This window comes from Neolamprologus multifasciatus, chromosome 10 (assembly GCF_963576455.1).
Source record: "Neolamprologus multifasciatus chromosome 10, fNeoMul1.2, whole genome shotgun sequence".
NCBI lineage: Eukaryota > Metazoa > Chordata > Actinopteri > Cichliformes > Cichlidae > Neolamprologus > Neolamprologus multifasciatus.
The window spans coordinates 3,771,927-3,916,105 of NC_140448.1; the positions used below are offsets into that span (position 1 = coordinate 3,771,927).

The 144,179-nt window shown below is 40.3% G+C and overlaps 6 protein-coding genes and 1 long non-coding RNA gene across 11 annotated transcripts; 5 read left to right on the forward strand and 2 right to left on the reverse strand.

Annotated features, from left to right (window-relative positions):
• The first annotated feature begins 20,453 nt into the window (after positions 1-20,453).
• samsn1b (SAM domain, SH3 domain and nuclear localisation signals 1b) lies at positions 20,454-97,360 on the forward strand. Of its 4 annotated transcripts, none has more exons than XM_085175935.1 (16): positions 20,454-22,016; positions 23,315-23,449; positions 23,612-23,655; positions 23,746-23,786; positions 23,903-23,983; positions 24,222-24,298; positions 28,348-28,465; positions 28,546-28,934; positions 32,236-32,313; positions 32,436-32,561; positions 33,996-34,128; positions 34,375-34,526; positions 34,808-34,990; positions 36,293-36,443; positions 36,764-38,907; positions 96,204-97,360. In XM_085175935.1, exons 1-15 carry the CDS (start codon positions 21,993-21,995, stop codon positions 36,952-36,954), a joined length of 1,923 nt encoding a protein of 640 aa, XP_085032061.1. In that variant the 5' UTR covers positions 20,454-21,992; the 3' UTR covers positions 36,955-38,907; positions 96,204-97,360. The 4 variants fall into 4 exon arrangements, with proteins under 4 accessions (XP_085032061.1, XP_085032062.1, XP_085032064.1 ...); XM_085175936.1 differs by having other exon boundaries at positions 28,549-28,934; XM_085175938.1 differs by having other exon boundaries at positions 28,348-28,459; positions 28,549-28,934.
• Positions 37,926-73,380, reverse strand: gdpd5a (glycerophosphodiester phosphodiesterase domain containing 5a). Of its 2 annotated transcripts, XM_085175939.1 has the most exons (17): positions 73,047-73,380; positions 65,926-66,100; positions 57,745-57,848; positions 55,954-56,047; positions 55,815-55,874; positions 55,625-55,723; positions 53,781-53,874; positions 53,351-53,496; positions 48,025-48,107; positions 47,646-47,796; positions 47,157-47,378; positions 46,756-46,901; positions 44,611-44,758; positions 44,185-44,267; positions 42,395-42,409; positions 40,255-40,367; positions 37,926-39,521 (listed from the first exon to the last, which is right to left on the reverse strand). In XM_085175939.1, the coding sequence occupies exons 2-17, from the start codon at positions 66,040-66,042 to the stop codon at positions 39,430-39,432; spliced, it is 1,767 nt and encodes a 588-aa protein (XP_085032065.1). In that variant the 5' UTR covers positions 66,043-66,100; positions 73,047-73,380; the 3' UTR covers positions 37,926-39,429. The 2 variants fall into 2 exon arrangements, with proteins under 2 accessions (XP_085032065.1, XP_085032066.1); XM_085175940.1 differs by lacking the exon at positions 42,395-42,409 and having other exon boundaries at positions 73,047-73,378.
• LOC146509379 (uncharacterized) lies at positions 60,904-65,919 on the reverse strand. The gene is made up of 2 exons (XR_014876632.1): positions 63,672-65,919; positions 60,904-63,574 (listed from the first exon to the last, which is right to left on the reverse strand). It is a non-coding gene; the product is annotated as an uncharacterized LOC146509379 (long non-coding RNA).
• serpinh1a (serpin peptidase inhibitor, clade H (heat shock protein 47), member 1a) lies at positions 78,879-83,877 on the forward strand. The gene is made up of 5 exons (XM_085175941.1): positions 78,879-79,327; positions 80,167-80,790; positions 80,878-80,976; positions 82,573-82,805; positions 82,886-83,877. Exons 2-5 carry the CDS (start codon positions 80,193-80,195, stop codon positions 83,186-83,188), a joined length of 1,233 nt encoding a protein of 410 aa, XP_085032067.1. The 5' UTR covers positions 78,879-79,327; positions 80,167-80,192; the 3' UTR covers positions 83,189-83,877.
• acer3 (alkaline ceramidase 3) lies at positions 85,148-97,318 on the forward strand. The gene is made up of 11 exons (XM_085175942.1): positions 85,148-85,292; positions 87,243-87,353; positions 87,513-87,565; positions 87,699-87,751; positions 88,487-88,568; positions 88,670-88,705; positions 93,486-93,544; positions 93,675-93,776; positions 94,084-94,188; positions 94,272-94,317; positions 94,406-97,318. Exons 1-11 carry the CDS (start codon positions 85,190-85,192, stop codon positions 94,457-94,459), a joined length of 804 nt encoding a protein of 267 aa, XP_085032068.1. The 5' UTR covers positions 85,148-85,189; the 3' UTR covers positions 94,460-97,318.
• A 6,567-nt stretch (positions 97,361-103,927) lies between the features above and the next one.
• On the forward strand, positions 103,928-119,175 carry LOC146509382 (matrix metalloproteinase-18). Its single transcript, XM_085174879.1, has 10 exons — positions 103,928-108,234; positions 112,300-112,565; positions 112,970-113,118; positions 113,231-113,356; positions 113,549-113,710; positions 115,135-115,264; positions 115,386-115,522; positions 115,640-115,799; positions 118,459-118,559; positions 118,940-119,175. Exons 1-10 carry the CDS (start codon positions 108,103-108,105, stop codon positions 119,077-119,079), a joined length of 1,503 nt encoding a protein of 500 aa, XP_085031005.1. The 5' UTR covers positions 103,928-108,102; the 3' UTR covers positions 119,080-119,175.
• Positions 119,176-120,990: 1,815 nt separating this feature from the next.
• LOC146509383 (collagenase 3-like) lies at positions 120,991-123,696 on the forward strand. The gene is made up of 9 exons (XM_085174892.1): positions 120,991-121,129; positions 121,293-121,540; positions 121,629-121,777; positions 121,933-122,061; positions 122,535-122,696; positions 122,826-122,949; positions 123,041-123,174; positions 123,278-123,437; positions 123,546-123,696. The coding sequence occupies exons 1-9, from the start codon at positions 121,031-121,033 to the stop codon at positions 123,679-123,681; spliced, it is 1,341 nt and encodes a 446-aa protein (XP_085031018.1). The 5' UTR covers positions 120,991-121,030; the 3' UTR covers positions 123,682-123,696.
• The last annotated feature ends 20,483 nt before the right edge of the window (positions 123,697-144,179 follow it).

Below are 144,179 nucleotides of genomic sequence, written 5' to 3' on the forward strand. Positions count from 1 at the left end.
AGCTGATGCTGAGACAAGCTCTTGTACATATGCTCGTACTACACCCAAACCCACTGCAAATAAAAGTAATTTGGTTTAGTTTTTACGGAGCCCTGCAGGGGACATGGGAGAAAAAAAAATTAGGACGGACTTTTGCGAGATCTCGCAAAAGTTTTGCAAGATCTCACAAAACAAACTCGGGATCTCGCAAAACTTTTGCAAGATCTCGCAAAACAAACTCGGGATCTCGCAAAACAAACTCGGGATCTCGGCGCATTCTTCCCATTAGCTCGAAGCTAACGGGAGGTCGAGACCTACTACAGCCGGGAGGAACACCGCTTTCCCGGCACATCGTGCCTCGACCTCCCGGTCGGCTTCGAGCCAGCGTCCGAAGAATGCGGCTAAAACGTTTGCGAGATCTCGCAAATGTTTTGCGAGATCCCGAGTTTGTTTTGCGAGATCTTGCAAAACTTTTGCGAGATCTCGCAAAAGTCCGTCTTAATTTTTTTTTTCTCCCATGTCCCCCGCGGGGCTCCGTAAGTTTTGACTCAGTACAGTCATTATATATAACACCCTGGCAGAGCTCAACAAACCTTTTTGCTGTTTTGCCGTCTTTTTGTCTCGATGACATAAAGACTTAAACACGCTTTTGTTCTGATAACTGAACTATCGCTCAGTGGGAGTATCTGGCAGGGAAAAGTTCGACTGTTCAGCTACATCCCTTGCTGACTTTTAAACACACGTATATGCAGCTGTCTCCACACGTATTATATTTTGTAAGTACGAAAGGTCCATATTGCTTTTGACAACTGCCGAGTCGCTAATCAGCCACCATCCAGTTGTAGCACCGGATGTTGGGGTGCATCCATCTGTTTACCTCGGTTGTGCCTGTTTATTCTTCATTCTGATCATGCACGCTTCTGGGATCCACACAAATCAAGTGCACCTTCAGATGTCGTTTCTCCACAGGGGGCTGAGTGATCGAGGAGGAGACGCGGTGCCTCCTCGTGAGGGCTCTAAAATTGATGTGCCCTTTTGGCTTTAGTGAGGGTGACCTTAAAAATTCTGAGACACTCAGCGAGCGGCACAACCACTGTCTCAATGCTGATCAATCTCAGTCCTCCATTCAGCCTATTCAGACTCCAGAGCAGTCAAATACCAAGCGCTCATATGCTTAAATTCTTATTATGTTCCGGGGCGGGCAGGTTGAGAGAATGCCACATAGTGTTTTGTTGAATATTGAGTGGGCGTCTTCTGTAAAACTACACTGTGTCAGATAGTGCGACAGCCTTGATGGAAAAAGAAAGCTATTAGTGGGGATGTATGAATTAGCAGATGGTCTCAGAATCCCAATGTGGCGAGCCATAACAAGCTGCGAGTGTGCGACATCCACGCAGACTTGGTCGAGAAAGAATTTAGGGGGGAAAGTGGGGATACAATGGATCTTTTTCAAGGGTAAACTCGGGAATAATTATCACAATTTGACTGGCTTAGCACTTTGTTATTTGATAATTACAGGCGTCCTCAGAGATTTCTCATTAGGGTGGTGACCTTGGGGAGGTGCACGCACCACTGACATCTTAACTAAAGAGCGGAACATGCTTACACAATGCACACGCAGGGACACTCTGATCGCATTGTCCGCTGAGAGCCAACTGGAGCGGAAAAAGGCAGTGGAAGTTCAGAAAGCGTGGCTAAAAAACTGAATGTGATGAAGTGCTGCAAGGGCAAGACGTCTTCTACGACCCCCTCCACCACCGTCACCACCCATCCGCACCTAACCTCCGAGTAGAGCTCACGCGCACAGTGGAATTTCAAAACATCAGGACACACATACACACTTCTTATAGCCCATTACCTCAGCCTGCCTCCCTACCTCCTCCTGACCCTGTCACCCCCCCACCCGACTCATTACTCCCTCACCACCTATCTGCTGCCGCGCTCCGGCCCTCCACCTGTTCTCTCCTCCTCTCATTCTCGCTCGCTCCCTGCAGGTCGGCTCTCTGTCGATGGCAAGGTAGGCAGCGCGGTGAGTAATTCTCCCAGTGATACCGGGCTTCTGACCTTTTGTTGCACCTTAAGGAAAGAGGGATTTTTCTCCCTCCTCACGGACATCACTCCTCATCGTTCATGACGGCTCACGGTGCATTCTGGGGGCTGCGGCCTTGCCCTGGACTGCGAGAAGACGGGTGGGGGAGGGATGACGCTTGTGCTGTCATGGCGCAGAGTGTCAGGACTGACCTCCTGGGTGGCCTACAGGCTGACAGCAGACAGACCTGCTATTTGTTGCCTGAAACACCTCTGAGGAAGATGTCAGGTGGCATCACAGTGGCGCATCACCTGCCCCTGAGGCCTCTCTATGTAGTCGCTTTTTTATGAACAACCTCTATCCAAAGACTTCCCAAGTGACATACATCACATGCATTGTGTCCATACTGTCTCCTCCAGGCTTTGTGCGATGGCCTTATTTGGAGTGTGATCGAACGCCTTTTCTAAACCCTGACTGCAGCATCATCACTTTAAAGAAATCAGTTTGTAACTCCTTTACAGAAAGCCACATCGTGACGCGATCAGAAATCTGTGCATTGCTCTTTAGCAGTTAGCAGTGGGGGAGGTGGGGCTCCAGTTATCTGTGGTTTGCCAGGAGAAAAGGTGTTTGATTTCCCCCTTGCCAGCAGCATAACCGCCTAAAAAGAAAAAGAAAAAGAAAAAACACAAAGCCAGCAAACACATTTGATAACAAGCAATCACATGGAACGAGGCGATGACTCGAGAGCCGAAACGTGGCGGTGTTTAGGGAGCACAGGACGCTGCAGCACAGCTCACACAGGAGTTACGGGGACTCGATGGAGCTCGAGTGTAAGCCACAGAAATAATAAAACGAACCAGGATTTAATTTGAGATCCTGTCTATGTCTTCCCCTCCTTCTTCTAGCCTTCAAAGCCTCTTTTCTGGAGCTTTTCCTAATTTACACTGAGCTAGAAGAATGGCTAATTGCTGACCAGAAAACAGGTTTATTTTGCTATCCTATTAAAAACACACATGGTGACAATGTCCTTCCTGTGCCAGTGCACAATCAGAGAAGCAGCACTAATGCTCTCGGCTTCACACTCTTGGATGCACACGTAGGGGTGGGAATCTCAAAATTAGAAGTGGGATCACACTGGTGGTATAATAAGTGACAGTTCTTCACTTTTATCTTTTTTTATGAGGGGTGTTGGATGCTGAACAAGCCTCTCGCTCAGGAGTCCTCATTTCCACACAGTCCCACAGTGGCAAACTCTTTGTCTGCTCTTAGGGCTTTGTACATATTTAGGTGCCTGGGGAAGGGAATTTTTTAATTTTTTATTTTTACGATTCCAAACAATGGCGCTCACACGGGGACAGAAATAGGTCACAAATGGATTATCTATTTTGTGTTTGTTTGTTTTTTGACACCACTTTCATTGCGTTCTATATTTAGATGTAAGGATGCATTTCATTATCGCGCCTTTGATAAAGCGCTAGCTGAGCTGCGCGGCCCAGCTGCTTTAAGTGGTGAAATAAAAACAGACACTCTTATGACATGAATTTTACAGTAAAACGTAAACACCCTTAAGTCACGTCGCTCTGCTCGGGGAAAAGTATTGATTGATTATTTTGTGCTACGAAAAGTTATCTGCTCCAGCCGATGCCTTCAATTATGCATTAGTTCTGAAAATTGCATGCATGCATTATTCATCATACATGATACATGAGCTGTTGGCTTTGTTAGGTTAAACATTCTGTATTTTGGGCTTTAAATCATATTTATACATTTGGTACAGATATTTGCTTACTTAAACTTGCAGCAGGTAACTTTGTTATGAAGCAGAATTAGCATTCTTCAATCGTATTTGTGGTCACATGATCAAGAAAAATCACTCTTTAAAATTGTACTCTTACACTCTTTTTAGGTTGAGGGGTCTATACAACCTCTTGAGGTTGTAGCCAAATAGTTGCATATAATGGTTACCTGCTAATTGCTAACTTTATGCCTTCGTGCTCCTTTGTTCTGATCAGAGTATTGCTAGCTAGCTAGCTGCCTGCTAGCAAAACAAAGTGTTCTAACCAGCTCTGACAGCCATCACTCTCTCGCACTCTCCCTGGGAGAAAATGAAGACCACCTTGTTATGTTGTGCTAATCGTTGTTGTTTTGTATAGCTTTTGAAATATTTTGTACTGATCCTCATCTTCTTTCAGTCTTAAAATGCATTTTTATTTGCTATTTGAAAATTAATTTGACTACAAGAAGTGTGTGATGTCCCACCCAGATTTATTGTGTCAGTCTGCCCTGGTTACTTATTACACAAATTTAACTGCTGACTTCATTAGGGTTACAAGAGTCTTTTAGGATGAGTGAACAACATTTTTAATATTTATATTTATATGACTTAAAGCCTTAATACAGTTGAAATCTATCTATACTATCAATCTATCTATCTTGTAGTGTTGTGTAGAGTGTGTTTGTGAGCAGACAGCTCTTACTGTTTTAAACATAACAATTTCTCCAGCTTTGATTCCGTCTGTACTGTCACACACTACACAGTGGAAAGAGTGTGGAGCCTGATGATGGCTCTTGTGTTCAAAATCTAAAGAAAACACATTTCCTGTGTACAAACCTTTACCATACTTCTCCTTCTTAACCATACCCCATATCTTAACCATATCTTTACCTAACCCCAACCTTAATCCAAACCTTTAACATGTTCTCAACATAAAATTTCTCATGTTATGGGGATTTTTTGTTTTTGGTCTCCCAGGGTGGACATGCCACCTTCATGAGGCTACACCTTCATGTGCAGTTGTAATATTACAGTTCCTCACACTGTGATCATTCTTATAGGTCCTACATATATCACATCAATGTGTTCAGGAGTTGCACACTATACATTCAGTCACACGTCCTTTCTTTAAAAAGCCAAGGACTGTGCATATCAAGATCATCATCAGCAAAACAGCTGTGTTAAGTTTGATACAGATCAATGTGATGCTCATATAAAACTACATTCTCAAAAATAAGGGGACAGTAAAATTCACTTTCCATGCACACAGCTTCAATCTATATGAATGCACCTCAAAGGGCACATTATTGGACCTAGAGGTAACTTTTCAAGTGTCTATCTAAAAGTATAAAAGGTACTTATACTATATGCTCACACTTACCATGCTTTCACGTTTATTATCTTCACTTGGAGTCTTATCTCACCAGGCTACAGCTGTCAAATTTTGGCGAGCTTGTGTAAAGTGTAGGTTTAGTTTAAATCACGTTACCTCCTCATTCTTGACCACGTCTACATGTCTAAATCCATCGAGTTAGAGCGCGTAAAACATTGAACAGCACCACATCCCAAGCCTGGATACACTGCGTCATCCGGAGTAATCTGCGTGAAATCATAAATGCAAATCCATCTGTTGTGGTGACCAGAGATGGGCAGTAACGCGTTACTTGTAGAAAAGTGACAAAAAAGTGACAAAAACATTAGTGTCCATTGTTCATTGCGTGGGAAGAAAACTTCTTTTTACAGCGAAGGTGAAAATAGAGCAACAGGATATATATAGTTATGGATAATATATATATATATATATATATATATATATATATATATATATATATATATTAGGGGTGCAACGATACACAAAATTCACGGTTCGGTTCGGTTCGATACTTTGGTGTCACGGTTCGATATTTTTTCGATACACAAAAATTTTCATGCCTTTTTATTAATTTGTCATTTATTAAATTTTCACGGCACATTCTGCACCACATCTCTGTGCGTTCATCATTTGTTTGAAGCCAGCTCACCTCCTGCAACCACTTTTCAGAGAATACGCGCTTCTTTTGTGGTTCGGACTCCTGACATTTCTTTGGAGGTGGAGGAACATCACAGTAACTGCTTAAAGGAGCTTCTTCGACATCTTTAAGAGTTCTAAACAAATGTCTGTCCTCCACCTGAAAATCTTATGTATGCAAACACGCGTTGCAACTTCATATCTTGTGCACGTTTTTTATTTTGACAGCGAATGCGCACCTGCGGACCACTTATGTGCAGCCCTGGTTATTTAGCTCGTCATATTGCAGCCACAGAAATTCTTTTGTCCATGAAACCATAAAGCTGCACTTTCTTTTTGCCTTATAGTCTGATTTGTCATAACTTTTCCGTTTTGTGGTAAGCTTTTCTTTGGCTGTCACGTCTTCACCCTGACCTGTCTTATTTGGCTCAGCAGAACTAAAATATATATCCTGCTACTTTTACACACGCATTCACATAACGCTCAGCGATTCTCTGCGCGATCAACCTCTCACATGTTTAAGCTGCGGGAGATTTCACTTGTCATGTTTGCATAGTAAGCTAACGATTGATAAGACGATGTCAGAGGAATTGGTGCGCAAATTATCATCACTCACCAATCAGTGCTGTCGCTCTCTATACACAGTTCGCGCTTGCAAAGTGAAAGCAAAAAACAAGCGCAAATTCAAACGCGATTTCAATATGTCACATATTGACAGTGGCTCATCGATGCCAATGACATAATTACCCAGCTACATTTCCGAAAGAATGCAAAAGCATTGACATATATTTTTCCTTCCTATGATAGGCCGACGAGCAGAGCAGGGCAGCCCGACTGGAAAAATCGCTAGCCCCGGGACGTCGGGCTAGCGATTTTGCGAGCCCTGTATCTGATTGAGGAATCACTCATCTTTGGAAAAGAGAGTTTATTACAGAGAAATGGCTCTTTCCAAAATAAAAGCTATACTATACGCTTCTTCTGGGCTATATTCTCAGCAGCATAGTAAACATATCAGGTCCCCATAAGGAGAATCATGTGCTAACGGCTGTCTAAATGACTCGGGTAAAGTTTGTATGCGTGCTTGTTGTTTTTGTCTGCTTCCACTTGTCTTTGCACTAGGATGCTATCGGGTAAATGTACAGTCATATTCGTTGTGTTCCCACTAGTGCTGTCAGCCTTAATCTGAAATGAGGTTAACGCCACAACACGGCAAATCTCAGTTAAAGAGCTACCGCGGATTGCCCCGTGTGTGGGGCTGGACAGCGTCAACACATTAACGAGCTAACTGCGCTAACACACTAGTTCCCACTCATGTAATTGAGCATTGCCTGGCACATCTGACATACTGTTTTACTTTAGTCCATGACACGCTTACCTTCAGGGTCATACGTCACATGAAGACCAAAATAGTTCCAAACGCCAGATCTGAATGAGGGTGGGGGAGGTTCAATTTGCCATGTTGCAACAAGCTTAACTTCTGTCTAGCTAGCTTGCCCTGCACTCAGTGAATCTGTGTTCGACTACTCCGCCTAGGCTGCACTGTCGAGCGCAGATCCACTGAGCGCTCAACACAGACAGCACCGTCAGAAGGAAAGTTGATAAAATAAATTAAAAATGTTGTATTGTTCGATACATATGCGTTCCGAACCGAAAGCACTGTATCGAACGGTTCAATATCGATACGAGTATCGTTGCACCCCTAATATATATATATATATATATATATATATATATATATATATATTTATTATGTGCTGGAATGTGCAGAAAAAGGTTTAAATATTAAACAAATTTCTTCCAGTCAGAGAATGTTGCATATAATTTAATGTTTACTTGATGCATAAAGTTAAAAGATTAAAACTAATAAAACAAGTTTTAAAAAGAGACTTTTCCATTTGATTACATTTTGTATGATGGATTATGCAGAAAAAGTAGAATTGTGCTGAAAGATCTATCACTTTATCACCTATTCAGGTTGTAAATCGTGTTTTTAAAAAGTAACTAAGTAATTAATTACTTTTGAAAATAAGTAATCAGTAAAGTAATGGGATTACTTTTTTGGGGAAGTAATCAGTAATTAGTTACTGATTACTTTTTTCAAGTAACTTGACCAACACTGGTGGTGACATTCTGACAAGTTTCACTGTATTTCTGCCCCGTGTGCTGACGGGTGCTGCAAAGTTCTGCACTTTTGTCTGCAAGCAGGAAGGTTCTGGGTTCAAGGTCCTTTGTTCTCTTTGGTGGGTTTTCTCTGCGTGTTCCAGTTCTAAGAGGTGCATGTAAGGATTTTGGGCAGAAAGTGACCATCTGTTACCAAGTACACCATTACATTGTCACACGAGATTCCACACTGGTTAATATAAGATATGAGCTGTATCAGTATCACCAACGAGGTAGTGGTGCGACCTTAGAAACATGTAATCAGCTGTTCTTTGCAGTATCATCCATATTAGAAGCTGTCTATTGTTATGGCTACAAGTTTGTGTTATATAACAGTCAACTCTACATGCCAGGAATTAGGGGTGGTGGAAAAAATCGATACTGTGTAGCATGGTGATATTTTGTTTGCTAATAATGTATCGATACAGGGACAGCAGAAATCGATATTTTGTTACAAAAAAGGTTTTTGTGCTCTGACTTCAGAGCATGTTGATCCTTTTTCTGAGCAAGAATCCTGACATTCCTTCACTGTCCAAATGTGTTTAACTTGTTTTTGGCAGCAATAAACATGACAGTTTACTTATTTTAATTTAAGACATGTTTTATTTTAATTAAGTTTAAAACTTTTTGATTTAATGTAAAATTATATTTTGTTTTAATTTACTTTCAAATTCTTCAGTTGCTGAAGGGGCTGCATAGTTTTCATAAACTGCATAGTTCAGAATAGCTATAATTGTACCAGATGGTTGATTCAGTTAAGTTGGACTAGACTGTAATACAAACCGTTCAGTTTGTCAACAATAAAACTGAAATGAGAGAAAGACTGAGTGTGAGACTTTGATATTAGATAAAATGAATATTGATAAAGTTTACCTTTATGTACAGAATCTGAATATCGCAAAATATTTTTAAAAAATTGCAATAATATCGTATCATGCGTTAAGTATTGTGATAATATCGTATCGTGGGATGTATGGGGATTCCCACCTCTACCAGGAATGTGAGCATATATGAAGAATTTTATTTCTCAATGAATTTAGACTCCTCAAAGTCCTCATGAGATACAACACATTTAATGAGATGTGCGTAGATTTAAACTACAACTTGGTTTCTTCATAAAAGCATAAACATGTAAAAGGTTCCTGTTTGTCTTCTACTGGTTCTTTAGATTGGCAGCATGGTGGCACGGTGTTTAGCACTGTTGCCGCACAGCAAGAAGGTCCTGAGTTCACTTCCACCATCAGGCCGGGGTCTTTCTGTGTGGAGTTTGCATGTTCTCCCCGTGTTTGCGTGGGTTCCCTCCGGGTACTCGGGCTTCCTCCCACCGTCCAAAGACATGCAGCTTGTGGGGATAGGTTAATTGGATAATCCAAATTACCCCTAGGTGTGAGTGTGAATGGTTGTCTGTCCCTGTGTCATGTCTGTCCCTGTGTGTTGGCCCTGCGACAGACTGGCGACCTGTCCAGGGTGTACCCCGCCTCTCGCCCTATGACAGCTGGGATAGGCTCCAGCGAATGGATGGATGGTTCTTTAGATGTTATTTTCACTCGTATAGCAGCATTATTATATGTTTGAGCGCTACCACACTTTCATTCAGTGCTTGTGTAACTGAACACCAACAGTGCTTTGTCATCTTACAGCCATAACTGCTTTTATGGCTCTCACAGACACAGTGTAGGTAATTAGCCCTGCTGTCACCATATAAAGGCCCTGCATGACCCCGGGGTCACTCTGGATCAAGGGTCACTTTAGGGCTAACAGTATGAGTGGTGAGCAAACATCAAGTGTCCACCTAATTTCCCACTGTATGGATGTCTTAGGTCTGCTGTACCTCATTATATTTTTCTCAGTGTATCTCTCAGTTTACTGTCCTACAGTGACACGATGAATTATGTAAAAGAGCAGTAAACAGCGATCTTAAGAGAGCCGGAGAGGAGTTCTGGCTGCCCTCTCCTCTGCTCGAATACTGTAAGGTTGATGGGTGAACGTGGCCCCAGGGACACGAGCCAATAGATGGTGATGGGCTTACTGAGAGTGACATTTAAGATAGAAATGACATCAAGTACGGTACTGCTGTGCCCTGCGGCAAGCCGCCACATGGAGACAATGTCAGCGTGATCTGACTTAGCCCCAAAATGCTATGGACTCCCACCCCCTGTGATGAACACACACACACACACACACACTTCTCTTACACATGTCAGCTGCTTCTCATGTCAAGTGACACTTAACAAGATGTGCCACCTTCCAGATGTGTGTGTGCTGCTCTCACCTTGAGGCGGATTTAGCTGCATGATATTTACATGAAGTATGCTTTTTGGGCTTTTTTCTTATATTTGTCATTTTTTTTAAATATTTGGAGCATTAAAGTAAATGCTGTTGTGTTTAACAGCATATACGCGGCCACTGCATTCAGCTACATTTAAGCTAAATAGGCTGAGTATGAGCAGAGGTGTTACTGTAGCCGTGCTCAGCAGAACAGATTTGATATCACGTGAGATCAAAACGGCAGGAAATGAGTTACAGTTGTCGGGGTGAATAGCTGCATCGCCGGGTAAGCTTGGAGTATCAGCAAACCACAAAATCCAATTATCTTATTCATACGTGACACAACGACCTTTGACCTAACATTCAAATGGTCCATTTCTGCAGAACTCGCAGTGGCACGGGAGGCGGGAGAAATTGTTTTGCCTTGTGCCGAAAGCTTATCTTGAACAGGGGTTATATTTTGTAAAAGATCTGTTTTGTGTCCTATATAAGTCATCAGAACTACAACTCCCAAGGAGAATAGAGATCAGATAGGGAGGTCCGGCATCAAGGACAGGGAAGCCATTTAAAGGTGACATTTCAGTCAACCCAGCAGATGCTGCCAATCTGTCATAGCTGGGCTCTATCTCCTGCTCTCATTTTGCATCCCTATCTCGTCCTCTCTGCCTCTCGCTGTCTCTGCATTACTTTTTCTTTTTCTTTTTTTTGCCACTGTTCTTCTGCTTTCCTCCTCTTTCTCATTTTGCTCCCTCTCCACCTCTCCCTCCTTCCGCCATCCCCCGCTCTGCTGATGAGGCAGCAGGGAGGAAGCGGCGTAATAAAAGGAAGCGCTAATGAAAGGTTGAGCGAGGTCAGCAAACTCGCATACCTTTGCCAGGCAAGGGGATGAGAGGTCATTTATTCCAAGGGGAACGGAGTGTTTCGCTTTTTGGCTGTGGGGTGTTGAAAGTTCAAAAGGTCACAATAAAGGGCGCAAGGTCGTAGCCTCTGGGCTGCCATTCTATGCGTCCTGGGGTCAGAGGTCGGCGCAGGAATGCCGGGAAAACCAGAAGCTGCGAGCCGGGTCATTCCCCGTTCGGATGAACACGTCTGAGTGAGTGAGAACTGAACTCGGTGTTATTCTTGCAAGCGGAGATAAAACTTTACCTACAGCAGCAGCAGGTTTAGGCTGAAGGTGTAACTGGGATTTAATCTTTAATAATTACACACAGTGGAAGGTATATTATGGGAATTGATGGATCACATTATATTTAATCTGTCAAAAGAAGAATTACAGTGTTTAATTAAGCCTTTCAGGATTAACTGTTGCTGCATTGGATAAAATTTATGCAGTTAATATAAGATCCCTCGACAGCCATTCTTACAAGATTCTAGTGGGTTGCATAACTTATTGCAAGACCAAGGCTGTTCAATAATTCAGAAAACATGTAAAAGGTTTAAGATAGTGGACAATAAAGTAGATAGATACACTCCTCATATACCAGCAGAAGGCTGTGAGATGCATCTCGCTGAGACGGGCTCAAAGCTGCAGTGGAATGAGTAGGTGTGATACTGCCACCTGCAGGAGCAACATAAAACAGCCAGGGTGGTGCCGGCTTTGTTACACACTGTACCAGTGAGCTCTACAGAACGTGACTTTACTAGAAGAGTTTAATGTGGTGACACAAAACAAGAAGACTGCAGCAGAGTGACTGAAAATGTGAATCACGGTGATTTAACGTGTTAATTAGACCCTGCTGTCAGATGTAGATCTCTCTGTTCTCGCTATAAGAAACCCAGACACCAAACTGCTCCTTATTCATATGATTGTTGGGCTTTTCTCTCTGTATCTATGAAGCGCCTTGAGGCGACATTTGTTGTGATTTGGCGCTATATAAATGAAATTGAATTGAATTGAATTTTATTATTTGCTTCGAGCCCTGTGTACAGGAGCTGCATGCTAAAAGATCTTTTGTTAAAAGGGTTGGCGTAATAAGCAAATGCTTCAGCCAATACCTTTTGATTAGCCTTGTCTCATGCTTTCTTGCTTTGTGGTAAATCTTTGTTCTGTCTTCACTGAGATATTTGAATGCTAATCAATAAACATATCAATCCTAAAAAAAAATCCTTATTCACTCAGCTACAGTGAATAATGGCTAAAATGTTACATTTAACATATAACTGCTGATAGATTGTGCTCTAAAACCCAGAGGCCGATCTCAGATCTGTGCTCGAGCCTCATCCGGACAGAAAAAAACAACAAAGGCTATTTTTGTCATTGCTGATTATTAGGTTGGAAGATTCAAGGATTAAAGCTACTGAGGTTGGGAATTTTTGAAGTTGCATTCCCAACTTGTTCCACTAGAGGGCAATACACAGATATTCAACATGAGATGAAAATGGCTAAAAGCTGCATTTTGATGTGTTTAGACTTTAATATTCATATAAGAGTCCATATAAAACAACAACAAAGCATTACAAGTCATAGCTCACACCATTGTGCAAAAATAGTAACACTATATAAGAACAGCTTAAAAAAAAGTTGTTGTTTCTCACTCTCTGGGCAGTATTTCTGTTTATGGGAAGAATATTGTAAACTTGATTTTGTTTTCTTTGTTCTTTATAAATGTACTTTAATAAGTTTATAGTGCCGTACAAATCAGATAAGCGTAGCATGACAGATGTTTGCTTTGAATACACAAACTTTATGCAGGAGTAGGTAATGGATAATGGACACTGGACATTATATTCTTCATTCTTCATTTCCAGTTAATACTTGTACAGCTGCTGTTATTGTGTATATATATATTTATATTTCTTCATACATTCTTATATATTTCCATACTGTGTATTGTGTATTTTGTTGTACAGTTATTTTATTTTCAACTTTAATTTATATATTTTATCTTATTCTTTCCCAGTTAAATTTACCCTTCATTCTAATTTGTGTTGTACAGTTATTTCATTTTTAACTTTAATTTTTATATTTTATTTTATTCCTTCCTAGTTAAATTTACCCTTTTTAATTTTCATATTTATTTCCTATCTTATTCATAGCCTTCTCTTTTTTTTTTCTTTAGGTCACGAGCAGTTGTCTAAGCATTTCACTGCATATCGTACTGTGTATGTGACAAATAAAATTTGAATTTGAATTTGATTTAATAGCTTTGTAAATACCTGAACATGAATAACTTCAAGCTCATTGTATAATATTATACTACGGTATCTTTCCAACTAACCAGGCAGCTCATTCTCTTTTTCTCGACGATACTTTTTTAAAGACACATTTTGTGTCAGCATGAAAAGAAAGGCAGATGAGATCAGAGGTCAAATGTGATATTTAAAATTCCCACATAACAGCATCATTCAAAATGATGCCAATACAAACAAAAGCAGTAGAATTTTAAACATAGTTTTAAAGATAAAAGACATTTTATGAAAGTTTGACCTTTTTTGACCTCAAAGAAGAGGTCAGAGGTCCAAAGTAAGGCGATATTTACAATCCCCATATATCATCCCCTATATGTTGTCAATACAAACAATGGCTATAAGAAACATAGTTTTAACATAGCTGTATATAGGATTATTAAATCAGACCTTCACCCTAAAGGAGAGGTCAGAGGTCAAATGTTACATGATATTTTAAATCTTTATAAGCTACTATACGCCAGATTTTAATTGATTGTTAACATGATCCCACTCTACACCCTCACGAGGTTTTCTCTGAATTTATTCAAAACTTTTTATGTTTCATTTTAACAGACAGAAAGAATAACATGTGTACAAACATAACCTCCTTTCTGGAGGTAATAAATCTGATATAAAGGCCAAATGAAAAAGTCGTGAATATTAAAAAAATGTTTGTTTGTAAATACAGATTTTTAGTAATCAGATAGAAAATCTCTATTATGCAGTAATATTTTGTTTTGATACGATACAATTTAATTTCAGTTACACCAACAATTCATCAGACATTTGGAGGGGTGCTCATTTACGTTGCTGTACTCGGTAAACTTTGTGAATTCTGTTTTGTTTACTGACTCAATTCCAAAACTTTGGGACACTGAAAAAACAAACAAACAAAAAGAAAAAAACAGAATGTAATGATTTGCAAATCTTATAAGTCTTATAGCCCCTTTTTCCCCTTTTTTTGTAATAGAACATATAAAACACATCCGATATCAAAACTAGCAAATTTTAAAACTTTGAATTTGATGGCAGCAGCTCACCTCAGAAAACTGTGTTTACCACTGTGGCCATAAACATCTGGGAACTGATTAGTTGCTGGAGTTTGGGGACAGTCTTCTCTGATAGAGGATTCTTGCAGTCCTGCGACTTTTATGTCTATTTTATTTCATGACACAGCAAATGTTTCACCTGGTCACAGGTAGGGATGGGTACCGGTATCCGGTGCCATGATGGCACCGGTTCTGACATAAACGGTAGTAACCAGACCGAAAAGCAGCGCACATTTTGGTGCTTTTTTTTTTTTCCTGAGTGTGATAAGTGTGATACACTTTAGATTCTAGCCAATCATTTTACGTTTCCGAGGATAGTAGGCGGGTCCAGGTACGTACGTTCTTTTAGAGCAGAGCTACAGATTAAAAATGCCCAAGGCGAAGCGGTCAAAAGTCTGGCTGTACTTCACAGCAAAAGATGCAAACTCAGCAACTACATTGAGTAGGCTAACCACGTTATTACATTAATGCATGTAAGGTGAACTAGCAAACACCATCATAGCTACATGCAGCTGTCTTCTTGTTTGATGGCAGATACTCCCTTCACCCTGGACAAAAAGGCTAAAATGACCAAAGAAAAAGTGGAAAACAGTTAAACATGAGAGGTTTTTGGACAAAGTTTGTGTTTTTTCCATTGATTAAGCTGCTTCCAGCCAAGAGTGATACCATATATGCCCAATAGCTGCAGAAAAGGCTAACATTGTTATCTTTTTACAAAAAAACCAGCTGAACATGAGAGGTTTTTGGACCAATTTTGTGTTCTCCATTCTTTAAGCACCGGTTTGAGCACCGTTTAAGCACCGGCACCGTTTCAAAAGTACCGGTTTGGTATCGGATAAAACCTAAACGATACCCATCCCTAGTCACAGGTCAGAGAGGTAAAGTACAAAGTTCAACACGGCTTATCTGATCTGATCTGAGAGTACTGAGACTCTGCAACATCACCAAGAGAACTTCAACATTAGATGAGCCTCTTTGAACAAACACTTGGTGACAATGGAGAGGAAGAAATTCCAAACTTCTTTTTAACAGGAGCTCTAACAGAATCTGAGAGGGGCAGTCCTCTGCCTCAGCTGGCTGGTAGGTCAGGAGCAAGAGAAGAGAATAAAAAAGCAAGGCAAGTTTATTATAGCACAATTCAACACAAAGGTGATTCAAAGTGTTTTACAGAGACATTAGAAACAAAAACAAATAAAAAGCATGATTTAAAATTGATTAAAACAAACAAACAAAACAGTATATAAAATCAAAAATCAAAACAGATAAAATCAGTAGTTAAAATGTACATTTTGAAATTTAAACTTAAGTGTGGATTTGGTGCTTTATTTAAATGCAGCTGAGAACAGGTGAGTCTTCCACCTGGATTTAAATAAACTGAGTGTTTCAGCTGATCTGAGGCTTTCTGGGAGTTTGTTCCAGATATAAGGAGCATAAAAGCTGAATGCAGTAAAATAGATCAGTGACACAGTTTAAATTCAAGACTCTAAACCACGATTTCTACACCAAATGTCCTTCTGCCTGTGGCAGATGTTCTGTAGCAAGCATCCAAATCCAGGTGCAAGGCACATGTTGTAAACTACGCATGCTACAGAAACCAGATTGTTGCTGAGTGGGTGCTCCCAGGTGTGAGTGTGTTCAACCGGGTGAGTGTGAAGTAGGATGGAAAACAGCTTTCATGCTCACTGAGCTGACCCTTACAACAGCAAGGAAAAAGTGAGGAATATATCTGTGTGTGTGTGTGTGTGCGTGTGTGTGTGTACATGTTTAGACATCTTTGTGAGGACAGAAAATTGGCATGGTATTATACTTATGGGGACAAAATGCCGTCCCTACAGGTTTGAAGGCTTTTTTGAGGCTCAAAATGTGGTTTTAGTTTTAGGGGTACAATTAGGTTATGGTTAGGTTATGGTAGATAATTAGGATGGTTAGGATTAGGCATTCATTTTTGATGGTTTCTAACCAGGCTTTCATTAACATGAGTCTAACAACGATCCAGCGATGAGTACCGTGCTTCTTCCCTTTAAATAGTAGCAGGCAAATGAGGTACAGGTGAGCATCATCCTTCTCAGGTGTGTAGGCCAAAGGCAGGAACCCGTAACGAGTTCCGTCCAGGCGACAGGGGGAGAGAGAAAAACACAAACAAAACCTGCTGCCGGTGTGGGCCAGCCAGAGAGACACGGGACCGTGATAGTATAAACAGTTTGCGAGAGCCTGAATGGCAGAACAAGGAAAGAGCACTGAGATTTAAACCATGCAGGATGGATGCTGATTGGCTCGGAGAAGGTGGGCAAGGCAATTAATGCTCTAGAGCAATGAGTGTGGGAAAGTTGAAGTAATGTGAAGAATATACTAATAGAAAAAAATCCAGAAATACCCAGCTTACACATAAGCTTCATTAACCCTTTAAAACCGGTCAGAGCGGGCACGCTCTGTTTTGCGTAACTATTTTTAAATCCCGGTAGCTCTGCAACCACGTGAGCTAGTGCAATAATTTATTTTGCATATGAAACCGAAGGAGTTGTACTTACATCTTATGCCATCAGCTTGTCCTCGGTCACAGTTTCCTTCCACATATAGCTTTGCAGCAACAAAAACATAATATTCCAGAAACACGCTTTGCCGATCCGATCAGCTGTTCGTAACACTTCCTAAGTTGGAATAGACGTCAGCATGAACTATCACATGTCCGCCATGACCTGCCCGAAACCGGAAGTGACGTCATTTTCGCGGAAATGTAGTTTTTACCATCCGGGCCTGGTGTTTTTAAAAGTTATGTTTGACTTTATGACTTTCTGTGTCGTTTCTGGGATGTTTAGGACTCATATTGCTGCTGGAAATAGTTTATTTTGATGCATATGCTGCTTTTTTGCAAATTTGCATTATAATATTTATTTTCCTTTTTTCCTGCAGTGTATAAAAATTGGTGTATTTCAAAAATAAAACTATGAAGACGCTCAAAATAAATTTCCTGTGGTGGGAAACTATTTTGTGCAACTTTTTTGTATTTACAGTTTTGAGGGATAAGCCTCTTAAATTTCTCTAACTAGAAATATATAAATAAAAAACAAAAACGATTTTCAATTTTTTTGTAGTTTATTGCACTTTTTTGCAATTAATGTAATTACTTTGCACTTAATGCAGACATAATATTAAATTCTGGGCTATAATGGTTGTATTGATGTATAGCAACTTGAAATGCTCCCAAAAATGACTCCACAGCATGTAAAAATATAATATAAGCTCTGGCGGACTTGGTTCTATGGTAGGTCTTAAAGGGTTAAAAGCAGGACACAATACAGGTGTGTAAATAAGAGGGAAACAGTTATACAGTTAAACAGCAGTAACAATAAAGATGTAGCCCTGCCCAATATAGAGTATTATAGCATCTCTTTTGAAATGGCTAGATTAGGCAAACATTGGGCAGGGAAAAACAATATAGATTGGATTTTAATAGAACGAGAGCTTGCATCTCCATTCACACCAATTGATATTTTATCACAAAAAGTGAACAATCATGGTAAGACGCAAAACCCTATTTTGAAATTTTCGAAAATGGTATGGTTGGAGGTGCATAAAAATAATATAAATAAGAGCCTGAAAAAAGCATGGGAAAGGGATCGAGGGCGTACAATGGATGAAGGTACATGGGATTCTATATTGTCGAACAATGGATTATACATTAGGGAAGCCAGGGGGAAATTTATTCAATACAAAATTCTTAACAGATACTATTATACTCCTTCAAGGCTGTATAGAATGGGGATTGGTAGAGATGACTTGTGTTGGAAATGCCAACAAGCCAAAGGTACTCTGATACATGCCCTCTGGGAATGCCCGCTGGTTTTTCCAGTTTGGAACACTGCACTGAATTATTCGCAGGGGTGGACACTTTGTAACCGACCCAGATCACCTAAATTATGTTTACTAGGAGACAAAGGAGAGGTGCCGCAATTAAATAAACACCAGTTTAGAGTGTTAAGTACTGCATTGGTAACATGTGCCCGTGTCATTTTGGAACACTGGAAGGACTCCCATACTCCAATGCTTAAAATGTGGAAAGACAGAATGATTGGGAATGTTGCGTGCGAAAAGATGCTGGGAAAAATACATCATGTGACGGAAGCTGCGGTGGAACAGTGGGACAATTTTTGCACCTACTTGTCTACCTGACTTGGACATTTGAGCTTAATACAACATCTGTTAAAACCTCACTGTTTATGTTTTGTTTTGTTTGAAAATGCAAAATCTAATAAATACTTGAATTATTTAAAAAAAAGATGTAGTGAGGGCAGGCGATTTTAACCCTGGTGAAGGAGAAAGTTTGGAGATGGTGGTGCTGACAAAAAAGACAGGACGCTGAGCTGGAGGTGGCAGACCTGAACATGTTCTTCATTGAGAGTGACAGAGATGGGCAAGATTAGAAACAAGTACTTCAGAGGGACAGCTCAGGTTGAGCAGTTTGGAGAAAGAGTCAGAGAGGCGAGGCTGAGGTGGAGAAGAGAAAGTCAATATATTGGAAAAAAGATGCTGAGTATGGAGACAGGAGGAAAACAGGAAGACTACAGAGAAGATTCATGGATGTAGTGAAGGAGGACATGCAGAGGCTTGGTGTGAAAGAAGAAGATGCTGTTATTGCAGTCTGTGAACTGTAACTAAAAGAATTACACTGATCTGATTTGCGTTACTATCTGTATAAAATAAATGGTTTTAAAATGTAAATGTTCTACAAGATTCTTCAGTATTCTTTCTGCAAAGAGAACAAACTGTGAGTAGCATCATTGTTTCTTATTAGCAGAGAGCATTGTCCTCATTTTCTGACCTAATTTTCAGCCCAGCCCCGATCACAGCAACATGAAAGCTCTTCTTTATCTCTGGATGAGAGACAAAAAGACAGCAGGGTAGGAGAAGTCGCAGACAACTGTACGGTGGAGCAACGGGGGACGGGGCTTTAAATCCAGACATCAGTAGTAATTGTAACAACGTCATTGTTAGAAGCTGATTCCATGGGACGGCCACCTGCAGAGAATGAGACCAACCTCAAGATCTGAAACGATGTTTATCCTCAGAATAGATGAGAAAGAGTGACAGGAATAAGAGGTTTATATTTAAGGATTTATGGGATTTGTCAGAGTGAAGCATAGTTATTTTTCAAGTGGCACAGTTATGAAAATAGGTTCATGCCAGTGAAGCTCCCCCGTCTCATACAGTATGATAAACTACTGAAATTATGCTTTTTTCCTAATAATTTTCTTTCTCTTTGACATTTCTAATTCATTAGTTAAATAAATATATATACATATATATGTATATATATATATATATATATATATATATATATATATATATATATATATATAAAACATATATATACATATATATGTATATAAAACATATATATGTATATATATATATATATATATATATATATGTATATATATACATATATATATGTATATATATATATGTATATATATATATATATATATACATATATATATACATATATATGTATGTATATATATACATATATATGTATATGTATATACACATATATATACATATATATGTATATATATATATATATACACATATATATGTATATATATGTATACACATATATATACATATATATATATATACATATATATGTATATATATACATATATATACATATACATATATATATATATATACATATGTATATATACATATATATATATATATACGTATATATATATATATATATATATATATATACATATATATATATATATATATATATGTATATATACATATATATATATATATATATATGTATATATACATATATATATATATATATATACGTATATATATATATATATATATATACGTATATATATATATATATATATATACGTATATATATATATATATATATATATATATATATATATATATATATATATAAAGCATATATATATATAAAGCATATATATATATAAAGCATATATATACTTTACAACTAAGTTAACGCTGAAAGTACAAACATCACTAATGTCACATAACTTTGCCGACATGTGGTCAACAGCAATGTTTTAATGTTCTTCGTTATTAAACATTCGCACATAAATAAGTGACATCATATTCAGTACTTACCTTTGACAGTTCACTCTCCGGCCGCTCCCTTCTGCCGTATTTTGCGGCAAAATTATCCACACCCACCGCCGCGCTATGAATTGTGGGATATATGGGACCACGAAGCGTGCACCGGACCACGCTTGATATTTGGGGAAATCGACGGCCCATTTGGAGTATGCATTTGAAGTACACTTCGAATTGGGACAGCCGTCGTCGTGTGGCGGTGACGTAATCGCACTTAAAATGCGTACTTCAAGCGTGCAGGCCCTGAATTGGGACACAGCCTGTGTGTTTCATTCAGTCTTTGTCAGGTTGTCTGCGTTCTTCCCTTCATATCATGTCAAGTTTCAGGTAATTCATGGTTCTGTTCAGGTCATGTTCATGTTTAATCTCATAGTTTCCCACATGCACCTGTTATGAATCATGTTCATGTTTTTGTCACAGTTATCATAGTTGAGTTTTTCCAGTTTAAGTTCTAGTTTAGTTTCCGCCCCGCTCGCCTTTGCTTTGTTCATGTACTCTTGTTATCAGCCACAACAAACGGCTCACTTTTTGTTCTAGTCACGTTTCACGCCCTGTTTCTGGTCTGCATTTGAGTCTAGTATTCTCTCTACAAAGAATCAGCTCCTGCTGATTGTGACAAAAAGCAAAGCTGTTGTTTGGTTTTACCAAAATCTGCTGTATTTATTTGCTTATTTATGTATTGTTACATAAGTAGCATATTAAAAATCTCTGATGGGCAAATGACAACAAACTGGACTGAAATTTCACAGACACACAGCTCCCAGTATTGCACATGTGCGCCTCCATAAAAAATGCCATATTTCAGATGTCTATGACAGTAAGTAGTTTCTCATTGTCTAATAAACAGAGGACAATAAAATCAAAATAAAATTGTAGCTGAGTACTTGAGTAACAGAAGGTTAAAGTATTACCTAAGTGATTACCATCTGTGTAAAGCATGCTTGACTTCAGCATGTGTGCAGACACAAAGACACATTTGATAATGCGATAAATCCTGATATTCATCCAAAACACTTTTTAACTGAGTAAAAAAGCTCACTGGGAGTTTAACCTCGCTCAACGATTGCATAATCTCCATGAAGTCATTATCATAATTATTTTAGACAGAGCAAAACAAAGGCAGCCTGTGTGGTTGATTGTCTTCTTGCTACAGGTGTCCTGATGCTTTCTGAGGCCAGCGTTGGACAGCAACGGCTCACTGCATCTATTGGATTAGGTGAGGGATTTGACTCTAGGAATAGGCCACAGGCTGGAGACAGCACAGGGGCTGCGTGAGCCTTTGCATCACGGGGGTGTGGTAGGGTGCTCGTGTGGGTTTGAGATGGAGGATGGTGTGTGAAAGTGTGCTTACGTGACCCGGAGGCTAAGCCTGTCTCCACTTGGTTTCGTTGTCTTCGACCCAGACCATCAGCCATGAACCTGTTCTGCTTCACACTGGTAAGATTCGTCTTTTGAACTGCTCTAAACGTGAGGTTAGCCTGTGAGGAGACACTTAAAGGAACTGGTGAACAGAGGAAAGTCATGGTGCTCTTATGGGAGACGCTGCTGATGTTATTATCGTTGACAGGTCTCTCTGCGGGATGAGACAATACAGCAAACAACTTTCCTCCAAGATTCGTTCCGGTTTCTTTGATGGAGTCTTTTTCTTCTTTACTATCCTTCTATTTCCTGCATTTTGTGCATTTTGTTGGATAAATGGTTCCATTATTACAACAGAGTTAGAAAATTGATTATCATATCAACAGATGAGCTTATAGTTGGTCTTGATGTTTCATATAAAATAAATATTAATATTAAGGAGCTGGGATATCATCATGTGTCAAATTTTATTTGTTGTTGGAAGTGAGACCTTCATGAGTGGGAACATTATATGGTGTAGCTGATCTCACACACCGAGGGGGCAGTAACTATCTGTAGATGACTTTTTTCAAATGTTGTATTATCTTATTATAATGAATGATTAGTGCGTATATGTCTGCATGTACCCTATTGTTGCCTTAACGGGTGGGTCAGTCTGAACGAAACAGACATCAGCACACATGGAGCAGCTGTTTGATTTTCCAATATAATATTTTCATTTCGTCATCTCTCTGGGAATATAATGTCGTGTTCCCCATTTATTTATTTTTATTTTTTAAGTTAGCCCGTACGTAACTTAACAGCCACCAAAATTTGTATCCACGACTGAATTTTGTTTGAATTAATACGAGTGGTTTTTGCATAGCCTGTAGCAAAAAGAGGAAGCCCTGTGCTAACCTGCGTACACAAAAAAGGTTCAAACCCCGCCTGGGGCCTGTATTCTCTCTCTCTGGGTTTCCGGTTTCCTCCTACAATCCAAAGACAATGACTGAGACAGGTTAACTGGTTCTAAACTGACTGTGAGTGGGAATGGTTGTCTGTCTCTACTTGTTAGCCTTGTGACTGATTATCAACTTCTCTCACCCCAACCGGTCGCAGCAGATGGCCCCGCCCCTCCCTGAGCCTGGTTCTGTCGGAGGTTTCTTCCTGTTAAAAGGGAGTTTTTCCTTCCCACTGTCGCCAAAGTGCTGCTCATAGGGGGTCATATGATTGTTGGGTTTTTCTCTGTATCTATGAAGCGCCTTGAGGCGACTTTTGTTGTGATTTGGCGCTATATAAATAAAATTGAATTGAATTGAATCCTGATTACTATTAAAGTTCTTAGGTGGGTCAAATACTACAGTACTTAACAACATGCGTGCTGGCTTTCTGTTTAGGAGGGCTCCACAGAAAGCATGTATGAACCAGCAAACAACCAAAAGCTCAAGGAAGTCCTGCCCAAGTACCACTGCAGTCCTGTTCTTCTGAGGCGCAATGCTGACTGGGGCGGCTCGGATCCTTCAATTACTTCTGTAAGTCTGCTGCCTCTGAGCTTTTATAGACGTAATCAAATACTCAAACGTTCACTGTTACATTTAACTTATAAACACACAATGCAAAACACACAGAATAACTGTGTTCACAATTTTTGCGCACATTTGCGTACTAAAAGTTGTGTTCTTTATTTTACCAAGAACCGACCCCTGGGAAAGATGAAGTTTAAAAGAGAGAGCAAAAGGTGAGTTTTACATATATATTTTTTTATCATCTTGAGTTTATCTCAATTTTAAATTTCATTCAGGCAATAATTATTTACTTGTGATTTTAGATCATGCGTGCCAAAATCAGCCTTGGACAGTGAAATGTTAGGTTGGTGCAAAAGGATCACGTCTCAGATGTTCACATTTCTATTTCTAATTGTAGCTGTACCTTTCTATACGGCTACAATGTGACAGCTTCTTCCCTCTCCTCCCCGTGTGTTGCAGAAACAGACATTCATCATACCTGCTGGTTGTCATGTGGTGACAAGAAGGACTTGTTTCATCAAATGAAAGTCCAAGAAAAAGGTACAAAAAAAGAAAAATATATATATGTATATTATGTGTGTGTGTGTATGTAATAAAAATATGTACGTAATAATAAAAAATAAAATAAAATTCCAACATCACCTAAAACAAAGCACTTAGCAGAAACCAAAGTCCAGTGAGGTTTAACAAACAGCTGATGCATTACTCACTTGATTGTTGGACTTCATACAAATTAAGGTGAATAAATTATTATACAATATGTGGATTGATCCTGCAGACATGTGTGACAGCAGCAAACTGACAAGAGAAGACAAAGTGAAGGATGTGAGGTCTGACAGGACACAGACTACTCAGGTACAACCACATCACTTCACAGCACATTTATGATGAGTAGAAGACAAAAGCCATGAAAACACAACTCTGTAGTTTCTCTATAGTGATTACATTTTGAAACGGAGCCAGAGCACACAGGGCACTACGTTGTATAATAGGGACTCTCACACTCGTCTTCTGATAAGGAGGCAATCACTTTAGCACCACAAATGATAGTTATTTGCAAAGCTGTGCAGATGGCAGAGTTAAAGGTCTGGTAATCCTGTACCCACATGGATGCGAGTGCCAGACAGGCTTACAAATACCTGGCATTCCTGGATGTTTGTGCACTTGCCATGTGTGCATGTGAGCAAAACGATTGTGCACGTTTATCTTTGCTCACCATCCACGCTCTGCTTATGTAACCAAGGAAAAAAGGGGGATTAGATAAAAACTGTGTAAAGTACCAATAAAGATATAAGAATATAATACATCTGTCAGATAATAATTAAATTATAACAAAAGATACGCTTCGTAGGTTCGGATGGAGGTAAGAACTCAACATCTCAAACAAATCTCTGAGAGGTCAAATGTATGTCAACCAAATCAGATACAGAGTCCACCGTAATCTGCTCTTTAATCTTTAATCTCCTTTATAAGGACCTTTTATATCTTCCCCGAGGTCTTTAGAACACCTGAATTTGATACCGTTTACCGCATTTCATGCCAACTGCTGATAAGGTAGTGGAGCATGGAACATCGCTAACATCACACAAAAACCAAATACACAATGAGACCTGTGTACACCACGGTTACACTTTTTGAATGATGTAACTGGAACGTAGGCAGGAAATGCTCGGATCTTTTACTTTAGCAGTTGTTCCCGTGGTTACCAACCTATGGAGTTTTTGTCCCTTCAGTGCTTTAAGTGACTGTAACTGCAACATGACAAAGTAGTCTGTAGATTTAATTACTCCAGAAGATTGTAACACCTTATAATAAAGATCCCCACCTATGAGCAGAGATCTGATCTGATCAGTAATCTGATTACTTTTTTCAAGTAACGAGTAAAGTAAGGGATTACTATTGCAAAAACGGTAATTAGATTACCGTTACTTTCCCGTAGGAACGCTGCGTTACTGCGTTACTAAAACCGTGATTTTTTTTTTGCGAGAATGTCTCATGACAGTGACGTAAGCGAGTGCGACGTTCGTGACAACAGCTGTGTGCAGATCAACAATGGATCATATATCGAGTGCAGAGAGAGTATGAGCGTGCAGCGTTTAAAGCGTGGAAGTACTGACCTTACTTTGAGTTTGATTCCATAAAAAGTGACAAAAACATTAGTGTCCGTTGTGCGTGGGAAGAAAACTTCTTTTTACAGCGAAAAAAACCCCTAAACTTCTGAGCAAACACCGAGTAGCTACGACGTAATGGGAAACTCACAGAGAAACTCGCGGATTCTTCCACTGACCGCTGCGGCACACCTGCACCAGGGTAAACCTCCGCCTACCCCACTCCTGCTTTACAGGTGAAAATAGAGCAACAGGACCGCTAGTCTTTGACTTTATTTATTTTCTGCTGTGTTTTACTTGCATCTATTTGAAAGACTGAGTGTAAACACACAAAATATTTTATTTTATGTGCTGGAATGTGCAGAAAATAAGTTTAAATGTTAAACTAATTTCTTCCAGTCAGAGAATGTTGCATATAATTAAATTTTTGCTTGATGCATAAAGTTAAAAGATTAAAACTAATAAAACAAGTTTTAAAAAGAGACTTTTCCATTTGATTACATTTTGTATGATGATTATGCAGAAAAAGTAGAATTGGGCTGAAAGATCTATCACTTTATCACCTATTCAGGTTGTAAATCGTGTTTTTAAAAAGTAACTAAGTAACTAAGTAATTAATTACTTTTGAAAATAAGTAATCAGTAAAGTAACGGGATTACTTTTTTTGGGGAAGTAATCAGTAATTAGTTACTGATTACTTTTTTCAAGTAACTTGACCAACACTGCCTATGAGCAAGTACCTGGTGACAGTGGGAAGGAAAAACTACCTTTGAACAGGAAGAAACCTCCGGCAGAACCAGGCTCAGGCAGATGACCCAGTTGTAAATTTACAATATCATCCAAATAATACCTTACATTTTGTGTAATTAGTACCAGTAAAAAATATACACATATTTATAAAGGTTATTAAAGAGTGTCACCCCGAGGTTTAATGGGACAAAGTCTAATGAATGAGCCTCAGTTAGATCTCACGTTCACATAAGCAGTAGCAAGTCAAAATATCACAGCTTGCAAAAATTGAAAACCTGGAAGCGGGACATGCAGTTGGTGCAGTCACACCTGCACACTAGTCTGACCAACTCTGACTGTTTTTTCCTTGTTTTGGGCAGATGTGAGGAAGTTTGTCTGCGGTATAAAATTAGCATACAGAGATCACTGGAATGATCTCAAGCCCTGTAGTTGTTTGTGGGAATGAGATGTAGCCTCAAACTGAATGTTAGGTGTACCAACAATTCAATGCAAAAAAGGTGCTTTAGCACAGATGTCGCTTTCATTTGGAGGAACAGTAGTGGTTTATGGTGCAGTAGGTTTCTAGACATATTCCACGATGCAGCTGGTCGTGTTTCTACAAACTAGAAACACGACCACGCTGTCATGTCTTATAATCATAGTGCTGCGGAACAGCTGAGAAAATCCTGAGGCTGTCAGCAAAGCCAGGCAGGTGGGACCCATTGATCCAGTGTAGAGATATCATATATATTACCTATATGTGCTATAAACAGTGTTGGGAAGGTTACTTTTAAAATGTATTCCATTACAGATTACAGATTACATGCCCCAAAATGTATTCTGTAACGTATTCCGTTACATTACTCAATGAGAGTAACGTATTCTGAATACTTTGGATTACTTAATATATTATCATGCTGTTTACAACTACATGAATGTACTATTGCTGTGATTTATTACTGTTACTGAAGGTCCGCGGCTCCGAACCGTAGTAAAGGGACCTCTGGCTAATACGGTGGGTTCTGTGTCGGCTCGTAGCTGAAAACTAGCTTTACTTTGTTGTCTGGGTCAACTTTGCTAGCAGAGACAGAGAGAGGCGTTGAAAGGCTGCTCCAACAGAACTTATTGTTTTTGGAGGAAAACACGAACACGGTGTACAGTCGAGTCTTAATAGCTTACTTACAACTGGGCTCGTCAGGCTCTCTTCTTGGCTGCAGTGGTTATTATTATATTTACATGCTTCCAGCTCCCGTTTCTGCTCGATGACAGCTCGTACTTTTCCTTTTTCTCCCTCCCTCGCTCACAGACACATAACGTGTATGGCAGTCCATTCTCCCTGCAGCACGGACTACACTGCCTATGATGCTACATTCTTTAGAGCTATACCTGTAGCATTCTGCCTATTAGCTTAGCACAACAACAACAAAAAGGCCTCTCTCACCCAGGAAACACGCAGAGAGAGAGCGTCACCCTGTAACCATGGCAACCGTAAGGCTGCCGCCTGGAACAACAGAACGTAGCTGTCAAACAAAACCCAAACAGTCCTGACCCGCCACAATATGAAACAGGGAAGTACCGCCGTGTAATCCATTTATTTCAACAAAGTAACTGTATTCTAAATACCACCTTTTTAAACGGTAACTGTAACGGAATACAGTTACTCATATTTTGTATTTTAAATACGTAACGGCGGTACATGTATTCCGTTACTCCAAAACACTGGCTATAAATATATATATATAATATAGTTGACTAAACTGTATATAGTGGATTCAAATCAAAGCTGTACTGAAACAAATTACAATGTGGGCCACAGGTTTTAATCTTCTTAGTATGATTCGAAAATTAACATGAATAGATTCGGCAGCAGTCGTTTAGCATGAAGTAAATCATTGTTAAACAGAAAGTATTATACTTTACTGGCAGTAAGGTGGAAGACCTCATAAAACTAAAAACCCTATTACTCTAGTATTTAGTGTTGTTCTATCTGTTCTGGAGACGTGGTTGGTGTTGAGTATTTATACACTGCACTGATTGTGTGCATTTGTTTTGTTTGCTTTAATCTAGGAGAGTAAGACATCAGCTGATGCATCGGAATCAATAAAAACGACAGCAAGACTAAGGAAATTACAAGATTTTGTGCAAGCAAGAAGTGGAAAGGGAAAGAGCACATCTAAGAGTAACGGTGAGCTACTCGTGAGGATGCTTTCCAGTTTTTCAATGAACATGTTTATAATACATGCAACATCTGGTGATCTCATGTAGCAGATGCAGAAATTGTGAGCAACAACAACTCGGTCCTAACCTGCATCGGCCGGAGGAGGAAGACGGAGAGGAGGCTCTCCAAAGCTGCTCCGCTGCCACAGCAGCTGTTACAGCAACACGCCAGGAATCTCCATAAAGATCCAGAGGAGGATGAAGCTTGGAGCACAAGGGTTGGAAATTACCTGTGGAGCCCTTTTGACTATCCACAGACTTTCTTCTCTCAGACTTGCTACCAACCTCGACATGGACTTTGTGAGCTGCCACAGACCACAGAATGGGATAGTTTTGAGACCCTCGTACGCTGGACAGAGCCGGATAGAAAACAGTCGGGTCTGTCTCCTCCCCAAATGATCCGCTCCATCACAGATTTGCATCTCTACCAAAACACTGTAAGTTATGACCTTGTCACCATTACCATCCATCAGTGAAACTTTATCAATAGCTTCTAAGCAACGGAGAGAAAACAAAGCTGTAAATCAGGAACTAACAACATTTGATTGGGAGTATCTGTGATATGGGCCAGGATATTAGGGCTCGTGGTCAAATGCCATGTCCTAAATTATATACTATCATATCCAGACCATAATTTACACAATGAACATCAACTTGCATTTAATAAGACTTGAAACTTGACCAAAAGCTCTTTAGGAAAGTCTAGAGTAATTTATCCAATTCAATGCAACACTTTAGAAGGTCGGCTTATTTACTTCCTGGCAACTCGTTAGCTAAGAGCATTGGTGCATCATTAACTTTATTAATAATTTGTAATAATTGTTAACTTAAAGCATAATGTTTTTTTAATAAACCCGTAAAAATAACAACAAGTTGTGTTTTAAAGTCCTTATACCAGATTATTTGGGATCATATGGTATAATATAGCAGTTTCCCTGTTCCATTACTTTATGCTAAACTAACTAGTAGCTTACAGTGGTACAAGTATTTACCAGACTGGCAGAATTTATTTTATCAAATGTAATTTTCCCTAAATGATTATAAATTTAAATCTCTTTTTTTTTTTTTTATATTTTTGGAAACCCCCCAAATCCCCATAATTGTGATGTCCTCACCTGGATGACTGAGCATGCATCAAGATACATTGATGGAGTTATGTCTTCCTGTCAGCCAATGCAGCTTTCTGTTTGAATGAGCAAACCAATCCAAGACTTCCTCCTCCCAGCTCTCCTAAGCATCATTATTCTGTGCTTTGCAGAGCTCGCCCTTCTAAATGTGCTTCAGGGCTCTTTTGGGAACATTTAAGCTAACTGAACTGTAACTGAAATGTTCACCTAGCGCTTGTTTTAATGAAATCGGGAGGTTTTTAAGCACTGGTTTTAATTTCCAGCCTCAGTTATTATTAATGTTTTGTTAGCTCTTCAAAACATCATAATCATCATTTTAAAATAAATCAATAATGGACTGTTTCTATGAAGGGATTACAAACTTAATGTTTACACATTAAGTTTGTAACCAGGAAAAAGCTGCACTGCATTGTGGGTAGGGTAGATTTGCCATTTGACTCCCACTGAAGCCTAAACCTGCAGATCTTGCTGCTATTTTGATTTCCACAATTCATTTTTGTTGTTGTTAATGTGCATGTTGTGATTGATGTGATAGTAGCATTACATACAATTGTATCAGTAGTGTACACTGAAACGCTTAATTTCACAATATCAAAAGAATATTATCACTCTGCAGTTTATACAGTCTGTTGTCATTTAAGTAAACCTAATCTATTCTAATACTGCAACATATTAGCCTGTGCTCGTTTTAGACAGAGACTATGTAGACTTCATTTGGCAACTTAGTGTCGTTTTTTTGAACAGCGTCAGCTTGCATCCAGACTTACAAACACTCTCAGATATCTTTCAGCTCCTATAATGACACACATGACACATTCATTGAAGACTCGAGAGCGTGATGCAATCAAGAAACTAGTAATGAATGATTTTTAAAGTCTACCACACAGCACCTCAGGCTGTGACAGTAACCACAAATCGTGTTCAGTGGCTTCAGCCTACATTTAAATTATCAAGTGGTTCTTTGATTGAGTTAGAGTGACTCTCGAGACTACAGCAATATAATTTACTGAATGAAATCAGACTCAACATCATACATCAGAGCACATAGTTCAGAGAGCAGGATGAAGCAGCAGGATGGTTAGGAGAGGCAGATATTTACTTTTCAGAAACATCTGCCTTACTATACTTGTTTCCTGTATGTGGTATTAAGAGGTAGGGATGCAACGATACCAATTTTTTCAAACCGATACGATACCGATACTTGGATCTGAGTACTTGCCGATACAGAGTACAAAAACGATACTTCTACCACACACACACACACAAATGCAATGAATTGGAAGACAGGTTTTATTTTATTCTCTGCCGATAATAAATAATATCTTAATAAAAATGACCACAAAAAAAATTCAAGTGAAAAATAAGCACTTCTGTTAAATTATTGCAGAGTCTCCACATTGTAATTTAACAAAATATCACTGAACTATTGGCACTGTCTCGAGCTTTCAGAATAATAAATAAACACTTCTGTTTGGAATAAAATAAATACAAATTAGGTTTGAGAATAAAATAAACTTTTAAATTGTTGCAGAGTGTCCATATTGTAAACAAACAAACAAAATAACGAAAGTATTTGGCATTGATGAACTCCTCATCTGCCCGTGGATCATCAGTCCACTGTGCCGTTAAACCGAGGACTGACATCGCGCACACACTGCTTGCCTTTACCTCTTCAGAAAGTTTTGGCACCATTATCTCCCTGATGTGTGGGCGGCTGGGAATTTCATATCGCAGCTCAAGTATGCTGAGAAGAATCCTATGTTTTCCACGGCCGGCATTGGCTGGTCATCGAGAGCGATAAAATGAGTCAGAGCCTCTGTTATTTTAACTGCCCGTGGATTTTCTCTCGACATTTTTCATCGCTTTTCCAAAACCTGAGTTAAAGTTGGCTGTTCCACACTGCTGACATTTTGTTTAGCCTAGCTACAGCAGCCTCCAGTTTCTCTTTTTTTTATCTGGAGCTGCCAGTCTCACTCGCCTAACCCTGTGCCTGTTTAGCGCGGGATGTCCCCCTAGTGGCCAATCTAAAAAACTACAACAGAAATGACAAGCCACCCTCTGATTAATGAAATAAGTTAGTATCAGTTCATGGTATCGGTTAACTTTTACGAGTATGAGTACACACACATTTTACAGTATCGGCCCCGATACCCGATACCAGTATCGGTATCGGTGCATCCCTACTTGTTTCCTGTATGTGGTATTAAGAGGTGCTTATCCAACCACTCAGTGTGCATGACAGCGAGGGCTCCGTTTATGTCCTTGTTGGGAAATTAGCCAACACACACTGTAACAGATTTCTGAGAGCAGCATCGAATTACTGCTAAGCTGATGCTAATGGGCAACCTGTATAAGAAAGGATGCTTTGCTTCATGCTTCACCAGCTTCAGTGACACTTTAGGAAATATATGCAGCTGATCAAACATAAGCACATGGAAATAATAACTTGTAAAATGTATATTTAAGAAACTCCAACCACAGCAAAAATAGCATTTCTGCAAGCTGTGTAGCTTCCAGGGTTTAGCCTAATTCAGAACACAGGCTTTATATTGTTGGTGTTCATGTTGCCCACCAGAAAACACACATTTTAATCTGTCTTTTATTCAAACAGTTGACCAGGTTTGAGAGATTTGAAGCCTTAAGACAGCACTCGCCTTTAATGAAACCACAGGATAATGAAAGTTGTCTGGTAAGAGAGCCCAGCCTCCTCGTCCCGCCAGCTCGTTCATCTACGGATTCAAGCTTTCTGAAATGTTTATTTTCAGGAGCTGTGTTGGATCCTTCTGTTTACAGTGTGCTTTGTTATTCAAGCGAACGCGGGAGCAGAACGGTGAGCTGACCACATCGAGAGTGCGGAGGACAGAGCTGGAACATCTATCTCAGAGTGACAGGAAACACATCGAGGCCTCACCAGAGGGAACACAAACTATCATCTCTGTATGTCATGCATCTGCAAATGTTGTGTTAATGCAGGAATTTGTTCATGGCTTCATGTAATGAAATGACAAACAATAGTAGGAGAGGGACCAGAATGATCTAGTTATCCAGGCTCAGCTGTGAAACACATCTTCACACTCCAATATGAAAATAATTTTCCTGTTTAAATGCATTCAATGACATCCTATCATCAGCTAGCATTGCTAACATTTTCAGCTCAGTATGACTGGACAATGCTGGGCCAGGTTTGCCTTCTGAGGGAACTTAAATTTTGTTAGCGCCCCAGAATTTTTCTTTGCATTGATCATAGACACATGATGAATGCATTTCTTTAGGATTACCTTCACAGCACTTATTTAACTGACCAAAACTCAGAACAGTGTGAAAGTCCAACAAAATCAGTGAAGATCTAAAAAAGAGAATTGTAGATTTGCACATGTTGGGAGCCAGAAACTTATAAGATGTATGTTTGGAGGTGTAAAGACAAGGCTTTGTCCCCACTGTCAAGCATTATGCTGTGTTTGGCTGCCAGTAGCACAGGTATAATGCATAAAGTAAATGAAATAATAAAGGACAAGGAGTACCTCAAAAATGTTCAACTTCACCACAAATTCAATTCAATTCAATTTTATTTATATAGGCGCTTCATAGATACAGAGAAAAACCCAACAATCATATGACCCCCTATGAGCAAGCACTTTGGCGACAGTGGGAAGGAAAAACTCCCTTTTAACAGGAAGAAACCTCCAGCAGAACCAGGCTCAGGGAGGGGCGGGGCCATCTGCTGTGATTGGTTGGGGTGAGAGAAGGAAGACAGGATAAAGACCAAATTATTTCAGACGCTTGTTGATGGCTACCAAAAGCATCTGGTGGAACTTGCTAAAGGTCACTAACTGACTATTAGTGGGGTTGTATGGATATGTATTTTTGACCATGTGTATTAAGATAAAATCCCCCAAAATGTACACTTGTGAACCCAATTCTTGTTGTTTTTTTAATCACTTTGACATGTATGCAGTACAACCATTGCACCCTGTAAAAAGTGCAGTTTAAAGAAATCACTTAAAGATGATGTGCAGTATACAGTTTAGCCAAACTCATTTAGATTTCAGAGAAACAGGATGTTAAAAGGTGAGCACAGGAAGTTGGGGATTAAGTTCCTGGACCTCTGCTATAAAAAGCAAAGCAGTGTTTGCAGGATTAGGTATTTTGCTTGCCAGAGGAGCTGGCGTGTCTGGGATACTGAGCTGTTCAGTCACATGAGGAATCAAACACAGCAGCTTAGGGTCCTGACTCAGCTTTCTGCTTGGTTACCTTCGTCTTTTATTTATCCTAAAATTCCTGTGGCACAAAATCGACAGAGAACATGACAGAGAAGCAAAAGCATATACCGCATAGGAGATAACAACACGAATGAATGTTTTTACTGTGCAGAACAGAGACATGCAGAAAGGTGAAGCAGAGAAGACGGATGCTGACCATGGGAGACCAATTACTAAAGCGCACCATAGGTCCAGTATCTCTCTGGAAAGCCTCTACAGCCTCAACAGCAGACAAAGCTCCTCAAGTAAGCACCTCTGGGCACAGACCCAAGCGCATCCTTCACACCACAACCCAATGAATTATGCAATCCTTGTGTTCTGAGTATCCGATTATCCCTCTTCTGATGCACTAATTTGTCCAGCTACACTGACCGCTGACATATCAAAAACAGAATCCCCATCTCACACTTGTGCTGCTGTGTTACTGACATGTGGATGAGCATTTTAATTCTGCTGCCCTTTGCTGAAACCTCTTGTGTTCTGTTTCCCAGGTGGAGTCACCAGTGGGTCAGACTATTCCAGTAACAGAAACAGTCTGAAGCTAGAGGACGATCTGCTGTGCACAAGACAGTTTTGTGGCAGAGCCAGAGTCCATACGGAGTATGTGCCAAGTCCATACGACACCGAGTCCCTCAAACTCAAGGTAAACAAGTACGGCAAGCAAATGGAAAATTATTATATTACTATATTATCTTTGATATTTGTGGATTTAAGTTATGACTGATATTCAGATGCTAATTTTAGGGCAATCTCTGCTGGATTTTGAGCCATGCTGGCTACAGTTTTATCACCTTGGTCCAATGATTGGCCCAAAACGTGTGCTTTGCTCCCATATCTTTGAGATTAAAGTTTGAATCTTTATCAATGTTCTATATGTACTATTATCTATTAAGAAATGTAATAAAATGGAATGATTTTACTCAGGTGGGAGATGTCATTGACATCATAACCAAGCCTCCCATGGGAATATGGACAGGCATGCTGAATGGCAGAATAGGAAATTTCAAGTTCATCTACGTGGACGTACTGAGGAAGGAGAACTTGGAAACACAAATCCACAGACACAAATCAACTGTCCAGGAAGTGCTGAAGCGTCTCAGTCTTGAGGTATTTTGCCCTTATTTGAACTGATTTCATGTTGTATCCCACATATTAAACATGTAACCAAAATCGGATTTTATCATCTAAAAAATATAGCCAGAGTCCGCTCTATTCTCTCTCGGGCCAACACGGAGATGTTGATGCTTTTATTACCAGTCGCATTGATTACTGTAATGCCCTGCTCTCTGGTCTTCCTAAAAAGAATATTTCAACTTTACAACTTTTACAAAACTCTGCAGCTCGTGTGCTGACGAAGACCAGAGGGCGGGCCCACATTACACCGGTTTTAGAATCGCTGCATTGGCTCCCCGTGTGTTTCAGGATCGATTTTAAAGTTCTTTTATTGGTTTTTAAATGTCTTAATGGTCTTGGGCCTTCTTATCTCGCAGATCTGCTTTTACCATATGAACCCTCGCGGACCTTGAGGTCCTCTGGTACTGGCCTTTTGATTGTCCCTAAAGTCAGGACACATACTCACGGAGAGGCAGCTTTTCAGTGGTATGGTCCTCGTCTGTGGAACAGCCTGCCGGAGGATCTCAGGGCCGCAGAGAACGTACATGTTTTTAAGAACAGGCTCAAGACCCGCCTTTTTAATTTGGCTTTTACTTAACGTTTATTTATTTTATGCTTATTTATTCTATCCTGTTATTCTATTGTTAATTTAGGTTTTACCTAATATTTATTGATTTTATTCTTATTCATTTTTTAATCTTCCTACTCTATTTATATTTATATTTATATTGTATCCCGTTCTTATTTATTTTATCTTTTTACCCTGTATATATCCTATTGTGTCATATCTCCAGTGTTTCCTCGGAGGGCGCTCTCTGCACCGGGGCTGTGATCGACCGTGGCTGCTGGGGCTCTGGGGGTCCTCTCAGCCTGGCTGGGGGGCTTCTTTGCCTCCCTCCTGCTGTGTGCCCAGCCTGGAGGCTGCGGTCTGTGACCGGCTTCCGGTGCAGACGGCTCCCTGTGATAGTGTTTCCTCACTTGGCTCATGCGTACCCAGCCCAATTTTACTTTTTAAGTGTGCGTGCGTGTGTGTGTGGGGGGGGGGGGGGGAGGGGAGGGGGGGGGATATGTCTGTATTCACATCGCTTATGTTAATGAAAGTGTGGGGAGTGAGTTGGAGGGCGGGGTGGGGTGGGCTGCTTTTAACCATGTAAAGCACTTTGTGCTACATTTTTTTTGTATGAAAAGTGCTTTTTAAATAAAGATTGATTGATTGATGTAGTAACCCAACCACCCTTCCAACAGGAAGCTGTTCCTTCAGCTTTCTTCTGAACGGTACCATTTTTTCTTTTTCAGGAATATTCCACATGTTTGCAGCTGGGCGGTTACCAAACTGTAGACGACTTGATGGGGCTGAGGGAGAATCATCTGATGGAGCTGAATGTGACTGATCCAGAGCACAGGCAGCGTCTGCTCGCTGCTGTCAACTCCCTGCAGCAACTGCGCTGTGAGTAATGAACCCCAGACAAGGTCATTGAAGGACAGATGTGCTATAATAGAACCACAAAGAAATATGCTGGGATGTTTGGATCCAGAAAGGAAAAAGAACAGGACACATTAATCCTTTCCTAGATGAGACTGGAAAGGTACCAAAGTTAAAGAGATTAAAGACAACAGGTCTTTGAGTAGTAGCTCTAAGAATAAAGGAGACAGATAACCTGTTCGATCTTAATTCACAGAAATAAAAGTGACTGAATGATTACCGACTGCTCGTCAATTCAGCTCTGCAGCAGTACGTGCGACCAAGCAGTCTTTTCTACTTTGCAGCTGATTGTCAGTTGGAGAATGAAGCTGATCAAAAGGCCGAGAGCTCCGCTGAGAACACGAAGGCAGATGTGAGTAACTGCCCCAGAGACTCTGGCTGCCCCATGCCATCTGACAGCCCTGACAGCATCACAGAGGAAGCAGACCTTCATTTTCTCTCTGACCATGCTTTACCAGCCAACGTGACGGCTTAATAAGAGAAAACTATTCCTTGACATGCTTGTTTTATTTCTTCTGTTGCTGTTGACTTGTTTTTCCCACAGCTGTGAAACATGGAAACATACAATAAAAGGCACACTCTGACCTAATACCTCCTCTATGTGTTGGCTTGATTTCTAAAGTAAGACATTTTATAAACCATTTAATTTTTTTCACCATAGTTACCATTTTTATGGAAATGATAGAGAAACACTCCATGAAATGTGCAAATGGCAAAAACGAACAAACTGAGCGGCTATTGGTCTGTGCATCAAGGTAAACAACTATGTGGAATTTAGCCTGGTAAGTGTATATACGCATGTAAAACGTGCCTTCCTCCTATACTGGTAACTCTAACCAGTAGGCAGCAGAAAAAAAATCCAGAATTATCACATAATATTAACGTAATGACTATCATATAAAAATAAATGTCAAGCACCCAAAACACACGATTGGAAGTTTGTTGTCTCGCTCAAGAAGAATCCACAAAACAGATCATTTTTCAAGAATTTCTCACTTTTATTGAACAGTCAACTCACCTGTAGCTAAATCTGTAGCTGTCAATTCAACATTTTGCCCTATTATAAAACTAAGATGAAAAAATTCTAACAAAAAGGCAGCCATGTGAAAGTTATAATACTTGATACGTCTAGAAAAAAAAACCAATCATGGCGTAACAGAAGAGGCAGAGGCAGATTAGATTAGCAAGGAAACAGGTTTCCACATGTTCCTTATTCTGTCTGTCACACTTCATCAGTGCAAGGATAAAATATACAATTTCAAATAAGTCCGAGTCCTCTCAGAGGGGGAATTACAATAGAAACATGTAGAGACCACTCTCCAGTCTGTGTCCTCTTATAAAACCAGAGTAAGGTAAGTGTCGTGGAACAATCCAGCTGTACAGCTTTATAAGTATGAGTGAGACTAATCAGGGATTTTTTTTTCAAATCTTTTCTTCTTTTTTAAAAAAAATGTTGACATAACTGGCTAAAATTAAATAAAATAAGAATTCCTTTCTAACTCTGGTACCATAATGTTTTGAGAGCTTTTGCCCATTAATTAACCCCACAGGCACATATCAGCCAATGATAAACTCGTGTTCTATTTTAACTTTTGTAAACAGATTTTAAATACCGTATTTTCTGCACTATAAGGCGCACTTAAAATCCTTTAATTTTCACAAAAATCCACAGTGATCTGGTGCGCCTTATGTATGAATTCTGGTTGTGCTTACTAACTCTCGAACCGATTTTATGTGCTACACGGCGCTCAAAAATCTGTCAAAAAATGTTTTAGCATGACTTTGGTAAGCTAGGAAGCCGCACCGCTTGACGGATTGTTGGAACATTACGGCTGCCGTAGTCAGGAGCCTCGTGGAATAATCTGGGTCCTAAACTCCGTCCATTTCAGGTCCCAAAGTCAAACAAACACTGTGGCATCAGTGAGAGTTAAAAACTGTCTAAATTCTTTCATCTTTAATAAAATAATCAGCGTTGCTGCTTTACCAGGTGTAACAATTAAGTTTAACATCCAGGCATCCATGAAAACAGAATTTAGTAAATTTAACAGAGTTAGAAGTTAGCAGGCAGTTAGCTCGCTAGTTTCCACCTAAACATGATATAGCATGTTCTGTCTGAGAGATTTCTGAAACAAATTAAACGTACAGCTCTGCTATCACTTCCAACATAAATGAAGACAGAAAACTAAACAGCAGTGACGTTTGTAGGGCTACTGAAGTTGGGCTAGCTGGTGTATAATGATGTGCTACGTGATCGCTAGCGACACAGCTATGTTAGCATAACATAAACAAGCTAACTTTTTTCCACTCGATCAAGGTTAACGTGAAGGTTCCTGATGGTTAGGGACAAATGCAATCACATGGCAGGATGCTGTAAATGGACCAAACTTCAGCCAGGAGAACTACTGAGATAATCCATCCACAATACGAGGTTAGTGATTAATATACTGCAACAACACGGGAATAGAGCAGCTGCCAGAGAATTCAACATTAATGAATCAATGGTACAGAAGTGGAGGAAGCAAGAAGAATGAGTCAAGTTTGACTTATCTGACTGTTTTGTTTCGCTTAATGCGCCTTATAATCCGGTGCGCTGTATGGTCCGGAAAATACGGTAATTTAAGCCAACAAAATATCTTCTTAGAACAGAAATGTTAATAGCTAACATTATCAGAAGAATTTGGCTGAAACTGGTAATAGTACATGGAACAACTGAGAAAACAGCCAAATACATGATATTAAAACACCCCCAAGTTTGTCATCATGGAGAAATCACTACCCAGTGGACAATTATGATGGAAGATTAAGAAAAGTAAGCAACAGGCCATAAATGGAAAAGTTTTAATTGTCAGGACTTAAACGTGATATGTGCTCAGCAGATCAGCACCCTGATGAAAGAAGACGTGTCAGATCTCTGACGTCAAACTCAAGTTTGCAGCTGTGGCTGTTCTGGTCAGCGACTGAGGCCTCCATGAGAGTATCTGACGTAGCCATTCTCGGGATACAGAGAAAGTTCTTCTGTACTGCTGAGCCCATTGTTAAGCTCTGGAAATAACAACAACAAACAGGATTCATACACACTGCAGAGTCATCTTCAGTCATCGTTCTTAGACCACAGCGTGAACACGTATGGGCAAAGTGCATTAGCTGGGTTTGTACTTAATAGGTGTACTAGGGGTGGCAAACTCCAGGCCTCAAGGGCCGCTGTCCTGCAGGTTTTAGATCTCACCCTGGGTCAACACACCTGAATCAAATGAGTAGTTCATTACCAGGCCTCTGGAGAACTTCAGGACATGTTGAGGAGGTCATTTAGCCCTTTAAATCAGCTGTGTTGGATCAAAGACACATCTAAAACCTGCAGGACACCGGCTCTTGAGGCCTGGAGCTCCCCACCCCTGGTCTAGAATTAGGTTTAGGTCATCACATATCCAAAGACTTTTGGCAAATATGGGCCAAATTAACACCAACAACAGTATCCACAAACAAAGTGTTTGTTTTTTTTAATCCACCAGGTTCAAAAGCTACAATACAAAAACTCTGAAGTTCATTCTTGGGCTTCTATGAAAATTAAATGAACAGCTTAGAAAAACATAGCCCACTTAACCCCAGACAAACAGAGTTACAGCTCATTCTGTTGCTGCTGCTCTTGCCTTGCTATTGAAGGTGTGTTTTCGCATTATAAACAAATCTCTACAGGCTATAATAAAAACAGTGTGTGCCTCCCACAGGAGCTGACTCGATAAGTTGTGATGATGCGCGACTGCTCTCTAAGCTTCACCTGAGAATATGAGCTTCTCCTTCATGATGTTGACGTCACGACTGGACCGTCGCGCTACAGCGCTCAACATGATGTGTTCTGGGTTATAGTTCTGCATCCCGCTTATCCTCCACCTGTTACAGCACACACACAGACAGATTCTTACATCGCATGAAAGGCAGCAACTGCAGCTGTTATCAAGACCAGAGATGGGCAGTAACGTGTTACTGTAATCCGATTACTTTTTTCAAGTAACGAGTAAAGTAAGGGATTACTATTGCAAAAACGGTAATTAGATTACCGAAGGAGTGAGTGCAGACACAAAAATCTTATTTTATTTTATGTGCTGGAATGTGCAGAAAATAAGTTAAAAGATTAAAACTAATAAAACAAGTTTTAAAAAGAGACTTTTCCATTTGATTACATTTTGTATGATGGATTATGCAGAAAAAGTAGAATTGGGCTGAAAGATCTATCACTTTATCACCTATTCAGGTTGTAAATCGTGTTAGTAACTAAGTAATTAATTACTTTTAAAAATAAGTAATCAGTAACAGGAACAGGATTACTTTTTTGTGGAAGTAATCAGTAATTAGTTACTGATTACTTTTTTCAAGTAACTTGACCAACACTGATCAAGACATCCTTTAATTCAGTAATATTTTTACACATAATATACACACTTAGAATAATTATTGAAGCCCTGCTGAATTTGTAAGTTTGCTCAGTTACAAAGAAATGCACTTGTGTTTTTTTTTTAATTGAGAGAGACAGAATATCAAACAACAATCAAGAAAAAAAACACATAAAAGTTATAAATTGACCTGCATGTCACTGACTCTATTAAGTATTTTATCCCCAAGCAAAACAACACTTAGTATTTGACTGAGAAACCCTTGTTGGCAAGCAAAAGCAGTAAGTTTATTGTAGTTGGAGACTGAAGCCACCCCATGACCGTAATGCGCTTCTTCTTTAGTCACTTGCCTTGGACTTGTTTTTGATGCTGGGAAGACCCATCATGACCCATCTTAGTGTTGTGGCTGAGGGAAGGACGTGTGCACACATGTGCACACAGCCAGTCAGTACGAGCCAAAACTCTAGATGCGTTGTAGGATGTTTCACTCAGTGATATGCAAATGTAACAGGGTCATAAATCACATTGTTATAATTACACAAAATGTGTTATAAACCCCCAAACTGTTCCTTTTATACCTGACTTTTAGGACCTCCAAGCCTGTAGTTGTGTTCATTATCAGTTAGAGCCCCACCTCATTCTTTTCTTCTTCTTCTTTGGTGCAACCCTATAAATACAGTGTACCCCTTTTGCCTCTCCCCTTTTCTACAATTCCCCTGTGGGAGAGGTTGGTATAATTTCTTTCCCAACACTGTAAAATGCTCATATAATGCATATTTAGCCACCTGGATGTTTCTGATTGTGATTTTAGTTCAATTATTGTCATTATTAAGCCTGTTTTTGTTAGATATTACAAGTGTGTAGTATGTGTGTACCATAAATGGGTTTTAGGCCCCATAAATGCTAGCATGGATATATACTCCTTGCTAGCTTGGAAGTTGTGGTGGGTTGAGCTAACCCTCTTCCACTGTTTGTATTTGGTCGTAGGAGCTGGAGTGGGCAAATTATTTACTTGGAGGCCTTTCTTTCTTTCTTTTACCTTTTTTATCAGGTATGTCGGATTTCGTGTTGTTGTTTTTGTTTTATCTTATGTCAAATATGTTACGTGTAAATCCATACTTTATGTTTAATGTAAAAATAAATGCCAGCCCTTTTCTACAATTCCCCTGTGGGAGAGGAGCTGGAGTGGGCAAATTATTTACTTGGAGGCCTTTCTTTCTTTTACCTTTTTTATCAGACACAACGCAGAATCACACCGGTTACACAAATCCATTTATAACTTTCTGTTTTTGATTGCTATTCTCTCTCTCCGTTAAAATGAAACTACTACAAAATTAAAGACTGTATTTCTTTGCAAGTGAGCAAACGTACAAATCTAGCAGGGGATCAAATAATTACTTCCACCAGTGTAAAAGGCAGTGCAGTGAAAGATAGGAAGGGGACCAGCTTTGGGGTGTTGGGCGCAAAAAGCACAAGGAGGACAGACAAGGAGGCAGAAACAAAGGCCAAGGCAGACATAGCAGTTACCTGATCATATGATAGCTGACAGATGCCAGAGGGCAGCAGAGGAAGGTTGCATGCAGATCAGGTAGAGCACAGGACAAAGAACGAATGTCAGAGGAGAAAGAGAGGACAGTAAGACAGGGAGAGGTTGTAGAAAGGAGAAGAAACATGGAAATACCCAGAGGAGAAAAAAGAAAGAAAAGAAAGAGTAGAATGAACAGTCAGTGTCGAAGCAGCAGACCAGACAAAGCCACGGCTCAACTCAAACTCGGCTGATGTTAACACGCTGAACGCATTCACAACACCGACAAACATTTACACACCGAATCGTTCAGAGGTTTGAATTTTACATTTCAAAACTGCAAAGTCAATGAAGTGATTATTATGAACAACTATACTCCCACACACAACACTGGTCTAATGATGTCACATATCCAGTTTACCCAAATATGTTTTCTCAGGGCCCTCTACTAATGCCTCTTTAGCTTCATTTCAAACTCTGCACTGCAAATAAAATTGTATTAATCTCCATTTTGGGGGCAGAAAAACCAAAAAAAGCTGCATAATGTTTAACAACCATGAGTCATTTTAGATAGTGACCTTAAAATTAGGGATGCACCGATACCGATACTGGTATCGGTATCGGGGCTGATACTGTAAAATGTGTGTGTACTCATACTCATAAAAGTTAACCGATACCATGAACCAATACTAACTTATTTCATTAATCAGAGGGTGGCTTGTCATTTCTGTTGTAGTTTTTTAGATTGGCCACTAGGGGGACATCCCACGCTAAACAGGCACAGGGTTAGACGAGTGAGACTGGCAGCTCCAGATAAAAAAAAGAGAAACTGGAGGCTGCTGTAGCTACGCTAAACAAAATGTCAGCAGTGTGGAACAGCCAACTTTAACTCAGGTTTTGGAAAAGCGATGAAAAATGTCAAGAGAAAATCCACGGGCAGTGTGTGTGTGTGTGTGTGTGGTAGAAGTATCGGTATCGTATCGGTTTGAAAAAATTGGTATCGTTGCATCCCTAACTATTATTAAAATAATTCAGTACAGCGGTCCCTCGTTTATCGCAGGAGTTACATCCTAATAACCTGCTATAGGTGAAATCCGCAAAACCTCTCACTACACACTTTATACACTTTTCTCAGACAGGCACGAACATTTTCACACTTTTCTCTTTTGTTTAAACTCTCAAAGTTCAAACCTTGTAGAAACATAAGTCCAGTATTATAGAATGAAACCAAAGGCACCGCAGGAGCCTCTGACGGTGCAAAACGTTTCGTCGGCGTCGTTGTGTTTGATGGGGAGAAAACGTACAAACATACAGCACAGAGTCACACACAGCGATTGAAGATGTATGTAAATTTGACAAGCTGTCATTCTGTACTGTACAGGAGACACGGCACGAGATTGATTGACAATGGTCTACAGCCAATCAGGACGCAGAACACAAAAAAACAAACATGGAAAATTGCACAAAAAAATATCCGCGAAAGAGCAAGGCCGCGAAAGGTGAACCGCGCTATAGCGAGGGACCGCTGTATTGGGAATTCTGTATTCCTTTCCCACCCAATTGTTTCCATCATTCATTTATAGGACTAACAGAATAGCAGGAATATTTCTTGTCCCGTAAATCATCTGCTGTCATCACCCAGACATCTATGTCTGTGTAAAGAACCATTCTTAGGCTGGTATCTCATGTATCATGGAGCATGCATGAGTCACTTGGCTGGTATTCATTAAATTATTATTGCGTTAAACTGTGTTTAAAGTCCCTGTTCATTACATGTATGTGTTGTACTTACTTCTGAAAAAAGAAAACCCCTATGACTATGGCGACGGACACTAGATCTGAAGTCATCCAGATGAAGTTGTAAGCGCTCTGGCTCTGCAAGACAGGAGAAGAAGAGTCGTTTCTGCTCATTGCCATCAGAGGTCCCCATAAACACTCATGTCTTGAGTAAGGCTGCAGTTTTCTTCAGATCTGTGCCCTTGTCTTAGATTTTCTCAGACTTTTTTTGCCAGGATCCTTTTGTTCTATAATGTCACAGTGCACCTAAAGCCCGCTGCTCGGCTCATATTTCTCTGCGCCTTAGCCCTCAAGTCTTGCTGGGCCATCGTCAGTCTCTGTCCGCTCTCCTGCTGTCCTTTCATCTCGATGCGTGACCTTGTTTGCTTGTGCACTGTGCGTGTGTGTGTTGCATCTATTGAAAGAACGGAGAGCTGTTTACCATGAGCCAGATGGGATAAGGCACCTTTCGGAGGACATGGGGGGCATCAGAAGACACAGAAGGCACCCCACTACACCACAGAATGGAGTAGAGCCAGGGCTCATTCACCGGGTAGACAGTCACACTCACATTATTGGCCAGGTACTCCCTGGGGGAAAGAAAAATACAAGTCAGCACTGAAAAGAGAGAAAGAGAGGTCCACTTCATTTCACCTCTTTACTCCCTTGTCAACATTCACCTCTTATCATTCTGCAGCCACTGGAAAATATTGTGTGCATCATGAAGCTGACTTTGTTTCATCTAAAGCTGCAACAGCGGTCCCAGAGGAGGGTAGAGCTTGTGTTCAAGGACCATAACAGTGTAATTCTGCTGGGCTTACGTGGGTGTAGCTCATTGACCAGACTGTCCTGTTCTTATAAAACAAGTTTTTGCTAATTCAAAGAAAACTGTCTTTTTTTTTCTTAGGTGCTGTGTAGAATATAGGGATGCACCGATACCACTTTTTTGGAAACGAGTACGAGTACGAGTACTTGCATTTCAGTACTCGCCGATACCGAGTACTTAATAAAAACATGATTTAAATTTACAGGTAACAGCTTTAGTCCTATAATTTAACAAAAAAACAACAACAAGGGACTAGTTTGGAATTAAGAACATTTATTTAAAATGAAAAGCATGTTGCATGCAACATATTAAAGAATAAATAATTATAAAAAACAAAATTTAATTTTAAATTTGTTCGTCTGTTTCTCTGTTTAGAAGTCTCACTAGCACAGTCACAGCTGGGATGACATCAGAGGCTAGTGCGTCGTAGCTGCTCACTTTTTTAGTTAGTTCCTCAAAGGGGGCGAGGATGGCAACAGTCGTCTCCATAAGAGCCCATTGGTGAGCGGTGAGATAGTCGGGGAGTTCGTGTTCGGACACGCCCAGCACTCGCTTTTGCTCAATGAGGGACTGGAGCATGTAATACGTGCTGTTCCAGCGCGTCTGTACGTCCTGCTGCAGTCTCTTTATTGGCTGGTTGAGCTGTCCCTGAATGTTCTCGAGGCGGGAGTAGGCTAAGGCGGAATGTTTAAAATGCCCAACTATTTTCCGTCCCACTGCTATAGCATCAGCTATGCTGCTCTGTGCTAATAAGCATGGGTAAATAAGCGTGGGTAAATAAGCGTGGGTAAACTCTTTGGGTGCTTGATTAAATTACTTGTGTTAAATGCGCTACCTTTAGAGCCTCTGGACAATTTCGCTGAGCACAATTTGCAGTCCGCCTTTGTTTTCACGTCTTCGTTCACTTTGAAATAGTTCTACACGGCTGACTTGTCTCGCCTCGCTTTCTCCCCGCTCTGAGCTGCGGGGCCTGGGGGCGGGCACTTGGCGCCTGTGATTAACCCCTTACATGCCGCTCAAACATAGACAGGTCTCAGACCGTGGTATCGGTCCCCGGTATTCGGGGGACTTTTAACGAGTACAAGTACTTTAGAAAATGTGGTATTGAGGCCGATACCAGATACTGGTATCGGTGCATCCCTAGTAGAATACATCCTCCAAGTTTAACATTGTAGAGCAAATGTAATGCGAAGTAACCAATGTCTAGGTAGTTGGCAGTTTAACTCTCCTGTTTAAAGACACAGCACCCAGTAGACTGCAACACTGCTACAGCTGTCAATGAACGGGGCACTAACTCTACCACTTTCTAATGATGTAAAAATGGATCGTTTGATATGAGAGTCTCTGAGGACTGACTCACCTTTGGAGCCAGCTTAACGTTAACCACTAGAGGAAGTTCAGATTTTAGCACTTTTAGGTCATTTTTGGTGTAATTCTTCAGCCCTGGAGCCCTGAGCTTGGTACTGATAAATGTCACTTGAAGCAGCTAACCTCGAGCAGAAATAGTGAGCTTTTTAAATCCAAAACCAGTCAGAAGATATTCCCTTTAGTGTTAACTGTATTTAAAACTGTTTCAGGGATTAGTTCCCCTTTTAAATACACTTTATCAAGCTACAGGACAAGTTAAGCAAACACTTAGGTTTGTAAATTGTTGTTGTTGTTTTATTTTGCTTAAAATAACACAAAACGCCTCCTTTGACATTTCTTTAGGGTTCTTCTGAGCCTTTTTTCCTTTGCTTAGTAGCAGCTGCTTGCTCTTACTGTAGCTCTTTGTGGCTAGCCTTGCTGTAGTGGAGGGTCAGACTTGTAATTCCTCTCTGCCTTATCGCTTCCACTGACAGCTTCTCACTTGTGGTCTGGTGAAGCCCTCGCACCCTCCCCCTGTCTGTGTCGGGGGTCCACGTCACCTGGGACAAACACACATCACATGGAAAGACCCAGATCAGACAAAATGTAGTTTTAAATGCTTTGCAAGAAGGTGCTTATTATAATATCGTAAGCTGTCATACAGTATTTAAGGAAAACAAAAGATTTGTCACAACAATTCACAGAATAATTTCCTTATTGGAATATTTATAATATTTAATATTTAGTGTGTTTAAAGGGGGAACACTACTACAGGCAACAGCTAAATTCATTTAAGGATTATTATTAGTCGTCACCCTCTTCAGGGGAATCCCCGCTTTCTGCACAGCCCGCAGCGTGTCCATGAACCAGCTGCGGTAGCGTGGGTGCTCTGGTGGAGGTTTGTGAATGTTGAGCAGCGCGGAGCTGTCGGCCTTAGCTGCCAGACGAAGCATTTCCACCAGACTGCAAACCGTCTGGTTGCCTATTCTGCTCCGCTCCTTCGCTGTCAGTGATGCTGCTGTCCAGTAGGGGTCACTCTACAAGCAGAGGAAAACAACAAGAGCGAGGTAGACACTGAGGTGGAGCATATTTGTTTATCTTTCCACATTATATGCAGCTTATTGTAGCATTAAATTATGTTTGATAAAATGTTCTAGAAAATTTTTAAAGCGTCTGCAAATTTTAGATCTTAATCCCTTAAATTCTAAAAGGAAAATGAGACACACAGTTTTGCTATTTGAGGGGAAAATTTATTTTAGAGCTGATGGACCTGAGGTGGCTTTAGATGAAGTGGATTTTAGTACCTCCAAAAACCACTGGCCTGCATTGAGAGAGCGGATCTCTGTCCAGTTGAAAAAGGAGGCATCTTCATACTGTCTGGCTGGAAACACCTTAGTGACATCTGTGGTCCGCCTCAGAGTGTGGTCTCGCATGAGGAAGGGAACCCCATCGACACTGGAAGAAGTAAAGCACTTTAAAATTTATAGGAAAACTAAACATAACGCAGTTTAAATGAAAAAGCAGCAGCGACATGTGTTAATAATCACCAAACACTGAAGGGCAACAGATCTGAATCACACATTTCTCTCATAATTCCTGCGTGTCAAATGGGATCCATATGTGGACCTTCAGCACAAGCTACATGCATTAAATGCAAACAAAAGTGAATGTGTGATTTATAACCTTATGGTGACATCAGCCTCCAAGGAGCTGGCACCATGCTGCAGGGCTCTGTTGAAGGACACCACGGTGTTCTCTGCAGCCAGCTAGAGCGAAGAGATCACAGAAAGACTGTCAGTCACTTGATGTGTGCACAAAACACACACCAAGAGGAAATAATAGAATTATAAAAACATTATGTTCGACTTGTGCAAAAGGCTTCCTTCCCTTTAAATCTAGTCATCAAACATTCTTTATGAGCCAAGCAGCTCATTATTTTCACAATCCTATGTTTAAATGTTAATATCACAACGTTCTCACATTCTTCTCATATGTAGAGATCAGTAGCGGTTTTTGATACGGGCGACACGGGCGGTTGCCCGGGGCGGCATCATGGTGGGGGGCGGCATCACGGGCATCGGCAAAAAATAAATAAATAAATAATTGCTCGTACTCATGCTGCCCCGACATCAGCCAGCGCACTGATCGGTTTTCTATCGCCCACTTGCTGGGAGTAAGGGCGCCCTCCGTTTGCGAGGTGCGCCTGCTGCTTGTGGCACAGGGAGGAGAGGGCGGGGCGGCGGGGGGATTCTCTGGCTGGCTGGAGCAGCGTCTAATAACCAACTCGCAAAATAAAACAAAATAAAAACAAACTAACAAACACGAAAACACCAGACATTATGATACAGACTCATAATTTGCACCGATGTTTTGAGCGCGAGAGCCCTCGGTGCGCATGCTCGCTGCTGAAGTCAAAGTAAACTTTATTGTCATCTCCGCTACGTACAGTCCAGTATATAGAGAGACGAGACGACGAGGCTCCAGTTACAGCAGTGCAAGTACACAAACAATAAATATAAGAAGAGTAAGGAAATAAACATACACAGGGATCAATGACAATTTAAAATTTACAGTTTGATGATTTAAAGTCTCACACACAACCCGTTGAAAGGGGAGGTGGGCTGGCTGCTTCCAAATAGAGCACATTTCATTTATAATGTTGTAAATCCAAGTCCATTATGTATTCGTGATTTTAATCCTGGGTTGTGCAAAATCCCAGAAATGCACCTTAGACAAACTGAATCTGTGAACTAAGGTGTAGGTGTGTTAGATCATGTTGTGGTGATCCTCGGGTTGAGGGATTTGTGTTCATACTGGAGTGCAAAATTAAAACCAATGGAAGATGGACAAGAAAAGTTCAAAACCATCAGGTGCTCAGTTTAGAAAAAAGAGAAAAGAAGAGGAGGAGAAACGAGCAAAAGATGCAGGTAAGCAGATGTGTGATTGGATAATGGCAGGTCATCCTGAAACAATCAGAATCAGAATACTTTATTAATCCCTAAGGAAACTATGTGGGTTACAGTTGCTCCAAGAAGAAATGGTAAAAATAGAAACAGTAACAGACTAAACTCCAAACATTATGTTACAGATTTTAATATTAATTAGTCAGTGTCAATTGTTGATTTGTCCTGTTCTCATTGTATGACGAATTATGATGGCTGTTTGGTAGCTGTTTGCATACTATGCATACTCTCTCTCTCTTCATATGTGTGTGTGCACAACAGTTTTATGTCAATGTACAATCCTTAATATGTTTTATGTGTGTGCCTGTGTGTGTGTGTGTGGGGGGGGGGGGGGGGGGGGGGCACAGAGGCAGTGTTTGCCCAGGGTGCCAAACAGGCTAGGACCGCCACTGGTAGAGATAATACTTTTACTTACTTTATTGATTTATATAGCACTCTTCACAGGATCAAAACCACAAAGTGCTTCACAATAATATAAAGCAGATAAACATAAAACTGCACAATCAAACATTCAGCACAAATCTAATTAAAAGATAGTCTAAATAAATAAGTCTTAAGATGATGTTTAAAAGAATAAATACAATCCAGGCAGCGTAAAGATGGAGGGAGAGAATTCCACAACCCGGGGTCCACCGCTCTAAAAGATCTAAAAGATCTGTTACGTCTGGTTTTAAAACATGTTCGGGGGACGACCAACAGCCTTTGATTAGATGATCTCAGGCTGCGAGAGGGCGCGTGAGGTTCTAAAACATCAGAAATATAGACAGGAGCGTCACGATTCAAAGCTTTAAAGGTCTCTATTAAGTGAAAATGAATTCTAAAATGTACTGGAAGCCAGTGTAATGAGCGTAACACTGGTGTAATGTGCTCTCTTTTTCGTGTCTTTGTTAAAAGCCTTGCCACAGCATTCTGGACTGACTGGAGACGGTCAAGATTATTTTTGCTCGAACAAAGAAAAAGACTGTTACAATAATCTAAACGAGAAGAAATAAAAGCATGAATAATAATTTCTAACTCAGATTTAGACAAAAAAGTTTCCAGTTTGGAGATGTTTCTAAGCTGAAAAAGGCAGTTCCTATTTAACTGTTGAGAGTATTGCTCTAGAGACATGACAGAATCAAAAACAACACGAGATACCTGAGGCTCAGGTGAACAGATGATCCAAGAGAACCAAGATGCTGTTTGATTGTAGATTTCTGGCTGTCAGGGGCAATAATTAATGTTTCTGACTTCTCAGAGTTCAACTGCAAGTAGTTGTCTCCAAGCCACTGTTTAATGGAAGCTAAAGTTTTTATTCAAGAAGACAGTTTATGGACTTCCATCGGCTTAAAAGAGCAGTAAAGCTGAATATCAACAGCATAGAAGTGATAAGACACATTAGGGCAGGGGTGGGCAACTCCAGGCCTCGAGGGCCGGTGTCCCTGCAGGTTTTAGACGTGTCCTTGAACCAACACAGCTGATTTAAATGGCTAAATTAGCTCCTGTAGTTCTCCAGAGGCCTGGTAACGAACTAATCATGTGATTTAGGTGTGTTGACCCAAGGTGAGATCTAAAACCTGCAGGACACCGGCCCTCAAGGCCTGGAGTTGCCCACCCCTGCATTAGGGAATTGCATAATGGTAAGTCCTAGGGGTAACATGTACAGAAGAAAAAGGTCCCAGAACTGAACTGTTGGGTCTGCGCTTCCACAGGCCCCGCTCGTTTAGAGACTTATTCTCATGAAGGACAAAAACAAGACAGAACATCTTCAACCGGTCTTTTACTTGCTAGCGATGGAAGACTGGTCGGAACCAGGCTCTTGGGGCTGAACGCTCCTCTTTAAACCAACTTCTTCAAAGAGCAGCCCTCCTCGTAGCCTTTTATTCCCATGACAGTTACAGTTTACACAACACAAGCACCTCCCCTCATAAAACCCCCCTATGGTTCTAAAAGATAAGGCACTATGTGTGCGTATGTGTAAGCACCTGTATGCATGTGTATGCATGTGCAAGAACGTGTGTGTGTGTGTGTGTGTGTGTATTTGAGAATGTGTGTGTCATAGGTGTGACCTCCTGCTCACCAAAAGGATCATAACAACAGGAAGCTTACAACACAAGAAACAGATATTTTATATAGGATGTGTCTATAATGAAGCCTGTTCAGCCTCCCCCAGCTCCAGAGTAGCTGGAGAGGTGTTCAGAGACAAAGGAATGTCTTTGATCCTGCTGCTCGCACTAAGACTTTACAAATTTAAGAAACACAATGACAACATTCAACAATTTGACTCCAACATGAACCCTGTGGGACCCCACATGTCATTTGCAAAAACACTAAAAGATTTAAGTATGAAATACAAATAACATAACAAATTATAGCGCTCCATGAGCACAAACCGAATCATAGTTTAATTATAGTTCTAAGGCTTTTTGTACATTTTTGACCAATAAATCATCAAGTTGACATTGAAGACCTTGGAGGATCTAAGCCAAGTTTGAATGGATTGTTACCATGACCCAACTCTAAGTTTTACCAGTATTCATTCAAAGCTTTTCAAGCTATCATGTTTACAGACAGAATGACACGCACACACACAAACGTGATGGAGATAATAACACTGAGATGTACAGTACAGTATGTGGTGTAGTTGAGCTAAACCTGAATCACACACTAACTTATTTATTAGGGGTGGGGGAAAAAATGGATACTATGTAGCATGGTGATATTTTGTTTGCTAATAATGTATCGATACAGGGACAGCAGAAATCGATATTTTGTTACAAAAAGGTTTTTGTGCTCTGACTTCAGAGCATGTTGATCCTTTTTCTGAGCAAGAATCCTGACATTCCTTCACTGTCCAAATGTGTTTAACTTGTTTTTGGCAGCAATAAACATGACAGTTTACTTATTTTAATTTAAGACATGTTTTATTTTAATTAAGTTTAAAACTTTTTTATTTAATGTAAAATTATATTTTGTTTTAATTTACTTTCAAATTCTTCAGTTGCTGAAGGGGCTGCATAGTTTTCATAAATTGCATAGTTCAGAATAGCTATAATTGTACCAGATGGTTGATTCAGTTAAGTTGGACTAGACTGTAATACAAACCGTTCAGTTTGTCAACAATAAAACTGAAATGAGAGAAAGACTGAGTGTGAGACTTTGATATTAGATAAAATGAATATTGATAAAGTTTACCTTTATGTACAGAATCTGAATATCGCAAAATATTTTAAAAAATTGCAATAATATCGTATCGTGCGTTAAGTATTGTGATAATATCGTATCGTGGGATGTATGGTGATTCCCACCTCTATTATTTACTGTAGTTTGTTTCTATATAAATGATGACAGGCTCAGACATACACCTTGCAAAACTGATACATTATTTAGTCTGTAAACAGTCCTGTGAATTATGAATTGTTAAGGCTGTTTCAAACAGATGTGTGCAAATGGTATTTCAGCAACATTGCCCTGGTTTTTCTATGACACCTACACAACACATCATAGTTTAGTTCCATAAATGACATTACAATTGGAGTAAGGGACAGGCAGAAGAAATATAAGAGTTCTTCATTATCATATCAACACATGCTGTACGTTACATACGAGGGTTGTGTGCAGCAGCATAATCAACGTGAGCGTCCACTTACAGAGAGAGAGAGATGCATTTTATATTAGTCTGTGTTGATTTATCTAAAACCTACGTGCAGTTTTGGTACACTGCACTGAGGTGAAAGCAAACACAGCTCTGAACGTCTCTGTGCGTCTCTTATCTACCTGCCCAGCTGTGAAATGACAGCATGTTGCTGACGCACTCTCACACTGAGCCCGACACTATCGCTTGTGTTCTGTAGCTATACACCGCATTTGTCGTACAGAGTGTACAGAAAAATTCTTGCATCTTCTTCTTTCTGTTTTTTCCTTTCTTTGTTATTACCCAAACAGCTTTGTGGAACCCAGCAAAAACCGAACACTTGGTACTCCTGGCAGCCACGCCTCTCCCACAAAGAGCCGATTTGAACAATTAAGTGGATCAGGTAGTAAAGTCTGGCAAAGCCCCAACTTACCATAGGAGCTCCTCTTCGGCCAATGACGCTTGGTCGCGGTTTGAGGCTATGACGGTCCATGATGCAGGGGCAGGTGAACGTGAGCGGTGCCAAACAGAGAGCAAGGAGGACTACAATGTAGATAAACAACACCATCACCTGGATATCTAAGAGAGTGCAAAAAGGGTTGTTAGTGTCATAATGCAACTTTAGCTCATTCCATCTACTCCTAATAACAAACAGTAGTTAGCTTTGTGCGCTTTGATGGGTGGTAAGAGTGCAGGCAGCTGCTTGAATGAGGACAAACAATCCACTAAAGCAGGGTAAATTAGACAATGACATACGTGTACAGACAAATAATACTGAATGCAACTTTACGTTTCAAATAGGAACAAGAAATCAAAAGCAATCCCCAACATGATATTTACTTGAAACACAAGTCAGCACTTACTGGATCTCTCTCTGCGGACAACATATCCAGCTACCAGCCAGCTGATAGCTGTCACTGTTACCAGGGCGCCAAGATGCAGGAAAGGTGCTGTGTACTGATAACAAAGCGTAAATGTGAAATGCTGGCCTTAAAGGATGGTTGGTCATTACACAGCATTAGAGCAAAGCTTTGCCACATTGTTATGATAAATACACACACAGTATAACGATTGAACAGGAGAATATATCAAATGTTACGTTCCATAGAACAAATAACTTTGTATTGTAAGGTGAAGGTAGGGCTGCTCGATTATGGCAAAAATGATAATCACGATTATTTTCACTGAAATTGAGATCTCGATTATTTGACGATATTTATTTAACAATAACAATGTGTTGAATAATGACTTTAAAGATAATATAAAATATTGTGCAAATACTGATAACAGTGCAAATGTTTGCAATATAAGAAATAAATGAAAAATGTAAACATCTATGTTTAGTGAACTTTGCAGTGTTGCTCTGTGGTGCAGCTACGACACTGTAGCAACACCAGTTTACACACTGTGTCTACTTGATCCACGTCTGACTCATGAACCCATAATGTTTCCACACCACTCAAGTTTTTTTTTACCTCTTTTCAACCAACAGCAGTCACTCTCCTCTCCAAATAACTTCTGCTTAGCTTTCCGAGCTTCCCTCGGTCCTCTTAATCAGCGGTCCCCAACCCCCGGGCCTCGGACCGGTACCAGTCCGTGAGTCGTTTGGTACCGGGCCGCGAGAGTTGAGGCTCAGGTGTGAAATGTATAGTTTTCAGGGTTTTTATCGGTTTTCAGCGTTATTTTGTTATCGTTTTTATCGTTTACTCGGTTTTCCTGGGTCTTTTCACGTGTGTTATGAATAAACCTTCTTTTTTTGGGTACCGGTACTATTTTTATTTTGTTGTATTTATCCGCGACACCTTAAAGGCCGGTCCATGAACATGTTGTCGGGCATAAACCGGTCCGTGGCGCAAAAAAGGTTGGAGACCGCTGCTCTTAATTGTTGTGACACGTGTTCGAAATGCAGAGAGGTGCGCTCGATTTGCCACACGGAGCAGCGCGAGAGTAAAGCACGAGGGAGGGGCTAATAATCGGCTCAGTCATTTTTAATGATCGTTGAAAGCCCAGATCATAATCGAGATTAAAATTCGATTAATTGAGCAGCCCTAAGTGAAGGCCCTACAATCATAGAGAGAAAACACCAACAATCAAATGAACACTTACGAGCAAACACTTGGCAACAGTGGGGAGGAAAAACTCCCTTTTAACAGGAAAGAAACCTCCGACAGAACCAGGCTCAGGGGGACTAACTAAATAACAAATAGTAGGGGAGGAGTCGATATGGATTCTAAACACTTGGACAGAACATCTGTAGCACACTTGACATCATATCAATGCCTCAAAGTCACCGATCAGAGAACAATTGAGAAGATGTTTCTGAAACCTACATGATTATATTTTTGTAATGAAAGTTATCGATCTGATCCAGAAAACTGCATAGAATTAATTGAGCATATTTGCATATTTGGCCATATTTGACCCACCTCACCCTAACACTTGCCTGTAGACCTGGCAGAGCTTGAAACATGAATCCAGTGCAGAGATTTTTTATTTGGAAATTCTTCTTTTGCGATAATGTTTTTGAAAATGCCGACCTCACCATCCCAGTATAAATTCCAAATAATATCTGCTGAAGCAGTTCAGCTCAGTTTTTTGTACAATTGAATTATTTTTATGGATCATTAAATACAAAATTTTAGCCAAATGGATCGGAAAAATAGAGAATAATCAACTTTTATTACAGTGTTGTTAACTGTAGACAAACCTGCAGTGATGCAATCAGAATGTCCCACTCGTCTCCCCATAAGTCATCGACAAAAATGACACCAGAGATGGTGGTGAGCAGTGTAGCCAGCACCCCCATCTGTGGAGAACAGACACCTCGATGAACCTGACTTTGCTTTGAAAGCATCAGAGGAGCGAATCAATGGCAGGATTGTTTTTTCACACCGTACCTTGTGAACCCAATAGAGATTCAGCTGCTGGCCCAAAGATATGTGGAAAAGTGCTAAGATCTGCAAAAAGAGTAAGATTCATTAAGTTGTATGTCTTAACTGATCAATGAACAAGTCTGCTAACATTTGCGAGTGTTACCAATAAGAATGTGACGTAGCTGAATCCCACAGTGGTGGAAGCGAGGATGGGCATTGTCTCATCTCTCCATTCTCCAGAACGGTTGTACACCAGCCTGGAATGAACAGAACGAATGTTGGTGGTATGACTAATTCAGTTTTGTCAAATAGAGTAATTTGCCTTAATTGCACATGACATCGTGACACTCATGACACTCCCTGTCCAGGATGTGTACATCCTCATCCTTGAAATAGGGTCCACGTCGATACTAGAGATAGACCGATCCGATATTACGTATCGGTATCGGTCCGATACTGACCTAAATTCTGGATCGGATATCGGAGAGAAGTAAAAAATGTAATCCGATCCATTAAATATCAAAAAAGCACCTCACAAAACTTGCGACACGGCGTAACTCGGCTCATAACCGTAGCACGTCGGGAGATAGAGCCGCTGTGTGTATTTGTAGCCTCGCTACCAAACTGGCATTTCATCTCCGAGGAAGTTTTCCCAGAGAGAAGTAAAGCAAGTGTGTAAGTTCATCTCTGAATGTTTGTAAAGCATTCCCACGTTAAGCTTAACAACAGACATATGGAGCGACTGCCTCTTCTCTCTCTCTCCTGCTGCTTCAATCATGAAACTGATCAATGATCAGCTGATCGGCTTTTCTGTCGTGAGTCCGTCTCTCTTCTTTGTTTTTGGCCCACTTTGCACCAGAAAGAGGAAACCAGGAGCTGAACAACAGCAGCACGTTTAAGCTTGATAAGCAGTTGTTAGAATTTATTTAATATTATTTCTACACCAGGATCTTTTTCTACGTAGCTGACGGCTGGTAACTGTGCAGGGGCGGATCTAGCAAAGTTTAGCCAGGGGGGCCGATAGGTCATTAACAGGGAAAAGGGGGCACAAAGACATACTTTTCTTTCTTATTCTCATTTAAAATGTGTAGCTTTTAATGAATAATTATCTGAATCTTACACCCAAAGTTTTAATATGATGTAAAATGTATAGAAGTCCATTACTGTATATAGTAATTATTAAGTCTAATATACCCTAGTAAGCTATACTACTTTTTCCTTTGGGAAGATACCATCTGTGCAGTCTGCAGTTCTGTAGAAGAAAGATGTTGAATCTATTTAATTATTCTTGAAAAATGTACTTTTTTTTTCACACTGCATCAAACTAAAGTTGATTACGTTGATTAAGCATCATGAGGTGGAGGGTGGTTCCCTTTTTTTTTTTTTTTCTGGGAGTTTGCAACCCTATTAGTTAGGTTGCTTAATATTTCTGCTAAGTACTCTTTAAAATACCAGAATAGGGAGGATGGAGCAGGTTTAAGGTTATTAGTTTGATCAGTTTTGCTGAACTATGAAATATTTTGTTGTATTTTTTACATACAGGTATAACAGAATAGCTTTAGTGTTATTGTTTATTTAAACTTGAGTATGAACTTATACAAAATGCAGCAAGATATTAAAAAACAGTTTTATTGATTAAAAAACACACTATATCGGATTCATATCGGTATCGGCAGATATCCAAATTTATGATATTGGTATCGGACATAAAAAAGTGGTATCGTGCCATCTCTAGTCGATACTCCTCATCACTGAAAAGACTGTGGGATTTACTTACCTGCATGCATCAACATATTTGTTCGTGGTATTTATTTAAAATACACATGCTGAAGGGGCTTGCTGCCACCCCACTGTGGTAAGGTCACCACTCTGCTGTCCTTGATCAACCATTACCAAACATGCAAGTCTTAAACAGCTTTTCAGCCAAAGTAATATAATGAAAAAAACGACTCACCAATTGAAGTCATTAAAATCATTTCGAGCCATCAACCAGAAGTAACCCCAAACGAGAAGCAGGAGAAAGGAGCTGCACAGGATGACGAACCACGTACACTCCCACTGGAAGAGGACACAAACAGCTGATTGTGGACTATGTGGACATAATTTGCCTTCAATTTGTTCTTTTATTCATTGTTTCTGGGAAACATTTGTAACATTGGTTTTGAAAAGTGCTGCACAAATAAATCTGAAGAGTTAAAACTGACAGATGTTTTTCTTTCTAACTATCAAAGTCTTGCTTAGACGAAATCATGTTCATCCAGTCGCCATATATGCAACTCCAAAAGATCCAAGACATCTTTTTTTATTATTAATTTTCAATCTTTTGCATTTTTTTGCACACTTAGCTTGAAATGCTGTGAACCTGAATAGATCTTAAACAAACTAATGGCCCATTTGGAAACTGCAGTGGTTAAAGACATAAGTAGACCCAAATATTTCAGGGTTTCCACAGTAGTAGGAAAAACTCCCCTTTAACAGGGAGAACATCTGGCAGAACCAAGCTCAGCGTGGGGCAGCCATCTGCTGTGACCGACTGAGGGTGAGGGAAGGGAGACAGGACAAAGACACACCGTGGACGAGAGCCAGAGATTAAATGCAAATGGTTTATGAACACATGAAGAAGACACACTCATCATGGGAAGCCCCCAGCAGCCAAGGCATATTGCAGTGTAACTAAGTGAGGGTTCAGGGTCACCTGATCCAGCACTAACTGTAAGCTTTATCAGAAAGGAAAGTTTTAAGCCTAATCTTAAAAGTAGAGAGGGTTAGTTCCACTGTAGAGGGGCTGACAGCTAAAGGCTCTACTTTTAGAAACTCTAGGAGCCACAAGTAAGCCTGAAGTCTGAGAGTGAAGTGCTCTGTTAGGTTAGTAAGGTACTATGAGGTCTTTAAGATATAGCAGGACCTGATTATTCAAGACTCTGTATGTGAGGAGAAGGACTTTAAATTCAATTCTGAATTTGACGGGAAACCAATGAAGAGAAGCTAACGAGGGAGAAATACAGCCTCTCTTTCTACATGCTTGCTGGGGCAAAAACAGAGAGGAGAGCCTGAGCAGCCAGTCAAGGACTCTTCCCTTCACTAGTTAACAGGCTAAGGAGCTAATTCCATATAAGGGGAGGTGTAGAGTATGATAGGCCAGGCAACAGATCCTATTGAGCACTGATCAGCTTTGCATCACACCGTGCCTGGACTCACCATTTCCAGTGGCTTATGTAAGAGGTTCAGAGATTATTACATGGGTGTGCAGGTAAAGACCAAATGGCCGCACTAATGAATGTGTTGGGCCATCAGTGAAAAGCCTGTGAAAGGTTTTAGCCGGGAGAAGAGAGGCCATCCATCAGTGAAAATCTTCTCGGTCACAAAAACATGACGGCAAGGCGGAAATATCACAACAGCCAGAGGATCTTTTTAGTTTGTGTAGCAGCTACCGGGATCTCAAAGTGGTGAGCATATAATAAAGAACTATGTGACACTGAGCCAACGTCACATTTACCTCGTGCTCCCATGGAAACGCAGTCCAAGCTATGAGTCATTGTTATGGAGTCAAAATGATCCCTTTACAAAAATACAGCATCCAAAGCAATATCCAGTCCTCACCTCAATAAAAAACAACCATATATTTGCTGGACAAGGGTTCTAGTTCCTTAATCTACCACCCGCTGTTGGTAGGATTAAGGGGTCACCCATGGGGTCAGAAAAGGGTTGTGACCAGCAGCTGAAGTAATCTCTGGCTGAGAAAAGTCCTTGGTAATGAAAATGGTAATAGAGACAAGCGTGGCAAAATTGCCCTATGTCAGGGCCTAAGCCAAGTGTACCATCAGTGTACAACAGACAACATATAACAGTATTTTAAAGTTAATGGACAAAGTAATGAAGATGATGGAATTTCTTGATTTGTTCTGTTTTATTTATATGAAAACAAAAGTGAACTGAATAAATGAAATAGAGAGACCTTCTTTGTTATATAGCTTCTATTAAATGTATTTCTTTTCATCCACTCTTCCAATCCTGGTTGTTGTTTTCACTTTGTAACCTTTAACAAGTTATTCTTATTGTGCAGTTTCCATTTACTGTGAAGTCTAGCTGTCCAGCACATGGTGCTTTCTCCTGAGTGATATATGGCTTTCAAACATCCCTCCAAGTCTCCATTTAGCATTGCTGGTACCCATCCACTGACAGTGCTCATAAATCCTGATCTTCTTACTTCACTTGACTTCACCACACCACAAACCTCTGTTTTTAAATACACTACAGACTGGTCTATATCAGACCAGTATGAGCTGAACATGGGTTGTATCCCAATTCAGGGTCTGCAGCCTTAAAGGCCGCATTTTAAGGCCGATTACGTCACAGCGACGCGACGAAGGCTGTCCCAATCCGAAATGCGGCCCTCAAATGCGTCCTTCATTTCCCTGAATTTTAAGGACGTGGCGGTGTAGACTTTGTGACCCAACATATCCCAGAATGCATAGCGCGGCGGTGGGTGTGGATAATTTTGCCGAAAAAAAACGGCGGATGAGGGGCGCCTGAAGAGTAAACTTTAAGTAAGTACTGAATATTATGTCATTTATTTATGTGCAAGTGTTTAATAACGAAGAACATTAAAACATTCCTGTTGGCCACATGTCGGCAAAGTTATGTGACATTAGTGACGTTTGTACTAACTTGGTTTCAAAGCCTTTACTTTAAAATATACGCCGTTCAATAGCTGAGCTTAATCTTACAGAGAATGATCAAAGCTCATGTAGAAACAAACAAACAAATGAACAAATGATTTTCTCCTTCATTTCTGTCAAACAAAGCTGTATGAAACGTTTCCAGCTGTTAGTATCATGGTTGCTAGGCAGACCTGGGCAGCGCAACGGAGGCTAGACCGTCTCATTTCACAAGCCTCGCACTTCCGGCCTTAGCGGTCTTTAAGTACGCAGCCCTTGAGGATCGTTGAGGCTGCGTACTTTAAGGCTGCAGACCCTGAATTGGGATACAGGCTAGGTCACTGACAATGCAAGGACACAAATACCCTCAAAAAAATTAAAAATAAAAGGAAAACTGAACAATTTTGTATACAAATAAAGAACAGATTTTATTCCCCCCCCCCCCCCCCCCCCCCCCCCTCAATTTAAAGCAGTTGTTTCATTCTGAAGAGTCAACGATTTTTGGTAAAATGTGAAAAAGTGAGCAAACAAAAAGGAACAGTAAGCAAATTATATGAACTATTATAATTTATTACTCTGATCAAAAGTCATGAACTCTTTTGGCCAAAGACTGTATAGCAAACTGTAAACATACCACTGACCTTGCTCAATTAAAAGCTACCATTCAATATCAGCTTTTCAGCCAAGTCCAGACACCATCCAGTGTGCATGATTTTGGTAGATTGTTCCAGCTCCGATCACTTACTCTGCGTGCTCTGTAATTCCACCATGAACCTTAAATTTGTACAATTCGTCTCTTACAAACTGACACAAATCCATTCAGCTACCAAACAGTTTTTAGCCTAAACGTCCCGTTTCCGACATCAAAGGCAACATTAAATCAAACTGAAGGATAAACCGTGGAGGAGTTTCAGCGTCCGCTATAGAGGCAGAAGTGCAAGAGGACATAATGAGACTTCCACAGATGGAAGTCTCATTATGTCTCAGCCAGATTAACTCAGATAAGGTGTTTGATTTTTATCATCCAGTACCATCATTTTCAGCTACCAGATACATAGCTATGTTTATTTGTATGTGGCTGTCTGGGCAGGGTACACCTAATATTTATTCTCGTTATAGATGCGGTTTGGTCTCAGGTTCATTAGCTAAATGTTCGGGCGATCGTGGCTCAAGAGTTGGGAGTTTGTCTTGTAATCAGAAGGTTGCCGGTTCGAGCCCCGGCTCAGACAGTCTTGGTCGTTTTGTCCTTGGGCAAGACACTTCACCTACCGCCTACTGGTGATGGCCAGAGGGGCCGATGGCGTGATATGGCAGCCTCGCTTCTGTCAGTCTGCCGCAGGGCAGCTGTGGCTACAACTGTAGCTGCCTCCACGAGTGTGTGAATGAATAGTGGCATTGTAAAGTGCTTTGAGGGGTCCTGAAAAGCGCTATATAAATGCAATCCATTATTATTATGTTAACTGTTCTACTTTTTTAACAAACCTTGCTGTATGTTAACGGGCAGGTATGAGAGCTTTTACGCTAAAACACAGGCCTTCTGATGAGAACAGAAAGACTCCACCAATATGATTTAATACCTACTATTACATTTTTGCTTCACACACCTTTAATCATGTCAAAGTGTAAAACTCAGAGAGCCCAGAGTAAAAAAACAAAACAAAACAGAAGTTCATGAATCGAAAGACTGTCTACCAACAAAATACAATCAAAGCGTGTGTAGCAGACTGAGCAGACAGCCTTAAACTTAATAAATTCAAACTTCTCTAGTTATATTCACGCACAGTGTGTGTCACTACATGAAGCTTTGTAAATGAGACAGAGTGGGGAGAGAGGCAGCTGTGGGCTTGTTTTTTATCCTCTTGCTCAGCACATCATCAGTGCCCGGCTCACACATTCAGTAAACAGACTAATTTATGGGTGAGCCACTGGCTCTTTGTGATAAAGACGACATCCAGCAGCAGGAGCTGTGGCTGCCCAGCGGGTATCCAATACAGCTGGGTGTCTGACTCTGCTCTTCACATTCCAACACTGCACTGATTCTATCACTTGCTTTGCAGTGAAGATTGTTTTCCCCAGTTACTAGGGCTTGGTCTAGAAGTCTCTTAGGAATTCAACTGAAAAAAAAGTGGAATGACATCAGCAGCTAATAGATTTATCTTCAGCCTTTAGGAATAAAAAACTGTAATTGTAATTGTAATTGTAATGTAAAGCTGTTACAATATTAGATGGAAATTCCTATAATCACACAACTCCCTGTGAGCAAGCACTTGGTCACAGCAGGGAGAAAAAACTGCCTTCTAACAGAAAGAAACCTCTGGCAACATCAGGCTCAGAGAGGTGCACCCATCTGAAATGACCTTTTCGAGGTGAGGGGACCAAGATGAGAGCAAATGAAAGGGAGAGACAGCTACAGTTTAATCATTGCTAATGATTCAACACAGTCCTGTTGAATAAATATAGAAAGTTAAAAGAGATGAGTGAATGAGAAATACTCAGTGGATCATGGAAAACCCCACAAAAGCCTGTTGCAGTTTAACAAGTAAGCCTGTCATGGCGCTGGATCTGTGACCCCATGTTTTCTAGTTTTTGGACATTTTGCTGTTTGAACTTCATGGAATTTCAAAAAATGTTACAATGCCTGTAAAGTTATCAAAAACATTTTGCTGTGATTCTTAATTTCATGTCTTGTCTTAGGTATGGTTCTCATGTTCTCAGGAGGCGTTTAGTTTCTGTTTAGTTTCTAGCTCTTAGGTTCTTGTTTCTGTTCCCTGGATTCAGTCAATGTCTCATGAATAGGGATGGGTATGGTTTAGGTTTTATCTGATACCAGTGCCAAACCGGTACTTTTGAAACGGTGCCGGTGCTTAAACGGTGCTCAAACCGGTGCTTAAAGAATGGAGAACACAAAATTGGTCCAAAAACCTCTCATGTTCAGCTGTTTTTTTGTAAAAAGATAACAATGTTAGCCTTTTCTGCAGCTATGGGGCATATATGGTATCACTCTTGGCTGGAAGCAGCTTAAACAATGGAAAAAACACAAACTTTGTCCAAAAACCTCTCATGTTTAACTGTTTCCCACTTTTTCTTTGGTCATTTTAGCCTTTTTGGCCAGGATGAAGGGAGCATCTGCCATCAAACAAGAAGACAGCCGCATGTAACTATGATGATGTTTGCTAGTTCACCTTACATGCATTAATGTAATAACGTGGTTAGCCTACTCAACGTAGTTGCACAGTTTGCATCTTTTGCTGTGAAGTACAGCCAGACTTTGACTGCTTCATCTTGGGCATTTTTAATCTGTAGCTCTGCTCTAAAAGAACGTACGTACCTGGACCCGCCTACTATCCTCGGAAACGTAAAATGATTGGCTAGAATCTAAAGTGTATCACAGCTCAGGAAAAAAAGCACTGAAATGTGCGCTGCTTTTCGGTCTGGTTACTACCGTTTATGTCAGAACCGGTGCCATCATGGCACCGGATACCGGTACCCATCCCTACTCATGAATGTGTGTCTCATGTTTCCTGTTTACTTTTGATAGTTTCTTGTCCCGTGTTCAGCGTATCCAGTTTTGCTTCCTCACTGTCTCGTTACATCGGATTCGTTTCAGCTGTGTTACCCTCCTGTTTCCCATCCCCTCGTTATGTGTATTTAGTCCACTGTCTTCTCTTGCTTGTTCTCAAGTCCTCGACATTAGCTGTGTGTTAAAGGGAGTGGTTCGTGGTCTCTCGTTTACATCAAGTCTTTGTTTCTATTTTATCTTTTGTTTGCTTCTTTTAGTGTTTCTTTGTACTTTGTAGTTCGTTTACACAACAAATAAAGCTGCTGCTTTAAGTTCATTTCTTCCCTTTCTGAGTTCTGCATTTGGGTCCTACTCTTGCCTGTCACACAGCCAAACCTGACAAAACTGAGTGGAAATGTAAATGATTCCATGGAATACGCTTCCTCACTCTGGACGACACGCTGAGGGACAGCTAACCGGGACAGCTAACCGGGACAAAGCTACTGGTTTTGGCTACAATGGCTACTGGGGTCAGGCTAGTTACAGGATTATTTTGAGCGGTGTAGACCTGGGTCTCTAATTCACTGAGCCTGGTGTCCAAAGGTACAAACAAACTTCCGTTTGACACACTGAGCAGGAAGATGCCAGTGAGACAGTTAAGAATACATGCTAGTTTAAGATTGTGTTCGTTTTTAGTAATATATAACAATTAATAATTATTATAATTTTAAGTGGCAACTAATTCGACATACACCATACTTTGGATGAGAGTGCATGGACTGTACAGTATAATGCACTTGATAATTCATCCATACAAGATATAAGAGTCAGTGAGCCTGAAAGATCTTCAGCAGATGCTATTCAGGCTACGTCCACACGTACACGGGTATTTTTGAAAACTGAGATTTTCGTTTTAAACAATAATCCCGTCCACACGTAAACGCAGAAATGAAGGAAAACGCTGCTAGGAACATGCCAAAGCAGCAGGTGGCGCTATTTTCCTAACCGTGCAGAAATGTTGGCCAATCAGAAGTCTAGAAGTCTCGGTGGGAAATAGTAAACAAAGCTGGGGCATAGAAGCAGAACCGAGTCGTATGTGTGGAGGGACAGTAACTGTGTGTGTATATGTAAGCATTTAAACACTGCAGAGACAATTAACAGTAACAGTATTGTAGAAATTCATTTCACCGAAACAATAACGTGGCGCACAGTGTGACGTCAAAAAAGGCGCACACCTTTGACGCTGCGTTTTCTGCGTTTTCTCCGTTTTCTCCGTTTTCTCCGTTTTTCTCGTCCACACGTAAATGCAAAAACGAAGTTTTCAAAAATATCCAACCTGGCCGGAGTTTTCAGTGACCAAAAACGCCGTTTACATGTGGACGAAAGGTGCAAACGCATAGAAAAATCTGCGTTTTCAAAAATACCCGGGTACGTGTGGACTTAGCCCTAGTCTGCATAAAAGCTCTGTACTGCTTCCATCAGTGTGCTTTTGCACATTCATGGAAAATACACATTATGTATTTGTACGGATGTGGTTTGTATGTACAAACCATGATTTGAACTTCATATTCAAAGAACTTCCTGGAATTTCAAAAAAGAATTACAACTGTAAAGTTGTCAAAATTATATTGTTTTTTAAACAATGACTAATGCCTAAAGATAAAAGGTGATAAGGGTATAAATACAACAGGACATACATATACACATATTAGGCTCCCGTTGTGTAGTCACCTTTTTGACAGCCTGATCTACTTATTTGGTCTTAGAAACCACAACATTGAAAATAGTTCATTTATGCCTGAGGTGTGCTCAGTGTCAGTGCAGCCCAGGCAGGACTGTGCTATGTCATTACCAGTCTGTTATGTGATAATTGGCATATTAGAATAAGGTTACATAAAGGTTTGCACAAAGACAGCATTTGCAATGTTCTAACTATTATTAAAGCATCCATACTTTATGGTTAGAGCTATATTCTTACCCTGGAGCTTTCATCCTGGGAACGCTGGTATCGCTTCCAGCGGCAACCATAGATCCCAGTGACAAAGGAGACAAAGACTTGCTTCTCATAGACCTGTAAGGGTTGGTGTTTCACCATGCTCCTTCAGCCTCAACGTGACACCAGTCTGTTAACATCCCACACAGGACTGGGAACCCTGAAGAAGAAGAAGAACTGTTACTAAACAAAACAAGCCTTCAAACATTAGCTCAGACTTCACGTATGTAATTACCCTTTTCAGCAACATGCCGTGTCACGTCATGTCGCTGAGGTATATTTTCACAAAACAACAAGAAGATGTTGACAGCCCTGCACCCTGTTTGGAGTCACAACACCTGCGAGAGACCGTCAACACACCAGTAAATAGTAAGTCTTGTCTCATACAGCCATAATAATATGGTGCACGAATTACAGTCGCTGAGTCAGTCTTTACACATGTGAGGATTTATGGTTGTTTAAGAGTAGCAAATAGAACTGAGACGGCTGGTACCACATGTCTGTGTGGTATAGTCTGAGCCCTTGAACATCTGTAAAAAAGGAGTCAGAAGGAGACAGCGTGTTGCACTCAACTCACGTCTGGTTCAGAGAACATCTTTCTGCTTTGGTGCTAGCTAAAATTGCTGCCATAGAAAGCACTGTTTTTAAGGCTCTCGAGGAGTTGGTCTCTTTGTCGCATTTTTTAATTAGAATTTTCAGATGGTAATTACGATTATGATAATTACTGGGGAAATATATTTAAAGCATTATCTGATATTAGTGCGCAGAACTTAGTGCTTGATTTCCGCATTGGCATTTTTGGAGTTATGCCATCTCAATACAAAATGAGTAAATCTCAGGAAAATGCCAGAGCATTTGCTACATTGCTTGCCCGTAGACTTATTCTATTCCACTGGAAGTCTGATAGGGCTCCTTCATACATACAATGGTTAAAGGAGGTGCTTTTCTTTTTACCACTGGAAAAACGTAGATACAAAAAACAAAAATTCTCTGCGACTTGGAACCCATTTATTGACTATATAAAAACGTATTTTCCAGATGTGTGACATACATTTTTTGTTTGTTTTGTTTTGTTTCTCTTTACATGAGCCTCGGGTGGGGAGGGATGGGGGGTTTCTTTTTTGTTTGTTTGTTTTGTTTTGTTTTTTGTGTATAATGGCAACGTTTCCATTATGTATTGTGACCATGATTTGTGAAAAAAAATAAATTTAAATAGAAGTTTAAAAAAAAAAAAAAAGAATTTTCAGATGGTTTCTCCATGGAATAACCTCCATTTACTATAATGAATCAGGTAACCTAAGGTGTGTCAATTCTATCTATAATTAAACCTCGATCCTGAGAATAGGTTTATGCTCTAAGCATGTGATCTTAGGCCCTTTAGGTTTATAAAACACCTAACATTGGTGCTCTAGAGAATGAAATGTCTTCAGATGGTTTGTCACAGCAGACAGAAAGAAAAATATAAACTTTCCCAGGAGAGAAATAAGTGGTTGTGAAGCAGTAAGCCTTTTGTAACGATAAAGGGGTATAAAAAGTGCTTAAATCTAATAACAAAGTCTCCAAGTGAGCAACTATAAAGTGAATATCTGACGCCCAAAACTTCAAACCAAATACTCAATAAATATCCAAATAATACAGGATTTGGGTCCTACAAATGACCTTAGTCTTCAAAAGGTGTACAGCCCAATGGATAGGGTTATTCTCCTGCTTTATAAAACAACGAATTCAGTCATTTCCGTCTTAGAAAAGATTCCTAGAAAGAGCGACTGTAGAGCAGAGCCCTCTGCATTCCTCAGCTTCATCAGTGGCCTCGCAAATGACTTACAAGATTCTCACACTGCCTATAAAACTCAAGCCAGATGTCCCACTGATAACTGCTTAACGATAACAAGGGGCTAATGTGGCTAACTGGTAATTGCTAATAGTGGAACAGCTAATGGTGACATGTGCGCTGCTATAATTTAACTCCTTAATACTTCGATGTATCTGAATATGGAGCTTTACAGACCTTTTTGTAGTCCTTGTGAATGCAGTTTTATGCTGTTTTAGTAATCAGTTGATTTCAATATAGATTTTTTTAGAAGACTACTTTCAAACAAGTCATACTTTTTTATTGTACTTTTGACAGCCACCAAAAAGCTTTAGGCATAATTCTGCCTGGTTAATTAACCAGTCTTCTTGGCAGAATTGGTGGAGTTCATTTAACTGGGGTTCCTGGCATGGAACTAAGTTTTAAACACAGCCCTCTTTTTAACAGAGTTTAAGTGGCTTTAGGAAGAATCCAGAATCTTAATGTTAGCCTTCTTTATCTATTTCAAAACTAGTTCTGAAGTGTGTTTGGGATCATTGTCCTGTTATGTCGCAGTTGTGTCTAAGTGTGTGCATTTTGTCTGACTCCTCTGTAGAAAGCACCAGTACCACTGGCAAGAAAACAGTCCCAGATTATACTGATGCTTCTTTCGTGGTTGGCACACATAGCAACGTAAAACTCAGAGTTCACAGTGGACGGTTACACTGGTGTTCAGACAGTTCCCGGTTCATTGCATGCATAAACCAATTGCTTCTCATCTGAGGAGATGGTTTGGGTCTTTTTCCAGGCCTTAGCAAAGCTATGGCACATCTGAATGTGTTGCACTTATGTATAATTGTCTGTCTGATGGAGCCATTATTTAGAAATGGCTCCATCAGACCTTCCCAACTTGTGTAGATCTTCACTGAGTTTCTTGGACTTTCCCTTTGCTCTGAGTATTGGTCAGTTCGGTGAGTTCAAAAGACCAAAACCAATTCTTTTTATGATGACAAAGAGATTGATGACAAAGAGCATTAACTACTATTAGCCAGTAGGTTTAGGGATGCACTGATACGTATACCGGTATCGGGTATCGGTATCGGTGCATCTCTAAGTAGGTTAATAGGCGTTGTGGAGAAATTAGAGAGTAGATTAGAGATTATATTATATTAAAGATTCATGCTTTACAGTCATTCCAGGAAAGAGCTGTTCAACAAAGCCGCAAATTACCATGACATTCATGTCCATGATGAGTCTGTGTAAACTTCTCAGCAACTGTATGTGGAGCTGGAGCCGGCATAATACCCCACATTAAACTCTACTTGTTGAGTAAAGAAAGTGTCTTACGCTAAGGACTGTGAGCTGTGTACACTATTCAGGGCTTCTCAGTGTTTAAGTGTGAATATTTGTCTACCATTTACTGCTAATTTAAAACTATAAACAGTATTTAAAGAGGAAATTGTTCGCACATCTCTGTCCTTTCATTGCTGCCGGGCTATTACATGGAAACTCCCAGGCCTGAAGAAGGCTTGCGCTGGCAGATTTCCAGCATTCATAATCTCACCCTGTCCTCAGACAAGGGCCAACTGGAGCTGAAATCACAGTGGGCTTATTCCAGCCAGGTTAGCCTATTGTCTGTCTGCGTCACCATGGTGCTATCATCACAGAGCTGTGGTCATTATGAAGTAAACTAAGGACGGCCTACATCGGTCAGATTCTGGGTGCAGTTTCTCAGCGAGTTCACCCTCCTTTAGAGAGAAAATATTTCCTCATAGCTTTGGACAACATTCAGACACCTCTCACAGTTATCAGGAATAAGGGGGGAAATTTATATAATAATTTGTAGCTGACATTCCAAAATTTTCCATAACTCCTTGCATTTTATTTATGGTTAGAGTTTCCACCCATGATGGCTTGGACCTCAGAGGGTTGAAGGACAAATTACTATACTTTCTCTTCTCATATTCACCCACATACTGCATGTGACATAGGCATAAACGGGGCATAAGGAAATAAAACTTTGCTGGCAAGAAGAAGTGGTGCCTCAGTACGTGCGCTAAAAGGGAAAGCAGCAGTGATGTGGGAACAGAAAACTAAGCCAAGGTGAAAGCAACAAAAACTGCACATCTTCTAATGTCCACTTACAGCTCAATTAATCAATACTGCTTTTTTGTTTTTTTACAGCTGTCTCCACTAATTCAAGTCACCGAGCTGGGCCTCTCTACTTAGTTTGTGGTGTTGGTGCCGTTTGGAACATTTTTAATGTAATTATATAACAAATAATATATCAAAGGGGTTCACTTTGGAAAAGTTAAGTAACCAAAAGTAGTGATTAGTCTGTTACTTTTTACCATTGTTACCATTTACCATTGTTACCAAATGGTAACTTTTTACCATTGTAAATGGCAAATGGTAAAAATGGCCTGTATTTATATAGCGCTTTACTAGTCCCTAAGGACCCCAAAGCGCTTTACATATCTAGTCATCCACACATTCACACACTGGTGATGGCAGCTACATTGTAGCCACAGCCATCCTGGGGCGCACTGACAGAAGCGAGGCTGCCGGACACTGGCGCCACCGGGCCCTCTGACCACCACCAGTAGGCAACGGGTGAAGTGTATCGCCCAAGGAAGCAACGACCGAGACTGTCCGAGCCGGGGCTCGAACCGGCAACCTTCCGATTACAAGGCGAACTCCCAACTCTTGAGCCACGATGGCCCCTTCATCTTATGAATTCAGGTCACGATCCGTTTGTGATAACTCAGCCCTCCAACATCTTTTTTTTTTAAAAATTATCAAATAAAAAGAAAAAGAAAAGCTGATAACACTGAGGCTTCAAAACCTGTAATAAAAAAACATCCCATGTCACAGTCTATGAGCTGATGTCTGGCTTAAAGCACTGTGGTCTGATATTTCTGACCAAGCTAATCATTGCAAAGAACAAATGCCATGCTCAGCAGAACAAAAGATATCCTAACAGAGCTCCAACAAAAGGTAGAGTCGGTGCAACCAAAGTAAAGTAGCCTGATGACAGACAGAACTGTCAGCATATCACATGCAGTTCACTCTGACACGGCATACGTGGAAACACATTTTCACACCGATGAGCAGCCTCACCTGAATTCTGCTATTACTCTGTTTTCAGGGGTGTTTCACCATTTGCCTTGACACTTATTGGACAGACCTTTTATTTTATATTTTATGTATTTATCTATTCATCTCTTTTTTTAAACCTAAAAATTGCTGTTTTGTGACACGACACAAGAAAAAAGCAGTAATCTCAATAGATATGAAACGTTCAAAGGTCTGGAGCCAGACAACAGGTAACGTAGTCGTGCAATAATGACTTTAACCATCGTTCAAGGGGAAACAACAGACAGCTTTGAATACAATTAAATGTTTGCAGTGAAAGTTTGACTAAAGTTTGAGTAAAACCAGTGTGAACAAGCACACAACAACAGTCCTGACTAGTAAATGTAAATTCTGATGAAACTGCATTGACTCACTACTAGTTATTTTCACTAGTTAAATGATAATTAGGAGTGCAGTGTGGTTTATGACATCGTCTATAGAAAATGGGCTGTAATGAGTCATCAGTGTTAGCTCATTACAGCAGCTGCATCCTGCTGATACTTACAGCAGCAGGTGCTGCGCTGCTGGACTCGCTGGTCTAATATGTTATTAAATATTAATGAAACTTCTCTTGTTTCTTATAACTTCTGTTACATATTACTGTGTCACAGTGTGTCCATTGTTTCAGGACAGCACAAGCCTGAAAACGTCTCATTTTAAATCTGTAATGCACCCGTGTCCTTCTATCATCAGCTCTCCTTCTCTCCAGCCTTTCAGATGGCTTTGGGTGAATTTTCTCCCAAGCACATCCCCTTCACCTGAGAGGACTTTACTCCTCGCAGCTTCTAGAAGTAGCTTGGTATTTTCTGGAAGCCTGTGAGGCCACAGGTTGTCTGTTGAGTTGGACACATGCGCTCATTGAATAACAATACAATAATCCACTAAATCTCAATCCACCAACTGCCACAGAGCCTCTACCATATCTGCCTATTATTAGCCCTTTATCTCGGTCACTGTTTCCTTTTTTTAAGCTTCCATTCTTCACTCCTTCATGAAATTTATATATGCATTCATTAATAATACCCTAATCTTTCAGTGGGTTTTGCCCAAAATAGAATTTCCATTAGTGTCACATACATGCACTCAAAAAGAGGAGGAGCGGGGCAAGGGCTAGAAACAAAACCTCTCTGGTAACCAGGGAGCTTTCTATAAAGTCAGCTCTGATCATCAGGTGATCAGAAAAACTTGGAACATCTTTTAGAGTGAGATCTAGTTCTCCTATCTAAGCAGCACCTGCTAGTCTCACGAGGCAGTCTTTAATTTGTTAAATGTGATTTAAATGTGACAAATAACGGAGGTAATGCTGCAGGATGGCCAGGATACACCGACAGATAAAAACTGATGGTCAGATATGTCTTCCACTCACATTTGGAAGCACAAAGAGAAAGAAGCAGGTGCAATTAAAGTTTATGAAGTTCGATAGATGATGATGTTGTAACTTTAAAGCTTCGCTTGGGAAAAATTAGCAGAACAGTTTTGTAATTTACAGTCTCACAACATTTACTAAACCTGGTCCAATGACTTTCAAGAATTCAATTCAATTCAGTTGTATGTATGTAGCCCCAAATCACAACAACAGTCGCCTCACATTGTAAAGTCGCCTTATATATTCAATATTTCATACCTAATTCAATGTCAGTTAGACATGAATCTATTATTTTCCCTGTTTATTAATCTGACGTTCAGATCATTTAATCATTTTGTGCATGAAAGTCTTTAAAAGGCTATAATGTGCCTGCCTGACGTCTCCAAATACTCTTGCAGCAACTTCCAGTTCTATTAAAGTAATGTGCCATAACTGGGACGCTGGGATCAGCGTTTTCAAAGAAAGAAAGTAATTATTCAGTTATCCAAATAGTTTGAAAGTATTTACCTGTGGACTTCTGGCTGTAGCCTGTCAATTCATTACAGTTTACTCGATTAATATCACGCACAGACTGTATGTTCATCTTTAGCTGCCTCATCTGCCATTAATCTGTTGTGCCTATGTCGAAATTATACGAAATTAACATAAACATGTATTGGAAAAATTGATTATTTGTGGGGGACAAAGGGGACAGATCACTCAATTTAGTGTCACCAACTGATCACACAGCAGAAACAAAGCGATGCAAGTGACAGTTGTGAGGAGCGGTTACTTGGCTTACACGACAATAATCCCATAAAGCGCACAAACACTCACCTCGTCTTCACTACAGGCTGTTTTTCACTGGCAGTGCTGGAAAAGTCTCAGTCCCTCTGTTAGTTAGTCAGTGTTTCCATGGATGCTGACATAACGCCGTCTCTTCGCAGTTTATGGATCCACACGAGACTTTCAGGTTACTTTGAGCGTCAGTGTGAGAGACGCAGCGGCATCAGTGTGTTTTATATCCGGATAGGAGAGCTGATGGGGAAAGGAGAGGCGGAAAAAACAACCCTTGTAATAAATGAAAGGCTTCCTCTGCTTGGATACAGATGCACCTACATTAGCGTTCATAGCAGAGTGAATACTAACTGTAATCCCTGTGACACTCCGTGGGCGGAACTGTGGCCCACACTGCGAGAAACATCCTGTCTCCGCAGTTTTTACACCTGACCAATGCACGGCAGCACCTGTTGAAATGTGGGATGTTTCTTGCAGTGGGGTAACTTCTCTCTCTCTCTGTCGGGTAAGTGGACCTGAGCAGCACTTTCACTCTGAGTGGGCTTGGAGATCCCGGTCAGTGGATCCCAGTGAGAAATTTGCTGCACATTTTTGGGCAACTGATAGCCCAAAATGCTAATGCTAATAGCCAAATGTGCTGGATATAAAAATCCTCTTATCTGAACAACAATTAGATCCATAAATGAAACAATCAAGATGCGAATAAAGTTCAGGTTTTCGGTTTTAATTCAAGGGGGTTTACTGAAATAATACCTTATATGTAATATAAATATATAGTGTATGTCTTATATATAAAACACCTTATAAGAAATTTGGAATTTACATTTTACAAATGAAATAAATCTGAGATTTTTAAACCCACAGTAATGAATTTAATTTTTTATTTCTCTCAAAATTTAAACTGAAAACTATCCAAATAGTCCTTCGTTCCAAGCTGAGAAGGCTTCAGATTGAGTTTCCTTTTAATGCAGACTTTCCATAAATATGACAAGAAATACTTTGTAATGATGCAAAAATCAAACAATCTTCAATAATTTCAGAGGACTTTAAGACTACAAGCTTTAGGATTATCGTTCACAATGTGTGGCTACAAATGTGCATCTTTTCTTCTTCTCTGCACACAAAAAACAAAGCAAAATGTAACACATTAGAATTTGCTGAGGGCAGAGGGAGATGCAGAAGGGGACGACCAAGATGCACACATTTGGTTACTGGGAGAGATCATTGGACAAAGAGGAAAAATGTGACAGGAATCATCTCACATTTCTCAGGGAGTTGAGGGATATTCGCACATTTTAAGTGTGGGTGGAGATCTCAGGAAAGGAGGCTCAAGATAAGAGCTCATGGTAAGAGAAATAACTTAATTAAACCTCTGAAGGGGAGGGTGCTGAGGTTGCCAAGGAGGGAAGCGTGGCATCAGGCTCATGGAAATGTCCACGTTTCCTGGAATGTACCAGACAGCAGGGTCAGGGTCGGGCGGCCGCCAGATCTCAGGCTCAAAGGATGCCATGCAGGTTCAGAAGTAGGGAGTCATAATCATTCTTGTAATTGTACCATTTTTCCCCATCCCTGCTATTTTACCATTTGTAAAATTCCTGCTAAGACTGACTGTAAAACTAACTGATAAAATGAGTTATCAGCAAAAACTAGAAAGTAACACAACATTTGCATCTGCATTACATTTCTCACATCATTCAGTTCCTTTTAAAGCCTTTCGTACGTTTAAGTGTTCAGAAAAGGCTCCACTCTCCTTTCAGACTGTTCAAACAATTGAAACGATTGTTGTAATATGAACATAATTATGTACACGGCCACAGAGGACTATGGCAGCAGTGCCTTACCTCAACACCTGGCAAAGCGGGAGAGGAGAGGAGTAAAGTCTTGTAAGAGATCTGGCTATTCCAGGCCCAGCAGTCAGAGATTAACCCCTGGCTTTGGATAATTACATAAGATCCCTTTAATCCTTGGCAATTTAGCAGTGGCAATGAAGGTACCTCAGCTAGAACTTCTTTGCACATGAAATGCACGCTCAGGTGCAACGTTTTTAACCAAATGTTGAGGACGACAAGAACTTTATTGGAATGTGAACAAATGCCATGAGAGGGATTTTGTAAAGCCTGATGTTTGTGATGCTTAAAACACACACACACACACACAAACACACACAAAAGAAAACCTACTACACGTTTTTGTGTATAGAAATGAATTAACAAAACTGTGCTGAGTAAGTGGTTGTAGTGGCAGTGACAGCAGGAACGCTTAATAAGAGGATTTACTTTCATCTCCTATCTATAACTAGCTCTTTGTTGGCCTCTAGTGGCCATGGAAAGTACCAACGACTGTCAATTTGAAATCTTTCTGCCGCCATTAGTCGTAACACATTCAATCCACAAGCGGAGGGTCACTGGTTTGATTCAAGCCAGAGACACAAATCCCCTTTAGGGTTGCATCAGTAACAGCATCTGGTGTACAACTCTGACAACTCAGAGTTTTGTCGTTATTATTATTATACATTATTATTTCAACAGCTGTAACAAGAGAGTCTGTCAAAGACGAGAACGATACAGTTACTGTTATTCTGTCTTATTTTAATGGTAATAAACAGTGTTGGGGAGTAACGGAATACATGTACCGCCGTTACCTATTTAAAATACAAAATATGAGTAACTGTATTCCGTTACAGTTACCGTTTAAAAAGGTGGTATTTAGAATACAGTTACTTTGTTGAAATAAATGGATTAACGGCGGTACTTCCCTGTTTCATATTGTGGCGGGTCAGGACTGTTTGGGTTTTGTTTGACAGCTACGTTCTGTTGTTCCAGGCGGCAGCGTTACGGTTGCCATGGTTACAGGGTGCCGCTCTCTCGCTGCGTGTTTCCTGGGTGAGAGAGCGCCTGTTGTTGTTGTTGTGCTAAGCTAATAGGCAGAATGCTACAGGCATAGCTCTAAAGAATGTAGCGTCATGGGCAGTGTAGTCCGTGCTGCAGGGAGAATTATGTGTCTGTGAGCGAGGGAGGGAGAAAAAGGAAAAGTACGAGCTGTCATCGAGCAAAAACTACGGAAGCGTAGAGCTGCCACCCAGGCAAAAGAAAAATACAAGTGTATCACGTTATAACGTGAAAAGTTTATTGTTCTAACAAGATACTTTTCCTGTTTGTACAATATACTTTTCACGTTTGAACAACATAATATCACGTTATTACAATATACATAATTATCACGTTCGTACAATATAAATATATTGTACGAACGTGATATTATGTTGTTCAAACATGAAAGGTATATTGTACAAACAGGAAAAGTATCTTGTTAGAACAATAAACTTTTCACGTTATAACGTGATACACTTGTATTTTTCTTTTGCCTGGGTGGCAGCTCTACGCTTCCGTAAAAAACGGGAGCTGGAAGCATGTAAATATAATAATAACCACTGCAGCCAAGAAGAGAGCCTGACGAGCCCAGTTGTAAGTAAGCTATTAAGACTCGACTGTACACCGTGTTCGTGTTTTCCTCTGAAAACAATAAGTTCTGTTGGAGCAGCCTTTCAACGCCTCTCTCTGTCTCTCGCTAGCAAAGTTGACCCAGACAACAAAGTAAAGCTAGTTTTCGGCTACGAGCCGACACAGAACCCACCGTATTAGCCAGAGGTCCCTTTACTACGGTTCGGAGCCGCAGACCTTCAGTAACAGTAATAAATCACAGCAATAGTACATTCATGTAGTTGTAAACAGCATGATAATATATTAAGTAATCCAAAGTATTCAGAATACGTTACTCTCATTGAGTAATGTAACGGAATACGTTACAGAATACATTTTGGGGCATGTATTCTGTAATCTGTAATGGAATACATTTTAAAAGTAACCTTCCCAACACTGGTAATAAAAATGATAGTTGTAAGGACTTTGTCAGCTTCTGTATTTAAAATAGCAACATTTTAATGAGAGTGATCTACCTATTGATATGACCGCGTCTCTCTGCGAACCTTCAGGCCTTCAGTCCTACATTCAAATGTTAACATTCATATTGAAAAACGCTGCCAAGAAAGAACAGCGTGCTGCAAAAGAACAAGGAGAGTGTTATACCGGACGTGCTTCCACTGCTTCTGTAACTTCCTGCTGTCTGATCCACTTCTAAACACAGAAGTGGGAGTGTGAGAGTGCACGTGACACGAGGAAGAAGGAAGGATTCATGGGGGGAAAAGCTACTCAGACAGTATGGGGCCTGTTTTGACTACTGACACAGCTATCAGAAAGAATCAGATATGGTATGTAGTGAAGCTTGTTCTGAAAATCAGACCATCTCTGCAGATTTAATCTGACGGTATTGTGTACAGAGTTCACCACAGCAATACTAAAGTGCTAAAGCCTGCCAAACTACTTTCTGGACAGTTCAATTCAATTCAATTCAATTCAATTTTATTTATATAGCGCCAAATCACAACAAAAGTCGCCTCAAGGCGCTTCATAGATACAGAGAAAAACCCAACAATCATATGACCCCCTATGAGCAAGCACTTTGGCGACAGTGGGAAGGAAAAACTCCCTTTTAACAGGAAGAAACCTCCGGCAGAACCAGGCTCAGGGAGGGGCGGCCATCTGCTGCGACCGGTTGGGGTGAGAGAAGGAAGACAGGATAAAAGACATGCTGTGGAAGAGAGACAGAGATTAATAACAGATACGATTCAATACAGAGAGGTCTGTTAATACATAGTGAGTGAGAAAGGTGACTGGAAAGGAAAAACTCAATGCATCATGGGAATCCCCCGGCAGCCTACATCTATTGCAGCATAACTAAGGGAGGATTCAGGGTCACCTGGTCCAGCCCTAACTATATGCTTTAGCAAAAAGGAAAGTTTTAAGCCTAATCTTGAAAGTAGAGATAGTGTCTGTCTCCTGAATCCAAACTGGAAGCTGGTTCCACAGAAGAGGGGCCTGAAAACTGAAGGCTCTCCCTCCCATTCTACTTTTAAATACTCTAGGAACAACAAGTAGGCCTGCAGAGCGAGAGCGAAGTGCTCTAATAGGGTGATATGGTACTACAAGGTCATTAAGATAAGATGGGGCCTGATTATTTAAGACCTTGTATGTGAGGAGCAGGATTTTGAATTCAATTCTGGATTTAACAGGAAGCCAATGAAGGGAAGCCAAAACAGGAGAAATCTGCTCTCTCTTTCTAGTCCCTGTCAGTACTCTTGCTGCAGCATTTTGGATTAACTGAAGGCTTTTCAGTGAGTTTTTTGGACATCCTGATAATAATGAATTGCAGTAGTCTAGCCTGGAAGTAATAAATGCATGAACTAGTTTTTCAGCGTCACTCTGAGACAGGATATTTCTAATTTTAGAGATGTTGCGCAAATGGAAGAACGCAGTCTTACATATTTGTTTAATATGTGCATTGAAGGACATATCCTGGTCAAAAATGACTCCAAGGTTCCTCACAGTGTTACTGGAGGCCAAGGTAATGCCATCCAGAGTAAGAATCTGGTTAGATACCATATTTCTAAGCTTTTCAGCGCCGAGTACAATGACCTCAGTTTTATCTGAGTTAAGAAGCAGACAGCTTCTTATTGTGTAATATGTACCCTGAAGTTATATCTAGTTAATGTTGATTTTAGTTCCAGTTGTACTGCTTCACAGAACTTCCTGTTGTATTCAGTGGTGTTCTCCACATTCTGCTGCCCAGTGGTCTGTGCAACTTTCAAATCATGCAACAGAGGAGGAAACAACAGGATGAGGAAGAGAGAGAAAAAAAAGTTGGGGGGGGGGGGCAAATACTGAGATTATTATAAAGACAATTAATTGCCACTATGGCAAAAACACCTGCGCTGGCAGGCACGTCGTTTTATCATGAAGAACAGTAATGAAGCTACCACATAAACAGGACTACATTTATGCATACTGGTTTCTTCAGACTCCTCTCTGTTACTGAAAGTACAACATACATTATGCAGATTTTGTTAATGATTGGGAGGTCTTATACAGTTAGTCATGGGGAGTAACTTTAGTAGAGGTCATGAGATGCTAAGTTGAGTATTTAAGTGTTAACTGTTTGATTACTCTCTGTGAAATAAAGTTTTAGGCTTTAGGACCTGGGAGGGTGAGGATTCTTCACCCACTCATCCACATGGGCGGGACTGGCCTGGAAATCTGATTCCAGGGCAGAGATTTTCCTGCTCTGGGGCCTGGGAAATCGTCTCATACACTTCTGTCTTTGCCATCAGATACTTTCACTTAATACCGGTCAGGTCAGTGCTGGGGGGATCTTTTTGTAAGCAGCTTGACGATAAACCTGCCGAGTTATTCAAAGGACCCAATAAGGTAAGATGAATGTGCTCGGAGCACGGGAAGCATGGAGAGGGAGGGAGAGAGTAGAGGGCGTCCATCAACTGGTGGGAAATGTCCAGGCATGTGAAAAGAGGCCAAAAAGTCTGTCTATCTTTAACATGGTTAAAGATTCCTTTACAGCCATGTAGTTCCTCCAAGTGGTGTGAAAGCAAAGCAACTGTTTCCTGCACATAACTAGAACTGCATGACCGTCCAGACTTTCAGGGAGTTGGCTACACCTTTTGACCTGATTTAATCTGTAACAAGGGACGCCTCTCCTTCTTTTATCTACATATTTTAAATGCCAGTGTCATTCATACTAAGTCACATGTCCAGAAAAATGAACTGCTTGTGACCTGCTCAATTAGACTGATCTAAACATCTCTGAACTACATCTCTAAGTGTTGATGTGCATAAAGCCTGTCCTCCCTAAAGTACAAGTTCGCTCTATGTACATGAACTGCTCGAAAAAACGTGTCTTTAGCTGTAGGGGTGTGTCATGCGTCAGTGAGTGGCCACTTTTCCCTCACCACAAGTAACCAATGAGCATTAAGCAGACTTAGTCCTCCATTAGAGAATCTTATGTATGTTTTTTCCCACTCCCAAGTCATGAACAACTCAAATCTTGCTGACCAATGTTTTGGCTTAGACACAGTACACCCTGAAGCTGCCTACGTGGCTGTTATACAAGTCATTGCTTGAAGTTTGCACAGAGAGAGCTGCTTTAAATGGCATGGGCTAAACCACACTTACTAGCCTACCACAGCTTGCATCTTCTAAATCTCAAGAGTAAACCCTAAGTATGTACTGTTTGTCTTCATGTCTTCTCTTAGGTTTTGTCTTTTAGTAACATTACACCATGTGGGCAACAAACCTCGTATCTCTCGTCCTTCTGACAACTGCAGCCTCGGCAGCAACCTCCACATCAAAAGACAAAGTGTTGAGTAACCATGCCACTATCCTGGCTGACAGCACTGCCAATTTGGCTTTCAGTGTCTACCAGAGCATGGTAAAAGACAAAAATGTAGAGAACATTATCATTTCCCCTGTCGTCGTGGCCTCCTCTCTGGGTCTCGTGGCTCTTGGGGGAAAGGCCTCCACTGCCTCTCAGGTAAAAACCATCCTGAATGTAGCTAAAGTTAAAGATGAGCATCTCCACCCCAGTTTGGCTGAGCTGCTCATAGAGTTGAGCGACCCGAAGACTCGCAACATCACCTGGAAGATTAGCAACCGCCTGTATGGACCCAGCTCTGTCACTTTTGTGGAAGACTTTGTCAAAAGCAGCAAAAAGCACTATAATTGTGACCACTCAAAGATCAATTTCCGAGACAAGAAGAGTGCTGTGAACTCCATCAACGAATGGGCAGCCAAGTCTACTGATGGCAAACTGCCTGAGGTGACCAAGAATGTAGAAAAGACTGATGGGGCGATGATCATCAGTGCCATGTTTTTCAAATGTGAGTGGATAAGGCTGTGTATACATGTAGTATTCTATACTGTTCCCCAAAAGACACCTCAAATTAACTGAATGTTTTTTCTCTCAGGTCACTGGGATGAGCAGTTCCATCGTCAGATGGTGGATAACCGTGGATTCATGGTGTCACCTAGCTACACTGTTTCAGTACAGATGATGCATCGCACAGGTAGCTGGAGACATTCCTATCAGCTTGTTCAGAAACACAGTTTGAGACTAGGAATTAGGGATGCAACGATACCAATTTTTTCAAACCGATACGATACCGATACATGGATCTGAGTACTTGCCGATACAGAGTACAAAAAAACGATACTTCTACCACACACACACACAAATGCAATGAATTGGAAGACAGGTTTTATTATATTCCCTGCCGATAAAAAATAAAATCGTAATAAAAATGACCACAAAAAAATTTCAAGTGAAAAATAAGCACTTCTGTTAAATTATTGCAGAGTCTCCACATTGTAATTTTACAAAACATCACTGAACTATTGGCACTGTCTCGAGCTTTCAGAATAATAAATAAACACTTCTGTTTGGAATAAAATAAATACAAATTAGGTTTGAGAATAAAATAAACTTTTGAATTATTGCAGAGTGTCCATATTGTAAACAAACAAACAAAATAATTATTATAAAATAAATAATAAATAAAATAATAATTGGCCCCCTAGTGGCCAATCTAAAGAACTACAACAGAAATGACAAGCCACCCTCTGATTAATGAAATAAGTTGGTATCGGTTCATGGTATCGGTTAACTTTTACGAGTATGAGTACACACACATTTTACAGTATCGGCCCCGATACCCGATACCAGTATCGGTATCGGTGCATCCCTACTAGGAATGGTAGAACATTTTGGGAAAATCTAAAAGTTACTGCTTTGGAATCAAGTAGAACACTCAAATAATAATAATAATAATAATAATAATAATAATAATAATAATAATAATAATGATGTTTTTGCAGAACTGATGGACCTTTATTTCAATACAAAGCTCCAGAGGATCACAGGGCTTGAAAAAGTAGCACCTGCAAACCCACAAACAATATAACTCCACTCTTTACATGTGCATGTTTCAATAGTGAATGAGGGAGTGACGAGGGACTCATTGCCTTGAATAGAGACATCAAGTCTCTGCCACAAAACTTCCGGTAGAAGGATTTTTAGCTAGCATAGCTAAGCTAGCTTTCTGTTTAGTCTTTTTGCCAAATTCAGCTAAAACAGTACAGTGACATAAAATCTGTGAAAGTATTTATAGGTACTACTATTACTGATACTACTACAACTTTAAGATCACTACACATGTTAATCAAACATAGATATTTATATTTCTCACTATTGTTTACTGGAGAGATGAGTCCAAATAACTGCAATAATGTCTGGGGAGATATTATTATCATACTGTATCTGTAGGTAGGAACTTGATTCACAATAAAAAAAAATGATCATAACTCGCTGAATTTTCAAATCACTAGTAAATGGTTTGAGTAGTTACAAATGCCGGGCACAGTATGATTATTTCTTCCCATTTATACAGAAACAATTTCCAGTATATACTATTTAGGGAGTTTGTAAAAACTGTGGTTAACAGCTGTGCATTTACCAGTTCAATATCCAACATTATGCAAAACTAAATATGAGTAATAAATGTAACACTTTCTTTTTTTGAAAACTGTAACCAGCAGAAATTTTAAGAGACTCTCTAAAGTGCATGGACAGATCGATGATATTTGTAATTAATTTGTTTCATCAGGTCTCTTTGGCTTCTATGATGACAAAGACAATGCGTTATCTATCCTGAGCATGCCTCTATCTCATAAGAAGTCCACTGTGGTATTCATCATGCCCTACCATCTGGAACCTTTGGATAGACTGGAAAAGATGCTGACCAAGAAGCAGGTGGATAAATGGATTGGTTTGCTACAGGAGACAGCTATAGCTGTGTCTCTGCCCAAAGTCAGCATGGAAGTCAGTCACGATCTGCAGGTAAACAATTTAAGAGTTTGTGCCTTACCACAGAACACTCTTTTACATTGTCACTATAAACATTTCATGTTACTCCTCAGAAACACCTCCAGGAGCTGGGCCTGACCGAGGCTGTGGACAAATCTAAAGCTGACTTTTCCAACATCTCTGGGAAGAAGGACCTCTACTTGTCAAGTGTGTTCCACGCCTCTGCTTTGGAATGGGACACTGATGGAAATGAAATTGATCTGAGCATCTTTGGCACAGACAAGCTGAAAAACCCTAAACTGTTCTACGCTGACCACCCCTTTATTTTCCTAGTAAAGGACCAGAAAACAAGCTCCATCTTGTTCATTGGCAGGATGGTCCGACCAAAGGGTGAAAAGATGAGAGATGAACTGTAACCATGTGTGTAAGTTAGATGTTTGGCTGTTATCATGAGTGTAGATTTTATACTGCAGCATGTTGAGAAACGAAGAGTACATCTGATACTGTGTAAGAGCACTCTTTTATGTCACATGGCAACAACATTCCATAATACACAACTTAAGTCCAGCAAGTTCATTGTAATACATTGTAACTGTACTTTTCCTTTGAAGGGAAAAGGTTCACTTGCTGTTGTCAGCGGTGTTCAGAGTTACTGTATGGTGCAACAGTTGATCCGAAGTTGGCTCAAGGTGAACAGTAATTACAAGACTTACTTTGTCTTGTAATTACTGTATGAGGCGATGTGCACATCTTTGAATTTGGGACAGTTGTTAATATTTCAGTGTGTGTGTTTGTTTGTATGTTGGCATGTCACATTATGGACTGAATACTTACATTAAGTATGACATATTAAAGTTTTTGTTAAAGCACACTTTGTTTTAATAAAGTAGCAGTAACATCAGAATTTGTGCACGAAAAAGGTTTCTGGTGTCATTAAGTCTTAACAAATTATGTAAAATGTGCACATCCTACAAGCTTCCATACCTTTTTGTGTCCACTTGTCGTTGTTTGGAGTCACCCTTGTGCGCACTTGGTTTAGCAATGCAAAATATGATTGAGCTGTTTTAAATGTCCGGTTTTTGCAATAAAAGTATAAAAAAAAGAACTAGCAGGTTTTATCCTTATTTTAGGATGCTGCCCTTTACTTTGTGACCTAAATAACGTCTGGTTGTGCTTGTCAAGAGTAGGAATTTGGCCTTAGGCGAGCAGAGTTTTAGTAGGATATAACAACTGGATAATTCCATTGGAGGTGATCATATAGCCTTTTGGACAGCTCTACCTTCAAAAGGGACGAGACCTGGCCTCTGAATGCACAAACTTAGGCTATTTAGACCTCAACTAAATATTTGACAAAATATTCTGGTATAAACACGTGGTTGCTGCAGCTGCTCCAGGGCATGGTTATCGTCACATCAGCAATTTCCTAATAACAACTGCTCCAAAACATACAATTAATGGATGATCCATCATTTGATTTGCTAGAAAACCGGTTTGGTAAGTAAGTAGGGCCTAAGAAAGCATGCATGAATCAATACTAAAGATAAACACTGTCATTGTCAACAGCACAGCACAGCTCAACACACCACCTAAAGGCCATCTGTATTTATGACACATGCACAAGGAAAAATAACAATTAAACAAAAGACATGTATTTCCTTTCTGTTGCAGTGTGTGCCTGCCATTTTTAATATAGTGAACACAGTTCTTTAACATGAATGGCACTGTAGCTTACTTAAAGTCAATGGCTCTGCCTTTCATATAGAAACAAACAGCTATGTAGAGATTTATATAACAGTGGAAGTATCAGTCCCCCCACCCCGCCTATTGTTTTATCGTCACTGTGCACACTGTTTACATTGTGTTACTGATTTGTTAAGACTGTTCAGTGGTTCCTCTTTGCTTGAGCTGTGTGACACATTTCTGTCTAGTTGTTGCTGACGTAGTAATAACGTCTTGATACTGTTTGTTGTTGCTATGACTTAACATAGTCCACACTTTAATGTGTACGGGAAGAGAACAGCCCACCATGCCAACACTAACCTTTTTTTTGGTAGTAGAATGATGGAACTGTGTATATTTATGGAGTGAACCAGCAATAGCATTTTGCCATTGCAATATTTTTTAGGTTACAAGTTTAAAAAGTACTATGATGTTTACATATTTACAAAGAAAATATATAAAATATATACGAAATGTGCACGTATACGTTACATGAAACCTTGTTTTTAATACCTTCAGGGTGTGCTTTCACTTTTGTGTATTTGTAGTGTGTATTTTCGTGTGTGTTTTTTAGCAGCAGCTCAACTGGCTCTCGCTATCGCTCTCTCCATCGCGCGTGGAGGAGGGCTCGCGGAGCGCTCGTGCACTATGATGGGACTACAAATCCGTTAGCGCCTACAGCCTCCTCCTCTTTCATCATGGCTCCCTCGATAGACAGGCAAGGATACTGGGGGCGGCCGACCTCAACACTGGACTGGTGTGAGGAAAATTATGTCGTGTCCTTTTACATCGCGGAATTCTGTAAGTAAAAATCTGCCCGCGCCATCATTTACTCTAAAAACGGTGAATTTGGAGGTTCGTTTAATGAGGCTTTAGACTGGGAGAGTCGTAGTACTTCGCCCCTCTAAGGTAAACATGGGAAGAACTGGTGTAACTGTAATTTAGTGCATATATATTATTGTGTTATCTCGGCTAATAACACGATTTTCTCCGTGTAGTGTAAACGTTAATCTACACGGCGTTTGCTCTACCGGAGCTGTAAGTAAATGAGGAACAAGATACGCTGTTTCCAGCGGATATATTATCAACCTGTTCTGTGCATCGTAACGCTAGCCAGCTCTCGCTACACGTATCGAACAACCTTTAAACCTGTATGCAAAGCAGCTCAGCACAAACGGCTCACTTCATATTATTTCACGTTGCCAGCCATTTGTGTTACAAGTCCGCTGTTGAACGTGTTCTTCCTGTAAGACAGTGCGTTAGTCAGTCACGGACACCACTGGAAACTTGATAAAACATTCCCTTCACATTATCAGGGCGCCTCTCTGCCTTGTCCACCGATAAAAACCTGTTCCTCTGGAACCGTAATCTTAGATTAAACCGCTGTTTCCATCAGTCTTATCAAAAAGCTGTTGTATCAGCAGAAATGACAGGACAAAGACTTGAACCTTCATTAAGGAGACAGTAAAACTCTTCGAAATAATTTACTCTGGACAAACAAAAGCGAACAGAAGAATGACCCATTCCTGTGCAGCAAACACAAATGTTTACCCAGCCTATTAATAGTTCATGGCGACAGTTTGTAACATAAAGTGATACAAATGACTGTCGTCATGTGTGACACAGTGCAGAATCCATGTGTCCAGCAAGTTCATTGTAATACATTGTAACTGTTACAGTACTTTTCCTTTGAAGGGAAAAGGTTCACTTGCTGTTGTCAGCGGTGTTCAGAGTTACTGTATGGTGCAACAGTTGATCCAAAGTTGGCTCAAGGTGAACTTAAGCCTTGCAGTTTGGACTCCTTTGTCATCTGTCTACACACATCTGCCTAGCTGCAGGTTTTCTGCTATAGTTTCGCGTGTCCTTTATAGTAGACTGCACTTCTGGTATGGGTAGTTTTTTATCAGTAACCAAAATCTGCATATTTTGGTGGCTTTAATCAGAAATCTGCAGATAAAGGCATGCCGGTTTCTGTAGATCCTAGTAAGTTAGTTTTCAAACAATGCAATGTCCTGATAAGTCTGATTGTTTTCCACGCCTCAGTGCATACATAGCCACACCCAGAAAGTGCAAGGTTGTGTTCAGAGTTGAGCTCTGTTTTGTCAGCTTCCCTGTGGACTAGATGATGTGCAAGCAGTGCTCCATGCACACGTTAATGACCTATGGGGGGAGGGAGGTTCTTTGACTGAACAGTGACGCCGGTTCAGTCAGAGGACACATTTGTATATCAAGCGTAGTTTTGCTCGGCGTAATTGGTTGAATCATTTGAATCAGAACTGACCACTACAACCCTACTACAGGTCGCCCTCATCTGTCTGTGCCACACTGTAAAACATAGTGGGGGAAAAACAGCCTATAAAATTAGGATCTAAAACACAAGATTGTAACATGCTGTGTGAAAAATGTGATTTCAGGATTGAGTTTGTCATATTAATTTGTCAGTAAAGGGGTCAGGTAGTTTCAGTTTTGACTAGCTAAGAAGCAAAAACCCAGATCAGTCTAAATTCAAACTATATGCATATTTGTACAGTTTAAATAAATGAATCCTAGTGCTGTTGCTTCTACATCGTATAATAGAGATTTTATAGCTGTGCACCCTTTGGATTTTATGCTGCAACCGTGGTAATGCGATACCATGCATAACACTCGTTGCGGCCATGTCACGTTTTCTCTGAGCTTTTCAGAGATGTGCAGTTATCTTAAAGGTCATGTCATCCGACTTTCATTTATCTACGCTGTCTTTGCTGACAGGGAACACTGTCAGCAACCTGATCATGATTCTCCCTCCCATTTACGGGGCCATCCAGACATTCCGTGACGGCCTCGAGTCCCGCTACATCTGCTCTTTTCTCGGACTGGCAGGTTGGTGCACTGGCTCTGCATTAATGCTGTGATTGTTGCGAGAACGTGCTTGTGACAGTTATTGAGAGCAGTGGCTCAGTATTTACAGCAAACGCCTCCGGCCGAATGTCCTAACTTTGAATTTTTGTGTCTTGTGTGTACTCTTCCCCCCCACCCAAGCTGTTGGTGTTGGTTCCTGGTGCTTCCACATGACGCTGCTGTATGAGATGCAGGTGGGCTGCAAATCTGAACATGTCAGCAAAAGCGGGCATAAACTGAACTCATGAGCATTTGCTACTTGACCAAATGCTTGCGTGTACAGTGATGTAGTAATGTTTCTTTTCTTTTCTGTCTCGTCATTTGCAGTTACTGGATGAGTTGCCTATGATTTACAGTACCTGCGTTTTTGTCTACTGTATGTAAGTGCCTTCTTCTTTTTGGATCAGTTGTTGCAGCACTCACCTGAGAACAAATCCAGTATCACTGTAAAATGAACCAGTGAATCCTTTACTACGGAGCCCCGCAGGGGACATGGGAGAAAAAAAAATTAAGACGGACTTTTGCGAGATCTCGCAAAACAAACTCGGGATCTTGCAAAACTTTTGCGAGATCTCGCAAAAGTTGAATTCCAACAATGGCGGCAGCTACTTAGTTGTAATATTACTCTTTCTGGGTCACAAAATACACTTTTAAGATATTTTGAGGCGTGAATGTAGTTGTGTAAACGTCAGATACCTGCTCGGTTTACAAGACATCACATATTTGCAAAAGTGCTCCAATGTTTTCGGAGATCTGACACCCACTAGCTCGAAGCTAACGGGAGGTCGAGACCTACTACAGCCGGGAGGAACACCGCTTTCCCGGCACATCGTGCCTCGACCTCCCGGTCGGCTTCGAGCTGGCGGCCTCCGAAGAATGCGGCTAAAACTTTTGCGAGATCTCGCAAAAGTCCATCTTAATTTTTTTTTCTCCCATGTCCCCTGCGGGGCTCCGTACTTTACCGATAACTTGATGCCTTAAAAAAAACAGCCTGTTTTTAAAGATTTGTTTCTAGATTTCACTTTCATTTTAGCTCAGCTTATATTTGCCCTTTGACCTTTGGTTCTCTTCTTATCAAGCTCATTATAAAAGATAAATATTAATTTGTTTTTCAGATATGAGTGTTTCAAGCAGGAGAAGGGTGTCAGTTTATTTCCTATTGCAATATTATTTATCTTCAGTGTCTCAGTCACTGTGGTGAGTATACAACATGTTTTCATTACCAGTTTACTCTGAAACTGAACTCAGGAACAAAGCATTAACGATCGTCCTGTCCCTGTTGACTGTTACTTGTGTAGGTATATTTGCAGTGGAAGGAGCCAGTGTTTCACCAGGTAAGGGAGTGTTTTGCATTATGTTCACCTGACTCATGTTGCTCATTGTTTGCAATTAGGGTGCCTTAGGTCTTCTTTGGCTTGTGTAAACACTGAGCTTGTCAATGCGGCATGCAAACTCAGCTTGGTGCATTGTGGGTGTTAAATGTATGGCAGCATTTCGCACCAAAGCAGAGGAATTTCAAGTGTACCATTAAGAAAAATGATAAAAATGATCCAGAGCCCTGAAACGGAACCAAACCTTTAGCTGTGGCATTAAACACGTCAAACACTTGTTGCCAGGAAGGAGATAAATCTAATACGCCTAACCCTAAAAACCATTAAAGATAAGCATAGCCAATTATGTAGGGCTGCTGTTAGTGTTTTTCTGTACCTGTTATAGTCTCAGGTAATGTGCTGTGTTACAGCAATAAGGACAATGTGACAAAGTGGCCTTTGTTTAGTCCTTGGAGCTGTATTTGTTTACTAATCACACTGGTCTGTAGTGGTTGTGATAACACACCCTCTGTTCTAGCATGGTGAGCCAACACATCCATAAACATACACAGAAACATGATGTCAGTGTAGTTAACAGTTGTGTGCTGCTCAGCTGAAGAATGTTTGCTTTATTTTTAAATCTTACTCAAAAATTGGACAGTGATATACTATTACTACAACTACCGCTATTGCTAGTAATAGTAATAATAATAAATGGTAATTAACCCAGGCCTGCTACTGGCTCAGTTCCACTGGCAGCCATACACAGCCTCCACCATATGTAACAGATGATGTAGTATGCTGTGGACCATGAGCTTTTCCTATCTGTCTGGTTTATTTAGTATTTCCAGCCTGATGCTGGCCTCTTTCACTTACATCAGCATTTCTTTTGACCTCATATTAACCATTCCAGTGAAAACACTTGAACACTTTAAATCAACTAAATTCTTATATCTTTACCTGATACAGCTTGCTAGCCAGTTGTCAATATATTTTTGAGCCTTAGAGTTAAAGTTAAATGTTTGCACTTGAATCACATTAACGCTTTAAAGCCGGTTGGAGCAGCACGCTCCGTTTTGCGTAACTATTTTTAAATCCCTGTAGAACTGGAACTGCGTAAGCTAGCGCAATAATTTTTTTTGCATATGAAACCGGAGGAGTTGTACTTACATCTTATGCCATCAGCTTGTCCTCGGTCACAGTTTCCTTCCACATATAGCTTTGCAAATATTGCATAAAAAGCGCTTGCAGCAACAAAAACATAATATTCCAGAAACATGCTTTGCCGATCCGATCAGCTGTTCGTAACACTTCCTACGTTGAAACAAATGTCAGCACGAACGATGGCATGTCCGCCATTTCCTGCCCGAAACTGGAAGTGATGTCATTTTTGCAGAAAATGAAGTTTTTTTTACTTGTAGGCCTTAAAAGCCTATACTGGTGTTTTTATAAGTCATGTTTGACTTTATGCTTTTCTGAATAGTTTCTGGGATGCTTAGAACTCAAATTGCACTGCTGGAAATAGTTTATTTTGATGCACATGCTGTTTTCTTTGCAAATTTGCATCATAGGATTGTTTTTCGTTTTTCCTGCAGTATATAAAAATTGGTGTATCTCAAAAAAAAACTATGAAGACACTCAAAATAAATTTCCTGTTGTTGTAAACTATTTTTTGCAACTTTTTTGTATTTAAAGTTTTGAGGGATAAACCTCCAAAATTTCTCCAAGTAGAAATATATGTAAAAACAAAACAAAAACGATTTTCAATTTTTTTGTAGTTTATTGCACTTTTTTGCAATTTATGTAGTTACTATGGACTTAATGCATACATATTATTAAAATATGGGCTATAACAGTTGTATTGATGTATAGCAACTTGAAATGCTCCCAAAAATGGCACTACAGCATGTAAAAATATAAAGTAGGCTCTGGCGGCCTTGGTTCTATGGTAGGTCTTAAAGGGTTAAAGTTGTTTTGTTTTTAAATTCCACTGTGGAGGGTATGCAGAGCTCTGTATAACCTCCAACTAGAAAAAATAGAATTAGAATTGTCCAAATACTTATAGACCTAGCTCTATATACTGGTTCCTTTCTTTAGTTATATTCTAATTTACTACAATATTGTTCCTTTTTATCTGTTGTTAAAAAAGAGCCAAGTCAGTAATGCTACAGGTCAAACACAACACAGTCTAACAGGGATTAGTGAGTCCTGAATTATGGGCCTCAATTACCTGTTAGTTACAGTTCTGTCTAAAAGTCTTGAGCCACCCTTAATTTCTTTATATTTTGCTTTCAAGGAACCAGACGTAGAACTTTTTGACCTGTTCTCCAGGCTTTGTGAAGGTCTTTCAAAGTTTAACTTTGTCACCGACTTGTTGTCCCTGACCATTTTCAGGGAAATGTTTCTTTATCAGCTTAACAAAAAATGACCTATGATAATTCAAGTATAAAAAGACACCTAAAGAACCTGTTTTAAATTGTATCTTTAGGCACTGTGTTACTAGCAGACTGTTGGAAACACAGAAGTTGTTCCCATTTGTTTTTCAGTTAAATTAATGAAAAATGCTAAAATTATCTTTTTATGATTGGGTTCGTGACACATTTACAGACTTCTGTTTCCGACAGGCAATTTCTGCCTTCTGGTGAGCAGCTGTTGCTCAGAGTTAGAGCGGAGGGTCGATCCCTGCACAAAGCTAGTGCAGCGTTAGACCTTTTAATAAATGTGTCCATGCTTTTCACAGCTCAGCTAATGCCAACATGAAACAGAACTTGAATATGATTATTGGGCTTGGCTAGATTTAGTATTAGAAATCCTTCTGGTTGCATGTTCTTTTTCGATGATAAGGAACTTCTCAGATACAGTGGGGCAAAAAAGTATTTAGTCAGCCACCGATTGTGCAAGTTCCCCCACTTAAAATGATGACAGAGGTCAGTAATTTGCACCAGAGGTACACTTCAACTGTGAGAGACAGAATGTGAAAAAAAAAATCCATGAATTCACATGGTAGGATTTGTAAAGAATTTATTCGTAAATCAGGGTGGAAAATAAGTATTTGGTCACCTCAAACAAGGAAAATCCCTGGCTCTCACAGACCTGTAACGTCTTCTGTAAGAAGCTTTTCTGTCCCCCACTCGTTACCTGTATGAATGGCACCTGTTTGACCTCATCATCTGTATAAAAGACACCTGTCCACAGCCTCAACCAGTCAGACTCCAAACTCCGCCATGGCCAAGACCAAAGAGCTTTCGAAGGACACCAGGAAAAGAATTGTAGACCTGCACCAGACTGGGAAGAGTGAATCTACAATAGGCAAGCAGCTTGGTGTGAAAAAATCAACTGTGGGAGCAATCATCAGAAAATGGAAGACATACAAGACCACTGATAATCTCCCTCGATCTGGGGCTCCACGCAAGATCTCATCCCGTGGGGTCAAAATGATCATGAGAACGGTGAGCAAAGATCCCAGAACCACACGGGGGGACCTGGTGAATGACCTGCAGAGAGCTGGGACCAAAGTAACAAAGGTCACCATCAGTAACACACTACAACGGCAGGGAATCAAATCCCGCAGTGCCAGACGTGTTCCGCTGCTGAAGCCAGTGCATGTCCAGGCCCGTCTGAAGTTTGCCAGAGAGCACATGGATGATACAGCAGAGGATTGGGAGAATGTCATGTGGTCAGATGAAACCAAAGTAGAACTTTTTGGTATAAACTCAACTCGTCGTGTTTGGAGGAAGAAGAATACTGAGTTGCATCCCAAGAACACCATACCTACTGTGAAGCATGGGGGTGGAAACATCATGCTATGGGGCTGTTTTTCTGCCAAGGGGACAGGACGACTGATCCGTGTTAAGGACAGAATGAATGGGGCCAAGTATCGTGAGATTTTGAGCCAAAACCTCCTTCCATCAGTGAGAACTTTGAAGATGAAACGAGGCTGGGTCTTCCAACATGACAATGATCCAAAACACACCGCCCGGGCAACAAAGGAGTGGCTTCGTAAGAAGCATTTGAAAGTCCTGGAGTGGCCTAGCCAGTCTCCAGACCTCAACCCCATAGAAAATCTGTGGCGGGAGTTGAAAGTCCATGTTGCTCGGCGACAGCCCCAAAACATCACTGCTCTTGAGAAGATCTGCATGGAGGAATGGGCCAAAATACCAGCTACTGTGTGTGCAAACCTGGTAAAGACCTATAGTAAACGTTTGACCTCTGTTATTGCCAACAAAGGTTATGTTACAAAGTATTGAGTTGTATTTTTGTTATTGACCAAATACTTATTTTCCACCCTGATTTACGAATAAATTCTTTACAAATCCTACCATGTGAATTCATGGATTTTTTTTTCACATTCTGTCTCTCACAGTTGAAGTGTACCTCTGGTGCAAATTACTGACCTCTGTCATCATTTTAAGTGGGGGAACTTGCACAATCGGTGGCTGACTAAATACTTTTTTGCCCCACTGTATGCCGCTTCCTGAGCAGAAATAAAACTGCTGACAATTCTGATTAGAAAGCTCAAATGATTTATATCACAAAAGGTTAGCAGTTGGCTACAATGTGCATGAAACACCAGAAAACAGAAATGTTAGATGAAAGGAGATTTTACATGACCAACATCATATGCTAATAAGCTGTGTTATTATTTGTTGTGCACAAGCTCGGGCTGTTTCCATCGGAGGAATTTCCTGTCAGTTGAACTCTGCTGACTCAGTGGAAATGTATAATTACTGAAAGATTGTATCTGTATCTATATCATGCATGATCCAACTCTGTTTCAAACCCAAACACCTGCCCTTGTTTCCAGGTCATGTATGGTGCTCTAGTAGCTTGCCTAGTATTGCGTTCTATCTTCATTGTTACATGGTAAGTTTGCCACAAGGTCCATTAAATAAGAAACATTAACATATCAAAAGACGTGTTATTCATTAATATTCAGTAAGGCAACAACATGCTGAAGGGTGTTTTTTGTTGTTGTTGTTTGATTTTCTTTCAGGGTGTACCCATGGCACAAGCCACTGTTCTACACCTCTTTAGCTATCTTTTTGTTGGGTTTCCTTCTTTGGAACATCGACAATATCTTCTGTGACTCTTTAAGGTGAGTAGTGGAAGTTAAGGTTAATTGTGAAATTCTGAGAACCAAGTTAATTATTCTCCACTTAACAGTAGCAATGGTAAAAGTCTTCACTTCAAAGTCATAAACTGTAACTCCAATGTTACTGCAATCAAACCAACTGACACTGTTTCTCTAAAAAAAAAAAAAATGCATGTTTAGGTTTAAATGTCCATGCAGGTGTTAAATCACGATCTTTGGGTCAATTTATTATCATTTTTTGTTGTAGTTGATAAAAACGTTTCACTTAATGTCTCGAGTTGTTGGGTAAACACTTACTTTTGAATCCCAGAGCCAGTAGACAAACACTGCCCCCTGGTGTTGGAGTGGTAACACAGTTCCATGCGTGGTGGCACATATTTACAGGTCTGGGGTCTTATCTACACATACTTTTCAGGTAAGCTTCAGTCACAGGAGATTACAGCTGCAGTGAGGTTTATTGTCCACATGCATTCAAATCAATTGTTCTTGTTCTTTTAGCTTGCAGATCAGATCAACCTACCTCAAGTACAGGCCAAAAGTAAAGGTACACCCAACTCTTTGTAGTGTCACGTGTTTGTTTGAACATTTATTATCTCACTGGTGACCTGTGGCTGTATCTTAACATTGCACAGTTTCTATGTGGAGTGTGGCCCACATTGCACATTGAACCACAGAGGACAAGCTGAATGAAGGAAAGGGGACCAACCGAAGGATTGTGACTGCCAAAGGCAGACATCCTCGGCACCGGGACCTGCCAATGTCACCCTGCAGCTGCTGGGGGGACCCAGCCAGGGGAAGGGTGGGCCCCAAGACACCACCCCAGGGACCCTTCAGCTCTGCACTGTGGGGATTAAGTACAGTATAGCACTGAGATCAGTTCTAAGAAATTATTATTTTTTAATCACAATAATTTATTAGACTAGTTTTTCTGTAATTTTATTGGAGTGTAGTATTTTATTTGGTTATTAATTTTGGATGCAATGAAGTGATCTGTTGAAGTGACTAATGCTGAAAGGGTTTTGGACTTTAGCTTGGGTAGGGTTTGGGAATGGGGAAATGAGTGTCATTAATGCAAAAGTCACATGACATTGCCTTTGTATGTTCAGTCCTGTGAATGTTTAAATGCAATCCCTTCAAATGCATCCCTGTTAGTAGCAAGTATAGATCAGAGTACTTTGCTTATCGGTAGCTGAGAGAACACTACTTACAGCACATCCTGTCCCTAATGTAGTTTCGGGATATGCTTACTACAAATGGAGTAAATGCCAGCTAGAAATCTGATGCGGTGTAGCTCAGATGTCTCGACTCGTCATAGTTGCTCACTCATTTGCTTGTTTGTTTTTTAGTATTCTAACATTTAAGTTACACTGGGAATCAAAACACACCTGTGATGTGTGAGGTATTTTAATAGTTCAGTGCTCGTACAAAACAAAAAAATTATTGACAAAGTTAAGATTTGTGCATGGCACAAGACAAATCACTTTCTACATCTCCAGTTTCTCTGAACAGACAGAAAGCTTCCTCTTCCTGCTAAAGCGATACTCTGAACTAATTTGTGCTTTATGAAGAACTACAGCCACCACGGGGGTAGGTGTAGTGGAACCATAATGAGACTACCTCAGGGTTGTTATACAGTACAGGACAGTCATACTTGAAACGTTGATAGTGAAACTAGTTAAATGTCTGTCAGTAGAACTTTAGTTGTTGAAAGTGAATCAAAGGACCAAGTGAATGACTGGAACATGTCTGAGTTGTTACATCTTTATGAGCTGCGGTGAATGAAGAACTGGACTTGTCCACTTCTGGCTTGCTAAATATCTCCTTCTGCATTAGCTATCCGGTCTTTAAGTCCGAGTCTGAGTCATTAGCCGTGCCTGGGCCCAAACTCCACTGCAGGTCCCAAAGTCAAACGAACACTGCGGCATCACTGAGAGTTAAAACTGTCTAAATTCTTTCATCTTTAATAAAATGATTGCTGCTTTACCAAGTGTAACAAATAAGTTTAACATCCAGGCATCCATGAAAATAGAATTTATGAAATTTAACAGTTAGAAGTTAGCAGGAAGTTAGCTCGCTAGCTTCCATCTAAATATAATATAGCATGTTCTGAGTGAGGGATTTCAGAAACAAATTAAGACGTACAGCTCTGCTATCACTTCAAACATAAATAAAGACAAAACTAAACAGCAGTGACGTTTGTAGGGTTACTGAAGTTGGGCTAGCTGGTATATAATGATGTGCTACTTGATCACTAGCAAAACAGCTATGTTAGCATAGCATAAACAGTAAAGCTGGAGGATAAATTAACTTTTTTCCACTCAATAAAAGTTAACGTGAGGGTTCCCGAAGGTTAGGGACAAATGCAATCTTTTGGCAGGATGCTCTAAGCGGACTGAACTTCAGTCAGGAGAACAACTGAGACAATACAAGGTTAGTCATTCATATACTGCTGCATGGGCTGGGCTGTAGTTACAACGTAAGGTTTTAAAAACTGAGCTTTAAAATGATTAGCGGTAATAAAACCTGAGAGAGGCTGACAATGATCACTGATTATTTTTAGGAGCTTGTTGAGATTAAATAGAACAAGATACAAAACATTAAAACATGTAAAAAACACAAAAGCCTTATTAAACACAGAGTAGTTTGGGCCCGGAAGCAGGATTCATCACGCCATCACTTAAAGACCGGATAATCCCCCCAATGTTCGTTGATCATTATGTTAAAGAACAGTAATATGGCTAAATGTCCAAAGTCCCGTCTTTTAACTTATAGCCAAACAACACATTTTATTTAAAAAACAACAACATGACTTTATAATGACGAGGCAAATTGTGCAAATACACACCTACAGACGCCTTGTCATACAGTTTCTCATGCAACCACTAGGTGGCTGTAAGTTTCCAGCATAATTCAGACATTGCCAAGCTTGTCATTAAGTGTATGAAGAACTACCTATCTGCTCTAGATCTGGCTGTTAGGCTTACATTTGTGTGGTGAAATGAAGGGCTTTTTTCTTTCCAATGTTTTTGTTTGGTTACTGTGAAACCATGAAGATTTATGTAAAACTGGAACATGCACAACGCTACAGTAGTAAGAGATTCTTTGGCATTTTCTGTGGCCTCAACTGCTGTGCACTGGATCTTGAGACAACATGTAGTATATTCATTTTTTTGTTGTTGTTGTTGTCATAATTAAACGCTGTGTCACAGCTTGGGTCTAATAAGTACACAGACCCAGTCTTGGAAAAACATTCACAAGCACAATGTACAAAAGAAAAGTATTACCGTTGTCCACATGCGTGTTTGGAAACATCACTGTATGATATCGCTTGAAAACGTTGCTCATCAGTATGGGTGATCAGGTGTCAAAGAAGGTGCCTTATCGTTTTCCTAGCAGTGTAATCCGAGTTGCCTTGATGTTTGTGATAAACCATTCAGTTTGTGTTCTGCAGTGTGCCCTTCCCCTGATTATTTGCAGTGAAGAAGAGCAAATTCTGCCATGGTTTTTGTTGTACTTTGATCACGTGCCAGTCTTTTATGGTGTCATGTATTGTCAAATAAAAGAAATGTCAAACTTCCATCACCATATACCATGTGGATCGTGAGTATTGTGTGTTATTGCCATGTTGGTAGTGAGTCGGTTGGAGTCATTCAACCCTAGAGTAAAGCAGTAATTTACTGTGACGCATATACACTGGAAAATGTGGTAAATACATCCTCGGGTGAAGAATGCACAGCATATTAAACACTGTCATTAGGACAAAACACAATATGGAAGTACACCCCATTATTCAGTAGCTTGCACAACCACCTTTTGCAGCATTAACATGTTTCAGTGAGGCTGAGTTTTGGACTTTGTCATTGCTACATTTAGGTTTTTTTGTGTTTTGGCTAAACTTCGCTTTTTGATTCTAGAATACTTTGTTATATAGCAGAGATCATGGTGGACTAAAAGACTGCAAGCTGCCCAAATCATGCCCACCCCATGTTTTTCTGTGCTATGTGGTCAGACATCCGATGTAACTTTGCAAACCTAGGCTGTGCCATGCTGTTCTTTTTTGGGAGAAAAGAGGCTTTTTGCCTTTTCAAACAAGTTATTTTTGATCAGTCTTAGTGTAATGTTCTAAACTTTAACACGTCGCTCATGGATTTTTTGACATTCACTTGCACTTTGTCTGACTTTGGGATAATTTTTTTTCTGTAATATCAAAGACTTAAAATGAAAACAATTTCCAAAAAAATGTTTGGAAATGATCCTTTCCAGATTAATGAGCACTGAGGGGTTTGTTCTCTAAGATCATCACTGGTGTCTTTCCACTTCAGACCAGCAAACTGCCAGAACGTCTGCTTTTGTAGTGCTTGTGATGAGAACCACCTGGCTGCCAGTTACCCCATGGAAACAATAAAGGTGAAGTTAGTTTTTTACACGCTGCTTCTGCATTTTGGCTTATTTTTTGTTAAATAATAACTGCATAGTGTAATAGGTCATGTAGGGATGCACCGATACTGGTATTGGGTATCGGGGCCGATACTGTAAAATGTGTGTGTACTCATACTCGTAAAAGTTAACCGATACCATGAACCGATACTAACTTATTTCATTAATCAGAGGGTGGCTTGTCATTTCTGTTGTAGTTTTTTAGATTGGCCACTAGGGGGACATCCCGCGCTAAACAGGCACAGGGTTAGGCGAGTGAGACTGGCGGCTCCAGATAAAAAAAAGAGAAACTGGAGGCTGCTGTAGCTAGGCTAAACAAAATGTCAGCAGTGTGGAACAGCCAACTTTAACTCAGGTTTTGGAAAAGTGATGAAAAATGTCGAGAGAAAATCCACGGGCAGTTAAAATAACAGAGGCTCTGACTCATTTTATCGCTCTGGATGACCAGCCAATGCCGGCCGTGGAAAACATAGGATTGCACCGTCTTCTCAGCATACTTGAGCTGCGATATGAAATTCCCAACCGTCTATACATCAGGGAGATAATGGTGCCAAAACTTTCTGAAGAGGTAAAGAAGTGTTTATTTATTATTCTGAAAGCTCGAGACAGTGCCAATAGTTCAGTGATATTTTGTTAAATTACAATGTGGAGACTCTGCAATAATTTAACAGAAGTGCTTATTTTTCACTTCAAAATTTTTTGTGGTCATTTTTATTAAGATTTTATTTTTTATCGGCAGCAAATAAAATAAAACCTGTCTTCCAATTCATTGCATTTGTGTGTGGTAGAAGTATCGGTTTTTGTACTCTGTATCGGTAAGTACTCAGATCCAAGTATCAGTATCGTATCGGTTTGAAAAAATTGGTATCGTTGCATCTCTAAGGTCATGTGTTGTTGTACATCTGGAGTTGCACTGAGCTAATGTTAATACTTGGAAAGGACCTGATTATTTTTTTCAAATCGTTTTTTGATACGTAAAACGTGGCATATAAAAAATGGAACCTCGTAAAATAAAAGACATGTAATAGCTGACACAGCATGACCAAATGTTGGCAGCCCAAACTATGCAGAAGCTGAGAAACCTTTCAGTACATTGAGGAAGAATGTTTGTTACTGTACCTCTGTGTAAGGCATAATAGTAAAAGAAGGCTTGGTCTGGGTTAAAGAAGGTGACAAATCTCAAAATGTGTCACCACTTTTCTGCGCTGATTGAGGTCACTGATTTGCTCCATTAGTCAACGAGACCTTTGTTAGTCACTTGAGCCGGTTTTAGTGAAGTGCCAACAGGTTCCAGAAATCTAATAAAGGTGTGTGTCTGTTTGTATGTGACAGAGCATGCGCCAACAAAAGCAGTTCAGCCACGTCATAAAAATTTGGCATAGTTATAGTAATATAAATGTAAAACTGCATCTCTGAATAAAGTATCTGAACTTAGCGTAAAGCTGGTTTCACCGTTTCTTTACTGCTCTGTACGCGCTAAGTGTTTGATCAGTAACACACAGCCCAAATGTGTCCATAAAAAACAAACAGCAACAACAAAAACAAAACAGATACTTGTCTTTCTTCTCAGCGTATTTTACATGGAGGAATTTGACTTTCAGTATCAATCAATCAATCAATCTTTGATTGCTATAGCACATTTAAAAAGGACAGTGTCCATCAAAGTGCTTCACACAAGGTAGCAAAGCAGATTACAACAAAGGCAACATTTAAAAACAGTTACAGTTACAGTTACACAGCACATCTGCCACCAGGTGGAAGTCCAAACTAATTTGCTTCAAAAGCTAGATTCCAATTGAATGGAATCTGACATGCGGACATCGATAGGAAGATTATTCCAGAGTTTGGGTGTAGCAATTGCAAAAGCTCGGTCCCCTCTAGTCTTTCGTCGGGGCCCTTTGTTGCACTAAGAGCAGTTGGTTAGAGGATCTGAGCGCTCTCTTGGGGCTCTACACGCCGAGAAGGCCTGTTAGGTAACTGGGTGCCAGGTTATTTAAAATTTTAAAAGTATACAAAAGGATTTTAATATGGTATTTAACAGGGAGCCAGTGTAGATTGGCTAGAACTGGGGTGATGTGATCATGCCTTCTGGTGCCAGTTAAGAGGCGTGCTGCGGCATTTTGAACTAATTGCAAACGCTGGAGGAGAGAGAATTGGAGGCCTTTGTACAGAGAATTGCAATAGTCTAGTCCAGGGGTAGGCAACTCCAGGCCTCGAGTGCCGGTGTCCTGCAGGTTTTAGATCGCACCCTGGGTTAACACACCTGAATCAAATGATTAGTTCATTACCAGGCCTCTGGAGAACTTCAAGAAATGCAGAGGAGTCATTTAGCCCTTTAAATCAGCTGTGATGGATCATGGACACATCTAAAACCTCCAGGACACCGGCACTCGAGGCCTGGAGTTGCCTACCCCTGGTCTAGTCTCAAAGTAATGAATGCATGGATGAGCTTTTCAAGGTCTTTATGTGGAATACAGGGCTTTGCTTTGGAGATTTGACGTAGCTGGTAAAAACTCATTTTCACAACTGAGGCAACTTGTTTGTCTAACGTGAGTGAGCTGTCCAGGACCACTCCAAGATTTCTAACAGTATAAGAGAGATGGCTGGCATAGGACCCCGGTGTATTAGTTAGCTGGTCCAGGGGACTGTCAAAAACAATAATTTCCGTTTTATTTTCATTTAAAATTAGAGATTAACTTCCCGCAGATAGTTGAACAAAGGCACTAATGAGGACTGGACATCCTGATTCTGGGGGGAGTAGATTTGGATGTAGCAGTGAAACGAGATATTATGCTTTCTGAAAATGAGTCTCAAGGGCAGCATGTACAAAGAACATAATGTAGGACTTAGCACGGAGCCCTGGGGGACACCACAACGGAAAAGGGCTGAAGAGGAAGAGTATTTCCTCATTGTGACGGAGAAAGAGCTCTCAGATAAGTATGATTTAAACCATGAAAGGACATGCTTTATGCTGTGTCTGCCATAGGAAGTAGCACAGTCAGTTTGGAAGTTTATGTTTTGCTCAAATTCAGGTTCAGAAAACACTTTACAGTACAGATGGACAATAACCTAGAAACATACCTCAAAAGCAACCTTCTTGTTTTTGTGTTTACAGGTTGCCTCAGTCGGTCATCTGCCTTTATTTCAACCAATCCCTAGCATCTTCTGCATATCCTCCTTCACTACATCCATGAACCTCCTGTGAGGTCTATTTTTCAGCTCCATAATCACCATCCACTATCCCTCCTTTGCACATGTCCAAGTCATCTCAGCCTTGTCTGCTCACTCCCAGTGAAAATCTTATCTCACTTATGCTGAATTTCATTCCTCTTCTCTCCAATACATACTTCCACCTCCCCAGGCTCTCTAAAACCATTCCCTAGCTTCACCAGGGTTTGTTATGTCATCTGTGAAACTCATAGTCAGTGGAGACTCCTGCCTGATTTCATCCGTCAGCCTGTCCATCAACACTGCAAACAAGAAGGGACTCAGGACAGATCTCTGATGTTATCAGCCCAACCTGAAAACCCACCTGTCACTCTGATCGCACACCTCAGCACTGTCCTCAAACATGTCCGGCACCAGTCTCACATACTTCTTTGGCACTCCTGTCTTGCTCACGCACTACCACAGTCCCTCTTTTGGCACCCTATCATATGCTTTGTGTAGATCCAAAAAGACATAGTGCAACTACTCCTGACTTTCTCTATAGTCCATCAATGCTCATAAGGCAAACATCACATCTGTAGTGCTCTTTCTTGGCATTAGGCCATGCTGCTGCTTGCTGATTGTCACCTCTCTCCTTAACCTAGATTCAACAAGTCTTTCACATAGCTCATTAACTTTATATCTGTAGTTAATAAAGCTCTGCACATTACCCTTAATCTTTGATATCGGGACACTTTTACAACCCATCCAGACATAAGCACAAACTGAGTGAGGATGTAGTTAAGGCCTGGCACAAAGTCTCACTTTTTCTTTGATTTATAAACACTCTAATGAGGAAACTCCAAAAATGTCCTTGTCCAAACACCGAGCCAGAACAGTGTCTTCTTTGATGTTGTCTTTTGCCCAATATTTTAACTGTCTAAGACCTCTTACTGTTAAATTGGGTACATCTAATTCCATTTTCTTTAAATTAATTTTGCAAGGAAGGCGAGTTAAATCCTGATATTTAACAGCACGCAAGTAGGTCAGTGTGCCCACATTTATTTGACTGCATTGTACTTGATGGTCAGCTTTGCTTGACACTTCTGAATGGACTGTTATATTCTATATTACAACATAATTATAACCTCAGCTTCATAATTACAACTTCAGCTTCACTGAATAAGTGTCAGGGTCCCTGTGCCTACCCGGTCGGCTCAGTATGGCTACATATTGAGCCATTGAGCCAACAGCTTCTAGAGTCAGCTCATTTTCAGTAGGGTTGTGGGATGTTACTGAAGAAACTGTCATATTATCCTCATCATAAGCTGTAAAAAGACCCATAGGGGAATTCCACTAAGTTTTATAGATACATCTGGCACCACTAGTGTGGTGACAGAGAAGCGAAAACACCACTCAACTGAAGTGAGCAGTCTGTAAAAATTCCCACTCGTATCCTGTTGGCTGGGATGTATAATTTCTCTGTTTCTTTCAAGTTTCAAAGACTCTTTTGATATTAAACTATCTGTAACGTTAAATAAATACAGATAGTTCTAAATAGTCTCTGTTATACTGTTAGAAAGAAAGAACTATAAATTATTTCCATATGTTCATCTTTATCAAAGTCATGCGCAACATAATGTGCACCATGCATTCGTAACACATGTTATATACTATCAGTTAGACAAAGGGCTAACTTTAAATCAGGATCAATCATCAGATATTTACAAAGAGCAACAAGAAGAGGTTTAAGCCTGTGGGGACAGCAAGAAGATGTCTGAGCCATCATGATGTGTAATCGAGCACTAATGAGCGTGATTTACAACTTTTCCCAAGTTTCCCATTTCCTCTGACTCAGTAATTGCTCCTCAAAAGCTGGCTGGCATGGTGGCTGTGGTGCCGGTTCAGGTGGCCAGCCCACAGATTACTTCTGGGTGAGGCATTGTCAAGCCAAGATGACTCATGTTGGGAATGCCTGAGTTGCTCTAAATGCCCAACAGCTAAAAAGAGCTGAGAGCACCTCCATCAAGTCTGCCGGCTTTGACGTCATCCAGGAACCTGACACACTTTTTTATTACTGAATACATGTGCAGTTGTTCTATGTCTGTTCATGAATAATATTTAAACTTTTCCAGGAGGGCTTAAATAAAAAATAATAAGAAAAGAAGAAACACTGATGGTACTATTATTGTTATTTTTTTTAGTTTTTACGTTCTGACTCCCATGGATGTGTGTTGTGGTTTCCAGTATCCCTGTGTTAGGGTTTAACTGGTATTGTGCAAACATAGCAAAGATTACTGTAGTGATGAATCACATCCGGCCTGCGTTCACATTCAGTGTAGCTGTTAAAATGAATACAGCGGCAGTAGTATAATTATGGGATGCACATAGTGAAGCAGTTTTGACAAAGCTGATATGTTGTTACAGTTTAAAAAAACAAAGCAAGAACACTACAGTGACAACAATCATACTGTGACACTTTACACTGTAAAATAACAACATTGTCAGTAATGTATTGTAAGTGCTGCTGCAGTCTTTCATTGTAATAACAGCACTACATCACTGCACATTAATTACTTGCAAAATGTATTTAAATGATCCAAAGTAATAATCATAGCCCTACAATTGTTGATTTTGTTGTTAGTATCGTATGGACTCTTTGAAGTACTTTGATGATTGTTGCTTTGTGTTTATACTGTGTTGCGTGGTTTCCAGTGTTTATGGGGCCAAGAACAATATTTAGCAAGAAACGTGCTGGTGTCAACAGTGGCAGTTTTTAAAATGAGTCGTGTGTGATGCAAGCAGTGACTGACTCATGCCAAACTCGCACACTGTTATTGTTCAAGAAAGCAAGAAACCTGAAATTAGGGAGAAGACATGCAGTTATAATAAACTCTTACTGGAGACTCCACTTTGAACACTGAAATAAAGTCAAATGAAAAGCAAATCGCTAAAAGCATTGTAACATAAAGTTACAATAAGGAACTATTGGATTGCAGTCACAGACACTGTGAAGTAACACTTTAATGTGAGCAAATGGAGCTGCCAGGAAATTTTCTAATATTACAGGGGAACAGTTACGTATTTTTGTTGACGAAAACTACCCAACTCAATTAAGTAAAAATTTGAGAAATGAACAAGTTAGTATAATAACTGAATTAGACGACTAATTTATTTCTGCTCTGTCTTCCCCTTTGAATGCTTACCTGAAGCAAAACATTTTTCATCACTTCTCTCCTGTGAATCTCTGCCAGTTCAAGATTCAAGATTTTTATGTGCCATTGGCGCATAGGACCAACAGTCCATGCACATTGGAATTCTTGTGCAAAGCTCTCCAGGTCAAGTTACACTTGGCGCCCATTTCAGACTACACTACACTAATTTCTCAAGAAAGCAATTACTCTAAACGTATCCACATAGCCAGCACTATCTTGTGGTAACACAATAGCATCAATCAATCAATCAATCAAGGCTTTATTCGCCACGTGCAGGTTGCCCTGCAGTGAAATAGGAACCCCCCCCCCCCCCCCCCCCCCCCCCGACCTTACACACACAACACAGACATCACATGGGGATACAGGTCGGAGATCGGTAGCGTTACAGAAAAAACACTGAAATATACACTACAATGGGAAAGTACAAGAGGAAAAAAAGAGACCTCTACTCATGCTGGGCTCCTGGGAGGACAACATGAGAACAGGAAACAAAAAAACTCCTCTGCACAAAAAAGCACATAAATGTCCACAGCACAACATTATGGAGCACGTGACAAGCCACAGGGTCGGGTGGGGGGTGAGGAGTAATCCGAAGCAAACACAGCAGCCGTCCTGCCCAGCGCTACCATTCCAGCGCGGGCTCAGACCCGCCGTGTTCCCAGGAGGGAACAAGCATCGAAGGCGTTTGGAAAGGGAGGGGGGACGAGTGTGTGCATATCAGTGTAAGTGTATGTGTGTGCGTGTCCAGAGTTCAGCTGAGACAGTGTCCTTCGCCCTGCTAGGCTAAGTAAACAGTCTTCCAGCCAACCCAGGTGGCCTTGCATGGAATGGGAAGAACAGTCTAAACACAGTCGTTATCAGGGTGTTGTTGTTCAGCTCCAGCCTTGCGACCGCAGCTGGCGCCGAAAGGGTAGCCGCATGAAGTGATGGTGCTTTTTACTTTAGTGCGAACAGCTCATATGAATTTCAAAGCAGTTCTAACAGTCCAACACTGGTCTCTCAATCTCCCGTTGGAGAGCCGCGAGCTTCTCCGTGATGTTATCAAACTTGCGCTCAGTGATGTTGTCATTCTTGTGCTCAAAGAGCCGATTCTGAGAACTCACGACCACAGTGAGCTTCTCCAAGATGTGATCCAGTCTGCACTCAGAGATGTTATTCTGAGTATTCACAGCAGCCGTAGCCTCTCCAAGATCTTATCCGTGCTGCACTCAATGAGCCCATTTTGAGAAACTCACGCCTCTTCCCATCATTTCAATCCCAGCGGGCAGCCTTGTGGGGGTTTGAACAGCTGGTTCCGCTTTCTTAATTATTTGATAAGTCAGGGCCAAGCCAGCTCCAATTAGCCAGAACCCTGTTACCATGGTTCCGAATAGGTAGATATCTTCAGCACTCAGGCTCACCCAAGCTCAGACTTCTCGTTGAGAAAGGGGTGTCAATTGCATTTAGGGACCAGTTGATCAAATCCATAATTCCTCTTTTAGGTTTTAGAGAACAGACTGTGAGAGAATGTTCCAGGGAGAAGTAATACAAAAACACGAGACTAGACAAGGACATAAGAGGCTAAGCAGGGAAGCTAAGGGAGAGGAGGAGGAGAAAAGTGTGACCGCCTTCGTCAAGAGCAAAAGCAGAATGTGGATAACAGCAATCAAAATCAACCAAACACTGAGTCACTGTTCAAACATTTGTGCTGTCAGGGGCTGGGTCTGACCCAGCTTTTTGTAAATTGTGTTTTCTTATAAATATATGTGTAGTTCTGGTGTTGCATTATTAGTTAGGTTTTAGATGAGTCTATTCTAGTTTAGGTCCATCTATGTCCTCTTCTGTAAGTCTGTTCTGATCTTCTCTGGGTGGTCTGTCATGTATTTCGCGCCTGTGTGTTTAATGTTGTCCAATTTGTGCTCCCATTCCTACGTCTCTGTGTTTCTTGTTTTATTTTGAAAGTCTAGTGTTCCCTTCTTGAATGTGCTTACTTTTACACTTCCCCTGTGGTGTCATTATGTTCATTTGTGTCAGCTGTTTCCTCTTGTGTTTCCACTTCCCCTGAACGCCCCTTGTGTGTATTGAGTCTGTGTTCTATTCTGTCTTTGTCAGAACGTCTGTGTTACCACGTCGAGTCATTGTTATCACACTTATGATGTTTAGTCACAGTTATCTTATTTATGTTTCCCAGTACTGGTTACAGGTTAGCTGTCGCTCCTGTGTTCACCTTTTTTCATGTTTACTGGCCTAAATAAAACAGTTTTGGTCTAAGTCTGCTCCGCCTCCTTCTGTGTCCACACCTGGATCCTCTGTTTCACGCTCTCGCATAGTCGGCGCCCGTTGACAGTGACATGTGCATTTAAATTTGACTTTATTTCGGAATTGTTAATCCTTTTAAAATGTCAGTTTGACGTTCCAACAACATTAGCCAAAAATTGTAATATGACACATAATCTATACATGTCCTTACATTCACATCCTTTTTTTTTCCCACTTCAGCTGATTTATTGTCTTATTTGTGACGTCATTATCATTTTCTTTATTTAAAGGAGACATGCGCACAAAAATAAAAGCAATGCAGGATAACAGCATAGCTGTTTTTCAACTGGCAGACATTTCAGTAAAGGTAAGCACTATAATTAATGCATGCCTCTGGGCTAGCTGCCATAGTTGTTGACTCTCGGTTAACCGCGATGATTAGATGGATGTTCCATAGCGCTTCAAATATGCAAATTCATGGATAATGGATAAATTAAACAAATAGAAAACACACAAATGATATTATAATATGTGTAAGGTTTGATGGACAAGAAAAACTGGATAATAATTGTCCAATCATGATGCTTTGGTTCTCTGGCAAGTCAAGTAAAACCTATTCAGTGTGGTGATATCAGAATCAGAAAGACTTTATTTATCCCCAAGGGGCAGCTAACATACAACAGAGCAGCATGACGTTGAAGATAAGGACAGTGCATAAACAGGCAATAAGAGTGAGATAATAAATACACAGAATATACAGTATATACACAAATTACACAGATATGAGAGTAGTAGCGTCTCAAATTTGAACAGCTTTAACTGGAACTTTATCCAACTCCGGAACCTAAAGGAGTTCTTCTTCGTAGCATGGACAGTGTTATTCAGATACCATAGCAAGATTATGCTTAATGGAGTCATTCTAAAGAATTTTGAATTTAATCTTTGTAGCATCCGTTGTGATTTTAATTTTGCAGGATGTGATAGGAGTAGCTACTATGGCAGGAATGTTGATAAAAAAGCAGAATGAATACATAAGAATTTTGGGCCAGTTAGGACTGTTTTCCTACACTTTCCTGAGAAGCTTTATAAATAAGGGCTCTGGTGTTTCTTTGAAGAAACTTTCTGGAATACCATACAATACTGTGTACTGAAACACCTTCCTGTTCTTGTTGGGACAAGAGCACATAATTAACATGTGACCCAGGCCACAGCTTTGCATACAGCACTGTATATCAGCAGCTGTGCATGTCAAACACATACTGACTTGCTGGGATACTTGACAGTTAAACAAGATGCTCTGGTTTTATTTTCTGACTCTTGTGATGTCCAGCCAAACTCTAATGATGGCTTTGCCTCTCCGGATAGCAGATCTGCCAAAGAAACCTCCTCCTGGACCATCTGCAGCTGACCAAGAGTTTGCAGAGGTATTGTGCATTTTTGGAAGGATACGATCCCTGTAACAAAAAAGAAAAAAGAAAAGAAAGAAAAGAAGGCATACTGCTATATTTGTAGGTCTTTGCACTGCGATATTGTTGTTTTATTCATAGAGGGGTTTAATCTGGAATCCCACTTTATTGTCTACTTCAAGTGCAATATTGACTTTCACTTTTGATGATGTCTCTGATCCAAAAGTTCCTGCTTGTAGGAATTTGCTGTATGTGGGTCACTGTGTATTTCACGGAGTAAAACATTATCAAACTGACATTTTGTGAAGAAAGTCAATAACCTAATTTCAGTTTGTATGGGCAGGACATGCAGTTATACCTGACTGACAATTTGTGCAGATTACACTATCAACACTTTTTTCAAGTAATACTATACTGTACATCTGTGCACTACTATATATTTTTTTTATATATTTTTCGTTAAGAAACTGTCATTTTAGGTTGGAATTACAGACACTGTAAAATAAGAGTTAATATTGATAAATGGTCCTGCCTGGACTTGAATTTAAGTATTTTTTTTATAAACTGCATAGAGTCGGCTTCATAATATATAATTAGATTATAGTTTTAGATTATTGCACACAGTTAATTGTTTTAATGACTTAAACCAACCAACTCTTCTCTCTCTCTTTTAAATAATAAGTTGTTAGGAATCTCTTTGATATAGTGACTTGATTGGATAACTAATTCATTTTTGGTTTGTCTTCTTCACCTTTGATGCCTCACCTGAGGGGAAATGTGGTGCACTGATAATGATTCTTTATGAGGGTGCCCTGTGAATGCCTGTGAACCACTTCTGAAGAAAACATTGACTGCAAGATAACACAGCAGTCAGGAGACAGCAGCAGTGAATAAATAACACTGTTAGAACACTTGCCAGACACAGTCATGTTCATGCTGAAGCTGATTTCAATAACAGCATTTTTACTATTTTATGAAGTACATTTGAAAGTTTTATGCTTTTTTTTCAAACAAACTTTAAAATACATCTTTATCAAATCTTTTATGAACCATTTACTTACCAATTTTAAAGATAAATTTGATGTGTGCTCCTGGTGTCCTTCTATTGAGTTTTAATAATATTAATAACAATGATTCTACTGAGGCAGAGTATGAAACACAGGTACTTGTACACAGGTAAGTCTGAGTGTGTCTGATGTTGACACTTGCAGTTACATGAGTGCTAAAGTGTTTCTGCACTGTGCTGTCATTAAAGGTCTGAGAACATTTCTGGAATTCTTACTGTAAAGTTACTTCAGGCCTGGTTGCGCATTTGTGTTCCTCCACAGCAACAATGGCAATGTGTGAGCATTTGTACTTTATACAGTGCTATGGAAAAAAAGCATTTCCCCAGCCATCATTCCTTATTTTTTGTGTATTTGTCATATTTACATGTTTCAGATCATCAAAAGAAATTTTGATGTTAGACAAAAAATAAGTGAATACAAAATGTAGTTTTTTAATGATAAACTCAGTTGTTAAAAATACAATACAGGTTGTTATACTCATAAATATTCATTGACTAGTGTGTAACTACCAGCAATACATTCTGAATTAACTCCTCCAGGAGTGGGCACCAGTTTGTGGAAGCCACCATGTTGCCCCACCATCTTGAATACAGTGGCAATGATTGACATCGTCATTCTTCCTAATCACATCCTATCCGGTCGTTAAGTCTGACGTCACTAGCCGTGTCTGGGCCTAAACTGCGCTGCAGGTCCATATATCAAACGATCACTATGGCATTACTGAGAGTTGAAAAACTGTCTAAATTCTTTCATCTTTAATAAAATGATCAGCGTTCTGCTCTACCAGGTATAACAATTGAGTTTAACATCCAGGCATCCATGAAAATGGAATTTATGACATTTAACGGAGTTAGAAGTTAGCAGGAAGTTAGCTCGCTAGCTTCTATCTAAATGCAATATAGCATGTCCTTACTGCGGGGTTTTGGAAACAAATTAAAACATAGCTCTGTTATCACTTCCAACATAAATGAAGACAGAAAACTAAACAGCAGTGACGTTTGTAGGGTTACTGGAGTTTGGCTAGCTGGTATATAATGATGTGCTACGTAACCGCTAGCGACACAGCTATGTTAGCATAATATAAACAAGCTAACTTTTTTCCACTCGATAAAAGTTAACGTGAGTGTTCTCGGTGGTCAGGAACAAATGTAATCGCATGGCAGGATGCTGTAAAAGGACCAAACTTCAGCCAGGATAATCCATCCAACTGAGATAATCCATCCACAATACGAGCTTAGTCATTCATATACTGCTGCATGGGCTGTAGTGATGGGTCGTTCGCGAACGAAATGGCTCTTAGAGCCGACTCTTTGAAGTGAACGACACGAGCCGGCTCCTTATTGGGAGCCGTGAGGGTTTTTTTTTTTCTTTCTCTCACCCTCTCTCTCGCCCTTTTTTCCGCTAAACTCCGCACGCGCGGCCTGTACTTTGCGCTGGGCAGAGGGGGGAGGGGCGTTAGTTACACTCGCAGTAGCACAGGAACAGAGCCAGAGAGAAAGAGAGCGAGGGACAACAACGTCACATTAGAAAGGTATAGTAATCATCCACTATTTTCAGTTGCAGATGATAAAGGATTCAGAAATCATGCAGGCCCATATGACAGAGAATGTGCATCTTCTTTTTGTTTTAATATTTTAATTTATATTTAATTGTGTTAAGTGTTGTGGTTTGCAGTGTTTTGTGTTGTTTCACGTTAAATTTGTTTAAAAGGAAAAAGCTGAAAATTTAAATAGTTAAAAATTTAAAATGTAAATAGTTGTTTTTTGTATTATATGATTTATTTATTACATTTTATGTGGAGAGAATAAATAAAGTATATTTATGGTGGCCCTTAGAGACAAAGCACGTACAAACTCCAAAACGCGTAAAAACTCCAAAACACGTAAAAACTCAGAAGCACGTACAAACTCCAAAACACGTACAAACTCAGAATCACGTACAAAAGACAACAGAAGTGCTCCAGGATGCTGGGAGCAGTGTTGAGTTTTTGTTACCTAGTGGCTACACAAGCTAGGAAGTATCAACAACCGGATTTGGTGTGTGGTAGTAACAGGTAAATGAACTTTTTTTTTTTAATTATTTGAATAAATATGAGTGCTTGTCTATAAATACACAAACAATACACACATGCTTTCAATTGTGTAATTTAAGTGATCTGGGTAGCTCTGTTTTGGAAGTTCAGTAAACGCTAGAAATGTGTTTTGGAGTTTGTACGTGCTTTTTGGAGTTTGTATATGCTTTAGAGTTTGTACGTGCTTTGTCTCTAGGGGCCATATATAAACATATATAAATAAAACCACTTTTTTAAACATTAGTAATTCCTTTTCTGCATAATTTTATATTATTGTTAATGATTAAATAATTAAAGCAACAAAACAACCTGAAGAGCCGGTTTGGAGCCGAAAGAGCCGGCTCTTTTTAGTGAGCCGAGCCGAAAGAGCCGGATCTCTAAAAGAGCCGGAAATCCCATCACTAGTTTTAGGAGCTTTTTGAGATTAAATAGAACAAAATACAAAACATTAAACATGTTAACAACACAAAAGCCATATTAAACGCAGACTATTTTAGGCCCGGAAGTAGGATTCATCACGTCATCACTTAACGACTGGATATATCTGGTTAGAGACTAGCCACATACTCCACATACAGTAATACCCCAAAGGTGGAGGAGAACAGAACTTCAACATATGAAGGATCATACCTAGTGTATGGTTTATCAACTGAGAAGGGTCTGCTTCACCAAATGACGCCACATTCTCACATCATATGAGAGTATATTTGCAAGGTTTCAGAGCGCCGCAGTGTCAGATCCACTTCATAGAAAGTTTTGCTAACACTGGCTAGCAGCAGCTAAGGCGTGATGGGCAGGTGTGTTATAACTTTAAGTGAATTGTTATTTAAGTGTGTCAAAAATGCAAAAAAGGTAATGATGAAAGGGGGAAACACTTTTTCACAGCAAAGTAAAGATGTTTATTTCAACTGATTTACTTTAGCAATACCAGTTATTTTTCTTCAGGAATATCTGCGGCATTTCTATGGCTACCAGCCCAAGGCAGAAAGACAGAAAAGGACCACCGGCATAAGTAAAGACGATGATTCGACAACCGGATCCTGTGATAAGAAGACAAAGGTGCAGGAGATGCAACGGTATTTTGGTTTGCTTCCAAGTGGAGAGCTCACAGAAGAGACTCTAGCAGTGATGAAGAAGCCACGCTGTGGACTGTCAGATGTGGAGCAAGTTGGAGAAACAGTTCGCTGGAAGAAGAAGAGCATCAGCTACAGGTTAGAAACAATAAAACTGATTTCTGTAGTCAATATGGTAAATGCCACTTCACAAGATTAGCGTTCACAGCGCTAACTAGCTTAGCTGTTAACAAAATACAGCTGAGGCTGATCAGAACGTTAGCCTCAAACATGAGTCTGATGCTGTTTTGGTTATAAATCTCAATACTGGTTTGTACTCAGTACTGGTTAAAAATAGAGCAGGGTAATAAATGATCTACCAGGTTTCAGCTATGTTATGGCAGGAGACAGCAGATTGAAGTAGGGCTAAGTGCTTGAATACCATGAATGACTGTTCAGAATTTTAAGAGTGTCAGTCTCTCAAAATAGCATAAAAAGCATTCAAATTCAATATGTCACATCAGTAAAGGTGAATCCATTTAATGGTGAATTTTTATCATTAGAACAGTTAGCAAGAAACTCCCCATCCCAGCACTGAAGGCTCAGAAAGTCTTTAGAAGAGCATGGAAGCTTTGGTCCAACGTCACACCTCTGAAATTTCGCAACCGGATCACGACCGTGGCTGACATTGACATCTTTTTCTATAGTGGAGGTAAGCTTTAAAGACTGTTCTCCTCATTCATGCATAATAATGAAGCAGATGGTAAAGCGAGGCATAAAGGATTTACTAAATAATAAAATAATAGCACCCTGTGTTGTTGCAGATCATAATGATAGTTCACCTTTTGATGGCAGAGGAGGAGTCCTGGCTCACGCCTTTAGGCCTGGGCTTCACATTGGTGGAGATGTCCACTTTGATTCTGATGAAGACTGGAGTTTTAATTCTACCGGTATTACCAGGGCGAAAACCCCCAAAAAGCAACGATTTAAAAACATGTGTCACAACTTTTTCTCTGAACATGAAGCTAGACAGAATTAATGTGGTAGCTGCATTCTTATGAACTTTTTGTAAGAAAGCAGCAGCAGTGTTACAGCCTTCCTGCATCACACGAGTACTAACATGACGTGCGCTCCTGCTCCAGGTATCAACCTGTTTGCTGTGGCAATCCATGAATTTGGCCATGCGCTTGGCTTGTCCCACTCATCTGATCCTGGAGCTATCATGTACCCAGCATATAACTTTGACCCCAACTATGAGCCCCAGCTTTCCTTTGATGATGTCAAAAACATCCAAAAACTGTATGGTGAGTTGCTGCTGGATACTTTTGATGCTTGAGCTCAGAAACGTTGCTTACCATTAGCCGCAGTTTCATTACAAGATATTAAGCAAAGCCCGCTAGCCTCAGAATAACTTTGAAGTTTAAAAATGGAAAGTTTGTACATAAAACAATAATAATGACAAAAGAACAGCCACAATGCAAAATGTTGTTCGCTGGATTCACATCCGCAAAGAAGACTATTACGAAGCAATGGTTCAGTCCTGACATTTGTATGGAATCATTCTGGAGACGATGTCTTATCCGTGTTATTGGTTTTGAACATACCACAGCAAAATTAAATAAAGCTCGACCCACGACTGTTGAAGCTTGGGAAATCTTCTCATCCAGAGTTATCTCCTGGAAGAGGCAATAATTGGTTTTAACTTTGTGTTCTTGTGTTTTTTCTTTGCTGTCCCTATGCCTTCTGACCAATGTTTGCTTTGCTACTGCAGTTTACAGTTGTGCTGTATATGTCTGTACCCCCCCCCCCCCAATCCCGTTTTAAATCAATAAAATATTGGTCACAAAAAAAAAGAACAGGTACAAGAACTATGGCTGGTTTTGCATTAAACATCCAATCCAGGAATAACTCAATAACAAGAGATCATTTAGAAGAATTGAACATAATTTATTGAAATAGAGAAATGAATATATTTGGCGATTAGACTAGATGTTAGGACAGGACCCCGCCGGCTTGAATGGAGGTCTGGCTAATGTGTCTGTGATGGAGATGGGGAGGAGGTGGGTTGTAAGAAAGAGGGTCTAAAAGCAGAGGTTGATTGGCTCAAAGGAGGCAGGCAAGAAGATGATTGGATTAGATTAAGAACATGAATATTGAGATTGTCAGTGTGGGAAAGCTGTAGACATGTAAACAACAGAAAAGAAGCTCATCACCCAGTAAAGCAGCCAGATCAGTGATTACAGATCTTCCTTAGTGAAATCACACATAAGCTTAATCTTGTTATGTGTAACAAAAACTTGCAGTGATATTGATTTGCTCAAAACCATTATAAACTGGCCACCATCAGTTATTTAATATCCGTTCATGTTATATTTTAGATTATTTTGTTTCTTTTCAATAGTTTAAGTATTTTTTAATCCTCATTATTATTATTGTTGTTATTAGTCTTAGACATTATTAGACAATTACAACAATTGTTTTATTTTGTTTTCTTATAAGATTAAATACAATTTGGTTAAAGAACAACGGATTGAAATCATGATGGCAAAATGACGTCATGGTGTAAAACATATGACAGAAACAGTAAAACAAACATTTCAAGAAATTTTCTTTTTATTCTTGTTTACTTTTTCTTTGTTTTCTTTGTTCCTTTAAAAAAAGATATTTACAATATTTTATTTTCAGGGGTAATCAAGTGTCCTTTTCTATTCCTCTCTGCTGTGTACAGGAGTCAATCCTGATTTCACTTCACTGACCTCAAAAAGGCCTCCTCCAAAAACACCTACCAAATGTGATCCGTATTTGTCCTTTGATGCAGTAACAAAACTACAACAGGAAGTTTTGTTTTTCAAAGACAGGTATGTAAATCTGTGCAGTCGTGGACATAATTCTCTCTGTGTGTCTCTTTGGTCCGAGGATTACAGGAAAACTAAACTGAAAAACTGAATATTCATTTGAGATAGCCTTTCTGCTTTTCAGGTTTATGTGGCGCAAACATCCTGAATTTGATGAAACGCGTGTCTCCTTGATTAGCAGTCTTTGGCCAGACACTGTACCGGCCAACTTGGACGCCGTTTATGAGAATACGTGGGGAAATGTTGTTGTGTTTTTTAAAGGTAAAGACACAAAAAGGGGTAAAAAACAAACAAACATCTACAAAACCATCGGTTTAGTGTCTGGCAGGAGATTTAAAATACATGTGTACATGTGTTATTATGGTGTTTTTGTTTCAGGTAATCAGTACTGGATGCTGAGGCAGTTAAAGCTTGAGGAAGGATTCCCTAGAAGCATCTCAACCTTGGGCTTCCCTTCCAGAATAAAATCTGTAGATGCTGCTCTTCACTTCAGAGATCAGGGCTATACTGTGTTCTTCACTGGTGACGAGTGTTGGAGGTATGTAAGATCATAAAGCTCTTTAGTTCCGTTTTCAGTCTTTATGCTGACCACCTACTGGGGTCAGCATAAAGAGCCTCACACAGAACAAATAAAAAAGAGCGGTACAAATACACTGATGTCACTCACTCTATCCAAGGAAGTAAATACAAATAACAAAAATTGGTTGAATTTTAAAACCATTTGTAGGTTTTCACAATGCAGCAAACATCAGTTACCAGATCCTCTGAAAAAACCTCAGCTGTAGTAAAACGGCTATCTGTGAAAGTATGTTACGTTCTTGGGAACTGAAAAAAAGCTGTCTTTATCAGACTTCACGTTTAAGATTGTAAACATGTCTGAAGAATCTAAAAGGCAAGGCTCCAGTTGGAAAAAAGCAAAAGAATATCTATATCTGTGTCACGCCCACACTGGACTAATATAAGTAGATAGAAATCTGTGTTTAAAAAGCTGCTTTATTACTTATATTTGAAATATCCAAAGACCAAAAAAGTCTTGTCCTCCCTTTGGTGTCTATTAATGGCAGGATGATGTGAAACCATCTGCACAATCTGGATTCTCAATATTACTATGCATGGATCTTAGGATAATTACTAATATATGTCTTACTCATAGCAAATGAAACTTATGTAGGCGAATTGAAATTTAAAGGCTTTATAAATCATTAGTAATGGTGTTATCTATGTTTCTATGTGTTATACTATGAATTGTATCATAACTAACTCAGATGTGATAGCCATCATATTGTGATATGTGTTATGACCAGTGTTGGTCAAGTTACTTGAAAAAAGTAATCAGTAACTAATTACTGATTACTTCCCCAAAAAAGTAATCCCGTTACTTTACTGATTACTTATTTTCAAAAGTAATTAATTACTTAGTTACTTAGTTACTTTTTAACAACACGATTTACAACCTGAATAGGTGATAAAGCGATAGATCTTTCAGCCCAATTCTACTTTTTCTACATAATCATCATACAAAATGTAATCAAATGGAAAAGTCTCTTTTTAAAACTTCTTTTATTAGTTTTAATCTTTTAACTTTATGCATCAAGTAAAAATTAAATTATATGCAACATTCTCTGACTGGAAGAAATTTGTTTAATATTTAAACCTATTTTCTGCACATTCCAGCACATAATTTTTTTTTTTTGTGTGTGTGTTTACACTCACTCTTTCAAATAGATGCAAGTAAAACACAGCAGAAAATAAATAAAGTCAAAGACTAGCGGTCCTGTTGCTCTATTTTCACCTGTAAAGCAGGAGTGGGGTAGGCGGAGGTTTACCCTGGTGCAGGTGTGCAGCGGTCAGTGGAAGAATCCGCGAGTTTCTCTGTGAGTTTCCCATTACGTCATAGCTACTCGGTGCTTGCTCGGAAGTTTAGGGGTTTTTTCACTGTAAAAAGAAGTTTTCTTCCCACGCACAACGGACACTAATGGTTTTGTCACTTTTTATGGAATCAAACTCAAAGTAAGGTCAGTACTTCCACGCTTTAAACGCTGCACGCTCATACTCTCTCTGCACTCGATATATGATCCATTGTTGATCTGCACACAGCTGTTGTCACAAACGTCGCACTTGCTTACGTCACTGTCATGAGACATTCTCGCAAAAAAATCACGGTTTTAGTAACGCAGTAACGCAGCGTTCCTACGGGAAAGTAACAGTAATCTAATTACCGTTTTTGCAATAGATTACTATTGCAAAAACGGTAATTAGATTACTGTTACTTTCCCCTTACTTTACTCGTTACTTGAAAAAAGTAATCGGATTACAGTAACGCGTTACTGCCCATCTCTGGTTATGACACATTTTGTATCCTAAATAACATTTCATATACGTTAACCTTTACTCAGTGTTATAGTTCTACTATATACATTAAATTTTAGCCATCTTTCAAAACGTGAAAGATCACCATACATAAAATAGTTAAAAACAATATACAGCCACGATCAAAAGTTTAAGACCACTTGTAAAATGGCAAAAAATCATATTTTGCATGGTTGGATCTTAATAAGGTTCCAAGTGGAGCTTCAGCATGCAGCAAGAAGAAATGGGAGTGAGACAAAACATTTTTTGAACGTGTAATTTATTGAAAACAACGTTTAAACTGAAATATGCAAAGTATGATTTTTTTTGCCATTTTACAAGTGGTCTTAAATTTTTGATCGGGACTGTAGCAAGACTTGTACTGGAATCACCTTTATGCAATGAGATGACAGGAAACTATTTCCACTGTTGGCATCTTACATAAATGGGTGTTCCTGATAGTAGATGATGATGAAAGAGCAATCAGATATATGAGATCCAGACTGTCCTCTTCTGTTGAAAAGGTAAAAAAAAAAAAAGTAAAGTTTACTTTAAAGAATTTTGTATGGCTATGTGTGAGTACTGTTATTATTTCACACAGAAACAGAACATCATTGCATGAGAACCAGTCTATACCAGACAGGCGTCCTGCTTACGCTTTGATGTAATACAAAATTACACATCTCTAGTACAAGTGGTTGCAGAATCAATTGTTGTCACCAACTTGACTATTTGTCATCAAAAGGGTGCCTTAAGTAAATTAGTCATGTAGTTTATCACACTTCCCATGGAAATCTCTGCTTTTCTAAAATCACTATTATATTTTATTATTATATGTGATAATGTAGGTACAACGAGGAACAAAGGTTGATGGAGGGATCACCAATGTCTGTTGAGGAGAAGTGGCCAGAGATCCCAACACCTATAGATGCAGCTGTCTTCTATGATGGTACTTACATCACTTTTCTTTTAGAGCCCTTTAAAATGTCAATTTCTCATAAAAAGAAATTCAATCCAACAAAATTTACAGTACATTTACACTAACACTTGATATTTTTCTGCTCCTTTGCTGTTTGACTCTCAGATTAATAGAATATCTTCACTAACTGTGATTGGAAAATACTTGCATATAGACATAGAGTAAAAAAAAAAGATGTAAGGTATAAAGGTTTATAACCAAGGCAGTACTATCCAAGGTACTTAAACCTTTTCATTATGAATACTTTTAAATGCACTGTACACAGACAGTCCTTGCCCCAGACAGCAAACACAGTTTGCCACAATACATTTTAAGTTTCAAATTCTAAATGAATATTAATTTCCCCACAGGATCTGTGCACTTCTTCAAAGGAAACTTGGACTACAAATACGACTCCAACTTCAAATGTGTGCACTCCATCAGTCGTGTTAATGAGCTGCTGGAATGTGAAGTGAAGGAAGGCAATGAAACAGTGACAGAGAGGAGATAAGTGAAGGAATGCTTTCCCTGGAGCTTGATTGTGCTGTGCATGCATACACAAACTTTTACGTCCAGTAATGACCACAATGTATAAAATAGGGAAGTGGTTAGTCTTACCTCAGTGTGTAATACAGTGATGTAATATTGGAATTTGTACAGTTTTCGTGATTTGAAATGTGTGTTTTAATCTTATTTTGCTGCTAATTTTAAGTTTAAATCTCTCTATACAAACATCAACATGTGATATAGAGCTATTCAGCCAAACGTAACATTTATTTTAAGCTCGTGTCGTTCCATCAGTGATTTATTTTTTACTTAGCAAAGAAAAATTGTAATTCTCCTGATTAAAAAACATCCTTGCTTTTATGTTGAAACATATTCACTGTGTGTGTGTGTGTGTGTGTGTGAGAATGTCTCGTTTTACTGCTGTTGCCTAATTTACCTGAGGCTGAACGTTACTTTGTAAAGTCAAAACTCTTCATCCCTGCGTCCAGTATTGTGTAACACTGACAGAAGTGTAGTTTTCCTATAACACTGACACAAAGTGTTTGGGGATAATTACAGGTAAGGTGGAAAACACCCACCTGCAGTTGACTCACAGAAAAAAAAAGTTTCCAGTTTCCAAAATGTTATGCGGTTGGGCACTATTGAATGTGTAGAATAAACTGACTTTAATGTTTTTATAATAGAAATGCTGACAATGTCAACATTAATCATCATTTCCTGTATGTGATGTGCAGCACTTGAAACTCGGGATGCAACGATACCAATTACCAAACCGATACGATACCGATACTTGGATCTGAGTACTTGCCGATACAGAGTACAAAAAACGATACTTCTACCACATTGGCCCCCTAGTGGTCAATCTAACAAACTACAACAGAAATGACAAGCCACCCTCTGATTAATGAAATAAGTTGGTATCGGTTCATGGTATTGGTTAACTTTTACGAGTATGAGTACACACACATTTTACAGTATCGGCCCCGATACCCGATACCAGTATCGGTATCGGTGCATCCCTACTTGAAACCCTCCGTGACCAATTCCTGGCAAAATACTTTTTTTCATTTGGAATCATGTTGGATCATAGTGGTCATAGTGGAAAAAAACCTTTCAATTCCTCTATTGAGTCTTTGACAGAATATTAAATTTATGTTAACACATCCATTACAAGAAAACACAGGTGAAAGTGTTTAATGAGACAAGAACTGTTCTGAGCTTATTAAGTCCAGATACCAACTACCATGTGTGAATGTGTGTGAATGTGTGTGTGAATGGGTGAATGACTGAATGTAGTGTAAAGCACTTTGGGGTCCTTAGGGACTAAGTAAAGCGCTATACAAATACAGGCCATTTACCACTGAGAAAATTAGTTTTTAAATAATTACAGCTAAGAAGGAAACTAGCTGTGGAAACGAAATTACAATAAAGTGATAAAAATAGTAATAATTCTGGAACAAATACACACAAAGAAAATCCTCAAATATGTGTTTAAATCTGCTTTAAATCTGCTATAAAGTCAATTCTGCACAAGAGCTTGAAAATAGGAATAGTTTTAATTTTATTTCTAGAACTTTCATAAAGTTGAAAGCTGAGCTTCTGTGAGCTTCATAAAATCATGAAATCAATTTGATTTTCTTCACACTGTGGGATATGGAAGTCAGATCTGAATAAAAATCAAATGAACTAAAATCTGATAATTACAGATGTTGGGGCTCTTCTAAACATCATCTCATGAACAATTTCCTCTGCAAACTGCAACAATGATTCAACATCAGTGTTTTTTTGTACATGTAACACCGTCATGAGCAATCAAAGCCAGAGTTCCCCTCTTCACCATAAAAGGAGCATTTCGTTAGTCACTGACGGCAGGTAGTTGCTCAACACATCCAAACTCCAGCCTATATAACAGCTTCTCACAGCACTGAGACACAAGTTGCACACAACGAGGAACCATGAAGACTTTGACTCTGAGCATTCTGCTTGGCCTGGCAGTGGCAGTTTACTGCATGCCAGTATCTCAGATTACTGGGCAAGATGAAAGTTTTGCAAAGGTATGTGTACTTGGCTGTTTTTTATTTTTTGGCATAGGCTAGAGTGGACAAACTTCGTGATTATTTTAATTGTTCATCCCATGTTGTTATTTGTCTTGTTTCTTGAGCTTAAACATGCTGACAGATATTTGAGTGTAAAGCTCTGAATATTTCTCTCCTCCAGAACTACCTGAAGAAATTCTTCAACCTCACAGAGGAGGAGGGTCCAACTGGCAGAAGGGGCATCAGCCCACTGAACAAGAAGCTGGCTGACATGCAGAGATTCTTTGGTCTCCAGATCACCGGGTCTCTGGATGCTGACACTTTGGCCATGATGAAGAAGCCCCGCTGTGGGGTTCCCGATGAACAGGTCGCTCGTTTCTCCACTTTTGATAACAGCGCTAAATGGGAGAAAAACAGCCTCACATACAGGTGAATGATCTAAAGACACAACATAACACACAACGTGAGAAAATGTGACCACACTAATGATTTTCTTGGATATTGTTGTGCTCTGCAGGATCGAGAACTACACACCTGACATGTCTGTGGCAGAGGTGGATGACTCCATAGACAAAGCTCTGCAGGTGTGGGCCAATGTCACTCCACTGAGGTTCACAAGGATCTACAGTGGCATTGCTGATATGATGATCTCCTTTGGTCGCCAGGGTGAGTCTAAAAACACACTAAGTAATATAATCACTGAACGTTTTTATTGTATTATTGCACAAGACATGATCATCCCACCTATCAGTCAGGAACACTAAGCTTTTTTAGTGTCTGTGTTTTGTTTGGCCAACTCTGAAACTACTATCTTCTAACAGCACATGGTGATTTTTACCCCTTTGATGGCCCTGATGGCACTCTCGCCCACGCATTTGCTCCCGGTACTGGCATTGGAGGGGATGCCCATTTTGACGAAGATGAAACGTTCACGTTCCGCTCAAAAGCAGGTAAGTTTGTTTACTTTTATAATAATAATAATAATAATAATAATAATAATAATACATTTTATTTATAGGCGCCTTTCAGACCCTCAAGGTCACCTTACAGTCACACGTAAACATACCATAAAAAAAACATAAGAAAAATGTATATATAGCAAACATGGTAGATAGAATTTAGACATAAACAGTCATAAAAGTATAAAAGCAAATATAAAAACTGAGCAAGGTAAAAATGGCCTAAGAGAGATCAGGTCTATGCAATTCTAAACAGATGGGTTTTGAGTAGTGATTTAAAAGTGGTGAGACAGTGTGTGGTCCGTAGAGCAAGTGGAAGTGCATCCAAAGTCTTGGGGCAGAACAACTAAAGGCTCTGAGTCCAATGGTAATCAGGCGATCAGGTGGAACTGACAGAAAGGAAGCTGAAGAAGAGCGGAGTTTACGAGCTGTAACCAATTGTCATTCTGTGTTTTCTACTTCAGGCTACGTCCTCTTTATGGTTGCTGCCCATGAATTTGGTCACTCTCTGGGCTTGTCTCACTCCAATGACCCCGGTGCTCTCATGTACCCAGTGTACTCATACAGTAACCCTGACACCTATGTTCTTCCCCGGGATGACGTTAATGGCATCCAGTCCCTCTATGGTGAGTGCTAAATTCTTTTTTTGGTTTTATTCAATTAAAAATATTTGAGTTGACAAAAATCTTAGAAGAACCTGTGCATAAATAATTTTACAACTTACAACAGTGTGATATTTATTAAATTACCTCCAGGTCCAAATGAGGATATCCTTGTACCTGGACCTACAGCCCCCACTACTCCTGATGCCTGTGATTCAACGATGGTTTTGGATGCTGTTGCCACACTGCGAGGAGAGATGCTCTTCTTCAAGGACAGGTATCACAAAATAAATGCATGAATACCTGAGCTACTGAGATTTGCTGACTGATCATTTACATTAATGTACATTTTCTGTGTGTCTTCACAGATTCTTCTGGCGCAACCACCCTCAGAGCACCACACCTCAGCAAACTCTCATCACAAATTTCTGGCCCGATGCCCCTGTTGACATTGATGCTGCTTATGAGAGCCAACAATCAGACCGTGTCTTACTTTTTAAAGGTATGCTTTCCCAGTGTCCACCTAATGCAGCACTCCTTTGAAGTCAGCATTTTTGTGCCTTTACATAGCTTTACTATAAAGTCTACTTCTTATTTGTTCACAGGTCAGAAGGTGTGGGCTTTCAGCGGCTATGATCTTGTAAGTGGCTTTCCTAAACCAATATCCAGCTTTGGTCTGCCCAAAACAGTGAAGAAAGTTGATGCGGCCCTCTATGACGAACAAAGTGGGAAGACTCTGTTCTTTGTAGGCAGTGAATACTACAGGTGTGTTCCACTAAGACCTGAGAAAATTACGCAACCGATTTCCATACGGCAGCTTACAAGTTGTATTACAAATGTTAGATGAATCTAAATACATTTTTCTTTTCCCAGTTATAATGAGGCCACAAAGAAGATGGATAAGGGATTCCCCAAACAGGTGGATGAGACCTTCTTGGGAATGACCTCCCAAGTGACTGCAGCTCTGCAGCAAGGAGGTGAGCAGCAATTCAGGCTTGAAGACCACTGAAACAAGACAATGAATTCTGTTTTTGATATTTCTATTTTTATCTTTTGAGTTTACATGTAATGAATGATTGCTATTTTAACATGTTTAAAAATCCCTCTGGTCTGTTATGCAGCACTGCGAGATCTCGCAAAACAAACTCGGGATCTCGCAAAAGTTTTGCCGGCCGGGAGGTCGAGGCACGATGTGCCGGGAAAGTGGTGTTCCTGACACCCACTAGCTTCGAGCTAGTGGGTGTCAGATCTCCGAAAACGTCGGAGCACTTTTGCAAATATGTGATGTCTTGTAAACCGAGCAGGTATCTGACGTTTACACAACTACATTCACGCCTCAAAATATCTTAAAATTGTATTTTGAGATATTAAAATACAGAAAGAGTAATATTACAACTAAGTAGCTGCCGCCATTGTTGGAATTCAACTTTTGCGAGATCCCGAGTTAGTTTTGCGAGATCTCGCAAAAGTCCGTCTTAATCTTTTTTTTCTCCCATGTCCCCTGCGGGGCTCCGTAGGATTATATGGTGCACTGTCGATTTAAAAATAATAATAATAAATTAAAGGACTTTAAATGGTAAATGGACTGGTTCTTATATAGCGCTTTTCTACTCTCACTGAGTACTCAAAGTTCTTTCTACAACTGGTGCATTCACCCGATCAGACCCATTCACACAAGCACATTATCTAAGGTTTTTAGTGCTTCTATCTGACATTCACTCGAATTCACACTCCAATGGATGCATCAGAGGGCAACATGGGGTTAGTATCTTTCCCAAAGATATTTAGCATGTAGACTGGAGGAGCCTGGGATCGAACCACCAACCCTCCGGTGAGTAAATGACCCGTGATTTTTAGCTAACTGAAACATAGTTGGTCATATTATAATAAAATTACACAACAGAAAAGAATACAATTTGTATTTTAACTTGAAATTAAATTCTTAGGAATGTAGGGTAGCAGAACAAGTAGAATAAAAGTAAAATACAAGAGATAAATGATTCTAAAAAAAACAACAACCAAGAATTGAGAAGTAATAACTAAGTAGGGAAATGCAGACATAATTGAACTTAACAAAACGGATTTGACAAATGAGATTGGGACAAGAAATACACTAAGAAAATACATAAAGAAGAAAATGTAACTAATAAGCAAACTAAGAATCAGATATTATTAATGAATGGAACGTGAATATCCACAAACTCAAGTACCCAGAACCATGACACCATGAACACCACAGCTGTTATGAATCAGTCCAACAACAGTACAATTAGCTACGTCAAACTAACAAGTGTAGCCTGCACTAGAGTGCCACTTTTGTTCAAGCAGCCTTTGAATAACACAACGTTAGCATACTTTGTTTTGTTTTAAATGTTGCTTCACAATATGCAAAAACAGAACTTCAGCAGTGATAGCACAGTGATATAGTGGTTAGAGCTATTGCCTCACAGCAAGAAGGTTATATTTTTAAATCCATCCTGGGATTTTTTCCCTTTGTAGGTACTTCAGATTCCTCCCAACAGCCCAAAGACATGCATGGAGTTGGGTTAATTGGTGATGCTAAATAGGTATGAATGACTCTGGTGAAGCCTGACACTGGACTAGATAAGTAGACAAAATACAGCAGCTGCACCTTTGACTTACAGATATATGTAGCAAACTACACTGAAAGAGTTGGTGTTTATAGATGCACAGTGACAGGAAACAACTCACCTCAAATATCTTAAACCTAAAGTAATGAGTTGTTTTGATAATGCAGTTATACAAATAGCGATATTTCTGTAAAAATGTAGGAAGTGATAGTCAGAAAATAAAGAAAGTAATTAAAATGGTAATAGTAAAACTATCTGCGAGTTTTACACCTGAAACTATTACAGCTTTATCCTAATGGATAATGGTGACTTTAGCATATTATTATGCTTAATATTTAGCGTATATAAAAATAAAATAATTATCACATTTAACCCTATAGCTTTAGCTAGTACACAAGCATGCTAACGCTTGCTAATTTGCACAAAACAAATGATATGTCAGCATTTTGATGTGATGAGGGAAGGTCACAGGATCACCAAAAATATTACAAGTCATTCTGAGTACTTTTATTCAAATTAAGTTCTAATTATTTCATAATGGAAGTGGCTGAACTACAGTAAAATCATATAAAAATATCATATAAAAATAGATGCACCATATAACTATTGAGAGAAAAATTCAGAAAATATCAGCTTTGATTTTGAATACCGTGATCATTAGTTCATTGGTCTCAGCTTACATAGTTCACAAGTAAAAACAAAGATTTATCACTGAAGCTATTTCAGCGTCCTGGGTCCGTGACCCAGTGCTTTGTGTTCTGTGTTATTAATAAGCTTTGAGTTCATCATGGTTCATGACTGCTAGTGTTTTAGTTTCTGTCTTGTATTTCTAGCTTTCTAGTTTTTCTGTTTTGTGATTTCTAGTTCTTAGGTTTTGTTCCTGTGCCCCTGATGTTAAGTGTAGGTTTAATTCTGTCATGTTTATTTTCTTGCTCCCTAGTTGTGTCTCATGTCGCAGTTTGTTACTCCTGTCCTTGTGCGCCGTGTTTGTCCTATTCAGTGTCAAGAGCGTGCCTCTGTGCCTGTCGTGTGTTTCCTCTTTTATTTTGATAGTCCCTGTCCTGTGTGCAGTGTGTCTGATTTTGCTTCCCTTGTCCCATTAGGTCTTTTTTGTCCCAGCTGTGTTGCCACCTGTTTCCAATCCTCTCATTGTCCTGCTTGTGTATTTAAGTCCTTTGTTTCTCTGTGAGTCGTTGCGTTGTACCCTTAACGTGCTGTGTTTTTTCCTCCGAGCTCCCTGTGATCTTCGTCCTTAGTCTCTAGTTTTCAGGTTTCTAGTTTTCTAGCTTCCCAGTGTTAGTGATGGCCAAATGAAGCTTTCTGAAGCATTGAAGCTTGTGTTCATTACTCAAAGCTTTTCAACACAGTCGTCTTTGGTGACATCTGGTGGCCAAAAATATGAAGAGCAGCTTGAATCCACAATATAAAATGAACTGCTTCATTATGACTAGAGATGGCACGATACCACTTTTTTGTGTCCGATACCGATACCGATATCATAAATTTGGATATCTGCCGATACCGATATGAATCCGATATAGTGTGTTTTTTAATCAACAAAAATGTTTTTTTAATATCTTGCTGCTTTTTGTATAAGTTCATACTCAAATTAAAAAACAACAACAACACTAAAGCTATTCTGTTATACCTGTATGTTTAAAAAAACAAAACAAAACACACTGCACCCAAACTATTTCATAGATCAGCAACACTGATCAATCTAATAAAGTTAAACCTGCACCATCCTTCCTATTCTGGTATTTTAAAGAGTACTTAGCAGAAATATTAAGCAACCTAACTAATAGGGTTGCAAACTCCCAGCAAAAGAAAATAGGGAACCACCCTCTTCCTCATGATGCTTAATCAATGTAATCAACTTTAATTTGATGCAGGGTGAAAAAAATTCACAGAAATAAATTATTTTTCAAGAATAATTAAATAGATTCAACATCTTTCTTCAACAGAATTGCAGAATTCACAGATGGTACTTTCCCAAAGGAAAAAGTACTACAGCTTACTAGGGTATATTAGACTTAACAGTTATTATCTACAGTAATGGACTTCTATACATTTTACATCAGATTAAAACTTTGGGTGTAAGATTCAGATAATTATTAAATAATTAAAAGCTAGATATTTTAAATGAGAATAAGAAAGAAAAGTATGTCTTTGTGCCCCTTTTCCCTGTTCATGCTCTATCGGCCCCCCTGGCTAAACTTTGCTAGATCCGCCCCTGCACAGTTACCAGCCGTCAGCTGCGTAGAAAAAGATCCTGGTCTAGAAAGTAATATTAAATAAATTCTAACAACAGCTTATCAAGCTTAATAGTGCTGCTGTTGTTCAGCCGCTGGTTTCCTCTTTCTGGTGCAAAGTGGGCCAAAAACAAAGAAGAGAGACGGACTCGCGACAGAAAAGCCGATCAGCTGATCATTGATCAGTTTCACGATTGAAGTAGCAGAGGGAGGAAGAGAGAGAGAGAGAGAGAGAGAGGCAGTTGCTCTATATATCGGTTGTTAAGCTTAACGCGGGAATGCTTTACAAACATTCAGAGATGAACTTACACACTTGCTTTACTTCTCTCTGAGATAACTTCCTCGGAGATAAAATGTTTGCTAGCAGGCTACAAATACACACAGCCGCTCTATCACGTGACCACACTGCTCCGACGTGCTACGGTTATGAGCCGAGTTACGCCATGTCGCAAGTTTTTTGAGGTGCTTTTTTGATATTTAATGGATCGGATTACATTTTTTATTTCTCTCCGATATCCGATCCAGCAATTTAGGTCAGTATCGGACCGATACCGATACGTAATATCGGATCGGTCCATCTCTAATTATGACCAGGGGCGGATCTAGAGAAATTTTCTTAGGGTGGCATGAGGGTGGCATGAGGGTGGCAAAGAAATCAAATGGGGTGGCAAAATCGAAATCATTCACTGTTGACTGTAACTACTCTCAAACTGTTAATGCTATCTTATTTTAATAAACAATACTGTCATATGCAAGACTGGGGTGGCACTTGGGGTGGCAAGGGATCATTTCAGGGTGGCACTTGCCACCCCATGCCACCCTTCTAGATCCGCCCCTGCTAACCTTTTTTTTTTTTTTTTTTTTTTTTAAATTTATTTATATTTTGCACACATTTACAATCTCTCATTGGGAGACAACATTGGTGCAACAACATCTTGAAATGTTAAGTAAGAAAACAAAAGCAATAGAAGACTAACAGAAAAACAAAAAACAATATAAATATGCGTGAAGGCCATTCTTATGACATTTAACAATATCCTTTCCGTGAACACTTTAACATGCATCAGGCTTACTTGTGTAGCCCGGATGGGAATTTGGGAGTAGATACTCATAATTCCCATGGACTTAAACGCCACAGTAACATAAGGTGTTCACAGTTAAGTTTATGTGATGTAACTGTACCCTGAATGTAATTTGCCCTGTAATATGTCACAAGGTAAATACAGGTAATTAGAACAATGAAACTGTTATGTTAATCATAAAGTATTATTTTATGGTATGTAACTCTGAAGAGAGTTAAAGTATTGTTCAGAGTTCTAATTTTCTGGAGGCCTGTGAAGGTAGCATAGAACGGGACCTGTGATCGTTGCAATGGAGGAGGAGAGGAGAACGGCATGGAGAGATGCACGAGGTTAGCTGAACAGATGTGAGAGACTCGGCTAGTTTACGGAGGTTAACTAGCACAAGAGAGTGCGTGTCTAGAAAGTTAACCGTGCGAGAGCTTTGCAACAGAGTGCGGGCGAAGTGACTTTTTGTTTCAACTGTCGCACCACCATGAAAAAAAACTGTTTCTAGCTACGACAGCCGAGGCTAAAGGCTAGCCCGGACTGCTTGGCTGCGCCGCGGAGGCAGCCGCTATGGACTGTCGGAGAGCTGGACAGTGACTGGCTAACGTGCTGTAGCAGAGACAGCATCGGGTCCACAGGGAGAGTGGACAGTGGATTTATTTTGGACTGGTGAACGGCAACCTACTGAGCAACTGAACTGTAAGTTGGACTTTTGTGCTCATACTGGGGAGAAGAGGATTTTTCTCCATCGTCTGCTGTGAGCAGCGAACAGGCCTGCAACAAGTGTGAATGTGAGTGCGTGTGGGGCCCATGTGTGAATATTGTGTATCTAGTGGAGTTATATAGCATATTTTTGAGTGTATATTAGTGAGTCACTTACCAAGAGGTGATAACATAATTTGTGTTGTTTAACATAATGTCAAAGGGAATTATTTCATTTACACAGCATGTTTCATTTGTTTATGAAGCTGGATATCATTTGAATTGAGTTAAGAAAAGGGTGTGTTGTACATTACTTTTGCCAGCCCTTACATTCAGTAAACGTGTGGTTGGTGTTAAAGAGTTGTCTGGGGTTGATTCTTTTACTACTGGTTAAGTCTAACTTGCAGGCAAAGGTTTACTGATAGTTTCCCTGATTCCTGTCTATACCAGAACCATTTGTGGTATCTAGGCTGTAAGGAACCTAACACCCCGCCTAGGGGGTCCAAACTGAGGTAAGTGGATTTAGACTCAGTATCACGGGTGGGGTGCTACATAAAATGGAGGCACCGCTGGGATAAAGACTGGTAGTAATTAGTATTAACTTGTGACCCAGACAACCCTTAAAGAGAGAGTGATTTGAAGTTATAATAATTTATTTTTTACAGCAGAGCAAAATCAGTTTGTGTTTGGTATTGTGTTACACTATACACATACAGCAATCACACGCACCCAGCACCAAGAAATGGCTCAGTTACGGCACTGGTGTAAAGGAGAAGGCCTTAACCCTTTGCATGCCATACTACTTAGAGATGTTCCCGAGGACACAGAGATTGAAGTCATAGAAAGAACTCTGCAATCCATTAAAGTTCTTGGATGTGTGAAGGTTAGAGGACGTATGTATGATCCTCAGAGCAAGTGTTTGACCGTACTGTGTGAATGCAGAGAAAAGGTAAACACTAAAGCCATTCCTCTGGACATTCTGGCTGATGGCAGCAATTCACCCTGGAGAATCATCGGCCACTTAGAGGAGGAGGATGGTTCAGATGACCAGCTGGGTGCAGATGACTGGCAGGCATCTCAAACTAATTTGGGACCTGCCGCCACACTGCAGGCCTCCACTCCTGAAGCAATCATCAGAGCTGTTGGAGACCTTCTGCAAAATACCTCTAAGCCTGCCAGTGACAATAGCAGCTACAGGAGGTTGCGCACCTTCTCAGGGGTTGTTCCCACACCCCCAGGAGAGGAGCAGTTGGAGAACTGGATACTACAGGCTCGACTGATGATAAAGGAATATGATCGGCCTGACAGAGAGAAGAAAATCAGGATAATGGAAAGTGTAAAGGGTCCTGCGTTGGAGATTTTACAGGCTGTACGATTTAATAACCCTGAAGCAACACCTCAAGAATACATTGATGTGATTGAGAATACTTTTGACACACCAGAAACAGGAGAGGAACTCTATTTTGCCTTCCGAATGCTATGTCAACACAGAGGGGAGAAACTTTCTGAGTTTCTGAGAAGAATGGAGAGATCTCTGAGCAAGGTGGTCAAAAAGGGAGGTCTGTCTCCTGCCCTCATTGACAAAGCACGTCTTGATCAGCTCATTAAAGGTGCAACAGGGTCTGACCTGATGCTGTTAAGTTTGCGTTTAAGGGAACGAAAAGATAATCCCCCTACCTTTCTGCAGCTGTTAAATGAGGTCCGCATTGAAGAGGAGCATGAAGCTTCTCGGCGCAGACTTAACCTCAACAAAGTCGTGCATGTCAAAAGCGCTACTGTACCCATAGGGGCACACGTGGAAAATCTTAGACTTGAGATACAAGGTCTGAAAACCCAAGTCAATGAGCTCACCACTGCTGGAGGGGTGCCAGGTGTCCATTCACCTGGGGCAGCATCCACAGAGTATGCTGAAGCAGATGGCTTGGGAGAAGACAAAAACCTCCAAGTGTTAAAGAAAGAAGTGGTGAAGCTAAGAAAACAGATCTCTGTCATGTCAGTCAACCCCAGCACAGGGGTTGCGGTGCCCTCGCCCAGGCACCATGGTTCTCCCACGCACCTTCACCGGGGAGCAAGAACACTCAGAGATCCCAGTCACTTTTTCTGTTATCGCTGCGGGGAGGATGAGCACATCGCTACCAAGTGTAAGGCTCCAGAAAACTACCCTAAAGTGATACAGAAATTAATTCAGGCTCAACGGAAGCAGGGAGAAAGTAATAAAACTCCCAGTTCTGCAAAAGAACCGAACACCACCAATGTAGGTGTTAACGGGAGTGTTGTCAATGTCAGGACGCCTAGTTTCCCTGAAGGACTGGTAGGGCCACCCTCCACAGCCGGTGTGAAGGTAGATGGTGTACCTTGCACTGCTCTCTTAGACAGTGGCTCTCAGGTGACCATCATTTTTGACAGCTGGTATTCAAAACACTTGTCTCATGTGCCTTTATGCTCTGTTACGGGCCTAGATATTTGGGGCCTAAGTGAATCAGAGACCAGCTATCCTTACAGGGGGTACATTCAAATTGAATTGGAATTCCCTGAAGAAACACGAGAGAAAGTTGAGACTATCCCAGTCCTCGCTTTGGTGTGCCCAGACCCTCGGTGCTCAGATACCATACCTGTCTTGGTGGGCACCAATGTTCATAAAAATCAGACCCATTTCTGCAACTGGAAAGAAAGTGAGAGTGGAGAATGTTTGCTCTGCCAAAGTGAATGTTCAGCAGCCTCAGAACCTACCTACTATTATGTCTGAGTCTGCCAAGGATGATGACAGTCCAGTAGCTAACGTTAAGTGAACTGGTCCTGGACCACTGGTCATTCCAGCTGGGAAAGAACATATAGCTGTCTGTAGAGTCAAAGACATCCACACTATTGGAGACAGCATCCTCATCACAGAACGGGCAGCTTCACATGCCCTTCCCCCAAGTGTGCTTGTGCAGCCAACCGTATTGTTCTCAAAGATGCTTGATAGAGACAAGTTTCTGGTGCTCATGCGCAACCAGTCACTAAAAGACACTGCCATTCCCATGGGCACTGTGGTTGCACACCTGCATGTAGCTGATATAGTGACTGATGTCCCAGGCCCAAACACAAAAGCTTCTACTAAGCTTGACCCATCTCTGTTTAATTTTGGGGACTCTCCTATACCAGCTGAATGGAAACAGAGGCTTAGTCAGAAACTTGCAGAGAGAGGCAAAGTTTTCTCGACGGAGGAATGGGATGTGGGTTTGGCTAAAGGAGTGCAACATCACATCCGTCTAGCTGACCATACCCCCTTCCGAGAGCGGTCCCGCCGTGTTGCCCCAGCTGATCTGGATGACTTACGCCGCCACCTGCAAAGACTTTTGGCAGCGGGGATAATAAAAGAATCAAGGAGTCCCTATGCTTCCCCCATTGTCTTGGCACGAAAGAAAACGGGGCGGTTGCGCATGTGTGTGGACTATCGGACCCTGAATCGCAGAACTGTCCCTGACCAATACACAGTTCCTCGCATTGACGAGGCATTGGACTGTTTGTCTGGCAGCAGGTGGTTCTCTGTCTTGGATTTGCGTAGTGGATACTGCCAAATTCCCATGGCAGAAGAGGACAAGGAGAAGACTGCTTTCATATGTCATTTGGGATTCTTTCAATTTGAGAGGATGCCCCAGGGGATAACAGGAGCTCCCGCGACCTTTCAAAGAGTAATGGAGAAAGCAGTGGGAGACATGCACATGATTGAGGTCATAGTGTACCTTGACGATTTGATCGTTTTCGGAAGAACTTTGGAAGAACATGAGCAGAGACTAATCAAAGTTCTTGACAGACTGGAAGAGACTGGCCTTAAATTGTCCATTGACAAATGTCAGTTCTGCAGGCCACAGGTAACATATGTTGGACACATAGTGTCAGAGAAAGGGATTGCCACTGACCCAAGCAAAGTTGAGGCGGTAGCTCGCTGGAAGCAACCCACCGATCTCCCATCACTGCAGTCTTTCCTAGGGTTCTGTGGGTATTACCGTCGCTTCATAAAGGACTACTCCATCATTGTCAAGCCGTTAACCGAACTATGTAAAGGTTACCCACCAACTCAGAAAGGAAAGAGAGCTGTCAGAGTCCCAGAAAAGACCTACCATCGGGTAAATGAACCGTTTGGGGACAGGTGGGATGCTGCATGTACAGAGGCTTTCCAGAACATTATACATTCTCTTACAAATGCACCTGTTCTGGCATTCGCAGACCCAACCAAGCCTTATGTGTTGCACATTGATGCTAGCCTTCAGGGGTTGGGTGCTGTGCTCAACCAAGAACACCCAGAAGGGCTGCGACCAGTTGCATTTGCTAGCCGAAAGCTTCGCTCATCAGAGAAAAACTACCCCGTGCACCAGCTTGAGTTTTTGGCGTTGAAGTGGGCTGTAGTTGACAAGTTTCACGACCACCTGTACGGAGCACAGTTCACGGTGAGGTCGGATAACAATCCCCTCACATATATCCTCACCACTGCCAAGCTCAATGCCACTGGGCATCGGTGGTTAGCTGCTCTTGCCACTTACGATTTCACTCTCCAGTACCGACCTGGAAGCAGCAACATTGATGCTGACGCGTTATCGCGCAACCCCTTACCAACAGACGACACTGATTGGCAAACTCTGCCCTTGGACAGTGTCAAAGCTCTGGGTAAGCAGATCTCCTGTAGAAAGTCAGCAGGAGGAGGGACAGTCAGCTTTGCTGAATCTTTAGGGGTTTCCCCTGAGGCACTCCCAGAGTGTTTTGTTTTCCCCACTCATCTTGACTACGGGTGTTTGACCCAGATAAGCAAAGCAGAGCTTATCAAAGCACAAGACAATGATCCAGTGATCACTCCTGTAAAGAAATTCATGAATGGAGCGATTCCCTTTACTTTCGATAAGGACTCCAATGCAGAAGCCATGTTGCTTCAAAGAGAGGCAAACAAGTTGGCAATCACTGATGGAGTACTCTACCGGAAAGTACAGAGACAACCTGGAAAGGAAATACATCAGCTTGTACTACCCTGAGAGCATGTTGCCATGGTGCTTAGATCACTTCATGATGAGTCAGGTCACCTGGGGGTGGACAAGACTGTGGAGCTCATACGAGACCGATTCTACTGGCCTAGGATGAGTGCAGAAGTTGAGCAATACATAAGGAACTGTGGGAGATGTGTTGCACGTAAAGCACCTAATTCAATTCAATTTTATTTATATAGCGCCAAATCACAACAAAAGTCGCCTCAAGGCGCTTCATAGATACAGAGAAAAACCCAACAATCATATGACCCCCTATGAGCAAGCACTTTGGCGACAGTGGGAAGGAAAAACTCCCTTTTAGCAGGAAGAAACCTCCGGCAGAACCAGGCTCAGGGAGGGGCGGCCATCTGCTGCGACCGGTTGGGGTGAGAGAAGGAAGACAGGATAAAAGACATGCTGTGGAAGAGAGACAGAGGTTAATAACAGATATGATTCAATGCAGAGAGGTCTGTTAATACATAGTGAGCGAGAAAGGTGACTGGAAAGGAAAAACTCAATGCATCATGGGAATCCCCCGGCAGCCTACATCTATTGCAGCATAACTAAGGGGGGATTCAGGGTCACCTGGTCCAGCCCTAACTATATGCTTTAGCAAAAAGGAAAGTTTTAAGCCTAATCTTAAAAGTAGAGATAGTGTCTGTCTCCCGAATCCAAACTGGAAGCTGGTTCCACAGAAGAGGGGCCTGAAAACTGAAGGCTCTCCCTCCCATTCTACTTTTAAATACTCTAGGAACAACAAGTAGGCCTGCAGAGCGGGGGCGAAGTGCTCTAATAGGGTGATATGGTACTACAAGGTTATTAAGATAAGATGGGGCCTGATTATTTAAGACCTTGTATGTGAGGAGCAGGATTTTGAATTCAATTCTGGATTTAACAGGAAGCCAATGAAGAGAAACTAATACAGGAGAAATATGCTCTCTCTTTCTAGTCCCTGTCAGTACTCTTGCTGCAGCATTTTGGATTAGCTGAAGGCTTTTCAGTGAGTTTTTTGGACATCCTGATAATAATGAATTGCAGTAGTCCAGCCTGGAAGTAATAAATGCATGAACTAGTTTTTCAGCGTCACTCTGAGACAGGATATTTCTAATTTTAGAGATGTTGCGCAAATGGAAGAACGCAGTCTTACATATTTGTTTAATATGTGCGTTGAAGGACATATCCTGGTCAAAAATGACTCCAAGGTTCCTCACAGTGTTACTGGAGGCCAAGGTAATGCCATCCAGAGTAAGAATCTGGTTAGATACCATATTTCTAAGCTTTTCAGCGCCGAGTACAATGACCTCAGTTTTATCTGAGTTAAGAAGCAGAAAGTTAGTGGCCATCCAAGTCTTTATGTCTTTAAGACATTCCTGCAGTTTAACTAATTGGTGTGTGTTATCTGGCTTCATGGACAGATAGAGCTGGGTGTCATCTGCATAGCAGTGAAAATGTATGCTATGTCTTCTAATGATGCTGCCTAGGGGAAGCATGTATAATGCAAACAGAATTGGTCCTAGCACTGAACCCTGTGGAACTCCATAATTAACCTCAGTGTGTGAAGAGGACTCTCCATTTACATGCACAAATTGGAGTCTATTAGATAGATATGATACAAACCACTTCAGTGCAATACCTGTAATACCTACAGCATGTTCTAATCGCTCTAATAGGATATTATGGTCAACAGTATCGAATGCTGCACTAAGGTCAAGAAGGACAAGCACAGAGATGAGACCACTGTCAGAGGCCATAAGAAGATCATTTGTAACCTTCACTAAAGCTGTTTCTGTGCTGTGATGAACTCTGAAACCTGACTGAAACTCTTCAAATAAACCATTCCTCTGCAGATGATCTGTTAGCTGTTTGACAACTACTCTTTCAAGGATTTTTGATATGAAAGGAAGGTTGGAGATGGGCCTATAATTAGCTAAGACTGCTGGGTCTAGAGATGGCTTTTTGAGTAAAGGTTTAACTGCAGCCACCTTGAAGGCCTGTGGTACATAGCCGATTATTAGAGATAGGTTGATCATATATAAGAGCGAAGAATTAATCAATGGCAGGACTTCTTTGAGCAGTTTTGTAGGAATGGGGTCTAAAAGACACGTTGATGGTTTGGAGGAAGTAATTATTGAAGTTAACTCAGAAAGATCGATTGGAGAAAAAGAGTCTAACTTAACATCAATGGTACTAAGAGTAGCTGTAGATAATATTACATCTGTGGGATGATTATTGGTAATTTTTTCTCTAATGATAAAAATTTTATTTGTGAAGAAGTTCATGAAGTCATCACTAGTTAACGTTAAAGGGATGTTTGGCTCAAAAGAGCTCTGACTTTTTGTCAGCCTGGCTACAGTGCTGAAGAGAAACCTGGGGTTGTTCTTATTTTCTTCAGTGATGAGTAGTAAGCTGTTCTGGCTTTGCGGAGGGCTTTCTTATAAAGCAACAAACTATTTCTCCAGGCTAAATGATGATCCTCTAAATTTGTGACACGCCATTTCCTCTCCAGATTACGAGTCATCTGCTTTAGGGTACGTGTTTGAGAATTATACTACGGGGTCAGGTACTTCTGATTAGAGACCTTAGTTTTCACTGGAGCTACAGTATCCAGAGTCGTACGTAGTGAGGAGGTGAAATTATTAACAAGATAATCGACCTCTGTTGGGGTAGCGTTCAGATAGCTGCTCTGCTCTGTGTTGGTACAGGGCATTGACGATGATAACAGTGGCTGGATTATATTCTTAAATTTAGTTACAGCGCTTTCAGAAAGACATCTACTTTGATAAAGTCCACTCTCCACTGCTGCGTAATCAATTATTGTAAATGTAAATGTTATCAAGAAATGATCAGACAGGAGAGGGTTTTCAGGAAACACTGTTAAATGTTCAGTTTCTATGCTATGTTAAAACAAGATCTAGAGTGTGATTAAAGTGGTGGGTGGGTTCTTTTACATTTTGAGAGAAACCAATTGAGTCTAACAACAGATTAAATGCCATGTTGAGGCTGTCATTTTTAGCATCTACATGGATGTTAAAATCACCCACAATAATTATTTTATCTGAGCTCAGAACTAAATTAGATATAAAGTCTGAGAAATCAGACAGAAACTCTGTGTAAGGCCCAGGTGGACGATAGATGATAACAAGTAAGACTGGTTTCTGAGTTTCACAGCTGGGGTGGACAATGTTAAGCATCAGGCTTTCAAATGAATTAAAAGTCTGTCTTGGTCTTTCATTAGTTAATAGACTGGTGTGAAAAATTGCTGCCACACCGCCCCCTCGACCTGTGCTTCGAGATTTCTGGTAGTTAGAATGACTCGGGGGTGTTGATTCATTTAAACTAACATAATCATCCTGCTGCAACCAGGTTTCTGTAAGGCAGAGTAAATCAATTTGCTGATCAATTATTAAGTCATATACTAACAGAGACTTGGAGGAGAGAGACCTAATATTTAATAATCCACATTTCACTGTTTTACTCTTTGGTTCAGACATGGATACTGTATTGTTCTTTCTTTGTAAATGTTTAAGTTGTTTGTTGCTGGTTTTTAGTTTGTTTTTTGTCTTTTTGGAAGCTGACACAGTCTCTATGGAGATGGGTTTTTGGGGGGGTAGCAGGAGGAGAGAAGCTGCAGAGAGGCATGTAAGACTGCAACTCTGCTTCCTGGTCCCAACTCTGGATAGTCATATTTTGAGGGGTTTAATAAATTTGTCCATATTTCTAGAAATGAGAGCTGCTCCATCCAAAGTGGGATGGATGCCGTCTCTCCTAACAAGACCAGGTTTCCTCCAGAAGGTTTGCCAATTATCTATGAAGCCCACATCATTTTTGGGACACCACTCAGACAGCCAGCAATTTAAGGAGAACATGCGGCTAAACATGTCACTCCTGGTCTGATTGGGGAGGGGAGCAGAGAAAACTACAGAGTCCGACATTGTTTTGGCAAAGTTGCACACCGATTCAATATTGATTTTAGTGACCTCCGATTGACGTAACCGGGGGTCATTACTGCCGACGTGAATTATGATTTTACTGAATTTACGTTTACCCTTAGCCAGCAGTTTTAAATTTCCTTCAATGTCGCCTGCTCTGGCCCCTGGAAGACAATTGACTATGGTTGCCGGTGTCTCTAGCTTCACATGTCTGAGAACAGAATCACCAATTACCAGAGTTTGACCCCCAGCGGGTGTGTCACCGAGTGGGGAAAAACGGTTAGACAACTGAACGGGTTGGTGGTGTACCTGGGGCTTCTGTTTAGGACTATGCTTCCTCCTCACCGTTACCCAGCCGCCCTCTTTCCGCAGCTGCTTGGGATCTGCCGGGGAACAGCTAGCGGGGCCTACGCCATCTTCGGCTGCACCAGCTACAGGGGCCTGGCTAGCTAAGGGTGAATGAAGGGTGCGGAGCCGAGTCTCCAGTTCAGTAATCCTGGCCTCCAGAGCTGCAAATATGCTACATTTGTTACGGATATCATTACTGCTAAAGGAGGCCGAGGAGTAACTAAACATCTGACACAATTAGCAAGAAAGTGCAGGAGGGACAGGTGAAGTAGCCATGGTGCTAACGAGTCGGCTACGAGCTAAGCTAGCGAAACAGTACAGAGACAGTGAGTGAATACTTTGGCTATAAATTAGCCAAAGTATCCGAAGCACACACAGAAAGTGTGCTTCGGATGAAGCACGTGAAGATTATACTATGAAAAAAGAATGTATTTAAAAGTTGTTAATTAAACTGCTAAGCAAATAAGCTACTCAGAAACACCACTGTGTTTGAGCAGGAACAGGAAGTGATACTATACCACAGAGCGAGCGAACACCAAGTGACAGCGCCACCGATAGGACAAGCCCGGATACATTCCGACCAGGGACGTGATTTCGACAGTAAGCTGATCCACGACCTTCTGAGAGTGTTGGGAATCCGGAAATCCCGGACAACGCCTTATCATCCCCAGGGAGATCCACAGCCAGAGAGATTTAACTGGACGTTACTTTCCATGCTGGGAACCTTGGATCCCAAGAAGAAACAGGCGTGGAATCAGTCCATTAGTCATTTGGTACACGCGTACAATTGTACGCAGAACGAAGCAACTGGGTACTCACCCTACCTGCTTATGTTTGGCAGGGAGGCCCGGCTGCCTGTGGACATCTGTTTCGGAACCAACAACCAGACACACAGCAGTCTGACACATCACCAGTACATAGCTAAGCTGATTTGCAACAAGCTTACAGCCTAGCGACAGAGGCTGCTGACAAAAGTCATCGGAGAAACAAGAAAGCACATGACAAGCATGTGAAAGAACAGACCTTGGCACCAGGAGACCGGGTGTTGCTAAAGAATTTTGGTGTCACTGGAAAGCACAAGTTGAAGAATAAGTGGAGAACTGCACCCTATGTTGTGCTTGACAAAATGCCCCGCCTACCAGTATACAGAGTGAAACCTGAGAAGGGACTGGGGGTGGAGAAAACGGTGCATCGTAACCACTTACTACCCATAGGGTATCTAGTGAGACTTCCAAATGATAGTGAACCAGAGGTGTTTGATAGACCTGTCACTCGATCCCAAAGGGGACTCGCCAAGGCTAAACCAGTTGACAATCAGGGAGATGCAATATCTTCGTCAGAGTCTGAATCCAAAGATGCATGCCTGACACAATTCCCATACATGGATTGTGAAAACCTTCCGTCACTGTCAGAACAGCTTCTGAGGGGCCGAGGTCAAAAGCCAAATGTGTTGTATCTTGAGAGTTCAACCACTGATTTGGCAGATATTGAAAGAAATTCAGATGATCATAACCCTCCAGATCTCCATCTAGACCCTGAGGCAGTTACAGTGACTGGCCCTGAGGAGGGAACCGAAGAGAGTGGGATGTCACTGGAAGGAGAGGAGCATCCAATGGGCCGCCCACAGAGACTAAAGAGGCCTGTGGTGAGACTGAGTTACGAAGAACTCGGGCAATCATCAGATCACCCTGTAGTGGTTTTGAGCCATGGGGTTTTGGTGGGGAGTGGCACTTATAGACATTCACGAGATCACACTTGCCAGACATCATGGTGTCACCCACTAGCCCTATGCCCTTCCTGTGTTAAATTACAGCTGGACTAACAAAACACAGATTTTTGTGTTTATAAATCTGTGGGGTTTGATAGGGGCATCAAACACATTTAGAAGGGGGAGGGTGTAGCCCGGATGGGAATTTGGGAGTAGATACTCATAATTCCCATGGACTTAAACGCCACAGTAACATAAGGTGTTCACAGTTAAGTTTATGTGATGTAACTGTACCCTGAATGTAATTTGCCCTGTAATATGTCACAAGGTAAATACAGGTAATTAGAACAATGAAACTGTTATGTTAATCATAAAGTATTATTTTATGGTATGTAACTCTGAACAATACTTTAACTCTCTTCAGAGTTCTAATTTTCTGGAGGCCCGTGAAGGTAGCATAGAACGGCACCTGTGATCGGTTGCAATGGAGGAGGAGAGGAGAACGGCATGGAGCGATGCACGAGGTTAGCTGAACAGATGTGAGAGACTCGGCTAGTTTACTGAGGTTAACTAGCACAAGAGAGTGCGTGTCTAGAAAGTTAACCGTGCGAGAGCTTTGCAACAGAGTGCGGGCGAAGTGACTTTTTGTTTCAACTGTCGCACCACCGTGAAAAAAAACTGTGTTTCTAGCTACGACAGCCGAGGCTAAAGGCTAGCCCGGACTGCTTGGCTGCGCCGCGGAGGCAGCCGCTATGGACTGTCGGAGAGCTGGACAGTGACTGGCTAACACGCTGTAGCAGAGACAGCATCGGGTCCACAGGGAGAGCGGACAGTGGATTTATTTTGGACTGGTGAACGGCAACCTACCGAGGAACTGAACTGTAAGTTGGACTTTTGTGCTCATACTGGGGAGAAGAGGATTTTTCTCCATCGTCTGCTGTGAGCAGCGAACAGGCCTGCAACAAGTGTGAATGTGAGTGCATGTGGGGCCCATGTGTGAATATTGTGTATCTAGTGGAGTTATATAGCATATTTTTGAGTGTATATTAGTGAGTCACTTACCAAGAGGTGATAACATAATTTGTGTTGTTTAACATAATGTCAAAGGGAATTATTTCATTTACACAGCATGTTTCATTTGTTTATGAAGCTGGATATCATTTGAATTGAGTTAAGAAAAGGGTGTGTTGTATATTACCTTTGCCAGCCCTTACATTCAGTAAACGTTTGGTTGGTGTTAAAGAGTTGTCTGGGGTTGATTCTTTTACTACTGGTTAAGTCTAACTTGCAGGCAAAGGTTTACTGATAGTTTCCCTGATTCCTGTCTATACCAGAACCATTTGTGGTATCTAGGCTGTAAGGAACCTAACACCCCACCTAGGGGGTCCAAACTGAGGTAAGTGGATTTAGACTCAGTATCACGGGTGGGGTGCTACACTTGGTACACCAAACGAAACACATTCATTAAAAGGATAGAAACTGGGTCCCATTTTCACATATCAAAGCAGCATCTTTACATGAATCCTTCAGTAATTCTAAAGATGACAAAAAAGACTTTAATTCAATCTTCAAAGCTCTTAGGGAAGGTCTTTTGTTTTGCCATTTACACTTATGAATGTGGTATTTGCCCATAATTATTACCATATTGTGGAGCATGGCAAGTTCCTTAGACGGATCGCCATTATTGTATAAAACCTGTGTTAGAGTCAGTGGGGTCATCCCATCTATTCTTACACTCAACCAGTCTACCAAATCCTGCCAGAAGTCATTCATTACTGAGCAGGAAAAAAAAAAACAAATGATCAATACTTTCTTCATTTTGCAAACAAAATCCACATGGCTCCACCTCAAACCCAAACCTTTTTTAAAAGCATTTCAGCTGCTGGGTAATATCCATTAATTATTTTAAATTGCATTTCTTTGATTTTTTTGGGGGGGGGGGGAAATGGCCATTTTAAAAAGTGTGTATATTTGTATGTTATTTTAACATTATTCCCTTTTAATTGTGTTACTGTTAAAATCGTGAAATAATTCATTTTTGAATATATTGTTTATGATTTTATTATTACAATTTTTATTAGTTAAAGGAATCTGATTTAGCTGTAAAGAAGGTAAACTAATTTGTCCCTTAGAGTAATATAAATAGCCTTCAAACTTAACAGAGGTAAGGGGATCGCCTTACAGACCTTGTTATATTCTCTAAGGGAACACTGAATGTTAAACTTTGCATTGAAAACACCCACTGGGAGAAACTGCCCCTTTTCATCAAGTAAATCTGTTATAAAGATGATGTTTTTTTCATACCACTCTTTAATGAACAATGACTTCCTATTAATTGTAATGGTCCTGTTATTCCACAAGGTGGAGCAATGTGGCGTGAAGTTATGGGCAAAAACCATCTTCATATAAGACCTTCTTATGATATTCTGACAGTTTCACAGGCAACTTCAATATATCAAAATGACATTTCAGGAGAAAATCCAACCCTCCCACCTTTTTGAAAATATTTTTAGGGATATGGAACCATATGGAGTCAGGTTTCAAGAGGAAGGCTTTTATCCAGTTAATTTTAAATACTCCAACCATTGATTGAAAATCAATTGTCTTTATACCACCTTTGGTGTAATCTTTGACGAGTTGTGATTTTTTAATGTAATGTGTTTTATTGCGCCAAATGAATTGAAAGATTATGGAGTTAATCTTTTTAATACTTTTCGGGGTAATGTATAATGATTAAGCTGGATAAACCATCTTTGAGACACCCTCTGATTTGGATAATAGATTGCGTCCAAAAATTGTGATATCTCTTGTTAACCAATGATTTAATGTTTTGGACATACCATCAATTTTGTCTTTTAGGTTTTTTAACTCTAGTTTTGATGTCTTTATTTAAATAAATGCCTAGATATTTTTCACTGGAATTGTCCTCATGTTATTTTCCAAACAATCATAAAGTGGCAAAAGTTCACACTTTTTTAGATTCAGACACAAGCCTGAAGCTTTAGAAAAAAATTGATATTACATTTAACGCTTTCTCCGCCCCTGCTAACCTGTGATAAAGAATAGAAAAAGAGACACGTTGAGCTGATGTCAGTTTCACAACAGGAAGGTTTATTCTTCCTCTGTGCCCCAAAACGCTACTCGATACCACTGTGCGCAATGCACCCTCTAGCGGCTGGATGTAGGTTAGCATTTTAAACTGACATGTACACAAATACACAAAAAACCTTTTCTTTTGGAGGGGGGGAATGGCGGTTTCCTTGGTTTATTTCTGATACCAGATTTTAATAGAAAGCCATTTCCAATTCTCTACATTCACAGTTTGCGAAAAATGAGAGCAGCTTTCCAGGAATGTGTCTTAGCAGTCGTGAAAAACTGCAATTGGGTGCTAATTGAGCTAATGCTGTGCTGTGTATGTGAGTTAACATTGACTGCTAGTGCTTTCTAACGGACCACATGGTGTCAGCACTGACAAATATAGGGATTTGTGTGTAAAATTTTGCAGTAACAGTTCACCACATCTGACTCATGTGGTAAAGCAGGGGCATAGTGGTCATAGTTCAGGGAAATGGGTGTGCTTTTTGGAAAGTGGCATTATGGTTTTGAAATTTGGGTTTACAAGATTGGTTATAGTGTTTAAGCAATCGAGAAAAACTGTAAACAAGTGTTATGAAATATTATTATTATTATTATTATTATTATTATTATTATAAGCAAAGACTGGTAACAGTGCTTAGAACCATAAGGCAACAGATTTAAAAACTCTGTGGAAAATAAGCTAGGCTCTGCCTGTGAATTACTCTTTGTTCTCGCTTCCTCTTTCCATCCCCTAATCTGATCTATTGTTATGTATGGCCTGAAGTGGCTTAAGTACCAGAACGTGGTAAGCTGTGGTTGACCAGTAAGGAACCAC

What these genes read in the sequence shown, in the direction of transcription:
- samsn1b (XM_085175935.1), top strand. Translation starts at nt 21,993, where the DNA reads ATGAACCTGTTCTGCTTCACACTG. An exon ending in TTTAAAAGAGAGAGCAAAAG is followed by an intron (nt 23,656 to 23,745) that starts GTGAGTTTTACA and finishes TTGTGATTTTAG; the next exon opens with ATCATGCGTGCCAAAATCAG. An exon ending in GAGCACATCTAAGAGTAACG is followed by an intron (nt 28,466 to 28,545) that starts GTGAGCTACTCG and finishes GATCTCATGTAG; the next exon opens with CAGATGCAGAAATTGTGAGC.
- gdpd5a (XM_085175939.1), bottom strand. Translation starts at nt 66,042, where the DNA reads ATGGTGAAACACCAACCCTTACAGGTCTATGAGAAGCAAGTCTTTGTC. An exon ending in GAGGCTGATGTCACCATAAG is followed by an intron (nt 47,797 to 48,024) that starts GTTATAAATCAC and finishes TACTTCTTCCAG; the next exon opens with TGTCGATGGGGTTCCCTTCC. An exon ending in CTTATCCCATCTGGCTCATG is followed by an intron (nt 44,268 to 44,610) that starts GTAAACAGCTCT and finishes CCTGTCTTGCAG; the next exon opens with AGCCAGAGCGCTTACAACTT.
- serpinh1a (XM_085175941.1), top strand. Translation starts at nt 80,193, where the DNA reads ATGTGGGCAACAAACCTCGTATCTCTCGTCCTTCTGACAACTGCAGCC. An exon ending in ACAGATGATGCATCGCACAG is followed by an intron (nt 80,977 to 82,572) that starts GTAGCTGGAGAC and finishes TTGTTTCATCAG; the next exon opens with GTCTCTTTGGCTTCTATGAT. An exon ending in AAGTCAGTCACGATCTGCAG is followed by an intron (nt 82,806 to 82,885) that starts GTAAACAATTTA and finishes GTTACTCCTCAG; the next exon opens with AAACACCTCCAGGAGCTGGG.
- acer3 (XM_085175942.1), top strand. Translation starts at nt 85,190, where the DNA reads ATGGCTCCCTCGATAGACAGGCAAGGATACTGGGGGCGGCCGACCTCA. An exon ending in CTCTTTTCTCGGACTGGCAG is followed by an intron (nt 87,354 to 87,512) that starts GTTGGTGCACTG and finishes CCCCCACCCAAG; the next exon opens with CTGTTGGTGTTGGTTCCTGG. An exon ending in AGGAGCCAGTGTTTCACCAG is followed by an intron (nt 88,706 to 93,485) that starts GTAAGGGAGTGT and finishes CCTTGTTTCCAG; the next exon opens with GTCATGTATGGTGCTCTAGT.
- LOC146509382 (XM_085174879.1), top strand. Translation starts at nt 108,103, where the DNA reads ATGCTCTGGTTTTATTTTCTGACTCTTGTGATGTCCAGCCAAACTCTA. An exon ending in CTGGAGTTTTAATTCTACCG is followed by an intron (nt 113,357 to 113,548) that starts GTATTACCAGGG and finishes CTCCTGCTCCAG; the next exon opens with GTATCAACCTGTTTGCTGTG. An exon ending in ACTGGTGACGAGTGTTGGAG is followed by an intron (nt 115,800 to 118,458) that starts GTATGTAAGATC and finishes GTGATAATGTAG; the next exon opens with GTACAACGAGGAACAAAGGT.
- LOC146509383 (XM_085174892.1), top strand. Translation starts at nt 121,031, where the DNA reads ATGAAGACTTTGACTCTGAGCATTCTGCTTGGCCTGGCAGTGGCAGTT. An exon ending in AAGATGAAAGTTTTGCAAAG is followed by an intron (nt 121,130 to 121,292) that starts GTATGTGTACTT and finishes TCTCTCCTCCAG; the next exon opens with AACTACCTGAAGAAATTCTT. An exon ending in CACGTTCCGCTCAAAAGCAG is followed by an intron (nt 122,062 to 122,534) that starts GTAAGTTTGTTT and finishes TTTCTACTTCAG; the next exon opens with GCTACGTCCTCTTTATGGTT.